Here is a 144,179-nt window from a genome sequence, read left to right as displayed (position 1 = left end):
CAAGCATGTATCAGAACTAACCACACACAGAGTAAGTCTTAAGATAACATAATGTAGGACAAAAGTATCAGGAAGATAACATTTGACAAAAAAAATTCCACATATTCCACCTTACCACAATGTCCACTGTATCAAGAGACAGATGAGATACAGAAGAAGATAAAGTGTTTGAAAACCTGGAGAAGCAAATGAAAAGGTAAATCTATCCTCTAGAAATTAAGTACTTGAATAACATTTTTATTATGAAAACTAGGTGAATTTGACACTGTCCAGGGAATCTAGAAATATAATTATTTTAATTTCTAGGGTGACTATAAACAGTTTATAATTTAGTCTTACTTTCCTAATCAGCAGCTCACCAACATCTGCTTCAGATCTGAAGTCTATGTGGGATTCTCTCTGTTCACTTTATTACTAATAATGCAGACTCTGCCTTCATTCAGTCAGAAATATTGTTAGCACTCAAAGGAGCGGCAGAGTTAGAAGATGTACTCTGTCAAAATTAGACATACTCTGTCAAAATTAGACAATGGCTACAGCAATCACTACCAGCTTACAACATCATACTCCTACTGAAGACTGTCTGACAGTCGAACTGCCATTGATAAAGTTTGCTTAATTATGACAATAGAAAGAAGCAGAATCATCTTCTACTCATCCATAACTCTGGCAGTCATTTCAGGTCAGGGGAAGAAATCTCAGTCAATACAGTTCTTATGTACAAAACATGAACATCAGTTTCCAGTCACTTGCAGCAACGGATCAAAACAGATAAGGACTGTCATAGTTTTCAGATCAATAAAGCCCAAACCTGACTATAAAAGAGGTCAACAGACAATTCATCCACTGACATATTGAATGTTCAATACAGTACAGGTCTAGCTGCTCAAGTTTGACAGCATTCTTGTTTTATATCATACTTTGGCATTCCAAAATGATAAGGAGGCTGACAGCTCAGCTAGCAAACCATGCAGACAAATTAGTCACCTCCATGATGCATATTTAGAGAATATATCTAAAAAACATGGTCTATGATAACTTACAACATTGAGCACAGAGAAATGAGAGTTTCTTATGAGAAGTTTTCCTCTACCCACTCAGACTCAACGAGGAAGGATTACTTATGTGAGTAATGAGTGCAGGCTACCTGAAGTCATAATGTGCCATCTTTGTGCGTATGCAGTATTACACAATCTCTTAAGTATATGATTGGATCCTGCTGTTCTCCACTGGGTTTCTATTTCACTGGGTGCACATCAAGCATCTGCTGTAGGGAGGGTGAACCCGGATTCAGGGTTGAATGAGAGCATGTTGTGAGCGTGATGATTGTCCACAGTCCTCTCTCTCATTGCCTGGAGAATTTGGCTGTTGCAGAGTGAATGTGGCACACAGATGTCATCATGTTGAAATGGATTCAATTTCTCCCTAAATTTGAATAGTTCTTTTTCAATGCTGCGCATATCTGTTTAAACTGCAATTTTCAGTCAGTGATTTGTTTTCTTCTAGATGCTGTGCTGGACACTCCAGCATCTCAGCTGCAGAACTGTGGGATCTTCACAGTTCTACCTGAAGTCTACACTCTAAACATGCACACTACCAAAATAAAGCTCAGTACTTTAAAAAAAATCAATCCTAGGAGTGTTAGACTGTTCACCCAAAATTAATGGATACCCATAACTTTTCTATGCCTCATCTAGAAATATGTAAAACAAAGATAATAAACCCCAAGTATTTCCAAACATATTTTCAAAAGCAATACATTACTATTGATGAACTTCTCTGGTACTCCAGTGATGGGCACCACAGAAAAGTAACTGAGGAAATTGATGAGTCTATATTCAGAGTAAGGTTTGAATAACACATTAACAAAGTGTTAGGACACATAGTTAAAAATAATTGAACAAATGACTGAAGAGATACTCATTAGCTAAGCTCTGTCTAAAAAAAGCAAGAACCCTCTAAGAAACATATTTCACTCATGTAATTTAAAACTGTCTCATGAAACTGCACTGTTGGTCTTAACACCAATATCTCCCGGTGTTTTAACCTTGCAAACTTAATAATATTTTATAAAAATAAATTGAAGCTTTGCATAAAATTTACTAAACTAAAAATACAACAATGGATGAAGACAATGTTAATATAAAGCATCATACCAATAACCACATGAGTGAACATCAGGATTGTCTTCAAAGTGCTTATGGTCCTGATCTCTGCTACTGCAATAAGGTCTTGCAGAACTGGTGGCGATCCTTTGATGCTTACAAACCTTATCCAAATTTCCAAGTGAAAGTAATCTGTGGCCAATTTGTACCTCCCTGTATTTTGACCAACATCTTTTATTAGTTTAAGTCTTTCTGCTGTACTATTATCTAAGTTTGTAAACTGAAATGCTAAATATAGCAAAGGAACTTTTTAAAGTTATTTTACAATAGAGATTCAACACACAGACACACAGACACACATACCCCCCATGCAATATGTTCTCCCCTCAAGGAGGATGACATAACAGAAACTTTAATTATTAAAAGGAATGGCAATATTTGAATTGAAATACTAAAGAGGTCTCTGCTAACTTTTATACCACAGCTATAAATTTAATTAATTTCTCAGAGTCTTGAATCATACATGGACTAAAGGATTTTGTTTCCTTCTCCATGTTTGTCTTTGTTTACATGCATTTGATTATATCTTCTATGCACTTTTTGGATAAAGAAAGTCTGCTACAGATTTAAACTAAGGGTATATTTGCAAGGGTCCAGTGGAGGAAGAACCATATGACTTCTATTAATAATAGGACTTCTGACAAAACTTGCTAGTGGTAATAATATATATATCCACTTCTTACATAGTCTGTTGTATATTTTATTACAAACATATCTGAGTGTCATTCAGCAGAATTATGTCCACCAGAGTATTCTAACATGTAGACTTTCTAGAGGTTGTACATCACTAATAGGTCCCTTTGAGGATTTAGATATACTGCTCAGCTCAGCACTCCATTTCACTCACTTTTTTACTAGTTGTACCATTTATTTCTCTGAGCCTGCAAACACTTACCAGTTGCTTCTAAAGACTGATTTTTTATTTTGTGGCACTACGGCACTACATAACAGAGTCTAGATTTCAGCCGGCTTTAGGCAGTGCTGCTATGACCATATGGCACAGTATAGCCCTGGGTAGAGATGTCAGCTCAGATCCCAAACACAGTGTTGCAGTGTCAGTGCCTCAGAGAAAGACAAATTCTCTTAGCTGTAACTTCATATCAATGTAGTGACACCATTTCCTATTATAAATTTACCTTGGCTGCTGCTAGCAGAGGGATCTCTGCAACATGCACCACTGCACAATGTAAATATGTCCTCAAGTATGTGTGTGTACATCAATTTTTTAGTCTATAATACCAATTGCAAATATTAGTATGCACAGTTGTGGTGTCTGTGTTTACAAGCTATAAAGAGGCTTAAGTGTTTATCCCCTTTACACACAGAGATATCCTGGACGTGTTCAGACAACATGGAAACCTTACTCTGGCCCCTATATTCATGTTCCTCATGGTACAGGATGCACATCATTTTTTCCGCAGAACCTTCTCTTACTCAGAGCATTGCAAGGATCTTTCTGGTAAAATTGTCTTTAAGATTTCCTGCTTTGTTTGTTTATTTGTTTGTTTGTTGCAGAACTTAAATTTAAAGTGTCTGAATGAGGGAAACGCTGAAAAGAGCAAGGACAGTACCGCCAAGCTGCTTGAGTGCCACAAAGTTCATTTGTGGTGTCAGTTAAAAGATTTATATCAAATTATAATTGCAGGTTTTGACTGTGCATTCTTCATTTTCTGGACAATCAGCTTGAAACACTGAGACTGAACGTGCAGAAGTGCTGAGCATTCAGTTACTGCTGAAACCAATGGGAGCCATACTCTGAACATATAGCATTGTATGTAACACCAAATACTCTGGAAAAAACCCCAGATCCCAGGTTGTCTTCAAGTGGGTATGTCAAGAAGAAGATAAAGGACACTGGAGGAAGAAGAGGAAGAGAAGAATGCAGAGCAGCATTGATTGCAGGTAGATCTGAAGCAAAGAAACAGTAATGATACAGATGGCAGAAGCAGCCAGTCATGAGAAGGGTTATTCTGTATGCAAAAATCCTGGGAATGACAACCTGAAATTTGGCACTGGAGTTGCAGAAAAGGTGTGAAGGAAGGCATGGGCTAAAAGAATGCTGTTCAACCTCTGAATGTTTTATTACAGGGAAAACACCTCATACCAGTGCAGGGTTACTCTGGGAACTTGTGGTAATCTCACATTATTGTGCTAATACTAATGCTATTGTCTACTTGACCCAGTCCACACCAGTCATGACTTTTCAGGTCTTTCCCAGGAAAAGGAGCTTAGTTCATATAAGAGCATGGGTATATTTGACATGCAATACTTATAGAATAAGGTTTCTTTGCTAACTTTGTGTAGGTGGCATATCTTAATACAGGACTCCAAGATGTTCTGTATCTGAATTTCTTCCCAAAGGAAAACTGTTAAATAAAATAAGAGATACCATACTCAATATATTTTACTTCCTAGTCATATTGGTATAAACTAGCCTCTTAATGTTGCAGCTAGACAGCTTCCAATGCCTGACTTAACTTGTTATGAGTTGCTTGGGTTCTTCTAAATAGCACTGCAACCTTTGAAATGAACAGATAATAGAAATAAAACCAGAAATAGATCCTAATCATATTACACATTACCTGTTTAACAGTAAAGCATAGAGGCCGCAATGGGGATCAAAGCATTATGTACTTGGTCCTCTACAATGTACACACTAAAAGGCAGCAGGAGAACTACTCATGTTAATGAAACAGGGTTTCAAATCTCAGGTTTTAATGTGATTTGGTTTTCAGTCAATGAGTTTTATCTAAGCATTTGGAAGTAAAGGAATGGATCCATGGCACCATGTTTGACTAAGATCTAGTAAAGGACATAAAAGGAGTTGTATTCCTATTTTAGTCTTTAACTATAGCTTTACTTTAGATAGACTATATCGTACCATACTATAAAATACCTACTGCAACTGTTTGAAATGTAGTTCATCTTCACATAATTAAGAGAACACCTATAATGTTAATGAACAACTTTTGAGTAGAAACTGATCAGTTGCCTCACTTTTCCATAGAAACTTTCAGACCAAAACCATGGGTTTGAATTTGCACAGATCAAAAATTAGGGACAATCAGAATGGTACTTCAGCTGAACACAAAGCCTAATGTGCCAGCACCAATTCTGAAGCTTAAACTCAGCCTCAGAAGTGGGCAAATGACCAGCCAGAGAAAAGCCCAGCAGACAGATCCTTATTAACTTGCATTTTAGCGCTGGCACAGAGGAAGTATCATAGTTTCTGTCAATTACAAATGTTTTGGTCCTTCCCTCAAAATGAAGCTACTCCAATATAGCACTAGGTGGACTAGACACCTTCTGCATGTCTCTATGAGTCCATCATTCTAGCTCTTAGAAATATAAATTGAGGCACTGATTTCAATCGTTACTGCACCCAAAAGTTAACCAAATTTGCTATGACATTTTATTTGCATTCTACAGAGAGGATGTATGAAAATAAGATGCAATGGTCTCATTTTTTCTTATGAAGAACCAGATTCAGAAATCATGAGTAAGGTGTGTGAATAACATCATCACCATGGAGCATTTGATCATGTAGGATTAAAAAGAATGGATCTGAAAATTCTAACAACTCTTTTACTGAAATGTTTCATTCAATTTAATATTGCAGAGGCAGAGAGTAGGAATACGATCCCATGAAAAAGAAGAAGCTATAGAAAGAAGTGTCAGGGTTTTCAGATCAAATGCAATGTCAGAATTTTTTATCTTTTCTGTTAAAAAAAAAAAAAATATGTACAACAATAAATTTTTCTAATATATTAATATTTCTGCTTATGCAGTCAACTGTACACTGATTTGATCATAAACAGTTACACAAATCTGGACATGTTACTCCAAGCCAATCTTAAAAAATACTCTCCCATGTCACCTGGTAGGTCTATTGAGTGAATGGAGGTGAAATACAATTTGAAGAGGAATTATTTCTTTGAATAATTAGTAATACTGCTAAATTAATTTATCATAAATATTTGGAAATTATTTTTGCAAGTCTCATATTTTGACACATTTTATAATAATTTCTGAAAAGAATCAGCACAAGATAATGGAAGTTAACATGGCAAGAGGATTAATCAGTGAAGTAACCACTTAGGACTATAAGGATAACGTGATCCATGACATATGAGAGATTTGAAACTTTCAGCCAAAAATGCAGACATAGGGAACCACTTTTGATGGTGCCTATTAAAGCTCAGTCAAAGGGGTTAAATTTAACTGTAAACCAGTTTCAGCCTAATTTGTGATGGCCATACAAAGGGAAACATCAGTAGTGACTAAACTGGGAGCTCTGAGAGGTCATAGTACTTCTCTGAACATGCAGGAAATGTTAACCTGTGTATATAAAACAACAGCATGGCAACTGTTGATATGAGTTGATTTTTCAGTGGTAAGCAATGTAGTGATTCATAAAGCATATTTTTCTTCTCACCAACAGAATCACTTAATAAGCTTATGTGTGTTACCCAGCTGAGTTTACCATACTATTTCATTATTACTTTAATTATGCACCAGTTATATCCATTAAAATTTTTCATTTTTAGATCTTCACCCTGGAACTTTGATAATAACTGTTAGAGGTGATAACATTTCCCTTAAATTTTCACTGCATGTATTTCTGTATATACAAGTATCTTGTAGTCATCTTGTTTTCCTCATTTAAATAATACTAAGGTAAATTCTACAGACTTACAGGTCAATGAAGTTGCCAGAGGTATAACTCATGACTGAAATCGACCAATTCTTTTCCTCAACACTTCCAATTTTATTTAGTTATGTCACTTTTATTTAAATATTAATAACCAGTTGTACTTTTAAAATATTGAAGAAAGACAGCATCTTTTCTTGCTTCAGTTTACTGCTTAGGGAAAAAAATATGCCTTTTATTTCTCTCTTAATGTTGAAGTTACTTCCTCAAATATAACTGCTCCAACAGAGAGAATACATATTATTTTTCAGGAAAATATCATAGAAAATCGTGTTTGAAGGAGTCTCAAATGGCCATTTAATCTATTCCCCTGCCCCAGGGCACTACCAACAACACTTACACCATTCTCAGGTAGGTGTTTTTCTTGGGCAACATATATGAGTACTTCACTATTCTTGCAAAAAGAAATTTTCTCTCTAATGTCTAACCTAAACTTCATTCGCAGTTTTAAACCTAATTACATCTTGTCCTCTTGCCAGAGAATATGGAGACCATCCCAGTACCACCTTCTTTGCAGGAACTGTTTGATCCCATGTGGGGTTATGGGATCCGTTCTCCTACTCAAAGACTGTGTTTCTCTACACCCCACGGTAAAACACTATAAAAGGTTAATTCACCAAAGTAATATAGCTGTAAATAAGTGTATTAACATATTCACAAAACATTGTTCACTCTCTCATTGTTCCTAAGATAAGGAACATTCCAAAGGACATTCTTGCAAATCAGTCTTTTTGTGTCTCTAGGAACAGCAATCATCAAGAAAATCTATATGTTTTTATTGTAGGTAGAATCAGTCTAATTTGTTATGGTGAAATTATGTTTACTCAGAAGGGAAACAGCTGAAGTAGCACTAAAACTGCCCATGTGAGAAGAAGAATCCTTCAAGGAAAGGTCTATATTACTGACTCTCCAATGCTGAAGGATTTTCACTGCGTAGTCCTGTGTTGTGCCTGGCCTGTGGATAAATGCTGACCTTAGATGGCATTTGATTTCTCCATTTTCACAGGCAAAGTAGCTACACAGACAGGTGCAAACTCATTAAAAAAATCTGTGTCAGGTGGAACTTCCTTGGGTTTTTTGAGAAGTTGCGTTGCCATCGTTTAGTATAAGGAGGAAAATAAAAAAAAAGTGATGTAATTCATTCCAAGCTCCTGCTCAAAAGTCACTCAGAAGTCCCTTAAATTACATTTATCCCATAATATATAACAATTTGGGAAGACTAAGCCTGAGCAAAAATTCTTCCTGCTCACTTCTTGACATTTCATCAAAAAGACCTGTAGAAAGAAGACTCCTCCTAGAGTGCAAATACCTGAGGGAAAGTCAGAGCATCCTCTGTTTACCTGTGCACCTGCAAAGGAAAACTAAAATGTCTGAAGCCCCACCTTTTAAGAACCTTGTGAAACAATCTGGGAACTGAGCCAAAACTTACTCTCCTACTATATAAGACTCAGGAGCAGACAGGTATTTCCTCAGAGGCAGATTGTTCTGTAGTTTCTACCGGACTTCCAGAAGATGGGCACAGGTGGTGGGACACGAATACCACTACGGATATCAATACTAGCACTTGCCTTCATACTGATCAAAGGTAGGAAGATTCACTTGCTTGGTGTTTTTACTGCTTTAAAGAATTTATAGCTTTCTTTGGAGTTTGAAACGTTTTTTTCTTGGCTTTATGAAGCTAATGAACCTGTTACCTTTATGAGAGATTTTCTTTTCTGTTACAAATACTTTCCTTCCTAAGAAGAGGAAATTAACTGTCTTGAAAATTTATATTGTAGACCATGCTCTCATCCTATTTTCTCCAGTCGAAATCTGGAATAGCTCTACTGAATTCAGTGGAACTCACTCACAACTCACATTTCTACCAAAATGCCTCAAGATTTGCATTTAGCTTTTGATGTCCACTTCAAGGTGGTACAGCATTTCTAAATGCACAAACCAAAAGGTGGAAAAGTGGCTTTAGGAAGGAACAAATCAGTGGAGTCTGTCTGCATGCGTTATTAAAGATTTTGTTTGTTTTATCAGCTGATGATACAGTATTGGGAAAAGGGGGGATTTTGCTTGAAAAACATTGGACAACAGATTTAAAAAGTTCATCTATTCTTGCACATGAAGTTGCATAAAAGCTTAGAGGAGAGGGTTGGTTTTTGGTGGGGTTAAAACAAATGGAGTTGCCTTAAATATCCTAAGAGGGCACTTAATACTCACAGATGAATGGAAATCTTTTGTATGTATACTTCACTTGTTAATTTCCCTTAAAGTTTAAGCTAACAACAATGTTAGTTTTTAGTGCATTTTGATCTGAGACGCATACCCTATTGTATTATTTTATTTTTTCCTACTTCCAGGTAATTCCACACTAACTTATGTTAAAAAGTGGTAGTGTCAAAGAATAACCCATCAAAAGACTAGCTGTAGCATTACCACACTGTGCAATGGAAACGGGAATCTGCAATGCATATGGCATGAGGCAGAGTGTTGGAGCCATACAGTGCATGGAGAGAGAAAAAAAAGCTCTCTGAGGTTAGGCAGTGGAGAAGTGGAGCCCAGAAGCACTGAATGGTTCATAGCTTAAAAACGGGCACAATGTGTCCTTCCAACACCAGCTGCAGACCCCCAGCTGGTGCAAAAAGGAAGGCACTTAGGGAACTCCCTGCAGCTCTGATTTCAGCCTTAGCACCTCTAGCGGTGCTACCCACGGACTGCCGTTGTTGTGGGATGCAGCAGAGGGTAAGCCTGCCTTTTCGGTTTTCTCCGGCCAGCATAGCTTCCCCTGCAACCTGCCCTCTGATGAACTCTCACTAAGCGGTGCATTAAAGGCCAGTCTGGCCCCTGCAGATTTTGTGTGTATTCTGATGCTGCAGTAGAATGGAATGAAAAATGGTTTCTTCCCTGGAAACAGAAAGTTTTGCTTTGGGGCAAAATCAACAGTCACAAATATATCTATTCAAAAGACCTATTTCTTTCTGTGTGGCTTGTGTGTTTATTTTCCTTCTGCTGCTTATTACAAAAAGTGCTTGAAACTGTAAAATACAGAGTAACTTTGGCTTTCAGTAAGAGAGGACAGAGATCAGTCCTCTAACTCTAAAATGAATTCTTCCTGTAAAAAAGGGACCTATTTTTAAAGCCCTCTGGCTAGACGAAGGGTTTTACTCATGCTTAAAGCACACAGTGATCATAAAAACTAAGAAAATGAAGTCCTTTATCTGAAAAGCTTAAAAGGGCATCCAGGGCTACTGTGACAATAACAGAATAAGGATCTGCTCAAATTATCACAGACATGTTTTTGATGGCTTTCCTGCAGTAATTTATTAGCAAAAAACAAACAAACAAAAAAAAAACCTGAAGAAGTGGCATATGGCCATCATGGTTGCATGTAGCACAGGTCCTGATGCAAATCTGACCTGGACATGAACATAGCTTTGCTGATTTTTGATATATTGACTCTTGCATGTTTAAACAGATATAATTGAGAAATTGTGAGGGAACTCAAGAAAATTAGACATTAACATTTTCCTCCTCCACTCTTCCTGATGCAGTTCAAGCCCAGGATGATGAACCACAAACAAAATCAAACTATGTTTCTCCATCCATCCTGCAGCGACAAAAACGTAAGTAATTTTATGCTGATCTATTTCTAAGATTTTGTCCCAAATTAAATTGATAGATAATAAGATTACCAGAATCTTCTTATTCCTAGCTAGAGCATACTTTCCCTTCCCCCACTCCCCCCCCCCCCAAAAAAAAAAAAAAAAAAAGGAGACAGAAATCCTCTGTACAATATATCCAATTCTCAGCCAGTCTCTGACTGCTCTAAACCGGAGAACTTCCTCTGAGATCTGGCCCAGTGGATCTGGTCTACTGATATGATACAGTTATCTAATCTTTAACTTCATGAAAGTTACATGCCTTCTATTTAAAAGTGTATTTTCAGAAGCGGTGTGTGTATACATACTTATCACCAAGGTACTTGATAGTAGGTAATAAAAGATACACTTTTTTATACTTTGTCAAAATGACTGCATCACTCACGAGAATAAGAAAACTTTAACTATCTTAAACATTAGAATAATTAAGGACTATAAGATCATGCATGACACATAACTGTACAGAGCAAACAACATAACTCTATATATGCAAAATAAGGGTGGAAGGATACAATGCTGACAGGTAAATTAGTGAAGACAGGCTGAAAAAATTAATCATTAATCCTGCCCTGCAATATGCAATTTGTGAGGTCACTAGCTGGCAATTAAAATAGTGATAAACCCAAATTGGAAGTGTACTACAAATTATTTAATAATAGTGAGTGCATTTAATGATTGGAACAGATTGTCAAAGAAGGTAGTATGTGTGTTTTCCCTTAAAATCCTTACATCAAGACTAAATGAGATTGTCTTTCTAAAACACATATTTGTCTCAGTGATATATTTTGGTCTAAATGCAGACGTCAATGGCTGATATTGCACAATCTACAATTTGGAAGTCATCACATTCTACAATTTTGATACTTTCAAGGAAGAAACTGCATCAATTCCTCAGACTCTCATGTTAAGAAAATCACATTGCAGGTTCTCTAAGTATTCTATATCCCTTTCATTGCTGGATCCAAAGAGAAAACATTGGATTTGAATACGGAAAATTTAGGGCTGGATCCTACCAGTAGAAGTCTTCACGTGAAAAGCACATGATTAAAGTTTCACAGAATTTAAACTGCTTTTTTAAAAAAATCTGCTTAGAATTGATTGTGCAGAAGTGCATGTCTCAGCACAAAGATGGAGCTTCAGAAAAAAAACAGCTCCTGTTTCTCATCCTCAGCTTCTAATATTCTTCAGTAACTTTCTGTTCTAAGTGTACTGAGAGGCAAAGGTTCAGACATAGAAATTAGCACTGCTTTTTCTGCATTACTATTACAAGGCTGTGCTCTAAGGATCAGATTGCTGCTTTTGAGTTCAGAACATCAGGGCCAGCATCAGATGGGAGTCTTGAACAAATAATGGAAGAAAGTACTACAGCCAAAGAGCACAGTCTTTGGGATTTGGCTGTTAGTGAAACGTATAGAAAGACAGAACACAAAGCACTGTGTAAAAACAACCAATAAAACCTTGTAGAAACTTCCCCCTAGAGTGTAACTAGCAGTAGGAAATGTTAATCACTAAAGAGACTAGGCAATCTCTATCCATTTTTTAGGACTTCTAATAAGATTAAACTTGATGGGTTTTTCCCCCTTAGATTTTCCACCAGCTTCGAAATCCCAAGAAGTGACAATCATTCCATCTTTTCAAAACACACTGCAAGTAAAGGGTAAGTTAAACAAATGTCATGGCTCAGATATCTGTGTTCTTGTTGATCACACAGGTAGAGCATGGAGTGACTGAAGAGATTAATAAATTGGTTAAGATCCTTTAGCATCATAAAATAAAAAATTAACAAGAAAGTAGTCAGTTCAATGGGTAACAAGGATAATCTAAATGTGACCCCAGTACCCAGCCTGCATTTTGTTAATATGATGCAGCTGTAAAAAAAAAAAAAAAAAAAAAAATTTATATTCTTATATAGATATAAAAATAATACTGGGATAAATCATGCACAAATATTTCCAGTAAAGAGAGGGAAATATTAATGTGTTCAAAGCACTGGTGAGACACTTTATCTAGGGTATAGGGTACAATTCTGACTAGCTGTGTTCACGCAGGGTGAGTGTAAATATGGAAGAGACACAGAGAGGGACTGTGAGGATAATCAGGGACATAGGGGAGCCTGCTGACTGAGAAGAGATAAATTATTTCTATAATGTGGGGGGAGAGGAGCAGGGAGGTGGAACTTTCCACTTCAAGGTGAAGTGTAATACCGGCACAAGAACAACCAGACATACATGAGACAGGAATACGTTTTAGAAGATGCTGGCAAAAGTCTTCCAGCCATTCAAAGGGTGCAGCTATAAGTGTCCTTCCCTAGTAGGAGTACCAGCTAGTTTTAAACTAACTTTAAACTGGTTTTATGGTGAAACTTTAGAACTTCATACATTTAGGAAAGGATTTATAGAATATGGCTGTCAGGAGACCCAGAGCATTGGACATAGTAACCCAGGAGGTCTCTTCCAATCTTAGGCCCTATATCCCTATGCAAAACAGATTAAACACAAAAGATAACTGAACAAAATAAATAACAGATCAATAAATTAATAGCTTGACAAGAAGGAAAATAGAAGATGGGCTTTTTGGACAGAGGCTAGTGAAAGAAATAAAACGGGAAAAGTAACTAAAGGGAGGGTATCTACAACAAATTACAGAAAATTCTTACTGCTTATTTTGAATCCACAGCTGGCAACCCCTCTCACAATGGCCGTGTGTGCAGCACATGGGGTAACTTCCACTTCAAGACCTTTGATGGGGACATCTTTTACTTCCCTGGGGTCTGCAATTACATCTTTGCATCCAACTGCAAATCTCCCTATGAGGACTTCAACATCCAGATTAGGCGTACAATGGTGGAAAATGCTACCATGATCACTCACATCATCATGAAGCTGGAAGGAGCAGTGATTGAACTGACCCGCGGCTCTGTCCTGCTTGATGGCAAATTGTATGTTCATAACCTGAAACTGCCATCACTGCTCTTGCTCCCAGTGGGCTCTTTGAGCGAGCATCCCTTTTCCTCATCTGATCTGACATTGCTCCCAAGCAGCTGAAAGGCTCAGGTCCCTCCTGAAGTATCAACAAAAATAAGAGGGCCTGACAGTGAGCTAAGTGCCACTTCTGCAGATTATCCCTGTGTCCATTTTGTTCAGATGAGCTATATCCCAGATACTGCCCCACTGCTACAATTGAGTATGTATATATACAATTGAGTCTATAAGCTGGATTCAGTCAAAGTGTTAGGTTTTTACACCCTTGAAGTTTCTACTTTCCATTAATTTTACCAGAACAGGATCCTTGAGAGGAATTTTTGACAGTTTTTGTCCTTGCACTGAACACTATGCAGTTAAGCAGCGACCGCAGCTTGTACCTGCGCTCATTTAAAATGAGCTAGTCTGGAAACTTCCTATCTATGTACCAATGGTAGCACTGACTTTGGCATAGGGTGTGAAACCTGTGCAAAAGGCTGGGTAAATATTTGGGCAGCTATCCCACAGTGAGTTGTGTATTATAACAGCTAGGTACAGTGAGCTAGTCTAAAGGTTATCTTGGGTACACCTTTGTGAATGGCACTCATATCACAGAAAGCGTAAAGAATCCCTCCCTTTATTATCAAAGGCTTTAAGGAGTAAATAGCAATATCCTGAAGCATAGTGCCTGCAAAACAGAACCTCCCAGTACTTTTTTGAACAATACAACCAAAGACACATGCCAACATTTTATCTAGCAAAACACCATTAACAGAGATAGCCAAAAAGAACAGCAGGGAAAGCAAGGCTGATCCATTTGCACAATGAGAAGCAACTGCACAGGAAACACCCAAAATGTTACAAACTTGTGTTGTCTGTATTTAGTTACAGCTCTGACTAGTTTCCTTACCTATGCATGGTGAAGCTTCTCAAAGAGAATGAGAAAGGATATCAGTGTGGATATTCAATGGATATTCTGTCCCTACCCCCGCTGAATTACGGTGATCTTTCCCCAGGCTTCAGATGCCCTACAGCTATATGGGAGTCTTGATAGAGAGAAGTAACAGCTATTTGAAAGTTTCTGCCAAGTTAGGACTGACCTTCCTTTGGAATGAAGAGGATGCCCTCCTGGTAAGAAAACATCCAAAACATGGCAGAAAGCCTGTATTTTGAAAACAGTCTGTTTACGTCTTTGGAGTCTTAATCAGCCAGGCAGGCATTAGTTACTTCTGGATTTGTGTCCATTTTTAGTGTATTGTTCTGTCTTCCAGTCTTCCCCCAATTTCCCTTTTTTTTCCACCAAGCTCAGCTCAGGATCAATAGACCCCCGATTATAACGTCCCCACCTCACAGTGAAGTACTCCTCAGATTCCAGACTTGGCAATGTGCTGGTGTTCACAGCCCCAGGGCTAGAATAAGACCAAGTTTTTCTTGGTGATCACTGACCTTCCCAGTGGCGCCTACCATGTTACCACATAACATAGTCTGTACAGCATACATATGTCAAATTTTGAGTACATAAGCAATACTGATGTAGGCTGTGTTCCTAACCATCAAGGCTACTATGAACCTAAGCTCTCTTTCCTCATTTCTTTTAGGTGGAACTAGACAAGAAATATGCCAATCAAACTTGCGGACTTTGTGGGGACTTCAATGGAATTCCAATTAGCAATGAATTTATTTCAGAGAGTAAGTAATAAAAAGCATTATTAAGTATTGGGGCTTTGTTTTTCTTTCTTTTGGCAGTATACTGTAACATAGGTTGTGGGTCATATTAATTGCAAAACTAGTGATACTTCTTTATGTATTTCTATGATGTCAGTTATGTATAGAGTCAGGGCTTTGAGATGTATTAGGCTGCTTCCATCACTGTTAGATCTTTTAAGATCTGCTGCATGCAACTTTCTACTTGTTTTCAATTGTTAGGATCCACTTCCTTGTGGGTTTTATACCTTGGGTATAAAAAGTAATCTTCATCTCCTTTTGCCTTTCATATTATAGTGATATTATTTGGTAATCACTATTCATGTCATAGTGGGTAGTGTCACAAAAAAAAAAATCTCCATGCAAAAGCCAGTAAACCAGTAAATATTATTCTAATATTTGGACTGCTTTTTATAGAGACAAAACTGACTCCCATACAGTTTGGGAATAGACAGAAGATGGATGGACCCACAGAGCAATGTGCTGATCCTATTCCTCCTGCTGTTCTGGTGAACTGCTCAGCTGAATTTGTAAGAACCTCTTTCTCAAAATTTGTTTGCTCAGTGTAAAATACATTCTCCCTGTCTTTGGAGAAAATTTGTTAGAATTGGAAAAAATATAGCATGAATATGACTCAACCGTAGGTCTGGAAAGAAAATTTTTCTAAATTTAATTTTTTCTTCTTTGCTAAAGTGAATGCTAAAAAGTTGCATTCCCATTCCAAGAGAAGACTGGATATTTTCATGAAAGAGAAATTCACTGAGGATGTCTTAATACAAAGTATAATGCTTGGGAAGTCACCTGAGCTGAAAGTAACTCAAGATACGGGAAGATATGGGAGTTAATCAGAGGAGTTCCATGTGTATTTGCCCTATTGTTATAGTTTTCCCTAAACATCTGCTTATGGCTACTGTTAGACAGGTTTCTGGACCAGATGGACCTTTGGTTTGTTCTGCTACATGCCTTAAATAATTAGTTTCATATTTTCTAAACACTTGTTTTACCTTCTCTATTTTCCCTCCTAGGCTTCTATCTGTGAGACAGTATTAACTAATAAAGCATTTACAAGCTGTAATGCACTTGTGAATGTTCAGGACTACATTGAAACTTGCATACAAGACCTATGCCACTGTGATAGCTCTATGGCTGACTTCTGCATGTGCAACACTTTTGCTGAATACTCCCGGCAGTGCGCTCATGCAGGTGGACAGCCTCTGAACTGGAGAACCTCAGAACTGTGTCGTAAGTACCTCAGGAAGGGACTTTCACCTGTGCTTACTACCCATATCTAGTAAACTTCAAATACGTGATTTTTTTCCTGAAGAAGACAGCTGTTTAAAGGTGCATGTAATTTTCATGAAATCAGTTTTAACCTAAGAATACTCAAGACTTTGGAAATATGGAAGTTTAGAGGATTTTGCATTACTAAGGCTTTTCAATAGACATCAGAAAGTCTAAAATGTGGCAGCCTCCACTTGGATCAGGATTCCCCATTATATCTTGACAGAAAACATCCTAAATTGCAAATACTGTTTTCTCAACATTTCAAAGGAAAAGTCAGCATTATAATACTCTTTCTACTTTCAGCCAAACTATGTCCTTTCAACATGCAATACCAGGAGTGTGGGTCCCCCTGCTCTGACACGTGCAGCAACCCGGAACGATCTGCACTTTGTGAAGATCATTGTACAGATGGCTGCATCTGTCCTCCAGGCAAGCTTATTTCCTGCCCTTTTCTCATAGCCAAAACCGCTAGAACACTTACCTGTACACATTTAACAACTTTCCTACTCTGTATCATTCTCATCATGTCATTGCTGTTATTAACATCAAAGTAATAACTACATTTCCTCCTTGATACACATGGATCATTTCTATTCAGATTACTAAAAATGCCCTTTTAAACAATAAACGTGCCTGAGACATGTACATGATGACTGAACTGAGAATAAAATACTTCGCTCCTAACAGTAAAGGGAAGTCTTCTATTCTCAGCATCCATATTCAGTTCACAGAAAGTATGTAATGTTTAATCACATTTTGCCCACAATGGTAACTCCTGGTATTAGCAAAGCTGCATCTGGTTCCCCAAATTACCAAACCCTTCCTGTCCAGTGCTGCATGTCTAAACAAGAAGGAGCTGAGAGAGCACTAGGCAGTGTGTAAAATCTGGCGCTTCAGAGAATTATGCATGAGAACTGAGTATCAGTACAAGACAAACAATGCGACTGTGTTCTCTTTGTGCACGCTTACTTCTGGGGCTGAGAATTGTTGCTGTTGTGAGTGACTGCATGGTAAGATCTTCACTCTTGGCAGCTCTTCTGCCCATCCTCCATGATGTCTCACAGAATTCACCATCACTTGTTTGTATAATAGCATTGACTTCTCTTAGATAATCCTCTGCCTTTGGGTATAAAACTATTTACTGTACAAATATGTCCCAGGGCAGTCTTACAAATGGTTCACTTATTCCACCTCATTATCTAATAATTTTAATCCTAATTCCAATCTAATGAAGTCCATAACAGAAAGGTATTTCCCCAGAGGTCTCTTTTGATCACCCTAAGATTTTAGATAGGCTTCAATGAAATACAGCCCTTCAATCCTTACATAGCTGGCATCCTATTATTTTAAAGTACTTTCTATTCATTTTCTGTGTAATACAGAAGAAATGGAACATGCTTTCAGGCATCTGCCAGATATGTGTACAAAAGCAGGTTCTGCAGTGCACAGAATGAGTAACAGACCATTTCTTTCCCTAGGAATGGTATTTGATGACATTAATGGTGCTGGCTGCATTCCCCGTAAAGAATGCCACTGTACCTATGAAGGTGAAACTTATGCTCCTGGTGCCTCCTTCTCATCTAAATGCAGATCATGGTAACATACTCCCTTTCTCATACTTCTTTTTTTAGGTGCGTTACCTGAACATTTTGAAGACAGGGAAAAATTACTAATTTCCCTTTAAAAAGAAATGAGGAACTACTTATCAACTGAAGTTCCTTGATTACACATTTTTAGAGTATACTTACATCTCTGTTTTCTACTCACACTTGGAAGCAAAAATCTGAGTTTAGACATAGGTACTCCAATTTCAAGACCAATCAAATTCAAATACCAGAGGTGTTTAAAAATGTGAATTACTGTGTTACGTCCTTTGCAGCACTACAGTGTAATACTAGGATGCTCATGTAAATACTATGGAGGACGTGACATTTAGGGACATGTTGCATTGGACAGAGTGGGAGATCACATCTGAGAGGCATGTTTGACAGATATGATGTATATTTTTTTCAGTATCACTATAATTACTGAAGTATTATTGCATAAGTGTATGCAAATGCACCTATCTATCTATGAATACAAGAACCACAAACATGCATGTTACTTTCCAATAAATACTTAACATGCTTGAAGCTTGAGCCATGCTAATGGAGATGAGGGGTGATCCTTCATATGTAGCAGAATGGATGCCAGGTTCACCAGGACTGAGTTCTGTCCAAAGTCTGGAAATGAACAGCAATATATAAAAAAGTATCACTATTATACATGTGCCTACACCATACTTATTCTGAGATTTCAAAGCAATGTTGGTTTCTTTGACAGTATGATCAGTGCTTCAAGAGGAAAATTAAGGCATCAACTGCCCTTATTGTCTCTTATTTCATTTACACTTGCATTACCCAAGGTTACTGAATGCCTTCTTCATTTCAGCACCTGTGCTGGAGGTGAATGGTCTTGTGTTACCCAGTCATGCCCCGGGACTTGCAGTATTGAAGGAGGCTCCCACATTTCAACATTTGATGAGAAATATTATTCCTTCTTTGGAGACTGTAGCTATGTCCTAACCAAGGTAAAAATGAGTCACAATCCTTGCTAACACTATATGCTAAAAGAAAATGTTTTTATTATGCGTAATGTTGTTTAATTAAAACTACTGGCAATCACATCAACTTTCTGAAACTTAGAGGGTCAACATGGAGCCTTAAATGGATTTCAGGGGGCTTTCTGTTAGGGCTATACTAAATAAACATATTGTAGTAGTTTTGTCTTCTTTGATCATTGTTTAACAATTGCACTGAGTTTTTAGGTTCCATGAAACAATCTCCATGCTTCCTGTTAATTTTTTAATTAAATGTTGCCTGTCTGGTGTTTTATAACTACTTTTTGAGCAATGTGCTTATTATGCCCATTGGTACTGTCCTTTTTGTCACAGTTAATATAGTTCAAAGGCTTATTTGATTAACAGTATTCGTAATAGAATTATTATTATACAGAATTCATGGGAGATGAGTTATTTCATTAAGATGATCAACCTTCCAAACAGTCTTTCCCAGTAAACATAGAAGACTCTAGAGTGTAAAAGCAAAAAGCTAAGAAGTCATACATGTATTCTAAAACCTGAATTAGAAATTGATGACTTACAAAAACACCTAATATTTACTGGAGTTTTTAGATTGGTAGGGACTGAATTCTGAGTAGATATATCTAAAATAATGACTACAGATTTGCAGATTTCAGGACCCTAGGTATATTTGTTGTTTATTTGTATTGGATGAGTGATGCAAACAATTTTCTTAAAGACTTCATATTAAATAAAATGTTCTCAAAAAAGCTCAAACTGAATGTTACCAAGAAAGAGAACCATAAAAACTTAGAAATAAGCTAGAATGAGGTAATTTAGAAATAGATTAGACTAAATCAATGAAACTTCTTGATGAGATTCACAAGCACTGGGCTCGATCTACAATGGGAGCACAGATCAGACTTACATGTTCAACTCCCCTTTTGGCACCAACATGTAAAATTAGATTCTCAGAGGCTCTGGATGTACAGAAAAACCCTAAACTTGGACACAAAAGGTCAAAAAGCCCACAATTTTAATATTAAACTTCCAGATAGCTGTAATTCTGTATCTCATCTGTCCTCAATTTAATCTTCATTATGCCAAGAAAGTGATAAGACACGTTCAGAATCACAGCCTTCTGCACGTTTCCCTGTAACGTCTTGGCCATTAGGCACACTTTGAATATAGCTCACAGAACACAGACCAATGAAAATCAGAGCCAAGAGAAAAATTGAATTTTGCCTTTATTCAGTAGCTTAGTGAACAGTGATTTTAGCTTCATTTTCTCCTATGAGAGGATATTTAAATGCATATTTTCTACCTGTTAAAAGACTGTCCAAATCACCATGCTCTTTCATATTCTATTCAGTGCAGAAGAGACTGGAAACAATTTTTGTCCTCTCCCAGGTAAACACCATAACCAATGGGCAAGAAAGGCACGCTTCCTTCTTCTTCTCTAGTGTATTAAACTAGTATTACTAAACATTAGGAACTAGTATTACCTAAACATTAGGAAGTTTTAATGTTCAGCTTAATATGCCTAACTTGCCCGTGAATGGCAGAAGTAATGGATAGCTTCCACTGTGCAGACTGCATGAATGCCAGCTTACCTGGTGACTGTATACATATATGTAAGAACATAGGAGCAGGAAGAAAAGGAATAAACAATATTTTAAATGACTCACTTTACTGAATGCCATTTGAGTGTGAACCTTTTTAACATAACAATATTATAATATAACAAATCATTTTAACAATATATTTTGTTTTCTTCTTCTAGCTCTGTGACAGCAATGAATTCACTGTTCTGGGAGATATCCACAAGTGTGGCCTGACTGACACTGAGACGTGCCTCAAGGGTATAGCCATCAGCCTAAGTGGAGGACAAACTGTAAGTAGCAAATGTAGACACCTAACATTCTGCAGGGATGTTTTCAAAGCTTAATAAACAAGTAGTTTGCAAATGGCACATAACACAGACAGGAAATCTGCACTGATTTTTTTATCTCATTTAAACATTATTCAAAGAAAAATTAAGAATAAAATGGGTACATTGGAAGTCAAGATCCTAGTAGTTTTCTGTCATTTAGTTATCTTTGGGCTTTTGCTTGTTTGTTTTGACAGTCAATGGACCACAGTAATAAAGATTAAAGAAATAGTGTAGGAATCAGAACATCATTACAGTCTCCCCCCACTTTTTTTTCCTTTATCCTGAACAACACTAGATAGAAAATATTTGGAAAGTGTCTTACCTTTCCTAAAATGTGCTTGATAATCATTGCCTTTTCTTGTGGACAGAGCATTGTGATCCAGCCTTCTGGCAGTGTATTTGTGAATATGATCTACACACAGCTGCCATTCTCTGCAGGTAAGTTCCTTTGGAAGACTTCTGTGATGTTTCTCATTTTTGACTTTAAAATGTTATTATATCGGTTAATCTAAAGCCAAATTCTACCTTTGGTTACACTGCTGCAATCCCAAGGTACTCCAATAGAGCATAGTCTCTCATTTTTAAAGTAATAGGGTTTGCGTATTCAACTTTTATAAATTTAGCAAAATTATGGTCTAAATTTAGCAATATCTAATTAAATGGAGATTCAATTCAAGCAAATAGTATCATTGCACACTTCCAGATCCAAATATTGCCATAAAAGAGGAAAGAAAAATTCTGATATGCCACAGGATTCCAATATCTCAAGTTGTTTAGTTCCCTGGTTCACTCTGTGCCTTTGCTTGGTGCATATTCATCACTGGAGAGTTTCTCTCATACCAGTTCTTCTCAGATACTACTGCACCTGAACAGAAAGCAAACCATGAAAGGACAGAATAGGTCCAGGTTGGAGTCTACCACTAAATCATGCTATATAATTTTCATCAAGCAAAGGTGGTCTTTTAAATAGCAACAGAAGTGTGTGTTCTTTCCCTTATTTTAAAACACCTGACAGAAATTGGAGGGTTTTATACATTTGTTGTTTAGGGTAAAAATCCCTAAATTGTAGAATCCTAAATTTGTAGAATCCCTCTAAATTCTAATCAATCTAATTGATTAGAAATTCTAATCAATCTAAATTTCTATCAATCTAAAATTCAATTCTAATCAATCTAAAACTGTAGAATCCCTCTGTAGGACGAACAGTTATTTCAACTGCTCATCTCATATGAAATTATAACTCTTATGTTCTTATGTCCCTAGCAAATGTCACCATCTTCAGACCAACATCTTTCTTCATCATTCTGCAAACAACCTTTGGCCTTCAGCTACAGGTTCAGCTCATGCCTCTCATGCAACTTTTTATAGACTTAGACCCACCACATAAAGGGCAGACCTGTGGTAAGTGATCTTATCGTAACAACTGCTTTCATCAGTATGCTTCATTCTGTAGGAGACTTTCACAGCCCATCTGCTTCCTTTTAGGTCTCTGTGGAAACTTCAATGACATGCAGATAGATGATTTCAAAACCACCAGTGGCGTAATAGAGGGTACTTCAGCTGCCTTTGGCAATACTTGGAAAACTAGGGCTGATTGTCCTGATGCCAAAAACACCTTTGAGAATCCTTGTACTGTCAGCATACAAAATGGTAAGCTCCTATGAGATAAAAAAGTAACCTCCTCTATTCTCTTTTAAGTCGGAAAGAAGGAATAAGCTGATCAACCACCAAGCATGTAGCCAAAGTAACAGTGGACCTGGAAAGGACTGATTGTCATATAGGAAAAAAGCTGTGCATAGCCCCACTGAAGGTTGGACTCAGTGTGGTCCTTCCACTGTTAAACTGAGAACCAGACTTACAATTCGGAGCTTCATAGCTCTCAGGCTCCATTTCAGCCAATGAAATACATAATTTTTGAGCATTCACAAGCCACTCTTCTGTTTTGTGAGATGAACTAGCGTATTTTTAATTCACAATGTGAACTTCATGACAACTACCATGAATTAAAAGCATTCAGTTTATGAAGAGTTCATATTTCTGTATAGAGGAAGTGAAAGACTGGTTGTGTTTCAGCAAATGTAGAGCTGAATTCTATCGTAAAGTTAAGCTTCTACAATTTCCCTGCAGGAAGTGGAGTTACATTGAGACAAGAGTTTAGACAACGAAGTGCAATAGAAATTCTTATGTTTTCAATTCACAGACCAGTATGCTCAGCACTGGTGTGGACTGCTCTCTGATACCATGGGACCTTTTGCTGAATGTCACTCAACAGTGAATCCAGAAGTTTACCAGAAGGTACTTCGCTCTTCACTTTTTCCCATTTAAAAGAAAAAGTCTCAGATTTCTGATACTAACACCTGAGAGAATAACTTGCCAATTGGGAGGAGATGCATTCATGATAGTTCTTTTCAAGCCAAGGGTTCATTTTTATTTACACATTATAATAATTACTCCTTTGTAAAGGTATCTTTCTTTCCATTCCCAGGAGGATAAACTTACAGGCGTATTCCTGCTGCCCATATTTTTAGGTACTAACCTAAATGCCTAAGCTAGGAGCTTGGACTCCCTGGACTCCTTAGCAAGTCAAAGGACAAAAGCCATCCCTACTGAGATATAAGGAAAGCTTTAGTCAGAATCTTAACTAGCACTTTGATTAGTTGCTCTGAACTGCTCTCAGAAGGCTTTTGCATATATCCAAGGACAAGGCAAGAAATGTGTGTAAGAAGCAGCAAAAAGATTTAGATAAGACATGAACAAAAATGTTCCAGGAATTCAAGGTGATGAAGCTCTGGAACAGACTGCCTGGGGACTTTACAAAGTCTCCCTGTTATTGGAAATCTGTAAGATTATGTTCAACAAACATCTTCAGGAATGATAACATTATAGTGACCTTGCCTGGCATAGCAACACATTAAATGACTTCTTGTTTTCTTCGTTCCTCTGATGCAGAGAGCCCAAGCTCCTAAGCCTAAGCACTAAAAGTTGGGTGGCATCAAATACCCTCTACTTGTTCTAAGTCTATATGGCACAGTGGCTACAAACTGGAAGTAGTTGGGAAACCTACCAACACCTGAAAAAGTAAAAAAGAACAAGAAAAAGAAAAAACAGTTTAAAATTGTGGACCTCTAGTTACTCTCTCTCCTTGCAAAGAATCTTTTTTGAAAGTGCTCAATGAAATCTTCAAATGAAAAACATGCATATGTTTACTTATGCATATGGATTACACTGACTTTTAGCTCTAATGAACATGACACTCTAAAAAGTATAGAGCACCATGGCTTTGACATGACAATCTGATGATCATATGTCATCCTCTGTCCTAGAACTGTATGTTTGACACGTGTAACTGTGAGAAGAGTGAGGACTGCATGTGTGCTGCCCTTTCCAGCTATGTCAGGGCCTGTGCCGTTAAAGGAGTTCTCCTCACTGGATGGAGGAGCAAAGCCTGCAGTAAGTTCTACATCCCTTTGCCTCTTGAAAAAGATCATCCAGAAGGCCCCACACAGCAGCTCTCAGGGATTGCCACAGTAAATTGTGTTGTGTTTTAAGTATAGCATTGACTTTCAAGAATTTGAGGAGGAAGGGAATACCATAAAAGACAAGCAGTAAGCAGGGAGAAATATAGAAGAAAGACTTTGTTAAATTACTTGCTCAGAACCAGCAGAAGCAACATGGACCTCAGTACCCTTGCAATAGGAATAAAATAAGTAGGGTGTTTCTCAATTTATTTTGACAAAAAATATAAAAATAGCAATGAAGAAAAAACACACTGTGAATTAATATAATTGAATTTATTTCTTTTTTTAACCTGGACAAAACATTTGTGTTCGTGACACATTTATAAGGGAGAATTCTGCTCTAGCAGTACAAAAAAAAAATTACACTGAAGATATTAGTAGAGCACACGTACATACATTGCCATGTTTTTCATATATACTTTACCTCAAATACTGCATTTATACCTACATTGATTCTTGAACTACAAACGTAACTCACCTTTTTACTCTCAAGCAAAGTACACCACCTTGTGTCCGAAATCCTTGAAGTACACTTACAATGTCGATTCCTGTCAACCCACCTGCCGGTCTCTGAGTGAGCCTGATGTCACATGCAGCATCAAGTTTGTCCCAGTTGATGGCTGCACCTGCATAAATGGAACCTACATGGATGAAAGTGGCAAATGTGTGCCTGCTTCTAGCTGTCCTTGTTACTACAAAGGAATGCCTCTGTCTTCTGGAGAAGTTATTCATGATAATGGTGTTGTCTGGTAAGAGATTTGTAAACAAAAGAATGAGATTGGATATAGGCAATCATGAAACCATACATACATTATGCAATCTATTCAAATCAAATGCATTTGTCTCCCTAATAATTTCAATACAAAAAATCACAGAACCTTAAAAATTGTTAGGGTTATTCATGTTTGAAGATTGTACTTAGACCACTACAGGAATTCAACAAACCATACTGTGGTGGGTTAGCCTTGGCTAACAGCCAAACTCCCACCCAGTCACTCACTCACTCCCCACCACACATACTTTTCCTATCCATGACTGTAGAAGATTTGTTCCATGGTGAAAGATGCTTGCTAATCCCATTACAGATTATTCGCATTATGAATGGAATCTGAACTATTCTGAAGGACAGTTTTTAACCAGGCAAATGGACAGAGCAAACCTGTCTTTATACAGAGTATACTTGTATTTTGGTCTGCTCTAATATAAAATATTTTTGAATAGTACAAACTATTCTGATAAAGGACACATTTTCTCTGTTTTATCACACAGAAATTTTTCATTATTTCAAATTCATTAGGAAACAAGCTGAAACTTAACAAGGAAAAGCAAAAACATATCCATTCTCTTTTTTTTTATAGCACTTGCACCTATGGAAAGCTAAGCTGCATTGGAGAGAAACCTGAACCAGGTAACATATCACTTAAGATTTCCTTTAATTCTCCCTTTCCATCTTCACCCTTTTCAGTTCTCTCTCTTTTTATCATAATGACGCAAATTGTACAAGTCCGAAATCAAACAAGGAAATGAACTGATGACTTCTGTAATGTAGAAGATATTCCCAAAATATAAAGAAACACTGTCTTACTTTTCAGATGGCTGAAATAAGTTATACCCCCCGGGGTTACTCAGGGGAAAAGAATACTGGGTCACCTCACTGAACGTGAGGAGAAAACAGTCCACATTTTAAATACAATAGAAGTGCTAAAAGCCTAAAAATATACAAAGTAAACCAGGATCTTTGTTTTCTTGGGTTTGGTTTTTTTTTTCTGAAAGGAAGTGTTTCACAAAGCTAACTAAACATTAATTTCTATGAGTAGTCCAAGCATAAGCACAAAAAACAGATTAGCATGACTTCAAAACAACATTCAGTTTATCTTTCTGGTCAAATGCATTATGTTAAGGTACACGTATCTCACAAGAGTCTTTTTTTTTTTTTTCCCCCTTCACTCTGCATTAAGAAAACACAAAGATATAAATACATGGTTGATCTCACATTTCTCATGGCTTTTCTTTTTTTCAGTCTGTGTACCTCCCATGATCTATATTGACTGTGGCAATGCCACTGCAGATGTGGTAGGAGCGGGGTGCCAGAAGAGCTGTCAGACTCTAGATATGGAATGCGTAAGTATAGACTCTTTATACCTAGCTGAAAGCATATTAAACTAGATCTCTTCTACAGTTACCAGCTGCAGCTGGACTCTCCCATCACGCAAATGTTTCAAGTCATGTTTTCTATATGGTCCTTACAGTACAGAACCCAATGTGTCTCTGGCTGTGTATGTCCTCATAACCAAGTGTTAGATGGCAAAGGTGGCTGTATTGCTCCAGAATACTGTCCATGTGTTCACAATGGGAATTCCTACAGTCCAGGAGAATCAATCAGAGTTGGCTGTAACAACTGGTAAGAGCATATTGAAAAAAAGTTATTTTCAAGCATCTGAAAGTGAATAGTTTAAGCTCTAGGTGAATTACTCTAGCAGTATCAAGATTTATAGGAAGGAATCCTACATAAGATGATCCACTTAGCACCTAAAAAGCAAGCTCTGTCTATTTTTTACAATGGCACACAGCACAGAAATTGCAAGTGGTAGAACAACAATATGGTCTGGATGTTGTCATATTCATTTGAGTCAAGAAAGCTTTTTTCCTTGCAGGCAATCCCTACATTTTAATACATCCATCAAGATTTGGAAATGTGAAAGATTTAAAGTATTTTCCAACCCAAATTATTCATGACATCATGAAGTAACACAGTCTTTGGGTAAATCCCAAAGGTTCTTGAGCTATGCTGCATTTCTGAGAATAAGCAAACCTTATTTTTTCATTATAGGCTTAACACATTTTGATATCTGATTGATGTACATGCAGGAATGTACATATAGCTATATCATGTGTATGTCTGGTTTTTACATTTGGAGTGCTTTTCGTCTTATGTAGCACATGTAGAAACAGAAAATGGCACTGCTCTGAGGAACCTTGCCTGGAAACCTGTTCTGTTTATGGAGATGGGCATTACACTACCTTTGATGGCAAACGCTTTGATTTTGAAGGAGACTGTGAATATGTTCTGGTCCAGGTAACAGAGTCCTTCCCAGATTTTTGCACTATCGAAGTACCTTGCATTTTACGTATGACCATGTAGCATAGTTAACACTGAATATCATTCCCGTTTCAGAACTACTGTGGTCAACAAGGTATGAATCAGGGAACCTTCAGAGTCATCACTGAGAACATTCCATGTGGTACTACAGGAACCACTTGCTCTAAGTCTATTAAAGTTTTCCTGGGGGTAAGTATTTTCTTAAATAAATTGTACCCCGGGCCTAATGTGCCAGAAGGACAGAACAAGCTGTCCCAGATAGACTGCATCATAGAAGTGTCCTCCAAGACAGTGAAAATGTTACTACACTTATTTGCTCACTGTCAACAAGTCTGTTCTCTGCTAGAGAAAACAAAGGAGGGATTTCTAAAGAGAAATTGCTTAACATGAGGTTGTTGAATAGAATCATTTTGATGATAATAGAGTTATTATTTCAATAACAGTTACTGGCAATATATAAAACTGTACGCAATAGGTGACTTTTTTAATTGGCCTCTAACTTTTTCTTTTCCTGTCCTAGAACTATGAGCTGGTACTCAGTGATGGCCACTCTGATGTCATCCAGAGGACACCTGGAGGAAAAATGCCATTCCAAATCCGTTCCATGGGCATCTACCTGGTGGTTGATACTACTGTTGGCCTGATAATCATGTGGGACAAGAAAACCAGTATATTCATCAAACTTAGTCCCAGCTTTCAGGTACATTCTAAAATCCAAAACCTGGATAAAATGATTTCTGAAACATATTCATGTTACCTTTCAAAGAAAAAAATTGAAATTTAGGCTGTAACTGGAAGACTGAAAGAGCAGCGATTGCATATTATTATCCTTGTAGTGTTGACCTAGATTGTGTACTACACATTTTCCTTAAATTACGTTATTCAGCAATGGCATAACAGCAACCACATCAGTAGCTTTCTTCATGAAAAGCCCTCACTGAAGGGGTATGTTCAGGATTAGATAAAACTAATTACCTCAGTACTAAGAACAAAAACCATGAGTCTGCTCTGCTTCCTGTCCTTATCCTTCCTAACAACAAGTTAAAGACATCTCTTCATGAAAGGTATTTTATGACAATGTCCAAGACTGTTACAGAAGAGGCCCAGATAATCTTAAATAAGATTCATCCTGAGGTCTGTTACTCGCAGATACTGAGAAACTGTACCTTACTGATCTTTGTCATTTTGTGTTTGCACCCATACAGGGACATGTCTGTGGACTTTGTGGAAACTATGATGGCAATGGAAATAATGACTTCACTACTCGCAGTCAGTCTGTGGTAGGAAACGTGCTGGAGTTTGCCAATAGCTGGAAAGTATCTTCTAGTTGCCCAAATGCCAATCGTACCAAGGATCCATGCACTGCGAACCCATACAGGAAAGCCTGGGCACAGAAGCAATGCAGCATCATTACCAGTGAAGTGTTTATGAAGTGTCACTCCCAGGTATGACAAGAACTTCAGTCTTAAATTCTCTTGAGCCAGAGATTACATTAATTTTTATGTGGGATATACACTAAAATATACTTTGTCATGCTTGACAAAGTGAAGTCAGACCAAGTTCCAGGGAGACTGCATAGAAAGTATTTTCACTTTCATTTTCTCAGCTTGTGCCTTGAACTAGTACGCTAAAGAAATTGATAGTTTTTTTTTTATTGAAGGGACAAACACACATAAATCTCAGGATATGCTTATTTTCTAATGGCATAATTTTCTACTAATATAAATATCAACTACCTGATACATATGACTGTGTGCTAGCTTGTAGTAATGTAACAGTATTCTTTCTGCAAATCTCTTCAACATCAAATAGTTCTTTGCATTATGACTTACTCATAATAGCTTTATTCTACATTTTCCTCTTGATTTTTCAAAGTATTCTCATCGTTTCTTCCTTTCTTATCTTTCTCACACATACAGAATTGTCAGTTTCAGATATTTTATTCAGCTTTCTTAGGACAGTGAATGCCTTTTCAAAGAGGACAAGTGCATGAAAACTCAAATGTTTTCTCCAACAGGTTGAACCAAATGAATATTATCAAGCATGCGTGGATGATGCTTGTGCCTGCGACACTGGAGGAGACTGTGAATGTTTCTGTACAGCAGTAGCCGCCTATGCTCAAGCGTGCAATGAGCTGGACATCTGCATTTCATGGAGAACCCCATCCATTTGTCGTGAGTGTCACACTACTGCTTTTTGAAGAGGTCCAGAGGGAAAGAAAATAGAGAAGAAAAAAAGAAAAACACGTAGAACAAAGAAAGAAAGAAGGATAAAATTGTATTTGTAAGAGGCACTGCTGTATTCTAAAAACAACAAAAAAAAACCCACAAAGCAAGTTGGGTAAATCAATGGAAGACAATATATCTTCTTAAAATGAAACCATTGATAGTAACTTTACCAGTGGTGTCATTAGTGTCTGATTTACTTGTCAATCGTGATACACAACTAGTGTACTATAATACTATATTACACTCCCACGTGTCTACATCAGGTTCAATGTAAACAAATTAGTGCATACTACCTAAAATCAGTGACTCAATTAATTGATTTTTCATGCTTAATATGTAACTCTGTTCTATGCTTTATAACTTTATTGGTGTCAAAAGGTGGTAGAAGTTTGTTTAATACAATTGTATTAAATTAGAAATAAGACAATATACTGTTCACCACCTATGTGATTATGCTGATCATATGGGATTTTTACCCAGCAAAACTGAAAAAGTGTAGAGCAAAAAGATCAAAGGTCTTTTTCTGCCATTTCTCCTTCCTCTAGCTCTGTTCTGTGATTACTACAATCCACAAGGGGAATGTGAGTGGCACTACAAGCCATGTGGCGCCCCTTGTATGAAGACCTGCAATAATCCAAGTGGGAACTGCCTTCATGAGTTGAGAGGTTTGGAAGGTAAACATAATTAGGCATATCTCATTCTACTTATAAAAAGCTAAAATGCAAAATGATTAACAAAATTTATATTACTCAGCATATGATATGTTTATATTAGAAATTATAAGAGATTTTCTAATTAGTATCTTACTCCTGAATGGATCATGAACTTGTTTGGAGTGAAGATGAGGACGAAATGCTCCAAAGCTTAATGTGCAATCAAAGGAATAGCAGTAACAGAGTCTGAAATTCCACTTACCATATGGGATAATTTGGGGAAAGCAGATATAAGCAGAGTGTAAAGTTACTTCTACTTGTGAAAGGCCTAGTGTCAACTTAACTCTCATTTTTTATTGCAGGCTGCTATCCACACTGTCCAAAGAATAAGCCCTATTTTGATGAAGAGACCATGACTTGTGTTTCTAATTGTGGTTGTTATGAAAATGGAAAAAATTACAAACCAGGAATGCTGATGCCTTCAAAGCAGAATTGTCAATCATGGTAGGATTACTAAAGATTTTTGAACATTGAGTTTAAAGTTGTGGAACATAATTCATCATGCATTAAGCTATTTGTTTGCCAGCAGGAACTAGGCCAGTCATAGGCTGCTGAATAATGTCTAATTTTCTTCTGTTCCCAGGAACTTAAATGATGACATGGTGAAACATTTTACCATAGAGAGATTAATTTACTACTTATTCTGCATTCTTATTAAAGTACTTTTAAATTATTATTATTATCATTATTAAATTAAGTAAAACCAAATTAAAATAATAATAGTTACGGCAATATTCTGAGAAGTTTTATTGATATCCCTAAAATCATTATGTGACATTATTTAGAAGTTAGTAGGCAACCAATCTTCATTGTTTTGAGCTTGTTTCTGTTATTGCACTGGTACTTGTATATTTGCAACAGTCAGCAAGTATACCTACACATTCTGTCAGAATTGATGACATATTGGGACAAGTGCTGCTAAGCCTTCTATCAAATAGCATAAAGTTAGCAGAACCAGTTGTGAAGCAGTTAGCAGCTGTCCTAAGATACCTTTAAAGTAGCTACACTTTAATACTGTAAGCAGTGCAGCCATAATGGCAGAGCTTAGCATGAAGCCCATCTGAGCTAACCCAACTTTCATGGCATGTTTTGCAGTTCATAGACAGATTTGCCTGCATTGTCTATGTCATTAACAGCACTAATCCTAGCCTGTTAAATACATATCTATATTTACTTAAGTTTATTCAGTGTACAGATGCCCTTAGTCACTGTAAATAAATATATCAAGATTCAGTTCTTAACAGATAATAGATAAATTCCCTTTAAAAACAGAATGCATTCTTGCATGGAATTCTGATGGAAATTCTCTGTGTAGACAACCTCAACATCCATGATACAGTGATCCTTTCTCAAATGATACATTTACTGCACTTACCCTTCCAAAAAATAAGTGTAGCTATGAGGGAGATAAGAACATTTCAAATCACCCCTCCCCACATATTTGCCCAGCCTTCAAAAGCATAGATAAGGATACTGCATGTTCAGTATGCTGGCATAGAAGAGTTGCCTTTCTTGCCAGAAAACTGAGTGATCCTACCTAACCTGAATTTGTACAGCAGAACTGAATATCTAACTCAGAGAAGATAGGGTCTTTCTACATTTAAACACACAATGAATAGCAAAGGATTGATAGGAAAAATTGAAACAATAAAAAGATGTCATGAACCAATATATTCACATTCATCATCTCCTTTTTCCTCTTTTCCAGTGAATGCACAAATCATGGAAAAAAATGCAAATATGATGAATATGGTATGTTGACATAGTCGTTTTTATCTGAATAGGATGCATTTGAGGTACTCTGCTCTGTGTTTCAGATACCAAGGAATAACACTCTCTTTTGATTTACAGAATGTGTCTGCATTTATGAGGGACAGAAATACAACTATAAAGATGTGATATACAATACTACAGATGGCACAGGATGGTGTTTTGTTGCAACCTGTGGTCCCAATGGAACGCTTCATAGGGTTGGCTATATATGTCCAGCCTCAACATCACCCACAACAGTGTCTCACTTCAGCACTACGCCACCTGCCACTACTTCCACAGGTACATCCTTTATAGCCCATAAGAGCATATTCTGTTCATTAGTGAGTAAAATATAGCTACAAAACCATGCCCACACTCACAACATAAATGAACTAATACAACCTCAAAATAAATGACAGTAAGTCTCATTTGTTATTAGCATTTGGTTTCAGTCAGTATTTGATAACCAAACTAATACAAGGAAATAAACATAGAAAATAAAACCACTTCTGAAACACCAAAATGGAAACCACTGCACACTGGTTTGATACTATTATTTTGCTTATCATCATAGTGAATGATAAAGAAACAGTATCAGATTTATCATCTGTAATTGTAACTATTTCTATACCTGGAATAATCTTTACTGAATGAATAATTCATTATTTTTCCTATTAAATTACAGAATGATTACTTTCTGTAAAATTCCTGGTAGGGTTCATGGTATTTATAATTACAGTACTAAGTGGATTGCTCAGATATTGGCATTGAGATACTGCAATTTTCATTTCTAGAATTCCTGGTCAGCATTCTTCAGGTTGGTAATCTCTAACTACTATAGGCACATGTTGTTTAATGAAATAAGTATTCAGTATAAAATTTAGAAGTTTTGAAATCACAGAACGCATAAGCATTGCTGGAATTCATTAGCTATTTTCCAGCCATTTCACAATGAGAATTCACCTGCAAAAGCTTATGGACTGCTCTCCAACCAATAAATTATTTCTTAAGACCAGAGTAACGTACCAAGTGTAGGGGTGCTAATAATGCTGCATTAGACATTTTTTACTTCAAATGGAGGAGCAAAGACAATGCAGCATATTACATGAGGAGTCAACTCATTTGGAAGAAAAAAGTACCTGTGAATCTTGATGCATAGACTAAATGTTATTCTTTCAACTGGATTTGAATCCAGGCTTTGACATTCCAGAAAGACTAATAAATATTGAAGCAAGATACAAACCAAGCAATTACACTGAATCGAATGCAAAAAAAAGTGAGGGGTTTTTCCCCTCAATGTGTATAAATTATGCCCAAGACTTATTTCAGCACTTTCTAAAAGATAATTGGCATTCTCTCAGGAAGTGACAGTTGCAAGCACATCTGTACACTAAAATGGTGGGTGATGGATTTTATGTTCTACTTCATATTAAATTATAAGTACACTAAACTGATACACTACAGGCTCAGAATTCAAGCAAATGACCTTAGGAAAATTTTCAGCCCATTTAATATAATGAAAATGAGAATATCTACAGGAAATCATTCTAAATTTCATGGCCTCTTCTTTTTATCTTTCACAGTGTCACCAACTACGTCAGTATGTGTTCATGAAGTCTGTGAGTGGTCAGAATGGTATGATGGGAGTCTGCAAACTCCTGGCTATGATGGTGGGGATTTTGAAACATTTGGTGATTTGAGAGCTAAAGGTTATGAAGTCTGTAAAGCTCCACGGGCTGTTCAATGCAGAGCAGAGAAATTCCCTAATATACCACTGAAAGACCTCAACCAAAAAGTAGAATGCAGTACAACAGCTGGGCTTATATGTTACAACAAAGATCAGATTTCAACAATGTGCAACAATTATGAAATCAGAATCTTATGCTGTGTTTTTGTACCATGCTCTTACACAACACATTTCAGCACATCAACACCGATAACAACTGCAGCTAAGAGCATAGAAACATCAAGTTCAACTGAAGAAACTACATCATTTTCAACCACTACATCACCAATTACTACAACTTCTGAAAGTACAACATTCACACATTCAACTATTAAAGAAACAACCACAAGCACAACTGAAATGACAAAACCTGTCACCACTTTCCCTTCAACAACTCCTCTTTGCATTAAAGAAGACTGTTACTGGTCAAGGTGGTATGATGTCAGTTATCCAGGGTCTGGATACGATGATGGAGATTTTGACACAATTCAGAACATCAAAAAGGAGGGATACGAAGTCTGTAATAATAGAAAGGCTGTTGAATGCAGAGCAGTAAGGTTCCCTGATACACCATATCCCCTCCTGGAGCAAAATATAATATGTAACACAGAAGAAGGGTTGATATGCTTCAATAAAGACCAACTACCACCCATCTGCTACAACTATGAATTAAGATTTAAATGCTGTACAAATATAACAGTACCGTGCCACCCAGCTACAGAGCCCCATACAACTACAAGCCAATTCTTTTCAACATCTCTAAGTAAATCATCCACAGAAATATCAACAACGCCATATGTACAAACGAAACATCAGACAACTAGAATATCAACGGCTCCACCAGAAACAAAACCTATTCATAGCAAAACAACACCACAACTAACAACACATATCAAAAATGAAACAAAGACAACAGCCTCGAGCACCATCACGCCGACCACTATCATATACTACCCGACCATGACCTCCGCCGCCACCACCACGTCCACTACCACCTGTGAACCCGAAGTGTGCTCCTGGAGCGAATGGTTCGACGTCGACTTCCCCTCCTCGGGGCCCAGCCAGGGAGACTTCGAAACCTACCAGCACATCCGGGCCGCCGGGAGGGAAGTCTGTCAGCAGCCAAAGGAAATCGACTGCCGGGCGGAGGACTACCCCGAGGTTTCCATCCAATACGTCGGACAGGTCGTGCAGTGCGACGTCCACTTTGGACTGGTGTGCAAGAACGAAGACCAGACTGGCAAATTGAAGATGTGCCTCAACTACAAGATCCGCGTCCTCTGCTGCAGCCCTAACGACAAGTGCCCAATCCGCACCACCCCGCCCACCACCAGCCCCACCACCGTCACCACCCGCAGATCAACCACCACCGCCCCAACCTCCACCACGGTCACGACCTCCACCTCCACGTCCTACTCCTCCACCACGCCGCCCACCTCCTCAGAAACCACACTGCAAACCTCCACCAGCACCGCCAGCCCCACGCCAACACCTACCACGTACCCCCACACCGGGACCTCCACCACCACCACCACCACCACCACCACGTCCACTACCACCTGTGAACCCGAAGTGTGCTCCTGGAGCGAATGGTTCGACGTCGACTTCCCCTCCTCGGGGCCCAGCCAGGGAGACTTCGAAACCTACCAGCACATCCGGGCCGCCGGGAGGGAAGTCTGTCAACAGCCAAAGGAAATCGACTGCCGGGCGGAGGACTACCCCGAGGTTTCCATCCAATACGTCGGACAGGTCGTGCAGTGCGACGTCCACTTTGGACTGGTGTGCAAGAACGAAGACCAGACTGGCAAATTGAAGATGTGCCTCAACTACAAGATCCGCGTCCTCTGCTGCAGCCCTAACGACAAGTGCCCAATCCGCACCACCCCGCCCACCACCAGCCCCACCACCGTCACCACCCGCAGATCAACCACCACCGCCCCAACCTCCACCACGGTCACGACCTCCACCTCCACGTCCTACTCCTCCACCACGCCGCCCACCTCCTCAGAAACCACACTGCAAACCTCCACCAGCACCGCCAGCCCCACGCCAACACCTACCACGTACCCCCACACCGGGACCTCCACCACCACCACCACCACGTCCACTACCACCTGTGAACCCGAAGTGTGCTCCTGGAGCGAATGGTTCGACGTCGACTTCCCCTCCTCGGGGCCCAGCCAGGGAGACTTCGAAACCTACCAGCACATCCGGGCCGCCGGGAGGGAAGTCTGTCAACAGCCAAAGGAAATCGACTGCCGGGCGGAGGACTACCCCGAGGTTTCCATCCAATACGTCGGACAGGTCGTGCAGTGCGACGTCCACTTTGGACTGGTGTGCAAGAACGAAGACCAGACTGGCAAATTGAAGATGTGCCTCAACTACAAGATCCGCGTCCTCTGCTGCAGCCCTAACGACAAGTGCCCAATCCGCACCACCCCGCCCACCACCAGCCCCACCACCATCACCACCCGCAGATCAACCACCACCGCCCCAACCTCCACCACGGTCACGACCTCCACCTCCACGTCCTACTCCTCCACCACGCCGCCCACCTCCTCAGAAACCACACTGCAAACCTCCACCAGCACCGCCAGCCCCACGCCAACACCTACCACGTACCCCCACACCGGGACCTCCACCACCACCACCACCACGTCCACTACCACCTGTGAACCCGAAGTGTGCTCCTGGAGCGAATGGTTCGACGTCGACTTCCCCTCCTCGGGGCCCAGCCAGGGAGACTTCGAAACCTACCAGCACATCCGGGCCGCCGGGAGGGAAGTCTGTCAACAGCCAAAGGAAATCGACTGCCGGGCGGAGGACTACCCCGAGGTTTCCATCCAATACGTCGGACAGGTCGTGCAGTGCGACGTCCACTTTGGACTGGTGTGCAAGAACGAAGACCAGACTGGCAAATTGAAGATGTGCCTCAACTACAAGATCCGCGTCCTCTGCTGCAGCCCTAACGACAAGTGCCCAATCCGCACCACCCCGCCCACCACCAGCCCCACCACCGTCACCACCCGCAGATCAACCACTACCGCCCCAACCTCCACCACGGTCACGACCTCCACCTCCACGTCCTACTCCTCCACCACGCCGCCCACCTCCTCAGAAACCACACTGCAAACCTCCACCAGCACCGCCAGCCCCACGCCAACACCTACCACGTACCCCCACACCGGGACCTCCACCACCACCACCACCACGTCCACTACCACCTGTGAACCCGAAGTGTGCTCCTGGAGCGAATGGTTCGACGTCGACTTCCCCTCCTCGGGGCCCAGCCAGGGAGACTTCGAAACCTACCAGCACATCCGGGCCGCCGGGAGGGAAGTCTGTCAGCAGCCAAAGGAAATCGACTGCCGGGCGGAGGACTACCCCGAGGTTTCCATCCAATACGTCGGACAGGTCGTGCAGTGCGACGTCCACTTTGGACTGGTGTGCAAGAACGAAGACCAGACTGGCAAATTGAAGATGTGCCTCAACTACAAGATCCGCGTCCTCTGCTGCAGCCCTAACGACAAGTGCCCAATCCGCACCACCCCGCCCACCACCAGCCCCACCACCGTCACCACCCGCAGATCAACCACCACCGCCCCAACCTCCACCACGGTCACGACCTCCACCTCCACGTCCTACTCCTCCACCACGCCGCCCACCTCCTCAGAAACCACACTGCAAACCTCCACCAGCACCGCCAGCCCCACGCCAACACCTACCACGTACCCCCACACCGGGACCTCCACCACCACCACCACCACCACCACCACGTCCACTACCACCTGTGAACCCGAAGTGTGCTCCTGGAGCGAATGGTTCGACGTCGACTTCCCCTCCTCGGGGCCCAGCCAGGGAGACTTCGAAACCTACCAGCACATCCGGGCCGCCGGGAGGGAAGTCTGTCAACAGCCAAAGGAAATCGACTGCCGGGCGGAGGACTACCCCGAGGTTTCCATCCAATACGTCGGACAGGTCGTGCAGTGCGACGTCCACTTTGGACTGGTGTGCAAGAACGAAGACCAGACTGGCAAATTGAAGATGTGCCTCAACTACAAGATCCGCGTCCTCTGCTGCAGCCCTAACGACAAGTGCCCAATCCGCACCACCCCGCCCACCACCAGCCCCACCACCGTCACCACCCGCAGATCAACCACCACCGCCCCAACCTCCACCACGGTCACGACCTCCACCTCCACGTCCTACTCCTCCACCACGCCGCCCACCTCCTCAGAAACCACACTGCAAACCTCCACCAGCACCGCCAGCCCCACGCCAACACCTACCACGTACCCCCACACCGGGACCTCCACCACCACCACCACCACGTCCACTACCACCTGTGAACCCGAAGTGTGCTCCTGGAGCGAATGGTTCGACGTCGACTTCCCCTCCTCGGGGCCCAGCCAGGGAGACTTCGAAACCTACCAGCACATCCGGGCCGCCGGGAGGGAAGTCTGTCAACAGCCAAAGGAAATCGACTGCCGGGCGGAGGACTACCCCGAGGTTTCCATCCAATACGTCGGACAGGTCGTGCAGTGCGACGTCCACTTTGGACTGGTGTGCAAGAACGAAGACCAGACTGGCAAATTGAAGATGTGCCTCAACTACAAGATCCGCGTCCTCTGCTGCAGCCCTAACGACAAGTGCCCAATCCGCACCACCCCGCCCACCACCAGCCCCACCACCGTCACCACCCGCAGATCAACCACCACCGCCCCAACCTCCACCACGGTCACGACCTCCACCTCCACGTCCTACTCCTCCACCACGCCGCCCACCTCCTCAGAAACCACACTGCAAACCTCCACCAGCACCGCCAGCCCCACGCCAACACCTACCACGTACCCCCACACCGGGACCTCCACCACCACCACCACCACGTCCACTACCACCTGTGAACCCGAAGTGTGCTCCTGGAGCGAATGGTTCGACGTCGACTTCCCCTCCTCGGGGCCCAGCCAGGGAGACTTCGAAACCTACCAGCACATCCGGGCCGCCGGGAGGGAAGTCTGTCAACAGCCAAAGGAAATCGACTGCCGGGCGGAGGACTACCCCGAGGTTTCCATCCAATACGTCGGACAGGTCGTGCAGTGCGACGTCCACTTTGGACTGGTGTGCAAGAACGAAGACCAGACTGGCAAATTGAAGATGTGCCTCAACTACAAGATCCGCGTCCTCTGCTGCAGCCCTAACGACAAGTGCCCAATCCGCACCACCCCGCCCACCACCAGCCCCACCACCGTCACCACCCGCAGATCAACCACCACCGCCCCAACCTCCACCACGGTCACGACCTCCACCTCCACGTCCTACTCCTCCACCACGCCGCCCACCTCCTCAGAAACCACACTGCAAACCTCCACCAGCACCGCCAGCCCCACGCCAACACCTACCACGTACCCCCACACCGGGACCTCCACCACCACCACCACCACGTCCACTACCACCTGTGAACCCGAAGTGTGCTCCTGGAGCGAATGGTTCGACGTCGACTTCCCCTCCTCGGGGCCCAGCCAGGGAGACTTCGAAACCTACCAGCACATCCGGGCCGCCGGGAGGGAAGTCTGTCAACAGCCAAAGGAAATCGACTGCCGGGCGGAGGACTACCCCGAGGTTTCCATCCAATACGTCGGACAGGTCGTGCAGTGCGACGTCCACTTTGGACTGGTGTGCAAGAACGAAGACCAGACTGGCAAATTGAAGATGTGCCTCAACTACAAGATCCGCGTCCTCTGCTGCAGCCCTAACGACAAGTGCCCAATCCGCACCACCCCGCCCACCACCAGCCCCACCACCGTCACCACCCGCAGATCAACCACCACCGCCCCAACCTCCACCACGGTCACGACCTCCACCTCCACGTCCTACTCCTCCACCACGCCGCCCACCTCCTCAGAAACCACACTGCAAACCTCCACCAGCACCGCCAGCCCCACGCCAACACCTACCACGTACCCCCACACCGGGACCTCCACCACCACCACCACCACGTCCACTACCACCTGTGAACCCGAAGTGTGCTCCTGGAGCGAATGGTTCGACGTCGACTTCCCCTCCTCGGGGCCCAGCCAGGGAGACTTCGAAACCTACCAGCACATCCAGGCCGCCGGGAGGGAAGTCTGTCAACAGCCAAAGGAAATCGACTGCCGGGCGGAGGACTACCCCGAGGTTTCCATCCAATACGTCGGACAGGTCGTGCAGTGCGACGTCCACTTTGGACTGGTGTGCAAGAACGAAGACCAGACTGGCAAATTGAAGATGTGCCTCAACTACAAGATCCGCGTCCTCTGCTGCAGCCCTAACGACAAGTGCCCAATCCGCACCACCCCGCCCACCACCAGCCCCACCACCGTCACCACCCGCAGATCAACCACCACCGCCCCAACCTCCACCACGGTCACGACCTCCACCTCCACGTCCTACTCCTCCACCACGCCGCCCACCTCCTCAGAAACCACACTGCAAACCTCCACCAGCACCGCCAGCCCCACGCCAACACCTACCACGTACCCCCACACCGGGACCTCCACCACCACCACCACCACGTCCACTACCACCTGTGAACCCGAAGTGTGCTCCTGGAGCGAATGGTTCGACGTCGACTTCCCCTCCTCGGGGCCCAGCCAGGGAGACTTCGAAACCTACCAGCACATCCGGGCCGCCGGGAGGGAAGTCTGTCAACAGCCAAAGGAAATCGACTGCCGGGCGGAGGACTACCCCGAGGTTTCCATCCAATACGTCGGACAGGTCGTGCAGTGCGACGTCCACTTTGGACTGGTGTGCAAGAACGAAGACCAGACTGGCAAATTGAAGATGTGCCTCAACTACAAGATCCGCGTCCTCTGCTGCAGCCCTAACGACAAGTGCCCAATCCGCACCACCCCGCCCACCACCAGCCCCACCACCATCACCACCCGCAGATCAACCACCACCGCCCCAACCTCCACCACGGTCACGACCTCCACCTCCACGTCCTACTCCTCCACCACGCCGCCCACCTCCTCAGAAACCACACTGCAAACCTCCACCAGCACCGCCAGCCCCACGCCAACACCTACCACGTACCCCCACACCGGGACCTCCACCACCACCACCACCATGTCCACTACCACCTGTGAACCCGAAGTGTGCTCCTGGAGCGAATGGTTCGACGTCGACTTCCCCTCCTCGGGGCCCAGCCAGGGAGACTTCGAAACCTACCAGCACATCCGGGCCGCCGGGAGGGAAGTCTGTCAACAGCCAAAGGAAATCGACTGCCGGGCGGAGGACTACCCCGAGGTTTCCATCCAATACGTCGGACAGGTCGTGCAGTGCGACGTCCACTTTGGACTGGTGTGCAAGAACGAAGACCAGACTGGCAAATTGAAGATGTGCCTCAACTACAAGATCCGCGTCCTCTGCTGCAGCCCTAACGACAAGTGCCCAATCCGCACCACCCCGCCCACCACCAGCCCCACCACCGTCACCACCCGCAGATCAACCACCACCGCCCCAACCTCCACCACGGTCACGACCTCCACCTCCACGTCCTACTCCTCCACCACGCCGCCCACCTCCTCAGAAACCACACTGCAAACCTCCACCAGCACCGCCAGCCCCACGCCAACACCTACCACGTACCCCCACACCGGGACCTCCACCACCACCACCACCACCACGTCCACTACCACCTGTGAACCCGAAGTGTGCTCCTGGAGCGAATGGTTCGACGTCGACTTCCCCTCCTCGGGGCCCAGCCAGGGAGACTTCGAAACCTACCAGCACATCCGGGCCGCCGGGAGGGAAGTCTGTCAACAGCCAAAGGAAATCGACTGCCGGGCGGAGGACTACCCCGAGGTTTCCATCCAATACGTCGGACAGGTCGTGCAGTGCGACGTCCACTTTGGACTGGTGTGCAAGAACGAAGACCAGACTGGCAAATTGAAGATGTGCCTCAACTACAAGATCCGCGTCCTCTGCTGCAGCCCTAACGACAAGTGCCCAATCCGCACCACCCCGCCCACCACCAGCCCCACCACCGTCACCACCCGCAGATCAACCACCACCGCCCCAACCTCCACCACGGTCACGACCTCCACCTCCACGTCCTACTCCTCCACCACGCTGCCCACCTCCTCAGAAACCACACTGCAAACCTCCACCAGCACCGCCAGCCCCACGCCAACACCTACCACGTACCCCCACACCGGGACCTCCACCACCACCACCACCACGTCCACTACCACCTGTGAACCCGAAGTGTGCTCCTGGAGCGAATGGTTCGACGTCGACTTCCCCTCCTCGGGGCCCAGCCAGGGAGACTTCGAAACCTACCAGCACATCCGGGCCGCCGGGAGGGAAGTCTGTCAACAGCCAAAGGAAATCGACTGCCGGGCGGAGGACTACCCCGAGGTTTCCATCCAATACGTCGGACAGGTCGTGCAGTGCGACGTCCACTTTGGACTGGTGTGCAAGAACGAAGACCAGACTGGCAAATTGAAGATGTGCCTCAACTACAAGATCCGCGTCCTCTGCTGCAGCCCTAACGACAAGTGCCCAATCCGCACCACCCCGCCCACCACCAGCCCCACCACCGTCACCACCCGCAGATCAACCACCACCGCCCCAACCTCCACCACGGTCACGACCTCCACCTCCACGTCCTACTCCTCCACCACGCCGCCCACCTCCTCAGAAACCACACTGCAAACCTCCACCAGCACCGCCAGCCCCACGCCAACACCTACCACGTACCCCCACACCGGGACCTCCACCACCACCACCACCACGTCCACTACCACCTGTGAACCCGAAGTGTGCTCCTGGAGCGAATGGTTCGACGTCGACTTCCCCTCCTCGGGGCCCAGCCAGGGAGACTTCGAAACCTACCAGCACATCCGGGCCGCCGGGAGGGAAGTCTGTCAACAGCCAAAGGAAATCGACTGCCGGGCGGAGGACTACCCCGAGGTTTCCATCCAATACGTCGGACAGGTCGTGCAGTGCGACGTCCACTTTGGACTGGTGTGCAAGAACGAAGACCAGACTGGCAAATTGAAGATGTGCCTCAACTACAAGATCCGCGTCCTCTGCTGCAGCCCTAACGACAAGTGCCCAATCCGCACCACCCCGCCCACCACCAGCCCCACCACCGTCACCACCCGCAGATCAACCACCACCGCCCCAACCTCCACCACGGTCACGACCTCCACCTCCACGTCCTACTCCTCCACCACGCCGCCCACCTCCTCAGAAACCACACTGCAAACCTCCACCAGCACCGCCAGCCCCACGCCAACACCTACCACGTACCCCCACACCGGGACCTCCACCACCACCACCACCACGTCCACTACCACCTGTGAACCCGAAGTGTGCTCCTGGAGCGAATGGTTCGACGTCGACTTCCCCTCCTCGGGGCCCAGCCAGGGAGACTTCGAAACCTACCAGCACATCCGGGCCGCCGGGAGGGAAGTCTGTCAACAGCCAAAGGAAATCGACTGCCGGGCGGAGGACTACCCCGAGGTTTCCATCCAATACGTCGGACAGGTCGTGCAGTGCGACGTCCACTTTGGACTGGTGTGCAAGAACGAAGACCAGACTGGCAAATTGAAGATGTGCCTCAACTACAAGATCCGCGTCCTCTGCTGCAGCCCTAACGACAAGTGCCCAATCCGCACCACCCCGCCCACCACCAGCCCCACCACCATCACCACCCGCAGATCAACCACCACCGCCCCAACCTCCACCACGGTCACGACCTCCACCTCCACGTCCTACTCCTCCACCACGCCGCCCACCTCCTCAGAAACCACACTGCAAACCTCCACCAGCACCGCCAGCCCCACGCCAACACCTACCACGTACCCCCACACCGGGACCTCCACCACCACCACCACCACGTCCACTACCACCTGTGAACCCGAAGTGTGCTCCTGGAGCGAATGGTTCGACGTCGACTTCCCCTCCTCAGGGCCCAGCCAGGGAGACTTCGAAACCTACCAGCACATCCGGGCCGCCGGGAGGGAAGTCTGTCAGCAGCCAAAGGAAATCGACTGCCGGGCGGAGGACTACCCCGAGGTTTCCATCCAATACGTCGGACAGGTCGTGCAGTGCGACGTCCACTTTGGACTGGTGTGCAAGAACGAAGACCAGACTGGCAAATTGAAGATGTGCCTCAACTACAAGATCCGCGTCCTCTGCTGCAGCCCTAACGACAAGTGCCCAATCCGCACCACCCCGCCCACCACCAGCCCCACCACCATCACCACCCGCAGATCAACCACCACCGCCCCAACCTCCACCACGGTCACGACCTCCACCTCCACGTCCTACTCCTCCACCACGCCGCCCACCTCCTCAGAAACCACACTGCAAACCTCCACCAGCACCGCCAGCCCCACGCCAACACCTACCACGTACCCCCACACCGGGACCTCCACCACCACCACCACCACGTCCACTACCACCTGTGAACCCGAAGTGTGCTCCTGGAGCGAATGGTTCGACGTCGACTTCCCCTCCTCGGGGCCCAGCCAGGGAGACTTCGAAACCTACCAGCACATCCGGGCCGCCGGGAGGGAAGTCTGTCAGCAGCCAAAGGAAATCGACTGCCGGGCGGAGGACTACCCCGAGGTTTCCATCCAATACGTCGGACAGGTCGTGCAGTGCGACGTCCACTTTGGACTGGTGTGCAAGAACGAAGACCAGACTGGCAAATTGAAGATGTGCCTCAACTACAAGATCCGCGTCCTCTGCTGCAGCCCTAACGACAAGTGCCCAATCCGCACCACCCCGCCCACCACCAGCCCCACCACCATCACCACCCGCAGATCAACCACCACCGCCCCAACCTCCACCACGGTCACGACCTCCACCTCCACGTCCTACTCCTCCACCACGCCGCCCACCTCCTCAGAAACCACACTGCAAACCTCCACCAGCACCGCCAGCCCCACGCCAACACCTACCACGTACCCCCACACCGGGACCTCCACCACCACCACCACCACGTCCACTACCACCTGTGAACCCGAAGTGTGCTCCTGGAGCGAATGGTTCGACGTCGACTTCCCCTCCTCGGGGCCCAGCCAGGGAGACTTCGAAACCTACCAGCACATCCGGGCCGCCGGGAGGGAAGTCTGTCAACAGCCAAAGGAAATCGACTGCCGGGCGGAGGACTACCCCGAGGTTTCCATCCAATACGTCGGACAGGTCGTGCAGTGCGACGTCCACTTTGGACTGGTGTGCAAGAACGAAGACCAGACTGGCAAATTGAAGATGTGCCTCAACTATAAGATCCGCGTCCTCTGCTGCAGCCCTAACGACAAGTGCCCAATCCGCACCACCCCGCCCACCACCAGCCCCACCACCGTCACCACCCGCAGATCAACCACCACCGCCCCAACCTCCACCACGGTCACGACCTCCACCTCCACGTCCTACTCCTCCACCACGCCGCCCACCTCCTCAGAAACCACACTGCAAACCTCCACCAGCACCGCCAGCCCCACGCCAACACCTACCACGTACCCCCACACCGGGACCTCCACCACCACCACCACCACGTCCACTACCACCTGTGAACCCGAAGTGTGCTCCTGGAGCGAATGGTTCGACGTCGACTTCCCCTCCTCGGGGCCCAGCCAGGGAGACTTCGAAACCTACCAGCACATCCGGGCCGCCGGGAGGGAAGTCTGTCAACAGCCAAAGGAAATCGACTGCCGGGCGGAGGACTACCCCGAGGTTTCCATCCAATACGTCGGACAGGTCGTGCAGTGCGACGTCCACTTTGGACTGGTGTGCAAGAACGAAGACCAGACTGGCAAATTGAAGATGTGCCTCAACTACAAGATCCGCGTCCTCTGCTGCAGCCCTAACGACAAGTGCCCAATCCGCACCACCCCGCCCACCACCAGCCCCACCACCGTCACCACCCGCAGATCAACCACCACCGCCCCAACCTCCACCACGGTCACGACCTCCACCTCCACGTCCTACTCCTCCACCACGCCGCCCACCTCCTCAGAAACCACACTGCAAACCTCCACCAGCACCGCCAGCCCCACGCCAACACCTACCACGTACCCCCACACCGGGACCTCCACCACCACCACCACCACGTCCACTACCACCTGTGAACCCGAAGTGTGCTCCTGGAGCGAATGGTTCGACGTCGACTTCCCCTCCTCGGGGCCCAGCCAGGGAGACTTCGAAACCTACCAGCACATCCGGGCCGCCGGGAGGGAAGTCTGTCAACAGCCAAAGGAAATCGACTGCCGGGCGGAGGACTACCCCGAGGTTTCCATCCAATACGTCGGACAGGTCGTGCAGTGCGACGTCCACTTTGGACTGGTGTGCAAGAACGAAGACCAGACTGGCAAATTGAAGATGTGCCTCAACTACAAGATCCGCGTCCTCTGCTGCAGCCCTAACGACAAGTGCCCAATCCGCACCACCCCGCCCACCACCAGCCCCACCACCGTCACCACCCGCAGATCAACCACCACCGCCCCAACCTCCACCACGGTCACGACCTCCACCTCCACGTCCTACTCCTCCACCACGCCGCCCACCTCCTCAGAAACCACACTGCAAACCTCCACCAGCACCGCCAGCCCCACGCCAACACCTACCACGTACCCCCACACCGGGACCTCCACCACCACCACCACCACGTCCACTACCACCTGTGAACCCGAAGTGTGCTCCTGGAGCGAATGGTTCGACGTCGACTTCCCCTCCTCGGGGCCCAGCCAGGGAGACTTCGAAACCTACCAGCACATCCGGGCCGCCGGGAGGGAAGTCTGTCAACAGCCAAAGGAAATCGACTGCCGGGCGGAGGACTACCCCGAGGTTTCCATCCAATACGTCGGACAGGTCGTGCAGTGCGACGTCCACTTTGGACTGGTGTGCAAGAACGAAGACCAGACTGGCAAATTGAAGATGTGCCTCAACTACAAGATCCGCGTCCTCTGCTGCAGCCCTAACGACAAGTGCCCAATCCGCACCACCCCGCCCACCACCAGCCCCACCACCGTCACCACCCGCAGATCAACCACCACCGCCCCAACCTCCACCACGGTCACGACCTCCACCTCCACGTCCTACTCCTCCACCACGCCGCCCACCTCCTCAGAAACCACACTGCAAACCTCCACCAGCACCGCCAGCCCCACGCCAACACCTACCACGTACCCCCACACCGGGACCTCCACCACCACCACCACCACGTCCACTACCACCTGTGAACCCGAAGTGTGCTCCTGGAGCGAATGGTTCGACGTCGACTTCCCCTCCTCGGGGCCCAGCCAGGGAGACTTCGAAACCTACCAGCACATCCGGGCCGCCGGGAGGGAAGTCTGTCAACAGCCAAAGGAAATCGACTGCCGGGCGGAGGACTACCCCGAGGTTTCCATCCAATACGTCGGACAGGTCGTGCAGTGCGACGTCCACTTTGGACTGGTGTGCAAGAACGAAGACCAGACTGGCAAATTGAAGATGTGCCTCAACTACAAGATCCGCGTCCTCTGCTGCAGCCCTAACGACAAGTGCCCAATCCGCACCACCCCGCCCACCACCAGCCCCACCACCGTCACCACCCGCAGATCAACCACCACCGCCCCAACCTCCACCACGGTCACGACCTCCACCTCCACGTCCTACTCCTCCACCACGCCGCCCACCTCCTCAGAAACCACACTGCAAACCTCCACCAGCACCGCCAGCCCCACGCCAACACCTACCACGTACCCCCACACCGGGACCTCCACCACCACCACCACCACCACGTCCACTACCACCTGTGAACCCGAAGTGTGCTCCTGGAGCGAATGGTTCGACGTCGACTTCCCCTCCTCGGGGCCCAGCCAGGGAGACTTCGAAACCTACCAGCACATCCGGGCCGCCGGGAGGGAAGTCTGTCAACAGCCAAAGGAAATCGACTGCCGGGCGGAGGACTACCCCGAGGTTTCCATCCAATACGTCGGACAGGTCGTGCAGTGCGACGTCCACTTTGGACTGGTGTGCAAGAACGAAGACCAGACTGGCAAATTGAAGATGTGCCTCAACTACAAGATCCGCGTCCTCTGCTGCAGCCCTAACGACAAGTGCCCAATCCGCACCACCCCGCCCACCACCAGCCCCACCACCGTCACCACCCGCAGATCAACCACCACCGCCCCAACCTCCACCACGGTCACGACCTCCACCTCCACGTCCTACTCCTCCACCACGCCGCCCACCTCCTCAGAAACCACACTGCAAACCTCCACCAGCACCGCCAGCCCCACGCCAACACCTACCACGTACCCCCACACCGGGACCTCCACCACCACCACCACCACGTCCACTACCACCTGTGAACCCGAAGTGTGCTCCTGGAGCGAATGGTTCGACGTCGACTTCCCCTCCTCGGGGCCCAGCCAGGGAGACTTCGAAACCTACCAGCACATCCGGGCCGCCGGGAGGGAAGTCTGTCAACAGCCAAAGGAAATCGACTGCCGGGCGGAGGACTACCCCGAGGTTTCCATCCAATACGTCGGACAGGTCGTGCAGTGCGACGTCCACTTTGGACTGGTGTGCAAGAACGAAGACCAGACTGGCAAATTGAAGATGTGCCTCAACTACAAGATCCGCGTCCTCTGCTGCAGCCCTAACGACAAGTGCCCAATCCGCACCACCCCGCCCACCACCAGCCCCACCACCGTCACCACCCGCAGATCAACCACCACCGCCCCAACCTCCACCACGGTCACGACCTCCACCTCCACGTCCTACTCCTCCACCACGCCGCCCACCTCCTCAGAAACCACACTGCAAACCTCCACCAGCACCGCCAGCCCCACGCCAACACCTACCACGTACCCCCACACCGGGACCTCCACCACCACCACCACCACGTCCACTACCACCTGTGAACCCGAAGTGTGCTCCTGGAGCGAATGGTTCGACGTCGACTTCCCCTCCTCGGGGCCCAGCCAGGGAGACTTCGAAACCTACCAGCACATCCGGGCCGCCGGGAGGGAAGTCTGTCAACAGCCAAAGGAAATCGACTGCCGGGCGGAGGACTACCCCGAGGTTTCCATCCAATACGTCGGACAGGTCGTGCAGTGCGACGTCCACTTTGGACTGGTGTGCAAGAACGAAGACCAGACTGGCAAATTGAAGATGTGCCTCAACTACAAGATCCGCGTCCTCTGCTGCAGCCCTAACGACAAGTGCCCAATCCGCACCACCCCGCCCACCACCAGCCCCACCACCATCACCACCCGCAGATCAACCACCACCGCCCCAACCTCCACCACGGTCACGACCTCCACCTCCACGTCCTACTCCTCCACCACGCCGCCCACCTCCTCAGAAACCACACTGCAAACCTCCACCAGCACCGCCAGCCCCACGCCAACACCTACCACGTACCCCCACACCGGGACCTCCACCACCACCACCACCACGTCCACTACCACCTGTGAACCCGAAGTGTGCTCCTGGAGCGAATGGTTCGACGTCGACTTCCCCTCCTCAGGGCCCAGCCAGGGAGACTTCGAAACCTACCAGCACATCCGGGCCGCCGGGAGGGAAGTCTGTCAGCAGCCAAAGGAAATCGACTGCCGGGCGGAGGACTACCCCGAGGTTTCCATCCAATACGTCGGACAGGTCGTGCAGTGCGACGTCCACTTTGGACTGGTGTGCAAGAACGAAGACCAGACTGGCAAATTGAAGATGTGCCTCAACTACAAGATCCGCGTCCTCTGCTGCAGCCCTAACGACAAGTGCCCAATCCGCACCACCCCGCCCACCACCAGCCCCACCACCATCACCACCCGCAGATCAACCACCACCGCCCCAACCTCCACCACGGTCACGACCTCCACCTCCACGTCCTACTCCTCCACCACGCCGCCCACCTCCTCAGAAACCACACTGCAAACCTCCACCAGCACCGCCAGCCCCACGCCAACACCTACCACGTACCCCCACACCGGGACCTCCACCACCACCACCACCACGTCCACTACCACCTGTGAACCCGAAGTGTGCTCCTGGAGCGAATGGTTCGACGTCGACTTCCCCTCCTCGGGGCCCAGCCAGGGAGACTTCGAAACCTACCAGCACATCCGGGCCGCCGGGAGGGAAGTCTGTCAGCAGCCAAAGGAAATCGACTGCCGGGCGGAGGACTACCCCGAGGTTTCCATCCAATACGTCGGACAGGTCGTGCAGTGCGACGTCCACTTTGGACTGGTGTGCAAGAACGAAGACCAGACTGGCAAATTGAAGATGTGCCTCAACTACAAGATCCGCGTCCTCTGCTGCAGCCCTAACGACAAGTGCCCAATCCGCACCACCCCGCCCACCACCAGCCCCACCACCATCACCACCCGCAGATCAACCACCACCGCCCCAACCTCCACCACGGTCACGACCTCCACCTCCACGTCCTACTCCTCCACCACGCCGCCCACCTCCTCAGAAACCACACTGCAAACCTCCACCAGCACCGCCAGCCCCACGCCAACACCTACCACGTACCCCCACACCGGGACCTCCACCACCACCACCACCACGTCCACTACCACCTGTGAACCCGAAGTGTGCTCCTGGAGCGAATGGTTCGACGTCGACTTCCCCTCCTCGGGGCCCAGCCAGGGAGACTTCGAAACCTACCAGCACATCCGGGCCGCCGGGAGGGAAGTCTGTCAACAGCCAAAGGAAATCGACTGCCGGGCGGAGGACTACCCCGAGGTTTCCATCCAATACGTCGGACAGGTCGTGCAGTGCGACGTCCACTTTGGACTGGTGTGCAAGAACGAAGACCAGACTGGCAAATTGAAGATGTGCCTCAACTATAAGATCCGCGTCCTCTGCTGCAGCCCTAACGACAAGTGCCCAATCCGCACCACCCCGCCCACCACCAGCCCCACCACCGTCACCACCCGCAGATCAACCACCACCGCCCCAACCTCCACCACGGTCACGACCTCCACCTCCACGTCCTACTCCTCCACCACGCCGCCCACCTCCTCAGAAACCACACTGCAAACCTCCACCAGCACCGCCAGCCCCACGCCAACACCTACCACGTACCCCCACACCGGGACCTCCACCACCACCACCACCACGTCCACTACCACCTGTGAACCCGAAGTGTGCTCCTGGAGCGAATGGTTCGACGTCGACTTCCCCTCCTCGGGGCCCAGCCAGGGAGACTTCGAAACCTACCAGCACATCCGGGCCGCCGGGAGGGAAGTCTGTCAACAGCCAAAGGAAATCGACTGCCGGGCGGAGGACTACCCCGAGGTTTCCATCCAATACGTCGGACAGGTCGTGCAGTGCGACGTCCACTTTGGACTGGTGTGCAAGAACGAAGACCAGACTGGCAAATTGAAGATGTGCCTCAACTACAAGATCCGCGTCCTCTGCTGCAGCCCTAACGACAAGTGCCCAATCCGCACCACCCCGCCCACCACCAGCCCCACCACCGTCACCACCCGCAGATCAACCACCACCGCCCCAACCTCCACCACGGTCACGACCTCCACCTCCACGTCCTACTCCTCCACCACGCCGCCCACCTCCTCAGAAACCACACTGCAAACCTCCACCAGCACCGCCAGCCCCACGCCAACACCTACCACGTACCCCCACACCGGGACCTCCACCACCACCACCACCACGTCCACTACCACCTGTGAACCCGAAGTGTGCTCCTGGAGCGAATGGTTCGACGTCGACTTCCCCTCCTCGGGGCCCAGCCAGGGAGACTTCGAAACCTACCAGCACATCCGGGCCGCCGGGAGGGAAGTCTGTCAACAGCCAAAGGAAATCGACTGCCGGGCGGAGGACTACCCCGAGGTTTCCATCCAATACGTCGGACAGGTCGTGCAGTGCGACGTCCACTTTGGACTGGTGTGCAAGAACGAAGACCAGACTGGCAAATTGAAGATGTGCCTCAACTACAAGATCCGCGTCCTCTGCTGCAGCCCTAACGACAAGTGCCCAATCCGCACCACCCCGCCCACCACCAGCCCCACCACCGTCACCACCCGCAGATCAACCACCACCGCCCCAACCTCCACCACGGTCACGACCTCCACCTCCACGTCCTACTCCTCCACCACGCCGCCCACCTCCTCAGAAACCACACTGCAAACCTCCACCAGCACCGCCAGCCCCACGCCAACACCTACCACGTACCCCCACACCGGGACCTCCACCACCACCACCACCACGTCCACTACCACCTGTGAACCCGAAGTGTGCTCCTGGAGCGAATGGTTCGACGTCGACTTCCCCTCCTCGGGGCCCAGCCAGGGAGACTTCGAAACCTACCAGCACATCCGGGCCGCCGGGAGGGAAGTCTGTCAGCAGCCAAAGGAAATCGACTGCCGGGCGGAGGACTACCCCGAGGTTTCCATCCAATACGTCGGACAGGTCGTGCAGTGCGACGTCCACTTTGGACTGGTGTGCAAGAACGAAGACCAGACTGGCAAATTGAAGATGTGCCTCAACTACAAGATCCGCGTCCTCTGCTGCAGCCCTAACGACAAGTGCCCAATCCGCACCACCCCGCCCACCACCAGCCCCACCACCGTCACCACCCGCAGATCAACCACCACCGCCCCAACCTCCACCACGGTCACGACCTCCACCTCCACGTCCTACTCCTCCACCACGCCGCCCACCTCCTCAGAAACCACACTGCAAACCTCCACCAGCACCGCCAGCCCCACGCCAACACCTACCACGTACCCCCACACCGGGACCTCCACCACCACCACCACCACGTCCACTACCACCTGTGAACCCGAAGTGTGCTCCTGGAGCGAATGGTTCGACGTCGACTTCCCCTCCTCGGGGCCCAGCCAGGGAGACTTCGAAACCTACCAGCACATCCGGGCCGCCGGGAGGGAAGTCTGTCAACAGCCAAAGGAAATCGACTGCCGGGCGGAGGACTACCCCGAGGTTTCCATCCAATACGTCGGACAGGTCGTGCAGTGCGACGTCCACTTTGGACTGGTGTGCAAGAACGAAGACCAGACTGGCAAATTGAAGATGTGCCTCAACTACAAGATCCGCGTCCTCTGCTGCAGCCCTAACGACAAGTGCCCAATCCGCACCACCCCGCCCACCACCAGCCCCACCACCGTCACCACCCGCAGATCAACCACCACCGCCCCAACCTCCACCACGGTCACGACCTCCACCTCCACGTCCTACTCCTCCACCACGCCGCCCACCTCCTCAGAAACCACACTGCAAACCTCCACCAGCACCGCCAGCCCCACGCCAACACCTACCACGTACCCCCACACCGGGACCTCCACCACCACCACCACCACCACGTCCACTACCACCTGTGAACCCGAAGTGTGCTCCTGGAGCGAATGGTTCGACGTCGACTTCCCCTCCTCGGGGCCCAGCCAGGGAGACTTCGAAACCTACCAGCACATCCGGGCCGCCGGGAGGGAAGTCTGTCAGCAGCCAAAGGAAATCGACTGCCGGGCGGAGGACTACCCCGAGGTTTCCATCCAATACGTCGGACAGGTCGTGCAGTGCGACGTCCACTTTGGACTGGTGTGCAAGAACGAAGACCAGACTGGCAAATTGAAGATGTGCCTCAACTACAAGATCCGCGTCCTCTGCTGCAGCCCTAACGACAAGTGCCCAATCCGCACCACCCCGCCCACCACCAGCCCCACCACCGTCACCACCCGCAGATCAACCACCACCGCCCCAACCTCCACCACGGTCACGACCTCCACCTCCACGTCCTACTCCTCCACCACGCCGCCCACCTCCTCAGAAACCACACTGCAAACCTCCACCAGCACCGCCAGCCCCACGCCAACACCTACCACGTACCCCCACACCGGGACCTCCACCACCACCACCACCACGTCCACTACCACCTGTGAACCCGAAGTGTGCTCCTGGAGCGAATGGTTCGACGTCGACTTCCCCTCCTCGGGGCCCAGCCAGGGAGACTTCGAAACCTACCAGCACATCCGGGCCGCCGGGAGGGAAGTCTGTCAACAGCCAAAGGAAATCGACTGCCGGGCGGAGGACTACCCCGAGGTTTCCATCCAATACGTCGGACAGGTCGTGCAGTGCGACGTCCACTTTGGACTGGTGTGCAAGAACGAAGACCAGACTGGCAAATTGAAGATGTGCCTCAACTACAAGATCCGCGTCCTCTGCTGCAGCCCTAACGACAAGTGCCCAATCCGCACCACCCCGCCCACCACCAGCCCCACCACCATCACCACCCGCAGATCAACCACCACCGCCCCAACCTCCACCATGGTCACGACCTCCACCTCCACGTCCTACTCCTCCACCACGCCGCCCACCTCCTCAGAGACCACACTGCAAACCTCCACCAGCACCGCCAGCCCCACGCCAACACCTACCACGTACCCCCACACCGGGACCTCCACCACCACCACCACCACCACGTCCACTACCACCTGTGAACCCGAAGTGTGCTCCTGGAGCGAATGGTTCGACGTCGACTTCCCCTCCTCGGGGCCCAGCCAGGGAGACTTCGAAACCTACCAGCACATCCGGGCCGCCGGGAGGGAAGTCTGTCAACAGCCAAAGGAAATCGACTGCCGGGCGGAGGACTACCCCGAGGTTTCCATCCAATACGTCGGACAGGTCGTGCAGTGCGACGTCCACTTTGGACTGGTGTGCAAGAACGAAGACCAGACTGGCAAATTGAAGATGTGCCTCAACTACAAGATCCGCGTCCTCTGCTGCAGCCCTAACGACAAGTGCCCAATCCGCACCACCCTGCCCACAACTAAACTTACTACCATTACTACCACATCTGAACCATGCTGCCCCAGCACTACTTCTACCCCTGTATCAAGAACATGTTTCTGTAAAGTTGGGGATGCTATTTTTTCACCTGGTTAGTTTACCTTCTTTTTTGGTCTACATATCTCATAATTAATGATTTCTGTTTATTTTTTATCAAATTTTTTCTTTTTTTTATTTTAATATATTCACAAATTTTACTTGGATATTTTGTAATGACTTGTTTAATTTTTGAACTGCTTTCAAAAAACTTAAGTTTTTTTTTCTTTGTATCTTACTGTATTTTCTTTTTTTTTTCAGGTGATTTGATTTACAACAGAATGGATAGTGATGGATGTAGATTTTATGCCATCTGTAGTCCAACATGTACAGTTGAACAACACACTGTACATTGTAATTTTACTACTCCTCTAACCACTGCTTCCTCTGAGTGGTCTCCCGTAACAACAACAGTTCCTCTGCCTACCACTTCTGGAAGCAGTGTTCGTGGTTGTGTTTCTGCTACTTACCCTCCACTACAGGTATGTAGTTTCTATGCTATCTTATGATTGTTGAAATAACATCAATGTTAGGTTGATACCAGAACGGAAGAGTTTGCAGTCTTATATCTTATATGTGCAGATTTCTAGAATAAGTGTTGCTAGTGATGTGTAATATACATGACATAAAATTTGTATGTGCCTTCTTCATATTTTTTTTTCATACTGAGAATGCAAGGTTCAATAATCTTTTCTAATTACTTTAGTGCTAGTAAAACACTTTCTGATACACTGCATTTCATAAATAACAAACTTTCTTACTGAAATAATATAGGAAGTTTTCTTGTGCATTTTGTTTCTTCACTAAACCGAAAAATTTAAGCTACTGTTATATAGTTTCTGTTCTCCTGCCCTCTACCTGTACTTCTGTACACATTCTTTTTCTTTTTTTTTCTTTTTTTTTTTGATAGTGATGGTCTGTGCTGATAGTGAAGTACAGTATACACAGCTAGTACAAAGGACATCGGTTCACTTAACCTAAGACCTATCCCCCAAACCTCAGAAGAGCTCCTCATGCAGAAGAAGTAGCTGGAATTAAGTTTCCCACCTTCTTTTAGCATAAAAATTAATTGTGTAGAATATTAGCAAGGTTGTACTATCAGTGAAGATTTTAATTTTAGTCTTTGCTTCAGATTTGGAAAACAAAACAGTTTTTCATCCTCCATATCACGGTCAGAATTATGAATAACTCTGGTCAACATTACAAATTATTAGTACCACAAATTGAAGAGAAGTAACACATATTAATTTCCTTTCCAATACCACCATTACTGGAAACAATATAACATTAAACTAAAAATATGAGTAAAGTTCATATCTGTTTGCAACCTCCTGTGATAGCAATTTTTGTTCATTTTCCAGCCTGGACAGATATACAAACTATCCAACTGTACAGAACTCATCTGTAAGGGAGACAACAAGGTAGAAGTAATTCCAACGCGCTGCCCACCTGTAAAGGAAATTACCTGTGCGAACAAATATCCGGCAATACTGGTACCTGATGAAAATGGCTGCTGTTACCAATATGAATGTCAATGTAAGCACCAGTGGATTAAGGAATAAGCTTTTTTGAAAAAAGCAAAACTTTGCACGGATTATATGGGCATTTTGTTTTCTTAGGGTTGCTCTATAAATTGTAGTATATTCACTTCAGTTTCTAAATTCTTTCTTCTACATTAATTTTCATGTTAATCTTCTAAATATTTTCTTTCTACCAGGTGTGTGCAGTGGATGGGGTGATCCTCATTATATTACTTTTGATGGAACCTACTATACTTTCCTTGAAAACTGCACTTATGTCCTGGTGAAACAGATTTTACCTAAATATGACAACTTCCGTGTTTACATTGACAATTATTACTGCGATTCAAAAGATGGACTTTCCTGCCCTAAATCCATTATTATTTTCTACAAATCTGCAGAAGTGGTGCTGACCCGTGAACTCATGAATGGTGTGATGACCAATGTGGTAAAATACCCATTTTTTATTTGTCTATTTTTGCAAAAAAGCAATAAGGTCTATAGGCCTTACTGATTCTCGTTTGAAATAGTCTCTGTTAGAATATCATATCACAGAGGTGATGAGGGCAGAGGGTATTAGGAAAAAAAAAGTTACACCAGTTTCTAAGAACAAAATGTCAGAAACAGCTTAGCACTATGCAGATATGAATATATTATGTGCATGTATCTGTATATATTAATAACACTAGGAAACAGACTAATACAGCTGATAGAGAGAGAGGACAAAGAATGCTTACACTGGTTCTTGATTCATGTTTCATGAAAACTAGTACATTGTGCCATTCACTTATGTAAACAAAGACATTATGAAGAAACACGAATGCAAATCACAAGCATGATTCTTCTCTCATGGTGAAGATGGGTATGTATCCCTTATCAGCTGGATGACTAGGGACTGCTTCCTCTGCATAGGGAACTTCAGGCACCAAACAGAGCCATGACATGATTCCCCCTCCAATTCCCTGCTGGGGAGAGAGGTATAGCTGAAGAAAAGAGGTGACTGGGGGTGTCACTTCACCTCTATGATCCTAAACTAGTGCTAGCAAGCCAGTGAAAATGAAAAGTCAGTCCCACTGTTACACTGGGAAATTTATTAGTTGATTAGAGAACACAAAGAGGTGGAAGGAAAAGTTTGTCTCAATATGCACTCTCCCCCTACAGAGCCATGCCAAGTTCTCCTTACCTACAGTCAGAAGGGCATGTTGAAACAATTAGTTCAGTGATTTCCTGTGAAAGAAAACAGTAGCTGACAGTTTTAACTCTTATTTTATCCCCATTCAATGAGAAGAAAGTTGCAGAATAATTCCTGGCAAAAAGTTATTAAGCAAATGTGTCCACCTTCATTAGTTCATATAAGATACAGGCTGCAAATGGAACAGCTTAGATTAACGAATAAATATGACCACTACATAAAACTGGCACCAGGGACATTTGACTTCATTTTGAATTCAGACAACTCTTCCGATGCCAAGCAACATGTAGTACAGGGACAGTGTGATTTTGCAGCGAAGTTATCACATAATAATGGGAGGAATATTTCTGCAGTTAAAGAAAACTACCACTCATTTTCATATGAAAAATGTTTACAATAAACAAAATGATGAATATCATCAAAAGAAAATACTTGGATTTAGAATACTGTGCATTAGCACACAATCTGCACAAACATAGTACATAGAGGCCACTTAGATTATTATCACACTGTAGTAATATAGCAATACAAGCTGAGATATTAATGCATATATATGCTGTTACTGCGATGCCAATGGGCATTGGATGTGATGCACAACAATATGGAGTTATGCATGATTATGAAGATTAGAAAATATATTATTTAAAACAATCAGGCAGAAGCAGTGCTTATTCTGAAGTTGTGGTTTTTTTAACCCTGCATTCAGATGTACTTCAACCAAAAGATTGTCAAACCAGGCTTCAAAAAAGATGGCATTTCTTTCTCCACACTTGGCATCAACATGATTGTTGAAATACCAGAGATTGGTGCAACCATCACCTTTAGTGGGCTGATTTTCTCCGTGAAACTCCCATACAGCAAATTTGGCAACAACACTGAAGGACAGTGTGGTAAGATAGATGCACTAATTGGAGGTGGGACACTTTTCCCACCCTACCGTGGTTATTCTCACCCTCTCTGGCTATGCAGTCTCATGATTGACAGAAATTTTTAAACAGCAGTAAAATGGAAATGAAAACAGTTCTGCTCTTCAACTTCTGTCGGATCAAAAGCTCAATATTTCAGCACCCTGTTTTTTTTCTTTGGGGCTGGGATTTTAGGTTTGTTTGTTTTTCCCTAACCTAAATTAAAGTTCAGATAACTGTAAAGAAAGCACTTCCTATGAAGCATGACACCTTATATATTTCATGAGCACATCACGTCTAAACGTGATATCAGCACAATAATGTATTGTGCATCTCTGATGTGGCTTATGAGACTTACATAGCTTGTCTTTTCCAGGAACATGTACAAATAATAAATTAGATGAATGCCGCTTACCAAGTGGTAAGATCATTTCTTCCTGTCCCCAAATGGCTCATCACTGGATCGTTGATAACAACAAGTCATGCCATGGAGTACCAATACCACCAGTTGTAACCACACCTCCACCAAAGCCTAACTGTGAAGCGCCTCATCTCTGCAAGCTTATCTGGAGCAAGTAAGAAAAAACTGAACGAATTCACTCTTCCTAGACAAAACTGTCTCAGTATCTTACAAGAAGAGTAAGAACTATAGCCCTAGCATGTGATAATAGCTGAAAATGTCAGCTTAATGACAGAATATATACAGTAAAAGGCCTTTGCAAAAGAAACTGCTCTTCTTTAATGACTTGCATGCCAAAGATAACTGAGCAAGGAGAGGTGAAGTCAGGGATGAATCAGGGATGCAGCAAGCACTAAAATCCATACTCCCTGGGTTGCAATCACACAGATTTATGTTATCTTTCTCCCTCCCTACCTTCCAGGGTATGCTCACTCTGAAGTGGGCCTTCAGTACAAACCATAAAGAACATGGTTACCAACCAGGTTAACAGAACAGACAGAAACATCTCAGCCAAAAAGCATCCTTCATTCTTTGTACATTTTATGTAAACCGTGGAGCTCCAAAAGCACAAAGATTTGTTTCCTGCAGTATTTCCTATACTTGTGTGAGCTCTGACAAAAGCTTTTTCTCAGCTGGGTCACTTATAAAGGCCCTCTTACACATGCTTGCTGTAGTGTCTAATAAGTTATGAGCTATTGTATGTGCAATTTTTCTATCTCTTGGCTACTTTTATCATCCCTTTTTCCTCAGTCTGATGCAGTTGCCTTTTTCATGACATTTCTGGCGTCAGACTGATGAAAAGTTGTGTACACATACAGAAACACTATGACCACTAGCCTCTTTAGAAAAAAAATGGAGCTTCAAATTTCCTAACCTCTCCTTTCCTGAATCTATCTCCCAGATTATTGGCCATTCTTAGGGTTTTGTTTCTCGTAATACATTCCTTCCTGAAGCAGAGTCACGTGCCATTAACTGGGAAGTGCTGGATTTTATATAATGACTGGTTAACATAAAAGGGGTTTGGTTTCTTTTCTGTCTGCAGGATTTTTGCAGAATGCCATGCCGTGATACCACCAGAACCATTTTTCAAAGGCTGTGTTTTTGATGGTTGTCGCATAGCTGATGAATCGATGCAGTGTTCCAGTTTGGAGATATATGCTACAGAGTGTGCTGCTAGAGGTGTCTGCATTGACTGGAGAGGAAAAACTAACAATACATGCTGTAAGTATTGCAGAACTCAAAAATGTGTGTGAGAAATGGTAGTAATTAGTGTTTTATTCAGTAAACACATCTTACCTCTAACACTTGACTACTGTCTACAAAAATACAGCAACGTCTTTACTCACAGAAGCTGCAGATGAAGAAGGCAAAGCTCTAGTCACTTTTGCTGCAAAAATGCATCTACTGTCAATTTTTGATCTTTTTTCTTCTTTTTCCATACAGCATACAACTGTCCAGCAAATATGGTATACAAGCCGTGTGGCCCCATTAATCCTGCTACCTGTGACCCAAGGTATGGAAAGACAAAAAAACCCACCTAAACCAACTGCTTATATTTTTGGTTTTTTCTATTTTTACCTATATCTACTTTCCTTAGACAATGGAGTTATTTCATAATGAAATGTCTTGTGAATTTGGATAATTTATTCAAGATTTATAAATATCAATCAGCTCTATGAATATGCACTTCCTGTTGCACTTCAGAAAATGTAAATTTTTTTTATCTCCCTTGTATCTGACATGTCAACCTTCTACATATGTTGCTCTCTCTCCCGCTTCACTGCAAAAACGTTGTACTCAAATGCATACATTCCTCCCACTCTAGCTCTGTTGAGCTTCCTGGCTATGGAGTAACTGAAGGATGTTTCTGTCCTGAAGGAAAGACGCTCATAAGTGGAGACAACAACATCTGTGTCTCTGAATGCTGTAAGTAATCTGTAGCTAGTTTGGGGAATAGAGATCAGGATTGATACTCAGGAGGCCTGTGTTCTACTGCCATCTTCTACATGGCCAGATCATGGGCAAATCAGCCTCTTTATGCTCCTTTAGTCTCCCCATCTAAAAATTGAATAATAATCAATATTACCTTTTTTCCATCTTCCTTCCTTACATGAGACCTACCAAGATGGTAGAAATCTACATTTCAGAAGAACTAGTCTGCATATTCATTTTCTTGTTAGTTTTATCTTCACAGTATTTCTATTTGAAACTGCACAAATTTATTCCTTTATGTCAGTTTTCAGTGCTGTAAAACTCCATTCGGTTTTTGTTTTTTTTTTCTTTCCAGCTTGTAGGGAACCAAATGGAGTATCCAGATGGGTGAGTATCACAATCAACATACTTTATCAAGCACAGACAAGTGAAGCAAGAAGATATTTAGTGTTTCACAAAAACAAAGTTTTGCTTAGGTTGGGGGAGACTTTAGGTTTTTTTCAAGTGTTAGCTCCCCTTTAGTCTTAAAAATAATTATGAGTGCCAGAGCAGAAACCACATTGCTCTCTAAGAAATTTAACAGTAAGTGATGGGATATTCTTTCAATAACCATCACCTCACATACTGAAAAAAAAAGAAAAAAAAAAGAGAGAGAAAGAGGAAAAAAGAGATAGATGGTAGTAGTGGAACTTCGGCATATGTGTTTCTTTCATTTCCACAAATTTGGCTTGCTAAAGTTACTAGGGATGAAGGGGCAGATGGATAACAAAGTTTACCTGTTGCTGATAATGTTGAAAGTCTGCATTCTTAGTTTCTCAGCTGCATACAAATTATAGAAATTTCTCTCTGTAACCTAACGTGCAAATGAGTAGGTCGTATGATAATTTCTTACTCAAAAATGCATGCAAAGCTCAATCACTTCTCCTTTAGACCTCTTGTATCCCTCATACTAACACTACTAATAAATAGAAAGTGATAGCTGTGTGAACATGCTCAGAACCTTCAGTGGCCTCTAGTTATCTTCCCCTAATTAGCTTCAGTTTGAGGTTTTCTTATAAAATCTAAAAATATTAGCATTATGAAAAGGCTGATGTAATCAGGTATGACTGTATCCATGAACAAGTCAACTAGAAACAAACAGAATGATTTTGGTTTGAATTTATATATAATTTTTTTCTTCCTTTTTTTTCTTTTTTATATAGCCAGGAGAAAAATGGACAAAAGATTGCCAGGAATGTGTCTGCGACAAAAATACTCTTAAAGTGCACTGTACAAAACACAAATGTTCTCTGACACAGCAAGTATTTTGTGATGAACCAGGTTACATGCCTGTTCAGATACAGATACCAGAAGATCCATGCTGTGCCAGGACTGAATGCTGTAAGTACTGTCTTAGTTCTTTATCATGGGGAATATAATATATTCATTTTGGGGAACTACAGCAATAATTTCTCTTTTTTTTAATACTTTGCATTGATTTCATAATGCTTTTATCCCTCATCCCACTTTTTAGGACCTTCTTGCAGAGCATTTAGTAGATGCCTGAAGAGAACAAATTTAAAGATTAAAAGATTTTACATAGTCAGACACAGAAAAGTAACCGGAAATCTCCTATAATTTAACACTGAAAACCTTTAATGCTGCCACCACCTGAAACAATATTCAAAAATTATTCAAAGCATTTTCTGTTTCAAAGACCAGTATAAAAAAAAAAATCTTAAAAAAAAAGTCTTGAACATTTAAAAATTGCTCAAGAAAGTTTCTGAACCTCTGAGAGTCATCAGATTTCCCAATTGGTACAAATTTCTCTTTGGAAGTATCTCTTTCCAGCAATCACCTCTCTATTCTTCTCAGACAATGCTTTGTTTTACAAAGGTTATGGAAAAGCCTATTCACTTTAAAAATAGCTGGGCAAATATACTGAATTAGTCATTAAACTACCGTGTGTAAACAACACCGTATTTGCCCCATGGGAAAACTTCTGAAGTTCATGCAAAACAAAATTACTTTCATTTAAAAATTCTGAGTTCGTTATTTTCTATATTCTCTTACATTAAACAGACTGCAACACTAGCCTCTGCCCTGAGGTCACACCCCAGTGCTTAGAGGGACAGGAAGTAGTCACAGTAATGCAGCCCGGAATATGCTGTCCTACCTTTGAATGCAGTAAGTACTATGTACCTTCTTCATGTATTATTCACAGCTATATTTTTCTAAGTTTATGAATACAAAAATCTTAAAAGAGAAAGATGCAAATTATCTGTGTTATCATATTGGGCCAAGAAAGCAGCAGTTTTTTCACTACTTCTGCTTCTTAAAACTTACACCTCTATGACACTATCTTTCTTCCTTCTTTACAGGACATGGCTGTGTAGTCAATGAAACCTACTATGCAGTAAGTACACAAAGTAACTCACTATAAAAATACACCTTCACATAGGTTCACAATGCAATGTTTTTGAGACTCCTATCATGGACCATATTTTGCAGAAAGGCCTGAGATAAAACATTACAATTTTTTAATTGAGGTCAGCATATCAACACCCTCCCTACAAGGAAAAGCATTTTCTGCTCTCCTTTCTGCATTAGCAGAATTTAATTCCAAAATGGATATTACCAACAACAGAAACTCTACTTAAACAAAACAACCAAAATTGTATTTAAAGATAGTTTAGCCCATACATAGTTCAGCTTTGTATTGTCTGTGACATACATACACAAAGTAACTTGCTTTTACTAACAATGACTTTTCTGACTTCCCCTAGCCTGGAGCTGTCATTCCATCAGGTGCCTGTGAAGAATGCACCTGCTCTGAATCCTCTTACTCAAGCCCTCACCACGCTACTGTCAAGTGCGAGCCTGTTATCTGTGACACATACTGCCCAGCGGTGAGTGCTATTTTGCTGTCAGTAATTCATACCCCACTCAGCTCAAATATCCACTAGTTAAGGTCAGTGTCCTGACTCAATATCATTTCCTCTCTATTTCTTTCAAAACAGGGTTATAAGTATACAAAGAAACCTGGACAGTGCTGCGGCACATGCAAGGCAGCGGCTTGTATGGTGACTGTGGGAGACAACATTACACGCGTGCTTAAAGTAACTATCCCTGGTTTAGTTCACTTTTGGTGAACTCTGCTAGTCTTTTCATTCTTTCCTCTCCTTGTCTTTGTCATATTTATTTGCTGCATCTTTTCTCATGTTAGACAACTATCAGCTGAAATTCAAGGAAATTGTTTGGAATAATCAAACTGCAGTAGGCAGCAATGATAAGACACTGGGGAGTTTTTTGTTTCATTTTTATATAAGCTTTTTATTCACCTTAATTTTAACTACTTTCAGGTTGGAGAATTCTGGAACCTACCTGGTGATAACTGTACAACTTACACATGTGAAAAATATGATGACCAGTTCATTCAAGTCGTCTTACAGAAAAGCTGTCCTCCCTTTAACCCTGATGACTGTGATCCAGTAAGTACGCTTCTACCAGTTTTCATGTTTGAAAATGTTGCAGTGGCTAACACCAGTGATAGAAGGATCATGGTGTCCAAGGAAAATACCTAGCAGAAGCATTACACAGGATGTAGCTCTCATTTTACCCTCTCTGAATCTGGTCCCCATCAAATTTCATTTCAGAATAGCAAATCAAAATGAATCTTATTGAAAAAAATGGGATTTTTATTCCTAAATTATTTAAGATTATAAATTCTTTTTTAGAGTTCACTTATTGAGAGCAAAGGTGAAGAAAAATAAGCTACTTCAGTTCACAACATCATTCAACTTAATACGGCTCAGGGTAGATTAGCACCAGCCCCATACATCTGGGGAGTCAGTTATTTCATTAATTGTGTTACCCTGTCTGACATAATCCTTCACCTGTACTGACTTGGGTCACTCAAAATACCCCACATGTGCTACAAGCCTTATTTCTGAAATTTTACTACTGAACTCTGATGACAGCAAGCAGTTCCAGTCCCCCTCAATGTCAGCTTTCAAAGAACTCTTATTAATATTGAATTGAAGTAGTTATGTGCCCTTAATATTTAGCCTTGCTTGAAATTATATTCCATGTCAATACAAAGAACTTTCTGGTGCCAGAGAAACTTAGGAAGCAGGGAAAGTCTCTGCTTTAGTATGTAGATATGAAACCTCAGTTATCTATTTCTGTTTTCCCACTCAAGGATGACGTCAAGCTATCTGACGATGGCTGCTGTAAAGAGTGCCAACCAAAACAGAAGAGTAAGTAATGATCATTTTGTTAAAAGTAATGATAATATGTGTCTTATTAGGTATATTAGTCCATCTTGCATGGTAGATGCATAGACAGAAGAGCTGAACAGACCAAGTTTGGGACCACTGCCTCACACTGGGGTGAGAAAGGAAACAGGTGGAAAAAGAAAGGAACAGAACATTTCCAGCATGCACTTTAGGGCCTTGGAAAACATGGATATGGTGAACTTTCCCATCCCCTACTGTTAAAAGTTAGCCTTTTTGTGAGAGGGAGAGGACTATGACTATTCCCCAACTTCCATACAGACATTCTCTTCAAGGAAGAAAGTGAAGCCAGTCCTGGGAGGTGGGTGTGCATTGAGCAGTTGCCACAGTACTGCTCTTTATTCATGCATCCTGCACCAAAGTTGCATAAGCAAAAGGGAATTTTTCATTCATTGATAACACAAGCAGCAAGAGTCATCATTTGGCCCTTAGCAATTGAGAGAAATACACTGTGACCTAATTTCCTATTTCAGCTCCCTCCATCTCCATTTTTTACTACAAGCTGTCTATCATACACAGATATCTATTTATATGCACATATATTTTAACCTATTTTCCCTTGGTTTGTGACAACCTCAGGTTGTATGAAGCACAATACTACTACTGTCATCAAATATCATGGATGTGTATCTCCTGCACCTGTTGAGGTGACATACTGTGAAGGCAGCTGTGATGCTTACTCACGGTAAGTGGTATAAAAGATAATTGTGGTCTCTTGTCACTTGTCACTTTACACTAGTTACATAAAGCAAATCACAAGTGATTTTCTAATATGTTCAACATCCACCCAGTCATCAGCTGTTTCCATTGTGCTAACTAGTATTTTTAACAGACATGATGTTGTACTAGCTTAATTACCTCAAGACTCACAATGTTTTAATAGCCTGTTCAGTGTCATAGTGAATAGACCCAAGTTTTGATTTTGCCCATGTAAAAGTGAGGTTATTTGTTTCTCACTATTCTCTCATTTTGGACTGGCTTAATATGTGATCTGGATTAATTAATTTTCTTATTCTGTGCCTTAGTGAAGAGCTAGATCCATCCATTTTTACAGTGAGGAGAAACATATTTCACCACAATATTGTAAGAATGGTAATATTGATCAATAGTCCCACATGCAAGCATGCAACTTCTGGTTATATTTAGGAATGGGTGGGAGGGGCAGTGGTATTTCTCACATAATTTCTGAATCTTTCTCTTTTGTTGGTTTTGCAATCAGATATTCTCCAGAGGCAAACATGATGGAACATAAATGCTCATGTTGTCAGGAAATCAAGGCCAGCCAAAGAAAGGTGACTCTGACATGCAGTGATGGAACCTACCGTGATCACTCATACACCTATGTGGAGAAATGCAGCTGTGTGAGCACTGAGTGCATTCCCCAAGCCAGCACCCAACAGGCAACAGACCAGATAAAGGCCTCTCAGGAACAAGTGAATGTCTAAAATTAGAACTAGAGGGAAGAAGTCAAACAAGGTTTGAACATAAGACTAAAAAAAAACCTTGAAAAAATACAGAAGTGTCAAAAGCAGCTAAAATTTTGGATGAACAGATGATATTTTCTGTATACAAACTCAATATGTCTGTCTACATTATTTCAGTTTTCATTACCAATATATCTCCCATTGTTCTTCATGTCTTTTCTTTTGCACCTTGAGAGGTACAGCATAAGGTCATTTTGACATTTTCTGTTCGTTTGTTTGTCTTCTGAGAAGTGCTGTACCATAAGACTGAGAGCTGGATTTACACTTGCACAAAGTCTGTTATGAGAACAACATTCTCTTCTGGCTTGAAGCTTGCCTGTGGCGGCATAATATAGACACTTGACAACATCTAATATTTCCATTGATACAGACTGACCTTTTTAATAACATTTTCATTCCAGTTCATTGAGACAAATCAAAAGCTAAAGTCCGGAAAACAAACAAAACCCAAGGAAAACTGTACCTCTGTGTTTATTTTTCTTTTTGCATTAAGGAAAACTTAGACTGCAGAAAGCTATACCTTCTCAAAACTATAAACTTCAATATTTTGAACAATTTATGATGGGCATATTTCCCTATATAGTCTCATGAGAAAAAGAAAGAAATCCTATCATGAGAAGCTGCTGCACGCTATTCTTTGTTTACATAACACCGTCAGCATAGTAACTGTACGAAAATATGGAATTTTTTTTGTTTTGTGGTTAACTGTTTACAGAAGTATATATATATATATATATTTGCCAACAAGGCCATATGAAGGAATTTTGTAAACAAAAGTTAATAATAATAATAATAATAATAATAATAATAATAAAAATAAAAAATGTAAATTCTTTCCTAGGAAGCTTTCAAAAGTTGAACCATTGCTATTTATTTTGTTTTTGGAAAATTGATTTATTGGGTCATTTCTTTCAGAATTAATGTTATCCCATTTCTTAGTCTTAGTCATGTTATCTGGGTGTGGTATATTTTCTTCTATTTTGTTTTTGAATATTGTTTTATTTTTGTTCCTTAGGAAAAAAAGTAATGATGATTAATAAATTTTAAGCATGTTACAGCATGTCTCCTTTGACTTTTCACTGAATCCCTCACATGAGAGTTGCTGGCCCCATAAAATATTTGCTTCCCATCCTACTACAGCCATTTCTCAATAGCTCCAGGTCAAATGTATTGTGGCACCTAACCCCCTATAGAGCGTTGATACTGCTTTGAATGAAAGGCACTCAAAAACAAAGTGTTCCAAGCACATCACTTCAGATGCTATCAATTAGTGAGCTTCCAGTAAGCAAGCACATCTTTGTGCCTGTACATATTTTGTAGCTCTGAAAGCTCTTTACCTGACAGACAGAAACTATCCAAAGTATTCCAAACCAGTTAGTCTCATATTTTAGAGCCCACTGCAACATGCATACATCTTGAACCTGAAATTGCACTGTTGTAAATCTACAAGTTTTGACAGGTTACTATGCAGCTTTAGTGACACTGTACTTTGAACCAGCCACCACAGATCTGACTGTAGATTGTATAACGCCAAGCAACATGTTTTACACAATTTACAAATTACTGCTCTAGGATCAGTAGGGGGAACAGTAAAAAATTAAAGGTGATGACCTTTCTCCTAGCCTACAGTTTGGACAGCTCAGTAGAGGGAGTAACAGGGTAACAACATAGGCTTTCTGTAGGTGCCCTGCTTAGGCTGCTTTCTCACCTGTTTTTCTTTCACAGAACACTAACAACCCATATACTCCCCCACTCAGAGGCGAGCACTGAATTGTCCCTGAGGATCACTAGTAACGTCATAATTCCTGCTGGCAAAAATCCCTACCTCCTCCCAGCTTCCTGTTGACAAATTGTTACTTCACTGTCTGTTTTTTCCAGTCCTTAGGCTCTTGTGCAGCCCCAGGTGCCATACTGCTCTGTTCCCTCCTTTCCATCTAACCCACCAGGCTTCCCGATGCAGCACTACTACTGAATTCATGACCGGTTCGGTGAGTGACAGATTCTCTGGCCTTCCCTTCTTCTCCCACTCATTCTGCAGAAGGGAAAAGAGATTGTCTATAATATAAAATCAATTATTATGCACTTCTTTGGTCCACAACAGCTCCTTGTCCACAGTTAACCCACTGAAATAACAGATTCCCTGCATGTTGTTTCAAGATCGTTAGTTGTTTTTCCATGCAAAGCCTGTATCTCAGCATCCCAGCAGCTACCCTCTTCCCTGCAAAACTCTGTGTATATTAAGTCTGTGACACCAGCCACTTCATACAACTCACTGAAAGAGGAAAAACTAATATGATGAGGAAGAAGGGAATGAGAGACACATAATATGTGGCATATGGGAAGACTGAGAGGTGATAATGACAGGGACAGCAGAGGCCAAAACCAACCTAGAGTTTGGTGGCATAAGAAGAAAAAAAAAAAGAGAAGCAAAGGAATGGACAGACTTTAATCCTGGCATGGGGAGACAAGGAGGCAAAGAAACAATGAAGGGAAACATAAGCCAGGGCAAACCATGGAAGCACACAGAACCTGTGGCTGAGGACGTACTGGAGATGCTGCCTTGGAGAAGGAAGGATTTGTATCGTAGATACAGTGATGGTGCTGGGAAAGAGCAAATGGGAACCCTCAATTCAAGAGAAGGAGAACAGGGACAACATGCTTTGGGCATGAAAGAGCAAGTGGAAGGACTTGCAGGGACTCACTGAAACAAGACATGGAGTAAGTGAAAAACAGAGCTGCAGTGGATGTAGTAGCCACAGTAGCCAGCCTTACAGGCTTCCTAAATTTTCCTTTACATAGGACCTGTCTTTGCTCTGAGTTATTGTTGACACAGACTGGGTAATAGCTCCAAAGCAAACCTTTCTAAAAACTGGGATGAATGAGATCAGTTATATCTCTCAAAAATAAATCACCAATTTTTTAAACCGTAGATAAATAATTAAGTCAATAAACAATTAGGTGGAAGAAAGTGATTAGCTTGGTAGCTCTTTGTTGACACAGGTCAGAATACTGTGCAGGTCACACTGAACTATACTAGTGTAGATAATTAATGTATATTACACCAACATTAACACTAGAGGGCTCTAGGCTCACAGTTTACAAGCCTATATGAAAAGGTTTTCTGTCAAAAAGGTTTCTTTCAAGGCACTTCAAAGTGAGCCACATAATAACTATTGCCTTACTTTCAAATAATTAAGATAAATTTTGCTCTTAACTTACTCTTGAATCTACAGGCATCCATTCCACATAACATACCAAGGCTCGTTTATATGTCACTTAATTTTTCTTTTTTCTTGTCTGATCATCTTTGGAACACAAATAAATTGCAGCAGAGAAATCATTCACTTAGGACAGAACTTATTCCAACTGCACAAAAAACATTCAAAGGTTTCGGGTCTAATTTCAATATTGGCTGTCAGCAGTCCTTCCTTGGGCATTCATACACTTGCTCCCCACTCAGGACTCCTGTTACGTAGCCTAACTACTGCATGACCAGCTTATTTTTTCCCCTTTTCCACACAGCATTTTAAAACTCTGCAGTGTAAATAACAAATCACTAATAATCACTTTTCAACTATGCTTTGTAATTATCAGTAACATATAAAATATAACCTGAAATTACATGTCTATTCAGATTTACCACCTAAGAGTCCACTTCAAGTAATTCATTTGACTGTTAAAGCATGACAGCCAGCTTTTAATCCACATCACATTCTGAAAACAGCTGTGGAAAGACTTAGGATTGTTTGTGGCACAATCCAGGAGCAGGGCTGATAAAAGACAACTTAAGAATGGAAACCACACTTGATAATAGCAAAACCCAACTCAAAGGAGGGAGCTTTCTTCTTCTTCAAGAGGTTTTGTTCTACCATTGCAAAAAAGAGCAGGTCTGTTGCAAGCAGCCAAATTAAAACAGAGTTTTATAATAGAATAGGAGACTAGTTCTATTTGAACATTATTAATGTAATAATAAAACAATTATAAATGCACAGAAAGTACATTTTTGCAAATGATGCAGTGCTCATGACTGTCACATTTTCTTTTGCTCCTTACTGTTTCAAAAATTATCTTCCTTCTTGAGTCTCAGATTTCTTTCAGCATTCATTATAACTCTTATTTATAACTACAATTTGGTTATAAGGAACCAGCAAATGTTTGCACTGTTACAATAATTGTTGTTACTAACAATTATTCACATAGTTAAAATCTTTTAAATAGACAGAAACTTACTCTGTCTGCTAACTCCTCTCCTGCTGTTACAGCCATGCATGCAAATAAAATCCCACTTTTGCCTCCCTCTGTTTTAAGAAGCAAAGGCTGTCCAGGCAGCCAAAAATGGAGCCATTAAACATGAGCAATTATAGACATCTCATGCACTAAGTCTCACAAAATGCTGTAGACAACTGCATGAGTCTAGTAGTCAATCCTGAAATTGAATCATTGCTTCTGCACTTGCACCAAATCTAATCACAAGGATATCCCCATGGCTGCTACTGGTTTTCACTGACTTAAAAAAAAATAAATGCCAGAAATATTTGAGGGGAGCCTGATTCCAAGGTAAATTTGGAACTAGCCTAAGTTTTAGAGAATATCATATGTGGACTTTGCAGCTGTTCACTCACTCAGCAAGGAGCCAGTCAAAACCTCTCATTCCACTTCAGCTGATCTCTAGGGAGGTTTGGAGCCAAAACTGAGTTTTATCGCATTGGTCAATGTCACATCTATTGAGGCACATGACTGCCAACTGCAACACAGGCACAATATGAGAACTGGCAGACAAAATATATTTTGTCTGATACAGAATCTGCGGAAAAGGCATAATAAGCACCATCATGGAATGACCTCCTGCCACAGCAGAACTAACTTTCTTATTCACATTAATTGGTGGTTGCTCTGTATTCTGGAGAATGAGATTATTCGACCTGATACAGTTCTATCACTTGCTCTGTTATTAATGCTTTTGCGCTTTATGACCTCATTCTAATGGAAATCCAGGTTCATTATTCAGATATCTGCTGTTTTACAGGAAATGAGCATTGTAATTGCACTAAATTTGTGTTGACAGAAGATAATGCAAAACAATACTGAATCACATACCCCATGGCAAGGTGCAGTTGCATAGCATTCATAATAGAGAAGTTGATGCAGTACACTTGATCTAACAGAGACATGTATAAAACCTTTACCTTTAGCAGGGAAGTTATGGGATCAGTATAATCCATCCCTCAGTAATCCTAGACAGGATTTTAATGACCAGTATTTCAACAAACAGTCTTTCAATCTCAGCTGAGATTCCATCAGAAGTAATTTTTCAATGTAAACTATTCCCAGATTTCCAATATACTCTGGGCTTTTATGAAAGTGTTGTGGTTTAACCCCAGTTGGCAACTGAGCACCACACAGCCACTTGCTCACTCTCCCCTCCCCCGGTGGGATGGGGGAGAGAATCGGAAGAGTAAAAGTGAGAAAACTCATGGGTTGAGATAAGAACAGTTTAATAGTTGAAATAAAATAAAATAGTAATAATAATAATAGAATATACAAAGCAAGTGATTCACGATGCAATTGCTTACCACCTGCCGACTGATGCCCAGCCAGTCCCTGAGCAGCAGCCCCCCGGCCAGCTTTCCCCCAGTTCATATACTGAGCATGACATAACATTGTGTGGAATATCCCTTTGGCCAGTTTGGGTCAGCTGTCCTGGCTGTGCCCCCTGCCAGCTTCTTGTGCATCTCCAGCCTTCTTAGTCAGTAGAGCATGGGAAGCTGAAAAGCTCCTGACTAGTGTAAGCACTACATAGCAACAACTAAAACATTGGTGTGTTATCAACATTATTCTCATATTAAATCCAAAACACAGCACTGTACCAGCTACTACGAAGAAAATAAACTCTATCCCAGCCAAAACGAGGACAAAAAGAAATAAAAAGGTTGTTAGTTACTGTAAATGTATATTACGTTGCTATAGATTCTATATTTATTTATATATACATATGTATGTGTCTAAAGACCAGCAAAGGTATATATAGGACAAACTCATCAACAATCCTACCTCCCATTTATCTTTTATCTTCAGTCTGAAATGGTTAGCACCAGAGGCTTCACACAGAGCCTGTTAATTCGGAGCAATTATTAACCAGAAATAAGAGAGTAGCCTGCAATTTTGTTTCAACCTAGCAAGCTGGAGGTCCTGAAGAAAAGGCATCTCTGAAGCAAGCTTTCCAGCAGAATACAAACATTTAGCAGAAAATTCACAAAATCTGTCTTTTTATATAAACAAAGAATAGCCCCTTACCATGTTAGCTTATCCTTGATTTATTATATCTGCTCTTAAATTTTTTCCTGAAGAATTCCTCTGTGTCACTATCTTTGTGAGAGGAACAGTGGGCTTGAGGGAAAAGGAGGAATGCCACCAAAAAGTATATGAACTTCAGTCAGCCATCAGACCACACGGATTCACATGTGCCTTTCCACCAGTGCAAGAACTCACCCATGAAAGCAAGCCCTTCCATAGCAGTGGGTGACCAAAGCCTCAGTTGTATCTACGTAAAACCAGCACAGTCACTGCTGAATCACACCCTGGGAAAACAGAGGAGGCTTCTGTGGGATCACCAAAAAAGCCAGGCAGCAGAGGGAACACAATAAAAAAGCACACCTCATAGAAATACTTGATCTTACAGATTGCCTTTATATGTTAAATGTGGTGATTTATTTGTGCAAAAATCTGGGCCAAACCTTTGTTTATACTTAAACTCCTACAAGTTTTCCTGTGACACAACTGCACTATAAAATTGATTTAAATCATCAGCCACTTATTTGGCACGAGGAAGACTTCAGCTGATTAAAAGACTACATGATCTACTCTAATCTGCCCCTTCTCAGCTCTGCAGGCTTGGAATACACTGCAAGGACACGGCAAAGAATAGGTCAAGTCTGCTCAACTCCTGTGAACCTCATAAAGCTCATGAGCTCTTCTGCCTCAATATCAAAGAAGCCATTCTTGCACTCCCGAAGCAGAAATTCACACAAAACAGGAATCCTAAGCCACAAGGCCATCAAAACTAGCCTGCACTCCAAGAGACACAGAAAAACCTGTCAGCATTACACTGACATAACTACAGTGGATATGATGTTAGGAGGATCTCAATTTACCTCACAGGAAAATACAAATATGCGCTGTGACTAATCTCCGAGACTTTCAGAAAACTACAAAAATGGCTTGGAGGTTCTTTTTTACAGTTCATCCACCCCAACTGAAAAAATTACTGAACATCCCAAATGCCTCAGTAAGCACACCTCACTTACCCAATTGAGGAAGCAGATTTGAGCAACACACAAGGGTTAGAAATAAATAAATAGACAAAAGTTACGAGAGAGAGACAGAGACTTTCTCCTACCTTGGTTCACTCATTCTGGTATGGTCACGCTGGTGTTATTCCATGATTTTTCTAGTACACGTGACAGGAGCATCAGGCCTTCATATGCTGGGAATTAAACACAAAGCAGAGCATGAGAATTATGATCTTTCTTGCATTTATGATAGCAGCGATAAAGAAGGGGTCATCTTTCTAAAGGCAGGTTTATTTTTTCAAGTTGTCAATTCACTTTAAGTGATTTGAGATTAATCTGATCTGGTGACATGGCCAAGCTCAGCATTTGGAAACTGCCCATAATAAAGCCGCCCAGTAGCAAACTGCTTCAATCCTAGCGACTGTGTTTTTTGAAAGCTTATATCAAAGATAGAATTAATGCAATGCATTACAAATAATTTCTTACACATAATTTAGTCACAAATGCCATTAAATAGTAAAGAATCAAACCACACTGTGCCCCACACAGCTCTTTGAAAACTCCTTTTACAAGGGGTCAGAGTAAACAGTACGGGATGAAACAAATTTATCTGAATGTGCCACAACCTGTTCATCCATGATGTAAGACCATTTTGGGAGGGAGGAAAGAGAACAACCACCCACTCCCTTCAGAGAGCTTTTCCCACTCAAAACACCACCACAGCTGTCACAAACCATTGAAGATAATGCTGCAAAAAGGTGGCAGCACAGGAGCTGTGAGGGGCTGTGCAGAAGGAGGTTGTGTCCTTCCCAAGGCCTAACCCAAAACTCACCGAGCTCCAGGAGTGTCCTGAGAAATATTGAGAAATACAATAGAGAGGACCCCCTTCCCCAGGTGGCCTTCAGGTACGCCATCTTAAACCTACAGGGCCACTGCAAGACATGGGGTGCCAGCAGCAGGAAACGCCTTGCTCCTGGGTAGCTGGCAGCTGAGCATCTAAGGTGGCCAGCCTGAGGTGTGCCATGCTCCCTGGCTGCCATCAAGGCTGGGTAAAGCCCCCAGGCATGATGTCTGCCCGAATGCAAGGTGTTTCCTGCCTCCCAGAGAAAATGCAGCCCTTTGCAGGTGCTGCTGGGCATAGTTTACCTCAGCACATCCCCCCCGGACAGAGGGGCGGCTGGCACCACCCAAGCAGTGCCCTGTACCACACACGCAGGGTACCTGCAGCTCCAGGGATAGCAATTCACCATCATCACCATTTCTTCAGGAGAAAGGCAGTGAGGTATGTACCTGCAGCACAGTACTCCTACCTCTTCAGCAAACCTATTCTGAGAGGACTTGGCAGGTTTGCTGCATTTCTGCTCCTGGGACAGCAACCAAAACTGTGCCTGAAAGGCCTGGGACTTTTTTTCCCCTTTCTTTTAATCATTCCTTCTTTTTTTTTTTTTTCCCCTGACAGGAATTTGGGGCAGAACAACCCCATTCCCTTGTGCAAGCAGACACCACAAACAAAATCACAGGCTTTCCACTACAAAACAACTTAGTGGAGCACAAGCTAATCCACCTCAGCAAGGTAACCTGTTAACTCATACCCGAGATTACATGTAAAGGGTGGAAAAGCGCTGGTGGCAAACTGCTCCCCAACACCGCCCAGACCCCAGTGGGGCTGTCCTGGTCCTGCTGCAGCCCCAGGGCCAGCCTCCCTCAGCCCTTGCAGCCAGGGCATGGCAATGCCCTGGCTCCCTCCTATACCCTCTGTGGCAAAGCACACCCCATGCAGTATTTATACAGGTGGTATAAATACACAATATTTATACACAGGTGAACAAAGCAAGCTGCCCCACCAGTCTCCATAAAGTCCAGTTTCTAACGTCACTGGGATTTGGTACGGTTTTAGCTTCTTTAAAGGTTAAAAGAGAAGAGAGAGATAAATGTCTCCAGCTGGTTTTTGAAAGTCTGCCCTTTTTCCAACCTCTTTGTTTTTATCAGCAAGCTTTGCTGGTTGATCCTGGTTGCCTGGCACAGCAAAGTTGCATAGGTACTGCATTTTACAGCCATCTGTGTGCCTTAGCAGATGCTCCCCTGTCTCTGCCTGGTGCACATTTCTGCTCTGTTCACAGGGCCTGCAGGCAAGGCTGAGGATTCTGTTAGTTTAGACAATGAGCTGAGTCAGGACAATGTAGGAAAAGCTCAAAGCTGTACATATTCCTCTCCGTAAGGTGTGCCAAACGGTGTTCTGGCACTGCTGAGAATCTGATGTGTCATACCAATGAACTCAGGTATCCTGACTGCAAAAGTAATGACTGTCAAGATCAAACAGGTTGCTTACAAGGAAACAGCAGAATGTATGCAAGGACAGCCTGTTTGCCACCTTACTAAAAGAGCAATGCTATCCTTGCTTACATTTCTTGAGGCTATGTCAGTGTTGTTATTTATTTTTGTTTCATTCTTAATATCCATTGTATCATGCAGCTTAATGCATATTTGTACTGATGATTATATTGCAATTCTTCTGTTACATGATACAGGCTACTGTTTCATTCTGTTTACTGACATGTATAAGTTTTCTTAAAGTTTCAAAATACCTATTTTAAGCATTTTTTTTAATAATAATATGTATTTATATTTTAAATGAAATCCAAAAGCTTTCACTTTTCTGAAGAAATTATGTTATTAGTCTCCAGGAAATATAGCTAGCTGCTTTCAGAATCACACAGGAAGTTTCACAGCTGTGCATTTAATTTATTCACCTATCAGCAGTTGCATAGAAGATCATTGGTCTATCTTGTCAAACTTCTGTACAATACAACAGCAAACAGAAGTGTTCTGCTTGAGGCAACAGGTTATTTTGTTCCTTTCTCCCAAAAAGTTGTGTGTCATCTGGGATGTGACTCAGATATTTCAGCTGTTAGGCAATCTGTGTTGAGATATATATATGAACTCTCATGTTAAAAGTACTTTCTGTGGTTAGTACACAAGGATCCCAAAGGAAAGGATCTACAGGGAAAGTGCAGATTTGTTGTCTATTGTCATTTGCTATTTCAACCAAATTTTTTCCTCTTATTTTCAGTAATTGATCTGGAACTACTTGTACCATTACTTCTCTGAAGTCTATCCAGCCTTCTCTCTCTCAAATGAAGGTCATAGGTAATATAAGGTTTGTAGGTAGAGATAACGTTTTATTGGCTCAGCTGACATAATTAGGAAAATTAGGCAAGCTTTTTGGCACAGAAGCCCCCCAGTCAGCTTCAAAACAGCTTCAAAAAAAGATGACTAAATATTTTGCCATCAGAGAGTTATTTCTTAGATAAGTCTACCTAAGGAAGTGGTGAAATCCAGCCAAATCCTACTCTCCTAGCCCATTCAGCTGAAGCCAGGAGGACTGGATTTGCACAGTCAGGACAGAATTTGGCCCACAGTCAGCTTCAGGAAAACATTTGCGTCATTGACACTTGAAGAAAAATCCTGCATTATTTTAGCGATATGTTTAAAGGCTTGCTTTCTCCATGTACTTCTATTCCACTATAGACACTCTAAGCAATTAGTACTACTACTGTAATATATATGTTGCTAGATGTAAAAGAGGCTTGTAGGACTCACTCCCACTAGCTGTACTGGTGCAATGTTGGGTTTTTACTTCAAGTAGAGCATACTGTAGTGTTACATTTACATGTATCTACACTGCATATAAGACACTTACATATACAACAACCATGTAGACAAATTCTAAACAAGCAGTCAGTATTTTACCTGTAAACACATCCCAGCAAGTCTCCTGGGTCTTGAGGGATTGTTCCCAGAAAGGATTCGTCCCTCTGGTATTAACATTGGTGTGTCTGGGGCGATGGTGGTTGCTTGTGTTACTGAATCTGGTTTCATGGTAGGTTGTTTCAGGGTCCTCCACTTCTATCCACGCATGTGACACCATTAGTTGCTGGTAGCCGACAAAGTCCTCCTTCTAACTGGAAAAACTGCTTTGCCCTTGAGTTCTGCAAAGGTTGAGAGTAGTTGTCATTTTATCCCTGATACTAAATCTCCTATTCATTTTGACAAAGGCTTAGGTATTTAACAGGCGTCACACAAACTGAATCCATACAGAGCAAACAGACCGACAGAGACTGCCATTGTGGATGACTTATATTACCTTCAGCCTTGTGCCTAAAAATGTTCTTGAGGTGTGGTCTTGGCTCTACCCCAACACAATGCACATGCTGACAGATCAGAGCCTTGTAAAATAATTGCTGGAAGATAAAGTAAATCCTCATCAAAAATGTACTCTCTGATGAAAAGATCAATATAAGTAATCAAGACACTCTGTTTGGAAGCCATGTGAAGGCTACAGGAACACAGAACAAGGACTGGGAGTTTTGGTTGAAATATTTATGTAAAAATCATGCAACAGCATGACTAACATTCCTTTATAGGAGGGAACGAGTAGCAAGGAAAGGGTGATCCTACTCTGTCTACTCTCTCTGCCTCTGTTTTTTCTTACCCACCCCCACCCCCCCCAATTGTCTGTTGTTTTTTTCTAGTTTTCTGATTGCATTTCATTAAGAACATTTCCATTTTGGGGCTGTGGGGTACTGGTTCTTAGCTGTCAACTCAGCAACATTCTTGAGAATTGTGAAACTCTAAACTCATGAATAGCTGTGTTGGAACAACTGGGATTACTCATGTCTGTAAAGTCAGATTCGACTTAATTAATACCCAATTCCATTCCACATACTTATTTAGAAAGGTAGTTTAAGAACATGTGCATTTCAGAATAAACTAAATGCTTGCTTTGGCATTAGTGTTACCCTAACGTATAAGAACCCCACTCACATGGACCAGGATTTTCCTGTGCTAGGCACTATAATATACTATGGTCTAAATCAATTCTTTGAAATATGCACATACATGCTTTGCCAAACTAGATTAAAGTTTCATTTTGTTTACATCTCTCTGCATTGTCCTATTATTATTTATATAGATATTTATTAAGCCATGGTGGTGCTTGTAGTAGAATGGCATAGAATTACTCTCTGCTGTGCTGTACAAACATGAAACATGAGAATTCTTAGAGATAAAAGGTAATATAAAGACACGGAAGAGAGGAGAGAGAGAACAGTAATATGCATCTAAGGTTACCTATGCTATTTATGAAGCTTTAAGGAAACAATCAACTGCTTGAAACTGGGATTTTGCTAGTTATTTCTGTAGTAGTGTGGCCCCTGCTCTGCTAGTATTAGGACAGTAGTCACAGTGTCCATGTAGTGAACAGTAGTCATCAAACAGAGGGGAGGGATCAAAGCTGACTAGGGACATAAACTCTTCTTAAACTCCAACAAGCAATGTTATTTAAAGGAGACTCTGAGATACAAGGATGTCCGCGCACCACCTCCAAGACAAATAAAATTCAGAAGCATGACGTCCTTTCCATGGCTTGCCCAGAACAGTACAGAAACAAATTCTTTATACCAAGTTGTTTAACTCTTTCAATTACAAAGGCCAGCCGGTATCTTTAGTTGTGTTTAATTTAGTTTACCTCCAGGATCTGGAAGTATAGTTATATTATCCCATTCATTTTTTCACTTGCTACTTCACACACATTCTCAGCTTCCTCACTCACCCATACATACCCACTTCCCTCTGACACCTCTCTGCATTCTATCTCCTCACTCATTCTTTCTAGTTATCCTCCCTTTATGATCCCCAAGTCCCACTTTCTTCCTCTCCCCTCTCTCCCAGTCAGTGCTCCACTTCCCATCTCCCTTTGGCTTCTGTAAGAGGAAGCTGTCACACTCATAGTCCAGTAGCAGCAACAGCAAAGGGCAAAAACAAAAGGGGCAGTGAAGAGGAAGCTCATTGGCTGGCAACAGCTGAGCTGCAACAGAAAGTCATGAAGAGAATGAAATTGGTCAGTCTTCAAGGTCTTTCAGCTTCTATTTTAAGTTTGATTCTTCTCCATACTGACTGCAACCATGATCCATATGCCCTTTTAACTTAATAACAACAACAAAACCAACAACAACAACAAAGCCATAGAGATAGTGAACCCAAAGGCATCACATCAGGATCCCCTGAGCCACATATTTGTGGAGTATAGGAGGGTATTCTTCAGAATTACTACTTTGTGCTTGCTCAGCTCTTTCCTTGACATGCTATGTTGGCCGCTGCCATACATAGGGTATTGGGTTGAATGGACATTTCCTCTCATCTGCTGTGCTCATTCTTATACTAAATGAACAGTGTGGAAGCAGTTCTCATCTGGGTAAAACCAACACGAACTTACTCACTATTCTTATTTTACGTTAGTGTTGGGGGGAAAAAAACTCCAACACATTAGCAAAGCAAACACGTATTTATGAGAAAGGTTTGATTCTATTTCCCAGTATCTAGTTTACTTTTCTGCTGTAGTTTGATTTGGCATCCATTAAATGCTTTACCACACAATAGAAATACCAGGATCTCTCTGAGCTAAACATAACATCCTAGGATAGCATCAGCGGTTGTATGAACAACTTGAATTCTGGTAAATTCTAATGAACAGTGTTTTGCGTTTCAAGTGTAGTTGTCAAGACATGCTTTTTAAACAGAAGCAAGATCCCCCAAAATTTCTTTATGCTGCAACACGTTGATTTGTTAAATGATATATCAAGAAATTTATTCTCTTGCCACATTCTGAACAGCCGGATCATTCTGATTGAAATATTTCCACTTCCTCCTTCCAAAAATACTTGGCACAAGTAGATCAAAAGTCTGTAAAATGTCAACTAAACAATTAAATCTTGACAAAGTCATAGCAATTGGAAAGAGGGTCTTAGCTTGGAAAATGTTGTATAATCACATCTGGCAGTGCTGTAAGGTAAACATATAAGAAAGATTCAAGAACAAATCAAAACTAGAGTCAATCATGTTCTAGCTAATGTATAACTGATGGTTCAAGATAATCATAGAATCATAGACTCATAGAATCATAGAAAAGTTTGGGTTGGAAGGGACCTCTAAAGGTCATCTAGTCCAACCCCCCCTGCCATGGGCAGGGACATCTTCAACTAGATCAGGTTGCTCAGAGCCCCGTCCAACCTGACCTTGAATGTTTCCAAGGATGGGGCATCCACCACCTCCCTGGGCAACCTCTTCCACTGTTTCACCACCCTCAGCGTAAAAAATTTCTTCCTTATATCTAGTCCGAATCTACCCCCCTTTAGTTTAAAGCCATTCCCTCTTGTCCTGTCGCAACAGGCTCTGCTAAAAAGATTGCCGCCATCTTTTTTATAAGCCCCCTTGGAGTACTGATAGGCTGCAATAAGGTCTCCCCGAAGCCGCCTCTTCTCTAGGCTGAACAACGCCAACTCTCTCAGCCTTTCTTCATAGGAGAGGTGTTCCATCCCCCTCATCATTTTTGTGACCCTCCTCCGGACCCGCTCCAACAGGTCCGTGTCTTTCTTATGCTGAGGGCTCCAGAGCTGGACACAGTACTCCAGGAGGGGTCTCACCAGAGCAGAGTAGAGGGGCAGAATCCCCTCCCTCGACCTGCTGGCCACGCCTCTTTTGATGCAGCCCAGGATACAATTGGCCTTCTGGGCTGCGAGCGCACATTGCTGGCTCATGTCCAGCTTTTCATCCCCCAGTACCCCCAAGTCCTTCTTGGCAGGGCTGCTCTCAATCCCTTCATCCCCCAGTACCCCCAAGTCCTTCTCAGCAGGGCTGCTCTCAATCCCTTCATCCCCCAGCCTGTACTGATACCGGGGGTTGCCCCGACCCAGGTGCAGGACCTTGCACTTGGCCTTGGTAAGCCTCATGAGGATCACACAGCCCACTTCTTGAGCTTGTCCAGGTCCCTCTGGATGGCATCCCGTCCCTCTGGCATGTCCACCGCACCACTCAGCTTGGTGTCATCTGCAACTTGCTGAGGGTGCACTCGATCCCACTGTCTATGTCATTGATGAAGATATTAAACAGTACCGGTCCCAATATGGACCCCTGCAGGACACCACTCGTCACCAATCTCCATCTGGACATTGAGCCGTTGACCACTACCCTCTGGATGCAACCATCTAAACAATTCCTCACCCACCGGACAGTCCACCCATCAAATCCATACGTCTCCAGTTTAGAGAGAAGGATGTTGGGGGGGACCATGTCAAAGGCCTTACAGAGGTCCAGATAGACGACATCTGTAGCCCTTGCCGTGTCCACTGATGTAGTCACCCAATCATAGAAGGCCACTAGGTCAGTCAGGCAGGACTTGCCCTTGGTGAAGCCATGCTGGCTGTCTCGAATCACCTCGCTGTCCTCCATGTGCCTTAGCATAGCTTCCAGGAGGATCTGTTCCATCATCTTCCCAGGCACAGACGTGAGACTGACTGGCCTGTAGTTCCCCGGGTCTTCCTTTTTTCCCTTTTTAAAAATGGGGGTTATGCTTCCCCTTTTCCAGTCAGTGGGAACTTCACCGGACTGCCACGACTTCTCAAATATGATGGATAGTGGCTACATATATATATATATATATATCACATATATATAGATAGATAGATAGATGGATAACAATTCATGTCAGTAGATATGCGGTCATTCAGCTTCCACGATTCTGGATTATACATTGCCTTGGGATAGGAAGCATTTTGCCAACTTGGTAAGCCAGCATGTGAAAAGATACAATCATTATCAAAGTATACATTATTAAGGGATTAATAAAATTTGTATGAGCTTCCATAGAAGTCTCTTCACTGATTTCAGTGCGAGGTGAATAATGTTTTACATACATTAAATTCTTACCCAACTGTGAAGAATAGAGGATATCTAAGGTTAATCACTAAAATACAAGTGCAAATTCTTACATTTTAGCAAATTAGCATAATTTAAGAAAAATATGAATTGCATAGATCTTTGTCATGACTTTCATTATCTGGATCTCTGGACCACAGAAAAAATATCCAAAGACAGTTCTTTTCCCAAGGTGTTCTTCACTAAATCAATTCAGGTAATCTTCCTGCCTGTAAGCCAGGAACAACTTTCCCACATTAACATTCAAGGGCCATTGAATGAAAAAGGTCTGAGAAAAATGATTTGTTAAACAAGTTTTGGTGTAGAACTGACTAAATTACATGCATAAATATACTTACATTCCTTTCTCTTTATGAGCAAATATTAGCTAGAATAGTGACTAATTAGCAGGTACGCCCAAAAGAACAACCATTAGAGTTTCCTGACATTCTATTCTATTATCCTTGGTTTCAAAATATAACATACCAAATGTTTTGCTCCATTCAGAACTTTTATATAGTTTTGATCCACAAATATCCTAGCAAATAATTCTAGAGCCAGGTGTCTTCTTGGGTACAGCTAATGTCTCTGACGTACAGAATGAGCTCATTCAGTTCTTTCATGAGTGGTCAAACTGGAAATTCTTTCCCAAAGCCCTACTTGTCTTTGATCTTGATATATGCAGGATGTTGCTTCTGTTAGGAGCAAAGTAGCACAAAATGGAAAAACCCACTGGATTGTCCAGCGTGTATATACAGCATGCTCCTTGGTTCAGACCACCTTAGCCTTCACAATTAAGGTGTGTCTGATGTTAATCCAACAAAATGTTTTGTTACATACAAGAGTCCCAAAAGGTTGCTTCACAGTTGACATGATTATGTTCAAACTGAATACAATGGAAAAACTCCTTATCAACTTGAAAGGGAGCAGAAAAGAATTCAATTTATTCAAATGTATAAAATGTGCCTAGAAAGTCCTTGAGTTGGCCAAGTTTGTGCCCTGAAACTTTAAACGTTACTTTGAAATTATTTTTTGAAATGTCACGGAACCATCGTACCAAACTCGGCTGCTCTGAAACTGGCCTGTGAACCACAAAGGATAGATGTAAGGCATCGCATATGCCTCCATGTATGGAAGGACACGGCAGAGCAGATGTTTGGCTTCATCTGAGCATTACTCAATGCAGTCAAAGCAGGAGGTGAAACACTGCTTCCATGAGTGGTACAGGAGAGGACTAGTTCCTTTGCTCAGATTAGGACAACCTAAAAGATACTTTAATTTGCTCCTAGTGCCAAGACATAACAAAGACATTGCAGGTGGAAGAGCCCATTCCTACCTTCTGCACACCAAAATCTGGGAAAAAGGGTTAGCATTTTTAATTAACAATTTTCAATAATTTGGGCTTTTTACTCCAGAAGCAACCAGTATCAAGTTCCTATCATACTAGTATGTAAATGTAGAATTTGTTAGTTCCTCCTTGAGACATTTATAATAAAATTATTTTTGCCAGGCAAAAGATAGAAGGGAAATCAGACACGTAGAGGAATTTTGCACATTGGCATTCTTCAAGGAAATTATGAAGTTGAAAATAAATCCAAGGACTCCTGACTCTCAGCAGACTGCCATAGCCACTTCTGTAAGTGACCAGATTCCTGTCAACGAACATACCACTACTTCGATTCTGAATTAGAGCCAATTTATTTTGATATCTTTTCTGATAACATTTCTTGCAATATACATCAAGATTCTTATTGTGAATTGTGTCCTATCCATGTTCATACTCCAACATAAGCAGAAATACCCAGCTTTTTTTTCCTAAGTACTTTGAATGAGTTGCAAGTGGTTTGAAACAGTTCAACTGCTTTACCTACCCCAACAACAGAGGGGTTGGGAGAGCTTGACAGGTTGTTTAAAACACTTCATCTTAGTGGATATATGAATTTAAATATTATGCTCTACATAAACAATGAGCCACACTATCTCAGGATAGTATGGGTATGGGATACCCTAAGAAACATGTAATAAAAAGATCTGTATCCTCCTTTTTTCATTATGATGGGAAATTTCAAGCACTTCTATATGCAATGCTATTTAATAAGCTATTTTGATACTTACTCATGACTTAGATGCTATCAAAAGCATAGAGTTAAAAGGTTTGAGTAGTTACTTGAGCTACAATAAGCTGCAACTAGGAATTGTTATCAGAGCTGGAAGACATGTCTTTATGGAACACAACTGTACTTCTGCTTCTCCAATTCCTTTCCCAATATTTCCTCTTCTTTTATACCCATATCATACCCCTCTCCATTTCCCATTTTCAGAAGGGCAAGACATGCTTCTGCAGCCAGAAACAGTGCTTAGGTCCCTCGCAGAGGCCATCAGCTCCGGTGCAGGTACGTCGCACAGCCGAGCGGTGGATCGCGGTGTACAAGGGGGTTTCCTGAGCCGGGGAACCCACAGGGGAGTGCAGAGACCCGCCGGGAGCCGGCAGCTCTCACCAGGGCGGCTGATGAGGCGTGGGCGGGGCCAGGAGTAACGGCTGCCACCCCCCATTCCCACTAAAGGCAGCCCCAGGGAGCGCTGGCCACCAGGGTGTGGCGCGGCAGCTGGGGCATGGCACGGCAGTTCGCGAGGGAGGGCGCCTCTTCGCAGGAGAGGCATTCCATGGGCTGAGTGGGGGACTCGGTGTACACATAGCCCAGCAACGGGGCACAGGTCAAGGGCACTCATCCTACCTGACCCTCGAGGCAGAATGGTGGGCACTCATCTGAGGGTAAAGGCCGTGGCTCCAGCTGGGGGGTCTGCACCATCTACCCCAGCGGCAGCTGATGCCTCCATGCAGACAGAACTGCTGAAAGGAGAGGCTGCGGTGCAGACCTCAGACTGCAGGAAGTGCCTAGACCTCTCTCCTGGGGTAGGCACAGGCGGCAGACCTGCCTGCAAAAGGTGTGCCCAGGTGGAGGACCTCCTGCAGCAGGTGGCTGAGCTGCAGGAGGGGGTGAGAAGACTGCGTAACATCAGGGAGGCAGAGAAGGAGCTAGATAGCTGGTTCCAAGCGCAGTCTGCAGTGGACCCGCAGCCCACGGCCAAACAGCCAAAAACTCCCCCACCAGCACACGCAGAAGGGAGCAGGGGGGCCAATAATGCAGAAGAATGAACAGTTGCAAAGGCAAAGACCAGCAGGAGGAAGAGACTTCCCCCAAAGCCTGAGGTGCCCTTGCAGAACTGCTTCACTGCTCTGCAGGCCGAAGAGGAAAGTCCTGTCACATCAGGAGAAGCAATGGAGCTGAGTAATGCAGCCCGATCTGCCCCCCATATAACAACCAGTGCAACTAAGAAAAGGTGACAGATGGGTGATAGTAGTAGGCGACTCTCTTCTGAGAGGTACGGAGGCACCCATTTGCCAACTGGACGCACTCTCTAGAGAGGTGTGCTACTTACCGGGGGCTTGCATCAGGGATGTCACCGAGAGGCTACCAAGCCTTGTACAGTCCACTGACTATTATCCGCTGCTGCTGTTTCACGTGGGCACCAGTGACACAGCCAGGAGCAGTCTGAGGACTATCAAGAAGGACTACAGAGCCCTGGGAGAGGCAGTAAGGGACTCAGGAGTGCAGGTAGTTTTTTCATCAATCCTGCCAGTCAAAGGGAAGGGGTTTGAAAGGGCCAGTTGAATCTGGCAAGTCAAGAAATGGTTACGGGACTGGTGCCACAGCCAGGGGTTCAGCTACTTAGACCATGGGACTCCCTTTGAGAAACCTGGTCTACTGGGGACTGACGGGGTCCATCTGTCAGAGAAGGGGAAGAGCATCTTCAGTCGTTATAGGCTTGCCAAGCTGGTGAAGAGGGCTTTAAACTAGAGATGCCGGGGAAGGGGAACCTCAATCCATCCCACTCCTACCAGTTTGATGCCAGGGCCAGCCATAGATGCCCAGAGCCTGGAGAAGGATCACAGGTCAGCAGGAGAGAGCCTGAAGAGCAGCACAAAGGAACTCCAGCCAGTAAGACAGTTCATCGGGGGCCCAACTTAAAGGCCTCTATGCAAACGCATGTAGCATGGGGAACAAACAAGAGGAGTTAGAGACGTGCGCACGCCTGCAGGGCTACGACCTTATTGGCATCACGGAGACGTGGTGGGATGGCTCCTATGACTGGAGTGTTGGGATGGAGGGATGCAGGCTCTTTAGGAAGGACAGGCAGGGGAGACGAGGAGGGGGTGTCACCCTCTATGTCAATGACCAGCTGGAGTGCATGGGGCTCTGCCTGGGGATGGATGAGGAGCCAACCGAGAGCTTGTGGGTCAGGATTAAAGGGAAGGCAGGGACAGGTGACATTACGGTGGGAGTCTGCTACAGGCCACCTGACCAGGAAGACCGCACAGATGAGGCCCTCTATAGACAGATAGGAGCAGCCTCACGCTCACAAGCCCTGGTCCTCATGGGGGACTTCAGCCACCCCGACATCTGTTGGAGGGACAACATGACAGGGCATAAGCAATCCGGGAGGTTCCTGGAATGCGTCAATGATAACTTCCTTCTCCAAGTGGTAGAGGAGCCAACAAGGAGAGGTGCTATGCTGGACCTTGTTCTCACCAACAAGGAGGGGCTGGTGAGGAATGTGAAGCTCAAGGGCAGCCTGCGCTGCAATGACCATGAAATGGTGGAGTTCAAGATCCTTAGGGCACCGAGGAGGGCACACAGCAAGCTCACTACCCTGGACTTCAGGAGAGCAGGCTTCGGCCTCTTCAGGGATCTGCTTGGTAGAGTGCCATGGGACAAAGCCCTGGAGGGAAGAGGGGCCCAAGAAAGCTGGATAATATTCAAGGATCACCTCCTTCAAGCTCAGGAGCGATGCATCCCAACAAAGAGGAAGTCAGGCAAAAATGGCAGGAGGCCTGCATGGATGAACAGGGAGCTCCTGGACAAACACAAACAGAAGAAGGAAGCCTACAGAGGGTGGAAGCAAGGACAGGGAGCCTGGGAGGAGTACAGAGAAATTGTCCAAGCAGCCAGGGATCAGGTTAGGAAAGCTGAAGCCCTGATAGAATTAAATCTGGCCAGGGACATCAAGGGCAACAAGAAAAGATTCTATAGCTACGTCGGGGATAAAAGGAAGACTAGGGAAAATGTGGGCCCTCTCTGGAACGAAATGGGAGACCTGGTTACCTGGGACACGGAGAAGGCAGAGGTACTCAATGACTTTTTTGCCTCGGTCTTCACCGGCAAGTGCTCGAGCCTCACCGCCCAAGCCGCAGAAAGCAAAGGCGGGGACTGGGAGAATGAAGAGCCGCCCACAGTGGGCGAACATCAGGTTTAAGACCATCTAAGGCACCTGAAGGTGTGCAAGTCCATGGGACCCGATGCGATCCATCCGCGGGTCCTGAAGGAACTGGCAGATGAAGTTGCTAAGCCACTATGCATCGCATTTGAGAAGTCATGGCAGTCCGGTGAAGTTCCCACTGACTGGAAAAGGGGAAGCATAACCCCCATTTTTAAAAAGGGAAAAAAGGAAGACCCAGGGAACTACGGGCCAGTCAGTCTCACGTCTGTGCCTGGGAAGATGATGGAACAGATCCTCCTGGAAGCTATGCTAAGGCACATGGAGGACAGCGAGGTGATTCGAGACAGCCAGCATGGCTTCACCAAGGGCAAGTCCTGCCTGACTGACCTAGTGGCCTTCTATGATTGGGTGACTACATCAGTGGACACGGCAAGGGCTACAGATGTCGTCTATCTGGACCTCTGTAAGGCCTTTGACATGGTCCCCCCCAACATCCTTCTCTCTAAACTGGAGACGTATGGATTTGATGGGTGGACTGTCCGGTGGGTGAGGAATTGTTTAGATGGTTGCATCCAGAGGGTAGTGGTCAACGGCTCAATGTCCAGATGGAGATTGGTGACGAGTGGTGTCCTGCAGGGGTCCATATTGGGACCGGTACTGTTTAATATCTTCATCAATGACATAGACAGTGGGATCGAGTGCACCCTCAGCAAGTTGCAGATGACACCAAGCTGAGTGGTGCGGTGGACACGCCAGAGGGACGGGATGCCATCCAGAGGGACCTGGACAAGCTCAAGAAGTGGGCTGTGTGATCCTCATGAGGCTTACCAAGGCCAAGTGCAAGGTCCTGCACCTGGGTCGGGGCAACCCCCGGTATCAGTACAGGCTGGGGGATGAAGGGATTGAGAGCAGCCCTGCTGAGAAGGACTTGGGGGTACTGGGGGATGAAGGGATTGAGAGCAGCCCTGCCAAGAAGGACTTGGGGGTACTGGGGGATGAAAAGCTGGACATGAGCCAGCAATGTGCGCTCGCAGCCCAGAAGGCCAATTGTATCCTGGGCTGCATCAAAAGAGGCGTGGCCAGCAGGTCGAGGGAGGGGATTCTGCCCCTCTACTCTGCTCTGGTGAGACCCCTCCTGGAGTACTGTGTCCAGCTCTGGAGCCCTCAGCATAAGAAAGACACGGACCTGTTGGAGCGGGTCCGGAGGAGGGTCACAAAAATGATGAGGGGGATGGAACACCTCTCCTATGAAGAAAGGCTGAGAGAGTTGGCGTTGTTCAGCCTAGAGAAGAGGCGGCTTCGGGGAGACCTTATTGCAGCCTATCAGTACTCCAAGGGGGCTTATAAAAAAGATGGCGGCAATCTTTTTAGCAGAGCCTGTTGCGACAGGACAAGAGGGAATGGCTTTAAACTAAAGGGGGGTAGATTCGGACTAGATATAAGGAAGAAATTTTTTACGCTGAGGGTGGTGAAACAGTGGAAGAGGTTGCCCAGGGAGGTGGTGGATGCCCCATCCTTGGAAACATTCAAGGTCAGGTTGGACAGGGCTCTGAGCAACCTGATCTAGTTGAAGATGTCCCTGCCCATGGCAGGGGGGTTGGACTAGACGACCTTTAGATGTCTCTTCCAACCCAAACTATTCTATCATTCTATGAGAAGAGAAGCTGCTTCAGGAGTACACAGCAAGCATATGTCCAAGGTTCTTATTTCCATGAAGGGTCAGAAAGCATGAAATGCTCTTGTGTGGAGGGGTTTACGAAGCAACAGGCAGAGTGAATACTGGAGTACAAGTAGTGGTGTTGCAGGCAGCATAGGTTGAGTTTAAAAGGAGTTGGAAGGCCATTTGGTAGGACGTTTAAGTGAGTACAAACAGCTTGGCGTTGCAGAGGAGGCTGTTTGCTGTCTGTAGGTAACAGTGAGATTGAAGAGTTAGGCACAGGAGTGAGGGCTGCTGTAGAGTATGCAGCTGAGGTGCATGGAAACGCATCAGCAAAGAAAAAAATAGAGAAAATTCACAGCAGCGTGTAGCCCTTCACACCATTGGCTGCTGTTTCCTGACAGAGAACCAACAAGCTCAGCAATGAGATGGCAGCAAGATTTTTATTCCCAAGGATTGGTTTTCATATTAATGTCTACCCTTCCTACATAGGATACAAACAGTTCATACCTTAACTCACAAATTTTAAGAGATGCTATGTGCAGTGACATGAGTTTCATAAAGAGCCTGTGATGGGCAGGTATTTGGATGATGACCTTCAGGATCTCAGATCACCTCTTCAGCATTGTATAATCTCCTGTCTTCACTAAGCCACTTTAATACCACACTATCTGCATTTAATCTGATTCTCAAGCTTCTTATCTGTAAGCAGGGTACCTGAGTACCTTTGGCTATGACATACAAGAATGTAAATGAGATCAGAATCCTGCTCATAACACCACTATTGAATGTGGTCCTAAAATACAGTTGAGTTTGGCAGAAATCAAATTGCTAAAGTTGTGGAGAGTCCCTTTTTCTTTACAGATGTATGCCACAGAAATGAGAAGAAATGAAGCCTGGTTCATTTCAAATTCTCTTTGGGAATTTGAAACTAGAAGTGAAGAAACAAACCCCCTTACAGCTATCAGGATCATTTCCTTCAGGAGTTGCAGTATATTCATTATGTTAAACTAGCAGAGCAGCATGCATATACGTGCATACACCAAAAGGTTATGATGTGCAAATAATAAATAGAATGGATGACTTGCAGCCTCTCCCAGAGCAAAGCCTGACTGCATGAGATCCATCAACATTCTGCTCTGACTAGCCCTTAAATACTGTATGCAGAATGGCAATTAATTTAAACCAAGTGCGAGTTGCTTTGCATGTTCTTTCTCTTTGTAAGGAACAAAAAATTAAAACTCACCTCAGCAGTAAAAGAATAACAGTAATTAATACAGCTCTATTACTCTGAAACCTTTTGCTGCAACTAGAAGCAGTCAAACAGTGCAGTCAGAGAAACATGAAGATTCTTACTGTGAATTGTGTCCTATCCACATTCATACTCAGACATAAGCAGAAATACCCAGCCTTTGTTTCCTAAGCACTTTGAATGAGTTGCAAGTGGTTTGAAATTCAGTTCAACTGCTTAACCTACCCCAGCAGTGGCAGGCAGCCACTGCTTAACCTACCCCAGCAGTGGCAGGCAGCACTTTGCTGTCCCATAATTCTTGCTTGGTCTTAAAATAAAGGATGATGCTGCAGTCTGTGGAAAGCAGAAGCTTGCTTACCCCTATTCCTGCCTAGCTTCTTTGTCTGATTAGACTGGGGCAAGAGAAATAACACCAAATTAACATCCATTCTTTGCCTCTCTTATTATGTTTGCTGGCTGCAGGTGCTGTACTCACCACCACCAGGCTGGCCTGTATTTTGAATGTCTAGTCCTTACTAGTGTTTTGACAGATAGCATATGGAAAGCATTGTAACAGGGTAATATAGCCACTGCCACACGGCTCACAGCCCGCTTCCTCCATGGATATGGCAGCCCTTGTGATGTCTTGTGTACAGGACAATGCCTAGGGATTCAGAAAATCCTACTTTTAGGAAGCATTTGATGAAAGATGACTATATATAGAAAAAGGAATTAAACTAGAACACTGATTCCCTGTCCCTGAGCAAACAGAAGTGCATTTAACAATTTCATGGTGATTTTTAAACATTAAAGAGGAGCTCTGAAATTGAAATAGGAATGAGTAAGGAAAAGAAAGACTGAAACAGAATTAGTAGGAAGGGGAAAAGGCTTACAGGTGCTCCTGCAACATCTAGATGTGCTACGAGAAGACAAGGAGGGCTTGTATTAAGTCCTAGAAGCTCCCTCCAAAAAATTTCAAGCCACAAATATGTTATCTATAAAAGGTGTGTTTTCAATTCTTGGGTACATGACCTTGGAGAAACAATAGATCATAAACCACAAAAAATGATTGATTCCTATAATTGTCAAAACTTTAGAAAATAATTAAAAGAAGAAAGAGAATTCAGAGAAAGAACGTGTTGAGCTCACCTGGTTTATATACTGACCACATGGAAGTCAAGCAAGCTGTGTGTTTAAGAAGAGCTATTACATTTGAAAACCACAACATGAATTACCACATTTCATTAATTCAATTTGAAATGCAGGGAAGTCATTGTTGCCAAGGTATTAGACATGAGTTTCATTTATTTTTCTTGCACCTTTCATTCCCCTTAGTTAAGGTGAGCAGAGCAAGAGCTCTAAGAGAGAGCTTCAGAGAGGCAAGGAAGAGCAGTTACCAAGTTACTGTTGGTAACTTGCCAGCAGTTCAAGACCAGTTACAGGCTCCTCTTCCAAATCTGTTAAAAGAGAATCAAGAAAAGGGAAGACAGCACAACTGTGCACTTAAGGTGTCACTCTGTAATTAAGGAACTATGACTAATGCCACTAACAGATGAGGCAAGTTACTTCATTTCTTCTAACCTTCACTACTCTTAGCTCTCACTTGTTTTCCATTTAGACGATCGAATCTCCACAGCCAGAGTTTTCTTCCACATTCCATAGTATCTTGCATAACCAGTTCTAAAGTTACTGTAACAAACTAAAAAGCAGTAACAACCATACACAACACAGAGCTCATCTGCCATTCACTGTAAGAGTTTAACACTCTCTCCACATGCTTTTCACTCTGAGGCTGTGTGCAGCTTTGTTTTCCATGGAGAAATCTCTCAGATTTCTCAAGTGGTGTGACATGTTATACCAAACAGAAAACAGACTGCATCATCTATTCCAAGAACCAGGGAAAGGAGCCTATGGCCAGAGTGTGTCCACCATTTTCTTCCACAGTAGCAGTGCATGCATTTATTAGGGGGAAGTTAACAGGCCATTGAAAACAAAGGGTGGAGAGTGACCGTGAATCTCTAGGTAAGGCTGGAAAGCAAAACCCTTGTGAGTCACCTGTAGACTGATGGAAGGAAAGAACAGTTGAGGCTGTCAGAGAAAGGTGAGAAAAGCATGAGCAGGACAAGCCAAGGAGAGCAACTAAACCTCTACACAGCTAGGTGGAAAGGGTGTACCAGATCCTCTGCTTAAGTTAATGCCAACTTGGTTTACGTTAATTGCAGACTGTCATTCCTTTACATTACTTTCCACATCACAATAAATATTCTCTTCTCTGACCAATCCAGCTATTCATTTATTTTCCCAGTTCACATGGCAAGCAAGGACTTCACAGGTCTGATGCACAATGCAGCTTTACCTGGGTCCCAACTATTTCTGGTTTATCACACTTGTGAGGAGAGAGAAGTTCTCAACACTAGTGGGGTTGTAATTTGAACACAGAAGGCAGATGAATTCTGGTTGCATTAATAGCCTTAATACTACCACTTCCTAACTTCTGAATGCTTACCTTTGCCACCCTCATATTATATGATCTACGTTCAGGTTGTAATTATAGTATTTATAGTATATATGATATCCACATTTTATCTGGCATTTGAAATTTTACATTAAAGTGGTATAATCAATGTCTCAAATTTTGTCCCTACTTCTATGTGAGAAACCAAGAAGAAAAGGTAAAATTGGACAGATTATATCCATTGTCAGAATTATGGGTCAAACAACACATATATTTGATTTACTGTTACAAGAGGTACTTTTAGTGACCAATCCATTAGTATAGATTTTTGATACAAGATCAAAATAAGAGTCAGAAGAATATTTGGCAGCCAGATCCTTGGCTGTTGTAATTAATTTCCAATAACTTCCTATAAAATGAGCTGGTCTATATCAACTCTACAAATCTATCCTAAATTAATTTCCATGTTATTTGACGCTGAGATGTCAAGATAAGCTTCTGGGTTTCACACAGCATTAAAACTGAGAAAAACAGATAAAAATGCAGGAAAGAAAAATGCTTTCAACACCTCCCTGAACAGTCCCTCCTGCAAACAAAAATGCTTTGTTTTAGTGCCAGGCAATACCAAAACTGTGGTCCCTTAGTGGATTCCTGGTGTACATTAACAATAAAGGCAGCTGCTTAAGTTTCTGTTATTAAAATACTTCAAAACTTGCTTCTGGGGTTTCTTTCCCCTCATACAACTGAAGAGGAGAGCTTGCTCCTCCCTACTTACGTAGGTAGGCTCTTTTCACTGTACCATCTGGGAAACTCAAAAGTCCTCCAACTGCATTTTTTTAATCTACAAGAACCACTTGGAGCAACCACCCACATGACCGATGAACATGTTTACTTAAACCCTTCTGGTTTTTGTGATACTCTCATCTACAGATATGATTCCCCAGCAATCAGTAAAATCTCATAGCCTGATAACTTTCAAAATTTCATAAGCCACCTAACAGAGTGACCTGAATTTCTTCTGTACTTGTTTTGTTATTACCAATTTCACCCACTCCTTGTGGTGGAGAGTGAGGAAGAGAAAGAGCCTGTATGGTTGGATAAGCTGAACGCTGGAACATCATTTGAATGTCACTATTCCCTGGAGATCAAAAATTTCAGTCTAAGCAGTAGCAATCATAACAATTCCAGAATATGTAAAGTTTTGAGAAAAATAGCTGAGCAACACCTTTTGAAGAACATCTTCAAATTCAACTGGGACAACCTTCACAACAGCTATATAATACTGTGCACTGACAAGTGCTTAGTGAAGTAGCATATTCAAGTTTGACATGCATTGTTCTAGTCACAAAGAGTTATAATGAGTGAAAACTAAAAACTGTCTTAGAAGAAGAAAGAAGTGTTTGATATTGGCAATCTGCTTAGCAACAACTCCAGTAAAAGAGACAGGGCAAAGGAAAAAAACAGCCTTGACCCCACTGACACACCTAGTCATCCTAGGTACAGACACCCTCCTCACTTTCACCAGATGAGTATCAAAAGCACTAATTGCCCGCTCAGAAAACTCCTCCCTTTATCAGTAGTCCCTTGCTCTAGTACACCCAATGGGAAACAAGAAACTCTCTCCAAAAGTTTTAAAGTAACACAAGAAAATCCTGATATTCTATTAATCCCCTCAAGCAGAGGCAGGTGTAACTGAGAAGGGAAGCAAGCTCTGCCACTTCTGACCATCACATGTAGCCCATTGCTAAAGGTATATGCACATTATTTGCTGAAAGCCTAGTTTGCTGAGTGGCTTGTTTAATTGCTTAAGTGAGACTAACGTATATTTATTTAATACAGCTAACAGGTCACGTAAACAAGATATCATTTGCCTTCTCTATGTACAGATGAATTTATATTCATTATGAGTATTGGCACAGAATAAAACAACATTCTATGGGCAGGAAATCCAGTCTTTTCTTTTCTCCTGGTCTGCTGAAGCATGAAGATATAGATCTAGGGTGTGTATATGATTACAAAGATGTAACTTCATTAAACATCCTGGATATTTTGACAGGGAACATGTTTCATGCTATAGCAGGCCAATATGTAGACTTAAGTACCCCAACCTTGCCATAGTAAGCTACCACTTATTTCAGTCCAAAAATTAAATCCAGATAACATTTCATAAAGGAACTCTTTTTTGTTTATTTTATAGTACCAAATGAGTGAGGATCTAATATATTTAGTGCTAAACAAAAGTGGAAATAAGGACTGAACTGAAATAAATTGAAAAAAAATGACAGTTCAGTAACACCTGAACGGAATATTGTATTATACTCTCCTATTCTTTTATGGAAATATTTTTACATTTATAATTGCGGGGTAGGATTTTGGTAAGAACCCAAGGGAATTAGGCATCCAGCTGTGATCACATTTTACAATTAGGACACCTTCCTGACTTTGTCTCTTTCCCTTGCTTCAGCAGAAATGACAAATATCAGTAGAGACTGCTGAACTGAATCTTACCAGACATGCAGAAGATAATACTGTCCCATTTTACGCAAAGAAAGTCCTTTCTGCATCTCTACACATCCTAGGATACATCTTTTTTTTTTTTTTCCCTCCTTCTCCCATGGCTCCCCAACCCCAATTATATCTCCCAGGTGCCTCTTGCTAAATCCCCCGCTGAGCAGCAGCTCTCATTCCATTTCTTATGATGAAAATTTTTGGATCCATCAGCTACCTTCATTCTTGTAAACTGGTAGGAGGCTGAAGATGAAGATGAACTGAGGGCAAATGTGATGTGTATACCAAGTGCTGAACTGTGCATCGTTTTTGCCAAACCTCACAGTTAAAAGAATGGTTTTACTAACTTTGAACATTTTTGTCCATCTTTTGCCATATTAAAGTAAGGTCTATTGACCTTGGAAAGAGACAGAAATCTGCCCAGAGCAAGTCATCCTACCTATCTCCGATGCCAAGCTAAAAAAGAAGGATAAAGTGACATGAAGTAGCAATACTGTCTGTGGTTATTGAAGTATACATTCATGCCTGCCTTTGAAATGACAGACCAGCAGAACTGCAAAAAGCCAATGTTCAGAAAAAAAAGTACATTAAACATTTACTGGCAAGCCTTATAGGCCCAATTCATTGCCTGTTTCTCTAATTTGTAGTCCTCATAACTCCACGGATGTGAATGGAATTACACAGGAATGATACTGAAACAATGTGATCATGGTCGCAGGCCATAATCAATCTAACATTTTTTTTCTCTTACAAAGCTGGTGTAACGCTGTCTGACTGTCTGAAATTACTCCTGATACTTTCTATGAGAAGGCAAAATCAGATTATGCAGAGAATTCAGAAGTAGATTTCAAGGTTTAAGCACATCTCTAATAAATGTAGTATACAGCCTAGGTGAAGCTGGCTTAACGTTCCTCAGATAGGTGCCTAGTGCTTGTCAGTGCCACACAGAAGGGTTTCCATGGCATACACTCAGTGTGACTGTGTGATAGCGCAGGTCCCTTCAAGGTATTAGGTCTGTTCTTTTTACAAGAAGATTAGCTGCCCCAAAAGGCACGGAGTGACTTCCTAATGCTGGGGCCCCACATATGAAATACTCCACACCTCCTTAAACTTCAGAAATCAGCAGGGTTTTTTGCCAAGGAGCTGCCTGGCATCAGTTACAGTATTGAAAAACTTAGAATGATTACTTGCATGCCATCTGCATAACTGTAAAGAAACACCAAATTAAATTTATTCCAGGACCTGTTATTTGTGGAGGAGGAGTTGTGTTTTATTTGCAATCATGTTATGTTTCTTTATTAGACTGAACCTTAACAAAAGATATGTAAGTGTATGTATATACTCCTCCTAAAATGCAAATACCATTGGCCAGTTTCTAAGGAAGGAAGAGCATCCTCTGTTTACCTGTTCATTTGCTAAAATCCCCCAAACCCCACCTTTCTAGACTCTCTGAATCAGTCTGGGACTGAAGCCAAAGTCACCTAGTATATAAGACTGACAGAGTACAGGTGAACTACTCCTCCTGACCAACTTTAGACCTGACATCCTTGTGCCAGACTCCACTGAAGATGGGGTTTGGCAGGGGGATATGGGTACCAGAATGGGCTTTCCTGTTAGGAGTTTGCTGTATCCATCAGATAGGTAAGAAGTTCTCTTTTTTATTGGCAAAAGAAAAAATACTCTGTTTAGATCTAGTAATATATTTTAAACAACTAAAATCATTTTATTGTTTCACTTAACAGATGATTGCATTTAAACAAGATTTCTTTATATCTTTCATTAAATATTTAATGTCTGTCTATTAACTGGATTGATTTAATTTAATAATGCCTCAAACTACTGCTTATAACTACATTTGGAAGGTAGCCTTGAAGATCAAATCAAAAAGAACCATTATTCATGTCTTAAAAAGTCAGTTTTTCAGTATCGCTTATGCCTTACAAAAATATTTTATTCCTGTTGCATTTTGTATTAGGATTGATTACGAATGTTATGTTTGTTATGAAATTTAAACCACTACATTTTCCAGCTGCTAGATCAGACCACTGGTCAATCTTTTCCAGTATCTTGTCACCTGCCAGGAGCTAATACCAGGTTCCTCAAGATTTCTTGCAACTTCTTTTGCAAAGGAGACTAGAAAGGAATATTCATGTGGCAATGATTTTCAGTAACTAATTGTGCATTGATAATACCCTATGCAAAATACTTATATAAATTACTGATATTGAGTGTGAGCAGGACTGGGAGATTTATCTGACACATGCAATCCATTATTTTGTATGGGTTTTTTTCTCCTGTCGATATTGTGTCCATCAGGGCTGGTCTTGGCAGTTTTTATTAATATGAGTAGCCCTATTAAGTCAATGGGACAATTCAAATTGAAATAACTTACATGAGTACAAGCTTGTTAAGTCAGTCCCATTCATATACAGTAATTACTGCCCTTTCAGCTAACTTTTTTAAATCTTCAGATTGCCTATGTGAATTTATCTTGCATATCATTTTCAAAACATTGACAAGTGCAAATACAATTTTAGGCTACTTTATAGTTTGTGAAATAAACACTAAAATACTGGCAAGTTGATTTAAGCACAAAATACAACAGTCACTTAGAATTTTAGCTTACATTTAGAGTTACACAATGTCAGTCAAAAGTATCTTCAGCCGTTCACTGAACAAGAAAGTTATTTGTACTGTGCAATGCTAATCTGATAAATTGCTTTGAAAAATGAGTAGTGGTTAGACAGTGTCCAGCAAACTCCTCTTTATTCAAATCACACTCTGTGGAAAATATTTTCAGATGTCCTGAGTGACTAAAGAATATTGGCCCAATCCCATGCCATCTTCACAAACATCCTGTGCCTGACTTTATATTTTGGGTCAAATACTAACTTTTATAAATTGATTGTAACGATAATTGCATATGTGGCTTGGCAGCTGGATTTAGACTTAACAAGGTGCATCCAGAAATATTCTTAATAATTAGGTCAGTTCCCAAATTATCAAATAGTGAATTATCTTGACTATTCTTACAACTGAGAGACACTTATTTTTATAATGGTCAATAATGTGGCATTGTGCAATTGCTAAATAAACCAATGCAGCTAGAATTTCCTTGGGAGTGATGTATTTGCTAAGTAAACAAAAGCCCCTGCTGTTTCCTTGAGAAAAATTAACAGATCAAAATACACATATATGCTATTTTGCTCTGTTACAAAGGTTCTCATGCTAGAATAAACAACATTCTATGATTCTACACCTGCTGAGATTATTATAGATGTGTTGGGTGACAGCAAATTCTGGCCTATTATTAAGACTTACTGAGGCATTTGTCTCACCTGATCAGTATCAGTTTTTCTCACCTGATCAGTATCAATTATAATGATATGAATGCATTTACCTAATGATACTATCTGTGATACTGAAAGACTAACAGGAAATGGAAAATGGTTAAACTCTGTCCTAAGTTACTTCTTTGTACATCACTAGTGGTCACACATAAAGTTAAATGAGAAAAGAATTAAAAGCTTAGGTCTGAAAGAAACTGCAGACACTGCAGCAACTTCTAGATATGGTGAGGCTGCCCAGAACCCTCTCCTCCAAAGCCAGCAGTCTCTTGGGGACTTCTTTGGGAGTGGGGGCTTGAATCCCTTCAGACAGGCATCCTTCAGCTCTGGGATCAAGTACTCAATCTACTTACATGATGGGCACAACCAGAAGTATTATTAGAAAAATAATAAAAAAAGGAAAAGGTGCTCCTGATCCAGTTATTTTTAAGGCAAAGGTGGTTGTCCAGCTTTCATGGACGTACCTGGGCTGAGGTTCTTAAGTGGAGGAAATGCTCAGCAAGGAATGTAAGCACCAAAGGGGACGGGGGTTTATGGCACACCCCTGACTTCAGCGTTTCCCCCTCTTCCACCAATGTGGCTCCCTGTTCAGTGAGATGGGTGTTACGGATCCAGTTCTGAGTTAGTGAACTCCTCCCACCTATTGTAAAAGGAAAACGGGGGCTTAACTTAGGACTAAATTACATAGACAGTTCCTCTTTGAGAAATTCTCCAGACACCTAGATTGCTCATTCACATAATCCTGATCAGGATTCAGATATTAGTCATTTCATCACCTAAATCCTTTGAGGATTTAGACTTGGCAGGTTATAGGTACATGTTAGTCAACATGTTCCAAGCATGGTTATCACATGCTGACAGGATTCAGTCCTTCACAAAATAAAGTTGTAGCCATTTATTTTTACAGGAAATGCCTGCCGTATTTAGTTACAAAAGGCAAGAGCTTAGAGCACCAACCTAGGAGCTCAGGGTCAGTCTTTTTCTAGGCACAAAAGTGTTCAGGTCAATATTTGTCATCTCTCAAAAGTCTTTGCCAATACCTCCTCTGGTATGGTATTGCTGGGCCATGCATGGAAAGGAATTAAAAACTTACGGAGTCACGATAGAGAGAAGGAGAACTCATCTGGAAGACAGTTCATGTAGTTGATCCAGCAACCATTTAACTGGAGGTACAAAAATAATCCTTGAAGCAAGGCACAAGAATAGGACAGTTTTGATGTAGCTGAGTGCCCTAACCATGTGGTCACGTGATCATGGCCTACTTTTTCTTCCTTTGTCACTGTCCCACTGTTTTTGGCACCATGTCTCAGCTTCAGGTGGGGTAGCAAGAACCCTTGGTCAAATAGAGTTACAGTGTGATGCTTAAGGTTTTCTGCAGAGAAGATGTGAGTTTGAACCATCTCAGAGTGAGAAGAGGAGTAGAACAGGAAACCTGGTTCTTTGGGTTACTTCTGGGTTACTGCTCAGGCTATGGGCCCTTGTATTATCGCTCAGAAGTACCTTCTTGCATCCAGTTGTAAAGCAAATCTAGACCCCTGATTGAGGCTTTAGATTTGCTCCAGAAGAAAAGGCCCTATGCTTAGGCACTAAAGAAACTGACATATAAATATCTGCAGCCATTACTGGATCAAGCCCTAAGTCTTGTTTCTTTTAACCAGTTCTATGCCTTTTCTTATTATTACTTAGCAGCTACACAGCAATTTTAATAAATGACTCGGTTACATTTTGTGAATTCTTCCTGTAATTGTTTCACATATTGGTGAGATTTAGTGCAGGAGTGAAACAAGGGCTGTGATCCAGTCATTAGAATCCCTTGTAGTGAGTTTTAAGGGAAACGAAGAAAGCAGATATACATGAAATGTTATTTGGATTTCAAACGCTGTGTATTTGTAATAGAAAGTCTCTTTCTATAATTACATTTTACCTTTTTTGGGGACCTGTTTCATTTTTTCTGCTGTGATAAGGGACTCTCCCCTTTGTCTAACAGAGATGTATCTGGGTCCTTTGATACTATCATCTAAATGCTTTGCTTTAAAAGTTCAGATACAGGACATTGTACTTAATATGCTTTTTACAATTTCTTCACAGGAGCCCAGATTGAAATCCAACAGGAAACAGGGAGCAAATACACTGAGGTTGTTCAGCAGAAGCAAAACAGTATGTTCGTTTATACTGTGTATTCATATTTTATGTGTATTTATTTGCTACATCTCTACTAAATAATAAAAATGCCTAAAAAACCTCCTTAGCATATTGCCGGTAATGTCAAATAAAGATAAATGTGTATTAATAAGCCTCTCTCTATATAAGAATAGTAATATCTTTATTGGATACCAATTACTAAACACACACAGTATGGTTATATTTGTATAATAATAGGTAACTAAGAAAACAGATGTGTGTTTGTAGAGGTTGTATGCATATGTGCATGAATATGTATATATAAAATCAAAGTGGAATATACATGCAGGATGTTTGGTTCCTTATAAACAAGGAAATAAGACCATTTTGGCAAGCTGTAAAGTCAGTGGCTGATGTTGGGAAATCAAGGTGGCAACCCAACTTCATTGATTTTTACCATGTAATGATTTGTGATCATCCTGTACAACAGATTTGTGGTCATTTCTAAGGGTTTTCAGCCCCTTAACAGAAAAATATTAAACAGAGAGCAAAGGGGATAATTAAAGTTTTTATTCCCTCCTTAGAAAGAGAAGGTATAATGAGAAGGCAACTATGCTTTTGTACTAGTAACAGGCTAATTTAATACAGCTTAACCCTTTGTATTGTTCAGTGTGTCTGAAGCACTTCAATATGCAGAGCTGTGAATTTCTGCCTCTCCTAACACAATACAGAGTTTCATAAAAGATTCAAAATTAAAAGGTAGAAAATGCAGATCATCACAACTGAAAGCAATTTCTTATGATTTAACTATCCTGATTTTGAATTTTGGTACGCACTTTTAACCTAATCCATGGCCTCTGTAAAACAAAACAGGTTTAACGTTGTTTCATTTGATCTGGCATATTAACTTTCTAGTCCTTTCTAGGTCAATTTTAGGTGCAAATTTTGGTATTGTTATTCTAGTTTTTCTTTTCTTTCTTACTTTTTTCTAGCTTCTGCTACAGTTTCATCTAAGGTGAACATCATCCAGCCAATGCTGACAAATCCAGTAATAACACGTAAGTAAAGGAAATGAAATGTATTCAATAAGGTTTTAATTTTACGGGATGTAGACAGAGGAATCTAATACAAATAGAGAAAGGCACTGGTAAAGGAAGTCATGGATTATTAAGAGGAGAAAGGAGGTGGTTAAGAAACATAATATTGAACAGTTATCGTAGCTGAAATGTGGACAACTAATAAAGCTCTAGCTGAACATAACTATAATCATTTATAGGGGTATATAAGATGAGTAACAGATATAAGATGAGTGAAGAATAAATACACAGTTTTATGATGGACAGAAAATAACAAATGAAGGTAGGCAGGTGAAAACTATTCAATGACAAGATGAAGCCTTGGACAAATTGATTTTCACCATGTTAAGGCTGGGAATTTTAGGTCATTTTTTTACAGCTAGTTTTAATTCACAGCTTCCAATCCTGCTCACAATGGCCGCGTGTGCAGCACATGGGGCAACTTCCACTTCAAGACCTTTGATGGAGACATATTCTCCTTCCCTGGGCTCTGTAATTATGTTTTTGCATCCCATTGCAACACTCCCTATGAGGATTTCAACATCCAGATTAGGCGCATAGTGGTGGAAAATGCTCCAACAATCAACCGTATCATCATGAAACTTGAAGGTGTAGCTGCTGAACTAACAAAGGATGTTGTCCTGATCAACAGCAACAAGTAAGTTTATTCATAACACTTGTTTGGTAACCACAGACCTTTTTTTCAAACTTGCCAAGTACTTTGGTATATTGGGGGGGGGATTATGTGTTACTCAATAAATCTGACAATTTTACCAACATAAATAACGAATAAGTTGCTATTAATTCCTTGCACAGTAAATCAATCCTTCCCTTAAAGATTACCTCAAAAATAAAATGTGGATGAAAAATCCTGAGAGGTTGGATCTAAATTCAGATCCATATTTGATGACATTGGACCATCTTATTTTTCAATTGCTTTTCTTTCCACACAACTGCATTATTTTAGAATCTCTACAGATGCTGGATACCACAAGCCTTTTTTTTTCTCTTTATCAAGCATCTGAATCAGAAAATACCTAGCGTTCTTTCTGCCTTTTCCCAGAGTTCAACTGCCATACAGCCAATCTGGAATTACGATAGAGAAAAGCAGCATTTATGTGAAAGTTGCCAGCAAAATGGGTATTGTGTTAATGTGGAATGAAGATGACAGTATCCTGGTAAGAACTGTTCTTGAACCTGTCTACATCTTCAGAGACTAGAGCTAATCTTTGATTAGGCCAATCCCTATCTGTTTAGGGGGTTACTGTTGCCTTCCCATCTCATACTGTTGAGCAATTCTTTCTCAATAAAGATAGGTTTGCCTCCAGGTAGTCCTAAAGAAAAGTACATGGATTTACTTCTAGTGGATAGCAGACGTCTGCTTAAAATAAGGTGAAAAATCACTTTTGTTATATCATTAACATATTGGCATTGTTATAGGGCCTTACCCCTTCATATATCATTTTCTAGGAGAATTTCACTTTCTTAGGACTTCATTTTTGCTGTGGATTTTATTTTCTTTCTGAAGAATGAATAGAGAGAAAGAGGCTGAGAGCAATATAGATATTACAGTGAAAACTTAAGTCTGCATCAATAGCATTAATAGCTTGGACTCTGCATTGTAAATCAAATCCAAGCCAACTCTTCATTCTATCCCCCAGGTTTGAATTAGATTGCTAAATAAAATTACACAGATGTGATGAAAAATACTTAGAGGTAGCAGTTGCAGCTACTTTCAGTGGTCTTGAACATATTTTAGAATGCTTATACCAACTTCTATCAACTTACTGTCCATCATTTTAGCTGGAATTGAATGAGAAATATGCCAATCAGACCTGTGGACTTTGTGGGGACTTCAATGGCTTTCCAATTTACAATGAGTTCTATTCAAGCAGTAAGTTTTTAAAATAATAAATAATAAAATAAACAATAAAAAAATAATAAAAATTGGTTTCTGGAGTCTCCAACATGCTTCTTTTTGTATTCTTTTAACTCTAACATCATCAGCATTCCTCTTTCCTATCCTATTAAATTATTTACCCAGAAGATATGATTCAATCTCTGTTGAAAAATATGTAGTACAGAGATCAGATAATGTGATTTAGTACTTTAAGTATAAATATAGTACTAGTGCTAACAACTGATTGCATATTTCTTGTATGCCATGGTTTTATTTACCTAATCAGCTAACCCCATAAAAATGAGCCAGTTTTTCACTAATAACATAAATATAGAAATATATTCAATGAAACAAAAGGCAATTACATTGTCTAGTCAGTACATTTATTGTTTCAGTTCTGTCTTAAAATTGGTATATCCACATTTGCCTGCTGAATTACATAATCTTTGTAAGATCTCCTCTTCATCATTCTATCTATTCCCAGCTTGAGCTTTTTCCTAAACTTTGTCTCAAAGCAATCTCCATTGTCCAAATTCCTGTTTAGATTCTTTTCTCTCTTCCCTGCCTGGGCTTAATATAATCTGAAAACAGTTTGTTATTTTTCTGGTAAAAATCTTAGTTTGCATCTAGATGTAATAGGCTGAGAATTGTTTTCTAATGTTTACTTTTTCCAGGGTGCTATGCAAGGTAAATTGAGACAGTGGTGTAGTGATTCCTTTGGAAGGGATGATGATCAAATTTAAAGACTTAAGGGAACTAGCTGCCTTGGCCAGTCTTGAGCAGAATTCTTGACAGGCGAAAAAGATAACAGGCAGTTGAACAAAAAAAACCAACCTTCATTCTTAAACTTCTTTTGTACAGATATTAAGATGACAGCCTTGCAGTTTGGGAATATGCAGAAAATGGATGGGCCAACAGAACACTGTGAAGACTCCACTTCTACCCTGCCAGATAATTGCACTGATAATTTTGTAAGGATCTTTTGACTATTCTTTTATTATTCTTTCAAATTTATCTGTACCCTTCTACAGCTTCAGACGAGTCAACAGGAAAAGCCTTCGGGTGACAGCATCTTAAAGAGGGGTATAAGTTTCTGTCAAAAAATAATTATACAAAGTAACAATACCCAAAAAATTGCTCCTTTCTATTTTCTGGAAGTTGTTTAATTTTTTTTTCTCCCAAGGATGACATATGCCAGAAAACATTGACCAGCTCTGCGTTTGCAGAGTGTAATGACCTAGTTGATGTTAGAGAGTACATTATGGCTTGCCAAGATGACTTGTGCCGCTCTGAAGAGTCTAAAAACGCCTCATGTGTCTGTGACACCTTCGCTGAATACTCCCGGCAGTGCGCTCATGCTGGGGGGCATCCTCTGAACTGGAGAACCTCAAAACTGTGCTGTAAGTATCACTGGAGATAGCCTTACTTTATGCTCAGTAACTAACAAACAACAAGCTCCCAAATGATGCTGAGGATGCATAAGAAATTACAGGCCATTCAAGATGATTGTATTCTCCAGAGGGTTCTGATACACAAGTTCCAGCATGAAGACTTCAGCAAAAGAGCTAAGGGTTTTAATGCAAACTGGATTAAACACTATCAAACACTTACATGGATACTCTAATTGAGAGTCAAAGTGTTATTTAATTAACTGGGACAGTAAAGGAAGCAAATAAAGGAGAAAGAAGGAGAAAAAATGAGGTGTACTTGCTTGCTTGTATTCCTGTTTCTATCCTGTTCTCATGGTGGCTACAGCATTTTTTATTCTCAATTATTAACTGATTGGGTTTCACAGGTGTTTGGCTGGTTAAGCACTTATTTATCTCCTCTTGCTTGGTAGTGAGGAGTTTGCACCACTGTAATCTTCATAGAGATTTGCACTGAATTAAACACATACTAGATTATGGGGTGTAGCTGTTGATACTGTCACCAGCATTTGCTACAAAACAAAACTCCATGAGGTACTATTTGCCCTTCCAATGGTATCTGAAAAATGCAAATATACTAAAGCTTTAGAAACTTAAATCTTACATTTCACTAGCAATACAGGTGTTCATGAGAAGGGTGCCTTCAGTAGAAACATAGGCCTTGCTGACTTTGTGGGGTCATTACCTTGCTGTCCCCAGAAATCCAATCATTGAGCCAGTTCAGCACCAGACAGTCATGGAAAGCATATCTCAACTGTAAAATATAGATCTAGGTGACTAAATTTGCAAATTTTGAGAGCTGGTGGTGGACTTGCAGTTTAGTGTGGTTTTACATCTAGCTGAAAAACTTAAATGAATATAAATATTTTCATATACAGTGAAATAGAAATACTTTTGACTTAAAAAAAAAATATCTCCTCCTTTAAAATTTCAGCCAAGAAGTGTCCATACAACATGCAATACCAGGAGTGCAGCTCCCCCTGTGCTGACACATGCACCAACCCTGAACGATCTCAGTTTTGTGAAGAACACTGTATGGATGGTTGTTTCTGCCCCCCAGGCAAGTTCTTATGTACTCATATCTCTGATCTCAAAGAACAACAACAGCTTACCTGTAGGATTTGGGAAGGTTCCATGGGATTTAAGCCTCCTGCATTTGCATTTTTCACAGCTGCAAGTGACAAGCATTATCATGTCTCAGCTGAGAAAAGATATCTGAATTATTGCCAATACATGTGCAATATTCAGAAAGCAGGAAAGCAGAACAGCAAACAGATCAAGTCCAGTCTCTCAACAAGCCACCTGTGCTACAATAAGTCCCTCTTTCAAAGCAGGTGGAATTTAAGAATACAAAGGTTGAATCCTTAGCTGTGCAAATTGGCATAGTCCTACTGTCCTCAGCATAGGTATATCCATTCATGACAGCTGCAGATCTGTCTCTAAGATGATATTTAGGATTTGTAACAAACAAAAACGGTGTATAGGAAATGCCTCTTTAATTGATCAAGGTTTTGTCTTTTTTTTAATCTAGGGACTGTATTTGATGACATCAACAATTCTGGCTGCATTCCCCGTCAGCAGTGCTCCTGTGTTTACAATGGCAACACCTATGCTACAGGAACTTCTTTTTCAGAGCAGTGCCATTCCTGGTAACCTTTGTTACTTTTCTAACTTACTATTTCCTCTTGTATATGTAATTATTTATTATATGCAATTGCATCATTGGTAATTGATATGTGTAGTTAACTGACTGCTACAGTTCCAAAATATCACTAAAGAACATTCTTTGTTTCATATAGCAACATCCTTAACTAGTTTTGCACTCTAACTCAAGGTGATCAAAGCAAGGATTTACAATGTTTAGATTTCTCACCAGTCAATTAAAATGCTTCCTCTTTGTTTATTTTGTTCAAACATTTGGACTTCTCTAAGGGGAACGAAGTTGCAGTCATTTATGTATTTGCAAATATTTATTTTCTCTGGAGAAAGCAAGGGATGACACAATACAACCTCAATTTCACAATTATTAATCCTGTACCTGTGCACTACCACATCACCTTAGAAAACAGATATGCTCTGCATCAGGAGTAGATGTGGGGTTACATTTCTGTTAGTTTCTGATACATTTGTATAACAAAACAGAAGAGATTTTAATTTGTCATTGTACTTTATTTAGCTGCAAAAAACAAGTAATTACTCATCCAATACCTGTTGCTGGAGAGTCCACCTGTTCAAAGAAGGAAAATAATTAAATAAGCAAAGTGAATGCATACCAGAGTAATTCCTTTTACACATGTTCACAATGTTTTGGAAAGTCTTAAACCCAGATTTACTGTGTGTCAGACTAATGCTTGAAGGGAAAAACAGTAGCGAAATAGCTGAACCTAATGTCACTGTAATTCCTTTTACTCTGGACCACTGTTCCTGATTTCAGCTAACTTTATTCTCTCTCTTCCAGTACCTGTAACGGAGGCCAGTGGAGCTGCCAAGACACGTCATGCCCAGGAACATGTTCAGTAGAGGGAGGTTCGCACATTTCCACCTATGATAAAAAACACTACAATCACCATGGAGACTGCACTTACGTCCTTTCTAAGGTGGGAATCAGATATTACTAGGTCATAAAGCCTCATATATTTATAGAAAAAGGTGATCTCAATCAACACTTTTGAAACTTACCTCTTTCGACATACAGACGTTAAATTGCCTCTCACTTAGCCAGATGTTTACTAGAACATATGCTGCCATTCAAATGATGATCATCAGTTAACTATTAGGATTTCATGCAACAGTATATGGTGTTTACTGGGGAATTTCTAGTTCTGTGATATAGTAATTGCTCAAGAGCATTGCCTTTTTTAAGAACTTGCTTAGTCTACATTCTTCAGTGTGATTAATCCAGCTTTCTTACTGAGTTGCATAATTTTTACCATGTTACTATATTATATGGTATTGGGCCAAATGGTACAAGTCTGAAAAATTACACTAATAGTTGTGAAAAAAAAATTTTTTAATTTATAAGACTAATATTTTTATTTCATTTCTGGGAAGTTCAAGTACAGAAAATCAGTTCAAGTCAACTGATACATTTCATTTATGTTTTGAACATTTTTAAACAGATTTAAAAATAAGTCAAAAGAAATAGAAAAATTAAAAGTTAATTATAATAAAAATATTTAATTACAGCAATGTGCAAATGAAATGTTTTGATCTTTTAGGGACTTTTTCTGTTTGTTATTTGCTTTCCTTTTTCCCCATCTGCACAATTCAGTAAAAAAAAAAATGCTGTATGTTACTGTTCTCCTGAAAAATGTTTTATCTGAAATTTTTGTCTAGCATTGATACCAGATACAGAAAGATGAGCAATGCAGTAGAATTGAATCAAACATTAGAAGTCGGCATGAATAAAAACTCCAAATATGGATATCGTCAATAAAATGCAAAACCAGATTCTAATTCTCTCATTGTTCCTAATCATTACAAAAGGCAAAACTGAGTCTTAGGCGAAAGAAGGCCTGGGATTTGGGAGAGTCTGGATCTTCTCCAGAAACAGAACTATTTCTTCAGAGTTGAGAGAAAATTTTGCAGCGAAAGCTTCTGTAATTAACCTTTCATGAAATAACTGTTGGCATTTTTTTTTCAGCACTGTAAAGATGAAACGTTCACCATCCTGGTAGAACTACGCAAATGTGGCCTAACAGACACTGAGACATGCTTAAAGACAGTGATCCTCAACATGAATAAAGGACAAACTGTAAGAATGCAAAATAAGCATGGGAAACAGCTATTAAAAATACAGGGAGCAAAGAAGCTAGGCCTTGATCAGTCAGGAAACTGCATTTCTCTCTCAAATGGTCAACATATGTGATAAGTACATGTTATTTTTAATCAAGTGAAAAGAAACTGATTTTGTTATGAAAATCAGATCAGCAGTAAATTTGGCTTTGTGGAAGTTCATTAAGAAAAACGCTGTACTCACAAAGCAGAAAAAAGCTATTTTCTCTGCCAATTAGATGAAAAGCCATGAGTTTTTAGGTAAGAAACTACAAGTACAACAGTAAGGGATGTAATTCATCACAAAGTTGTGTTCAAAGAAACCAAGATGATCTAATTCCCTAAGGAGTTGAGAAAGTCTCTTTAAAAGTAATTCTTTTATGGCAGGGAAAATTAGGTGTACAAAGTGGAAAGAGGGAGGAGGTGAAATCACAAAAACCTACCCTTTTATTTAATATCTTTTTAATTAATATCACTGGAGTCATCACCATTATTACTCTTTGGACTATAGTGATGCTTCACACAGTTGCCTCTTGTTCCTCTTCCTTATCAGCTCATCGAAGTCAAACCTGATGGTGGTGTGTTTGTGAACTCGATCTACACCCAGCTGCCCATCTCAGCAGGTATTTTTTTCTCTAACAGTCTGTGAGCAATAAGCTCAGAACTTCAACTCCACACCTGCTTATTTTCTTAAACTATGGAAGATAAAAGGAGTGTGAGTTGTTCAGAACCTGCATGTTCACACCCCGATTCTCTTTCGTGTATTTCCTGAGTCACCCAAGTGCTTCTTAAGTAGAAGTGAGAAGTTTGGTGTCATAAAGAAATGGAAGACAGTACAAGCATAGACAAGAGTTCAAACAGAAGCAAACAGCATTTACACTCTCCTGATTTGATCACTGTAAGGTTTACTTACTTCTCACTGGCCAAAATTGAACACAGAAGACATCTGTTTACCTCTTCTACCTCTTCTTTTTTTTTTAACTTACCACCCCTGTGCTCACGCTTCCTCAGACAGAAATTTCATTTCTCTCTGTCTCAATAACTAATGATTCTATGCGATAACTCTGACCTCCAGATCTGCTTAGTTTCCCTCTCCAGCAATATGAGGGCTCCAATGTATGCTGTGCAAGCTTAGAAAGAAAAATAGAAGTATTCTTTTTAACGCTCAGTGCCATACAGTTTTTCCTTCTTATTCTCTTGGAAAGAGTAATCCCCTACTGCTTAATGTTGAGACAGCAAATAAAGTTAACAACTTGGTAGCTACAACCAAATTCTGAACTGTAAATTTTGATTTATATTTCTGATTCATTTTCATAAAGATTGGCTTTATTCCACCTCAGAATTTGCAACAATTGCGATAGAAATTAAAGAAGAATAGTATAATGATGCACTGTTTTCAGCATTCAACCTCATTTAGAAAGTGATCATTCTGTTTTTCATCTGTAGCTAATGCCACTGTGTTCAGACCTTCATCATTCTTCATCATCATACAGACAAACTTTGGCGTCCACCTTGAAATCCAAATCACACCCATCATGCAAGTGTTTGTGCGACTGGATCCTATTTTCAAAGACCAGACCTGTGGTAAGTGAATGAAATATAAGAACATCTTGCTTAATGTCTTTTGTTTAGTATAGGCAGTATAAACTTTTCACTGCTTTTCAACAGGTCTCTGTGGAAATTTCAATAATATCCAAACTGATGACTTCAAGGCCATAAATGGAATAATTGAAGGAACAGCAACAGCATTTGCTAATACGTGGAGAACTCAGGCTTCATGCCCTAATATCCAGCGCAGTTTTGAGAACCCTTGTGCCCTCAGCATTGATAATGGTGCATGTTTCTTAGAATTTTTTCTAGGTTATTTTTGCTCATCCCTAAGGAAAACACATATGTTGGAAAGCAAAAATAAGAGAATAAAGACTTATATACTTGGTAAAAACATACATCTGAAATCAAAACAAATATTCAAAATGAAAGCACTAGGGATAAGTAACAAAGTAAAGGAAGAGTCATAGAAACATAACTGAAGGAAACTGTATGGTCACTGAAAACAGAGAGGATGTCTAAGCTGACAACTTGGTGTCAGAAGAGTGGATTGCAGGAGTATCTTTGGAAATCTTTTATTCATCCCCTTCAGCAAGTCCTCTTCTTTGGATTTAGGAAACTTAGCCCCCAAGCTGAGTGAAAAAAAAGACAGGACAAGGAGAGATTTGATGTAATTTCAGAACTGGCTTTATAAACAGGGAGTGTGTTTTTGTGACTAATGAAATACAAAGAGTAATGTGCATTTGTATTGTTTGTTCTCTTTACAGAAAAATATGCTCAGCATTGGTGTGGACTACTAACTGACAGCAAAGGACCTTTTGCTGATTGTCACTATGCAGTGAATCCCTCTGTTTACCACATGGTACTTTGTTAGACTGTTTTTCCCTTTAGAAACAATAGAAATAGGATCATTACAGCTAGCTACCAGAAAAGGACTGTTCCAGACGTGTCTCTTGTCTTACGCAATGCCTGTATTTTCATTTCTGTACTGCAGCACTTCCTTTTTTCAACATGTGTTTCTGTTTGTGTTGTAACATTACCTTATTTCAATTGTCAGTCTTGGCTTCAAGATCCTGACTTGCTTGCAAATGAAAAGGCAGCTATTTACTCCTGGATGGATCTACACATATAGTAGGAAGTGTATGTAAAGGCATGTCAAACGCTTGTTTGAATATCAGTGAATTGTTGTCTCATCAGCATTGTACCTCATTAGTAACTACTTGGCACAGAAGGCCCATTAGCTAATTATCATCATTCTGCTATCAATGTGTTGCCAATCTTTCTTCTCACTATGAATCATCCAGGTATGGACACTGGTGAAATGACATGTCTAGACTGCGTACTGTCAATAGAGCTTTGTATGCTGTTGTGTAACATATTCATAAATATGGTTCAGAGGAACATGAAGCTGTTAAATGTATAACAGACTTTAAGACCATTATTTCCCAATAATAACTGCAGACATCGACTGAATTTCCATTACCTTCATTCTCCCCTGCCAGGAAACTTAGACAAAGACTGGAAAGTGATAAAGCTATGTTAGTGCTGTCAATGAGTGAGCATATGTGAAGAAGGATTAGTGCATAAGACCGTAAAGGTAACATTCATTTTTTTTAGATTGACAATATTACGAGGGCTGAGACTTTATTTTTCTCTGCATTCTTAGAACTGCATGTTTGACACATGTAACTGTGAAAATAGTGAGGACTGTCTGTGTGCAGCCCTGTCTTCCTATGTGAGAGCTTGTGCTGCAAAAGGAATCCAGCTGCGTGGATGGAGGACTGACGTCTGCTGTAAGTACTCTTAACTATCCCCTTTCCTAAGAACACGTCAGTAAAAACTGCTAATCAGAGGTTATTTTATACTGATTTCTAGACAAATATAGTAAGTGTTGAGGAAGGGATTTTTTTAAGTGCACTCCTGGAAGTAATTATCTGCTGTTCCCTTAGAATCAATCCATTGCTAACAAGACTGAATACAAATAGATGGGAGACATAGCTTGCTTAGGAAAGAGACTGCTGTTATGGAAGTGCCTCCACCTGTTTCTGCGCAACTTTGAATTTCACTACAGCTTTATGTATCACAAGTTATTGTAGAGAAAATGTGACTTATTAGAATAACAGTACTAGTAATACTAACCACAACACTTGCAAATGAAAGGTTTCTGAAGCTGCATGCTGGGTTTCACTGATCCAGTAGGTCTGTTTTCAGCATACAAGGAGACATTCAGGGAGACCTCTTGTCTCGTACTTCAAAAGGTTTATAAGTCTTGGCAATGAATGGCAGCGCCAAATGGAGGTTTCTTTCCGAAATTTCATTTGAAAAAATATTTTCTTCTTTGCATACATCACTTATTCCACATGTACAGTAGCTTTTCAGGTCTAACTCTGGAAGTATTCAGAAGTACGTTTGCATGAAAGATGCAACATAGGCAGAGATGTACAGTATTGTTTACATGTTATTTTTACTATGGTTTATTTTTTCCCACCACAAATTACCATCTAGAATTAACAGACCTGTTCTATTTTCCTCTCTCAAGCAAAATACACCACCTCATGTCCCAAATCCCTAAGCTACAGCTATACCATCTCTTCCTGTCAACCCACTTGTCGGTCTCTGAGTGAGCCTGATGTCACATGCAACATTAAGTTTGTTCCAGTTGATGGCTGCACTTGCATAAATGGAACCTACATGGATGACAGTGGCAAATGTGTGCCTGCCAATGAATGCCCCTGCTACTACAGAGGATCTCCCATACTATTTGAAGAGATTGTCCATGACAATGGGCTTGTATGGTAAGTGAATCTTGCAAAACACTCAAGCAATAGTATATTTTTTCATTAAAATCTGCAACATCTATACTGGTCTCACCCTGCCTTGCCTGAATTTCAATACAATGCTCTCTCATATTTTTTCAACTTTATTTTTGACCTTTAAGAATGATACATATTCCCCTGAGCTGGAAGACAGGGACGCAACAACAATGATACAGGCTTGGGGAAGAGTGGCTGGAAAGCTGCCTGGCGGAAAAGGACCTGGGGGTGTTGGTCAACAGCCGGCTGAATATGAGCCAGCAGTGTGCCCAGGTGGCCAAGAAGGCCAATAGCATCCTGGCCTGTATCAGAAATAGTGTGGCCAGCAGGAGGAGGGAAGCGATCGTGCCCCTGTACTTGGTGCTGGTGAGGCCACACCTCAAATACTGTGTGCAGTTTTGGGCCCCTCACTACAAGACAGACTTTGAGGTGCTGGAGCGTGTCCCAAGAAGGGCAACAAAGCTGGTGAAGGGTCTGGAGAACAAGTCTTATGAGGAGCGGCTGAGGGAACTGGGGTTGTTTAGCCTGGAGAAAAGGCAGCTCAGGGGAGACCTTATCGCTCTCTACAACTACCTGAAAGGAGGTTGTAGCGAGGTGGGTATCAGACTCTTGTCCCAAGTAACAAGTGACAGAACAAGTGGAAAGGGCCTCAAGTTGTGCCAGGGGAGGTTTAGATTGGACATGAGGAAAAATTTCTTCACTGAAAGGGTTATCAAGCATTGGAACAGGCTGCCCAGGGAAGTGGTTGAGTCCCCATCCCTGGAGGTATTTAAAAGACATGTAGATGTGGCACTTACGGACATGGTTTAGTGGTGGACTTGGCAGTGTTAGGTTTATGGTTGGACTCAATGATCTTAAGGGTCTTTTCCAACCTACATGATTCTATGATTCTGTGATATTTCCAGATTGATAGAGCAATTGTATTTAGGTGCATTTTCTATTTAATTCCATGATTTTTCAAGCATAAAATTATGACACCACCAGCAAGGAAAGATCTTATGACAAAGTAAGTAACAAGCAGAGACATATACTCATTTCAACCTATGATTTTTCATGTTAAGCAATAATGGATATCATATGAAAGCAGCACTGGTAGTGGTATTGAGGGAAATTCTTTCCTGAGACTGCAAAACAGCATTCTGGAATTCATTTGAAAATTCTGAAACTTGACAAGAAAGAAGTAGCTCTCAGTCTCAATACATGGTTTGAGAGGAAAAAAAAATACATTTTTCCCTCTCTTACAGCACTTGCATCCAGGGAAGACTGAATTGCATTGGACCACCCAATCCAACTCCAGGTAAAAAAACCTTCCACTTATCTTTTTCTCTGTGCCAGGTTTTGGACAGAAATAGTTGATAGTATTGATTTTTCTTAACGGATTTTTAAATAATAGAAGTATTTCTCATTTAGTTATAGTACAACAGTTATCGTAAAAGACATGAGTGAACCTAGATTAATGATAAGACCTCTTTTTCATAAAGATTTTTTTCTGAAATACTGTGGGGGGGTTTCGGGGAATTCAGTGCTCTGAAGTGAATCTATTTAGCAGATTGAATAGGGACAGCAATCCCTACTAACTGAAATACACAATTTCCATAGAATTTCTAGATGGTTTTAATGGCTACAGCTGTGGGATAAACCCTGCACCATTTCTTACTGCTCTCACTTCTTTCCTTCCTCTAGTCTGTGAATCTCCCATGGTCTACTTTGACTGTAGAAACATCACTGCAGGAACAACTGGAGCAGAATGTCAAAAAAGTTGCCAGACTCTGGATATGCAGTGTGTAAGTATGTCATGGCTGGACGAAATCGTGCTTCCAGGTTTTGTCCATGGTCTTGGTGCTAAAGTAATTGATCTATCTGATCTACTCCAAATCTACAACACAGATACTTTGCTCTTGTAGCAAAAGCCTAAAACCATGTTATGAAGCATTAACAATGGGACCCTTAGACCAAAATATAATAAAGTAACATCCAGTTTAATTCATAATACTAGTATCTCCCTTTCTTCAGCTACCGCAGGTAACAGTAATTAGTGGTGAAAATATCTAGGGCTCTGCCACACATTTTACTTCTTTAGGAGAAAATTACTGGCTATAAACTGGCTAGGAGAAATCATTCTTTCTCATACCATGATGCAGTTGTGAACTTCTTGCACACCTAATTATATTACTCCACCTAGGTGCATGGTAGCCACATGCCATTTTGCAGGTAAGTACCATATGAGATAAACAGATTTCAATGTAACTCAACCAAACTGAAAAAAATATTACCTATTTTCTTTTTAAAGCTCCATTCAGTCACAAATCATCCACTACAAAGTGCAAGGCTTCTTCAGCTAACACTGAGCAAGACTTAAGTTTAATGTATTTCAAATTTCACAGACTCCAGCAGAGCAATCAGGATTGGCATACATAAAACATTTATCTTTAATAAAATTATATTTCATTAAATCAATGGCTAATAACTTCCTTTTTGTTCCATTGTCCTATAAGTACTTCATAGTCCTCTCCCATTTAAGCTCGGTAGTAATAATACCATATAAAGATATTTTGTTATAATGTAATCTTCCTTTTTCTATTGTGTTTATTTCATTCTGAAATTATATCTTCCTCTTGACTTTTCCAGTATAGCACGCAATGTATATCTGGCTGCGTGTGCCCAGCTGGGCTTGTGTTAGATGGGAATGGTGGTTGTATTCCTGAAGAGGAATGTCCGTGTATTCACAATGAAGCCATGTATCAGCCTGGGGAAAAGATCAGCGTTGACTGTAACACCTGGTAAATATTTCCTTGGAAGTAGCATTCCTGGTTCCATAATTTGCCTTTCCAAAGACCTTAAATAGTACAGCAGTGAGGAAAGATTTGGACTGCACATTTCATCAACTGATGGATCTTTTAGTTTTGGATTGAACAGTATGAGCAGGTTTCCTTCTGATGTAGGCAGATGGCCAAAGCACAGAATGGGAGGAAATCTTAGGATAATACTTAATGAACACTGTAGTCCCAATTTTGCAGTTAATGCATTCAGAGTAGCAGAACAGAACTTTGCTTTAATTCTTTACATGAAAAATATAAAAGACTATTTTAACTCCAGAATCAATATAACATTTACCAGGGATGAGTTGCCCAACAAATACTGAGTTGTTGGAATATGTCTAAACAAAACAGTGAGTTGTTTTATTATTAAAATGTTTTATTCTCATTCCTAGTGTATGCAAGAATAGGAAGTGGGAATGCACCAAAAACCAATGTCTGGGCACTTGTGCTGTTTATGGAGATGGTCATTATAATACTTTTGATGACAAAAGGTTCAGCTTCAATGGAAACTGTGAATACACACTAGTTCAGGTACTGATAATTAGCAGTAATAAATGAGACGTAACCTTGATCCTGTCTGCAAAATTAACATGTTTTTAAATGTTATTCTCTGCCCAGGACCACTGTGGGAAGAGTGGCACAGCCAATGGGACCTTCAGGATTATCACTGAAAATATTCCCTGTGGCAACACTGGGACAACTTGCTCAAAATCTATCAAAGTTTTCTTAGAGGTAAGGAGGTTTTGCATATAGACCAGTTTTGTTCTGTATCTGTTTAGGGCTTAGGAGAAGCCTAGGTATCCATTGCTTCAAGGAAGTTGGAAAAATATTTTAAAACGCAAATCAACTTGTAAATTAAGCTTAAATCAGTTTCAAGCGAAATATTTGGTAGAGCTTCTCAGCTTTATATCTTTTCAATTTCCCACCCTATCTTATACCACTCTTGGGCAAATTACAGATCTACAGGAAAATTGTCTTTGGCAGGAATTTAGCCTGTCATGGCAGAAGATTATTTTATTCTGTGCAAGGTAGTTCCTCCATGAGTATGAAAACACCCTTTTTTGACCTACGCCATTTAAAATACCTTTTTACCACAGTTCCAGGAACCTGAGATTTGAACTATATAGTTTTGATTTATCGCATTTGGATTATTTGTTTTCATTATATAAACTATATATAGTACTCTTAAAAGCAGAAAAACATGTGTAAGAGCACAGCTGCAGCTATTGAGTTCATTTCTAATCACCTTTTCCTCCTGTTTCAGAGCTATGAACTGATACTTGGTGAGGAGCATGTCAGTGTCGTAAAGAGAGGACAAAACAATGAGGTACCATACACAGTCCGCTATATGGGTATGTACTTGGTAATTGAGACCACAAACGGACTGATCCTCATGTGGGACAAGAAAACCAGCATCTTCATCAAGCTCAGCCCTGATTTTAAGGTACGGAACTAGCAGTTAAATGGCAATTTATAGTCCAGATTTGGACTGGGTGTGAATTTTGTCAAGACCCTGCCAAGATCCCAAACAGATGATGTCACTAGAATTCCTGCAGGACATCCCATGTTGTTTTTCATTCTTCTGGTGCCTCAGAAGCCATGTCATCATCTTGCTGCTGTTCTGAGCCCTGAAGGCAGCTTTCAGTGCCTATTTGGCCTGACAGAACAGAGTTGGCAAATTGCTTTTTTGGACTTGGCTTTGTTAAAGTTACCCACTGAACCTTCGTAAAGGTTATCAGACCTTATTAAAATTACATAGCTACATATGTAGAAATCAATTGAGTAGTCTTGATCTTGAAAGTAATCCTGTTTCCTGTTCTTATTGACACACAAATAAAATTATCATACTTCAAGAACAAGGAAGTGAAATATTATGAGTGAAAGCCTTTTGTAAAATGCTACCATGTATTTTTCAAGCATATATCTACACAGCTGATAAGGAAAATGTATTCCTGTTGTCACACTCCTTCTCCTAGCTTGTAAGTACTAAAAACTGTAGTAAATAAGGAATTTGCTATCTTATTGTATAACACAATGACATTTCAATTAGGTATATAAATTAAGTGTAATTTAGAACTAGATATGCAAAGTTATTTAAGTGTCATAGGTTCTTTTGCTGCCTCACCCACTGGCACTTTATAAAAATAGTAGTAATATGGAAAGTATGCACCTTAGATTCATAGAGAAAGCATAGCATCTATTGTAGCCTATCACAGTTTTACAGATCCATAAATTTAGAATGAGGGATATTTCTGGATGTGCAAGGAGAATGTTGTTTCTTTTTATACCTGTGAGCAGTCATAACAGTAAAGACTCAAAGAGTAGACTACGTGGCTGGACTGGTAGTATTTATGACAGCTTTGTAAGGCTGTTTTTTATATGTACATCTATTGTATAAAACAAGGCTTGAATTAAAGGCTTAGTTGGCTAACTGTGAGTCCTTATTTGTTTGTTAAAGACACACCTCAAAGACAGAAGGTTACAATGACAAAGATGGTTTTAGTGTTCAGATTTAAAAGCAGAAAAGTCAACAGCAGTATCCTTCTAGCCTTAGTTGTTCTGTTGCTGAGGAAACAAAGGATGAAGATGTTCAGGAATGTTAGAATGGAATGGCACCATTCTAAGAGCTGAATTTCAAGTATTCTTTCAGTCCCAGATGTCATTTCAAGTTCCTCACATCCATTTATTATTTTATTTACTTCCTTTTGCAGGGCCAGATCTGTGGCCTCTGTGGAAATTACGATGGCAACGGCATCAATGACTTTACTACAAGGAGTCAGTCTGTGGTAGAGAATGTCCTAGAGTTTGGAAACAGCTGGAAAGTATCCTCTACATGTCCTGATGCTTACAGCATAAAGGATCCATGTTCTACCAACCCTTATCGAAAGTCCTGGTCAGAGAAGCAGTGTAGCATCATCAACAGCAACATCTTTGCTGCCTGTCACTCTCAGGTACTACCCAGGGCAGAAGTTACTGTGTGAAGACTAGGTCTGTGTGTTATTGAAGCTGCTATCCTCATACATTTTAACATGCATGCCTAATTCATTAGCATGTTTCACTTTGAAATGTGTCAGGAAAACTTCAATTTGAATCCCGCTCAATGGGACAGATTTATAGTCCCTACCTGTAAGAAATAAGAGGACATTTACTTCATAGGAAATATCAATCTATTACGAAAGAATAATAATTTCATAATTACTGTGTATTTTCTTGTAGTGTGACTTGAATAAAAATTCTCATATACCATGTACAGAACACAAGCTTAATGAAAAAATAACATAGTAATGAAGTATCAGCATAGCCTTTATCTGACACTAAGTACATACCAAACAATGCAGGGTAGCTCTGTGCTCTTCCTATTACCTTAGTTCTTTCCATTGGCAGAGACCTTCATTTTCAAATGTAGTTGCCTAGTATTGCTTGGGAACATGAATCTAATCTTCCACTAGGACACAAGTTTGGGCATCTAAAAATCTGTCATTACGTGATTTGGATGTATCATCTGGCATCACCTCTGGTGTTTAACAGTGTATATAAGCAAAAGAAAAAGAAATTACTGATGTAGGCCTTTCTTCTGAGATATTACAATTTTTAGAAAATTACCCTAGCAAAGCTAAGAAAGAATTTAGGAGGCAGGATGTATAGTATTACATTTCTTTTTAATAACAGGTTGAACCAGCAAAATATTACCAAGCATGTGTGACAGATGCTTGTGCATGTGACACTGGAGGAGACTGTGATTGCTTTTGTACAGCAGTAGCTGCCTATGCTCAAGCATGTAGTGAAGTTGGTGTCTGCGTAGCCTGGAGAACCCCATCAATCTGTCGTGAGTTTTATGTCATAAACACTTCTTCTGAGAGTGTAGTTAAATGGACAGTGCCTTGCTGATGTCCTTGATCACACACTCTGGGTATCTTACGTATATGCATTATAATCTCACTATGTAGACTTTTCACACTAAGCTGTTTTGATGGTCACACAATTTCACCTATTCACGGTTTTCAAGACTGTTCAAGCAGCATTGGAGGGATATGATGAACAGACATGAGTCAAAAAAAGCTCTTTTTTTTTTTTTTCTGAACATGTCCAAATTTCTATTTCTCCTTAGCACTGTTCTGTGATTACTACAATCAACAAGGGGAATGTGAATGGCACTATAAGCCTTGTGGAGCCTCCTGTATGAAGACCTGTAGGAACCCAAGTGGAAAATGCCTCCATAACTTGCCAGGTTTAGAAGGTAAAAAGAGCTGCAAGTACCTTTAAGCGGGTACATTTTATTATATTTTTAATGGTCTTTAATGGAGTGTATTTCCCCCATCAGCTGCATTTGCACCATTCAGTTCTCTTCAACATCATTGCATCCACATGAATGGAAGCAGAATATGGAAATTGGAGTTAAAACCATCTCTAGGACTAAGTCCTTGTGGGTGGGCTCTGCTCATGCTGGTACTCTGCATTACTTCGTAGAATTATTGGAAAAAATTAAGTAGTAAAAATTATGACTGTTAAAAACAAGACCTGCAAACACATTCTGTACAAATAAAACTTTTGCTGACTGTATCTCATTCTCGCCTTTTCTACCTTCTGTATGCCCTTTTCCTTCCTTCAGGCTGCTACCCTAACTGCCCACCAGACAAGCCATATTTTCATGAGGATGATATGAAGTGCGTCAGTCTCTGTGACTGTTATGATAATGAAAATGGAAAGATATATAGACGGGATGAATGTCATTTATGGTAAGACTTAACATACCAGCCTAATCGTGTACAAGGAAAAACGATCGAAACAGCAGTGGGAAATTGCATGTTCCTGTTACATAACAGGACTAGTTTATGCTGCCTGTGTAAAAATAATGCCTTACTATCTAATGCCAGTTTTCTTACTACATTAGTAGTAAGAAGTTCTTATGTGATTTTATGTTCTGTTGAATTTGTTCCTGATTATGTTGTAAATCCTCAGCATAAAGATACCACAAGAACAGTAAGTCCTTTATGATGAGGCTTTCTCTATTTCCCATTCCTATGGCAGGAAAAATACTGTTCCAGGAGTATAGATATCTAATAGGGATCTACTTCCAAGGATTTTATTACATTCTTACACTGCTTGTAGTATGTAGACTCTTTCCCTTTTTAGCCGCCTTTTTAGTACAAAAACATTGCAAGCGCAAGGAAAGAGATAAGGAGGAAAGAAGGAAAGTCTTCCTTAAGACTTCTACCTGTAGCTTTGCATAATATTTAGCTTCACTTCTATTTATAAGTTTGGGTTTAATATAAAGAAAGATTTTGGAAAACAATGGCAAAAAAGAAGCCAACATGAACTGGACACACAAGGAATAAACACAAATAAAGTGTCCTGTCTTTTGATGATAGTATCTGGCAGAAAGATGACTAATAAAATTACCTCATAATCAAAAAGTATGTGGGTTTTTATGGTTTTTTTTTTATTTCAGTGAATGCACATCAGAAGGTTTACAGTGCAAATTTGATGATAAAGGTAAGAAAGCTAGGAAGAATTATTAAGAAAATGAAATACTGGATATTATCTTTTCATAGATGCCTGACAATAAACTTCTGCATTACAGCATGTCACTGCATTTATGAAGAGAAGAGATATAAATATGGTGAACTCATCTACAACATCACAGATGGAGCTGGATGGTGTTTCAATGCAACATGTGATGTCAATGGAACAATAAACAGAAATATCTCTAAATGTGACATACTTACAAACATCCCGTTTCCATTTTCTACAAGTCAGCCCACAACTTCAGGTACGTATGAATACTCTTTAAAATAACTGAAAAATCTCTGGAAGGGACTGAAAATTCCCTGAAAGGAAGGGCCCTTTCATCAGTTAATGGCATATAATTTCACTTGAAACTGTTAACTTCTGCTGGAGCCACCAATTCACTGGCAGCTTCAGTTGCTAAAGACAACCATAATCAAGAAATGAGCACAGCATTTCTTACAAACTCAGTCTCCACTGTTTCATCATGTTTTTTCCAGGGGAAAAAAAATAACAGAGCTTATTAGTCACTGCACCCTGGAGAATCTCCTCACTTCCTTGCAAACAAAAACCAGCAGTTCTAGACCAACTTCTGAAAACACAAAAGACAATTACTGCCATTTTTTAAATTACTGACTACATTAGCGCAAACTAAAGATAAGAAATCTAGTTTGAGGGAATGCTTAAATTATTTAAAACCATTCTTTGGAACCTTTCCTAATTGTATTTAATAACCAAATCAACAGTTTCCTTCTAGTCCTACACTACACCTCTACATTATTCCTGCAGTTAACTCATTATAGGGACCATGTAATTCTGAGAAATTGTGAGAAATATTTCAACAAAATTATACAATACTACAGCAAGAACTAAATATTCAACTTTAGGTCTTCTATTAAGTAACATTCATATGAAGAAAGTGGTATGTATTCCACATATCTTCATAATGCTAAGAATATGAAAAGAAATCTTATTAAAATAAGCAGAAAATAATTATTATATATCCCATATATATTGTATATGTCTATTCTATATTATAATGTATTATATATAAAATACACATGTGAAATATATATTTTATGCTTTATATTTATAAATATATTACATGTTATAATATTAAAATAAGTAGAAAAGTCATTAACCTGTAAAAATATTTTAAAGACTGTGAGGTTATGCAGTTAAATGTAAATAAGTACAGAGATAATACCAAGAAGAATAAAACCTCCTCTTACTTATACCAATAGCAATCATGAGATCACGTTATCCTATGCATTGACTTTCCACCCAAAGGGTGTCATATTAGCTATATTTAGCTACATTTTTTTCAAAAATGTCACATAAAGTACCACTAGAAAAATAATACAGACTTGAGATCAAAACCTACCTTAGAAATGAAATTCAAGACTGTCAAAGCAAGTTCATTGAAATTAAAATACTACATTAACATATATAATATTACATACAACATTAAAATGTATGGAAGATGAATAATTTTTTCCTGGCACCTTCTTTAATAAGAACAGACAAGATTTACATTTCCTCCTTTTAATTACAGAAATGACAACCGCAACACCAGTGACAACTGTATGTGTGAAGAACATATGTGCATGGTCAGAATGGTATGATTGCACAGAGCCTGAAAACAAAGAGGACAGTGGAGATTATGAAACATTTCAAAATCTCAGAGATAAAGGATACAGTGTGTGTGAAAACCCAAACGGTGTTGAATGCAGAGCCAAAGAACACCCAGATACAGAAATAAACAATCTTAACCAAACCATACAATGTAATCAAAGCATAGGATTAATATGCAATAACAAAGACCAACAATCTAGGCACTGCTATAATTATGAAATCAGAATATCATGCTGCAGCTACATACCATGTTCACAAATACGAACTGCAACACCAAGAACCACAGAAGAATTCACAACAACTACTGCTGTAAAATCAACACCATTTACATTACAGACGAAGATAAAACCAACAAAAGAAAAACAAGGAACTGAAGCGCAAGAAACCAAAGTACCTACAATGTCACCAAAAGACAGAGAAAGCACGACTCCTCTGACTGAAACTTCAGCTACAGCAAAGAAATCGCATCTCTCAACAACAGGTTACCAGACCATGTCAACTCCAGCAGAAACCTCCACTGTGGCACCCCAGACTCCAACATCACCCACTACTACCTCCACCCTCCCCCAGCCAGCAACGACAACCACTGCTGGCACCACGGTTCTCCCCCGTACCACTGCCCCTCCAACAGAAGGCACGACCATCATCACTACCATTAGCAGGGCCAGCACCACCAAGACCTCTCCCCCTCCAACACAAGGCACGACCATCATCACACCCACACCAACAGTGCCCACCTCAGCATCCACCACCCCTGGCAGCACCTCCAAGAACACAAGCAGCTGCCAGCAGTACTGTGCCTGGACACAGTGGTTTGACTTGGATACCCCTAGCCCAGGTATCCAAAATGGAGACGTAGAGACATTTGCAAAAATCCGAGCCGCTGGGTATCCACTCTGCGACAAGCCACAAGACATCAAGTGCCGTGCTAAACTTTACCCTTATAGGAGTCTGGACAAACTGGGACAGAAATTTGAGTGCAGCCTTGACACTGGGCTTGTGTGCAGAAATGAGGATCAGATCACAAAGTACCAAATGTGCTTCGACTACGAGGTCAAGGTGCTGTGCTGTGACCATAAAGACTGCCAGACATCACCACCCCCAGCCACCACTGCAGGCTCCTCCACCACAGCTTCTCCTACAGAAACCTCCACTGTAGCAACCCGGACTCCAACATCACCCACTACTGCCTCCACCCACGCCCAGTCAACAATGACAACCACTGCTGGCACCACGGTTCTCCCCAGTACCACTGCCCCGCCAACAGAAGGCACGACCATCATCACTACCATTAGCAGGGCCAGCACCACCAAGACCTCTCCCCCTCCAACACAAGGCACGACCATCATCACACTAACACCAACAGTGCCCACCTCAGCAGCCAGCAGTACCAGCACCTCCAGGACCACCACAGGAAGCACCACAACGTCCACAGCCACGTTTGCCCCAGCAGAAACCTCCACTGTGACAACCCGGACTCCAACATCACCCACTACTGCCTCCACCCTCCCCCAGCCAGCAACGACAACCACTGCTGGCACCACGGTTCTCCCCAGTACCACTGTCCCTCCAACACAAGGCACAACCATCATCACACTAACACCAACAGTGCCCACCTCAGCCAGTAGCACTGCCAGCACCTCCAGGACCACCACAGGAAGCACCGCAACCTCCACAGCTACATCTACTCCAGCAGAGACCTCCGCTGTGACAACCCAGACTCCATCACCACCCACTACTGCCTCCACCCTCCCCCAGCCAGCAACGACAACCACTGCTGGCACCACGGTTCTCCCCAGTACCACTGCCCCGCCAACAGAAGGCACGACCATCATCACTACCATTAGCAGGGCCAGCACCACCAAGACCTCTCCCCCTCCAACACAAGGCACAACCATCATCACACCCACACCAACAGTGCCCACCTCAGCCAGTAGCACTGCCAGCACCTCCAGGACCACCACAGGAAGCACCGCAACGTCCACAGCTACGTCTACTCCAGCAGAGACCTCCGCTGTGACAACCCAGACTCCATCACCACCCACTACTGCCTCCACCCTCCCCCAGCCAGCAACGACAACCACTGCTGGCACCACGGTTCTCCCCCGTACCACTGCCCCGCCAACAGAAGGCACGACCATCATCACTACCATTAGCAGGGCCAGGACCACCAAGACCTCTCCCCCTCCAACACAAGGCACGACCATCATCACACCCACACCAACAGTGCCCACCTCAGCATCCACCACCCCTGGCAGCACCTCCAAGAACACAAGCAGCTGCCAGCAGTACTGTGCCTGGACACAGTGGTTTGACTTGGATACCCCTAGCCCAGGTATCCAAAATGGAGACGTAGAGACATTTGCAAAAATCCGAGCCGCTGGGTATCCACTCTGCGACAAGCCACAAGACATCAAGTGCCGTGCTAAACTTTACCCTTATAGGAGTCTGGACAAACTGGGACAGAAATTTGAGTGCAGCCTTGACACTGGGCTTGTGTGCAGAAATGAGGATCAGATCACAAAGTACCAAATGTGCTTCGACTACGAGGTCAAGGTGCTGTGCTGTGACCATAAAGACTGCCAAACATCACCACCCCCAGCCACCACTGCAGGCTCCTCCACCACAGCTTCTCCTACAGAAACCTCCACTGTAGCAACCCGGACTCCAACATCACCCACTGCTGCCTCCACCCACACCCAGTCAACAATGACAACCACTGCTGGCACCATGGTTCTCCCCAGTACCACTGCCCCTCCAACAGAAGGCACGACCATCATCACTACCATTAGCAGGGCCAGCACCACCAAGACCTCTCCCCCTCCAACACAAGGCACAACCATCATCACACTAACACCAACAGTGCCCACCTCAGCAGCCAGCAGTACCAGCACCTCCAGGACCACCACAGGAAGCACCACAACGTCCACAGCCACGTTTGCCCCAGCAGAAACCTCCACTGTGACAACCCGGACTCCAACATCACCCACTACTGCCTCCACCCTCCCCCAGCCAGCAACGACAACCACTGCTGGCACCACGGTTCTCCCCAGTACCACTGTCCCTCCAACACAAGGCACAACCATCATCACACTAACACCAACAGTGCCCACCTCAGCCAGTAGCACTGCCAGCACCTCCAGGACCACCACAGGAAGCACCGCAACCTCCACAGCTACATCTACTCCAGCAGAGACCTCCGCTGTGACAACCCAGACTCCAACATCACCCACTACTCCCTCCTCCCTCCCCCAGCCAGCAACGACAACCACTGCTGGCACCACGGTTCTCCCCCGTACCACTGCCCCGCCAACAGAAGGCACGACCATCATCACTACCATTAGCAGGGCCAGCACCACCAAGACCTCTCCCCCTCCAACACAAGGCACAACCATCATCACACCCACACCAACAGTGCCCACCTCAGCCAGTAGCACTGCCAGCACCTCCAGGACCACCACAGGAAGCACCGCAACGTCCACAGCTACGTCTACTCCAGCAGAGACCTCCGCTGTGACAACCCAGACTCCATCACCACCCACTACTGCCTCCACCCTCCCCCAGCCAGCAACGACAACCACTGCTGGCACCACGGTTCTCCCCAGTACCACTGCCCCTCCAACAGAAGGCACGACCATCATCACTACCATTAGCAGGGCCAGCACCATCAAGACCTCTCCCCCTCCAACACAAGGCACGACCATCATCACACCCACACCAACAGTGCCCACCTCAGCATCCACCACCCCTGGCAGCACCTCCAAGAACACAAGCAGCTGCCAGCAGTACTGTGCCTGGACACAGTGGTTTGACTTGGATACCCCTAGCCCAGGTATCCAAAATGGAGACGTAGAGACATTTGCAAAAATCCGAGCCGCTGGGTATCCACTCTGCGACAAGCCACAAGACATCAAGTGCCGTGCTAAACTTTACCCTTATAGGAGTCTGGACAAACTGGGACAGAAATTTGAGTGCAGCCTTGACACTGGGCTTGTGTGCAGAAATGAGGATCAGATCACAAAGTACCAAATGTGCTTCGACTACGAGGTCAAGGTGCTGTGCTGTGACCATAAAGACTGCCAAACATCACCACCCCCAGCCACCACTGCAGGCTCCTCCACCACAGCTTCTCCTACAGAAACCTCCACTGTAGCAACCCGGACTCCAACATCACCCACTACTGCCTCCACCCACACCCAGTCAACAATGACAACCACTGCTGGCACCACGGTTCTCCCCAGTACCACTGCCCCGCCAACAGAAGGCACGACCATCATCACTACCATTAGCAGGGCCAGCACCACCAAGACCTCTCCCCCTCCAACACAAGGCACGACCATCATCACACTAACACCAGCAGTGCCCACCTCAGCAGCCAGCAGTACCAGCACCTCCAGGACCACCACAGGAAGCACCACAACGTCCACAGCCACGTTTGCCCCAGCAGAAACCTCCACTGTGACAACCCGGACTCCAACATCACCCACTACTGCCTCCACCCTCCCCCAGCCAGCAACGACAACCACTGCTGGCACCACCACCAGTACCACTGCCCCTCCAACAGAAGGCACAACCATCATCACACTAACACCAACAGTGCCCACCTCAGCCAGTAGCACTGCCAGCACCTCCAGGACCACCACAGGAAGCACCGCAACGTCCACAGCTACGTCTACTCCAGCAGAGACCTCCGCTGTGACAACCCAGACTCCATCACCACCCACTACTGCCTCCACCCTCCCCCAGCCAGCAACGACAACCACTGCTGCCACCACGGTTCTCCCCAGTACCACTGCCCCGCCAACAGAAGGCACGACCATCATCACTACCATTACCAGGGCCAGCACCACCAAGACCTCTCCCCCTCCAACACAAGGCACGACCATCATCACACCCACACCAACAGTGCCCACCTCAGCCAGTAGCACTGCCAGCACCTCCAGGACCACCACAGGAAGCACCGCAATGTCCACAGCTACGTCTACTCCAGCAGAGACCTCCGCTGTGACAACCCAGACTCCATCACCACCCACTACTGCCTCCACCCTCCCCCAGCCAGCAACGACAACCACTGCTGGCACCACGGTTCTCCCCCGTACCACTGCCCCTCCAACAGAAGGCACGACCATCATCACTACCATTAGCAGGGCCAGCACCACCAAGACCTCTCCCCCTCCAACACAAGGCACGACCATCATCACACCCACACCAACAGTGCCCACCTCAGCATCCACCACCCCTGGCAGCACCTCCAAGAACACAAGCAGCTGCCAGCAGTACTGTGCCTGGACACAGTGGTTTGACTTGGATACCCCTAGCCCAGGTATCCAAAATGGAGACGTAGAGACATTTGCAAAAATCCGAGCCGCTGGGTATCCACTCTGCGACAAGCCACAAGACATCAAGTGCCGTGCTAAACTTTACCCTTATAGGAGTCTGGACAAACTGGGACAGAAATTTGAGTGCAGCCTTGACACTGGGCTTGTGTGCAGAAATGAGGATCAGATCACAAAGTACCAAATGTGCTTCGACTACGAGGTCAAGGTGCTGTGCTGTGACCATAAAGACTGCCAAACATCACCACCCCCAGCCACCACTGCAGGCTCCTCCACCACAGCTTCTCCTACAGAAACCTCCACTGTAGCAACCCGGACTCCAACATCACCCACTGCTGCCTCCACCCACGCCCAGTCAACAATGACAACCACTGCTGGCACCACGGTTCTCCCCAGTACCACTGCCCCGCCAACAGAAGGCACGACCATCATCACTACCATTAGCAGGGCCAGCACCACCAAGACCTCTCCCCCTCCAACACAAGGCACGACCGTCATCACACTAACACCAACAGTGCCCACCTCAGCAGCCAGCAGTACCAGCACCTCCAGGACCACCGCAGGAAGCACCGCAACGTCCACAGCCACGTTTGCCCCAGCAGAAACCTCCACTGTGACAACCCGGACTCCAACATCACCCACTACTGCCTCCACCCTCCCCCAGCCAGCAACAACAACCACTGCTGGCACCACAGTTCTCCCCAGTACCACTGCCTCTCCAACAGAAGGCACAACCATCATCACTACCATTAGCAGGGCCAGCACCACCAAGACCTCTCCCCCTCCAACACAAGGCACGACCATCATCACACCCACACCAACAGTGCCCACCTCAGCAGCCAGCAGTACCAGCACCTCCAGGACCACCACAGGAAGCACCACAACGTCCACAGCCACGTTTGCCCCAGCAGAAACCTCCACTGTGACAACCCGGACTCCAACATCACCCACTACTGCCTCCACCCTCCCCCAGCCAGCAACAACAACCACTGCTGGCACCACGGTTCTCCCCAGTACCACTGCCCCTCCAACAGAAGGCACGACCATCATCACTACCATTAGCAGGGCCAGCACCACCAAGACCTCTCCCCCTCCAACACAAGGCACAACCATCATCACACTAACACCAACAGTGCCCACCTCAGCAGCCAGCAGTACCAGCACCTCCAGGACCACCACAGGAAGCACCGCAACGTCCACAGCCACGTTTGCCCCAGCAGAAACCTCCACTGTTGCAACCCAGACTCCAACATCACCCACTACTGCCTCCACCCTCCCCCAGCCAGCAACGACAACCACTGCTGGCACCACGGTTCTCCCCAGTACCACTGTCCCTCCAACACAAGGCACAACCATCATCACACTAACACCAACAGTGCCCACCTCAGCCAGTAGCACTTCCAGCACCTCCAGGACCACCGCAGGAAGCACCGCAACGTCCACAGCTACGTCTACTCCAGCAGAGACCTCCACTGTGGCAACCCAGACTCCAACATCACCCACTACTCCCTCCTCCCTCCCCCAGCCAGCAACGACAACCACTGCTGGCACCACGGTTCTCCCCAGTACCACTGCCCCGCCAACAGAAGGCACGACCATCATCACAACCATTAGCAGGGCCAGCACCACCAAGACCTCTCCCCCTCCAACACAAGGCACAATCACCATCACACCGACGCCAACAGTGCCCAGCTCAGCCAGTAGCACTGCCAGCACCTCCAGGACCACCACAGGAAGCACCACAACGTCTACAGCCACGTTTGCCCCAGCAGAAACCTCCACTGTGGCAACCCAGACTCCATCACCACCCACTACTGCCTCCACCCTCCCCCAGCCAGCAACGACAACCACTGCTGGCACCATGGTTCTCCCCCGTACCACTGCCCCTCCAACAGAAGGCACGACCATCATCACACCCACACCAACAGTGCCCACCTCAGCATCCACCACCCCTGGCAGCACCTCCAAGAACACAAGCAGCTGCCAGCAGTACTGTGCCTGGACACAGTGGTTTGACTTGGATACCCCTAGCCCAGGTATCCAAAATGGAGACGTAGAGACATTTGCAAAAATCCGAGCCGCTGGGTATCCACTCTGCGACAAGCCACAAGACATCAAGTGCCGTGCTAAACTTTACCCTTATAGGAGTCTGGACAAACTGGGACAGAAATTTGAGTGCAGCCTTGACACTGGGCTTGTGTGCAGAAATGAGGATCAGATCACAAAGTACCAAATGTGCTTCGACTACGAGGTCAAGGTGCTGTGCTGTGACCATAAAGACTGCCAAACATCACCACCCCCAGCCACCACTGCAGGCTCCTCCACCACAGCTTCTCCTACAGAAACCTCCACTGTAGCAACCCGGACTCCAACATCACCCACTACTGCCTCCACCCACGCCCAGTCAACAATGACAACCACTGCTGGCACCACGGTTCTCCCCAGTACCACTGCCCCGCCAACAGAAGGCACGACCATCATCACTACCATTAGCAGGGCCAGCACCACCAAGACCTCTCCCCCTCCAACACAAGGCACGACCATCATCACACTAACACCAACAGTGCCCACCTCAGCAGCCAGCAGTACCAGCACCTCCAGGACCACCACAGGAAGCACCACAACGTCCACAGCCACGTTTGCCCCAGCAGAAACCTCCACTGTGACAACCCGGACTCCAACATCACCCACCACTTCCTCCACCCTCCCCCAGCCAGCAACGACAACCACTGCTGGCACCACCACCAGTACCACTGCCCCTCCAACAGAAGGCACAACCATCATCACACCCACACCAACAGTGCCCACCTCAGCCAGTAGCACTGCCAGCAACTCCAGGACCACCACAGGAAGCACCGCAACGTCCACAGCTACGTCTACTCCAGCAGAGACCTCCGCTGTGACAACCCAGACTCCATCACCACCCACTACTGCCTCCACCCTCCCCCAGCCAGCAACGACAACCACTGCTGGCACCACGGTTCTCCCCCGTACCACTGCCCCGCCAACAGAAGGCACGACCATCATCACAACCATTAGCAGGGCCAGCACCACCAAGACCTCTCCCCCTCCAACACAAGGCACGACCATCATCACACCCACACCAACAGTGCCCACCTCTGCAGCCAGCAGTACCAGCACCTCCAGGACCACCGCAGGAAGCACCGCAACGTCCACAGCCACGTTTGCCCCAGCAGAAACCTCCACTGTGGCAACCCAGACTCCAACATCACCCACTACTGCCTCCACCCTCCCCCAGCCAGCAACGACAACCACTGCTGGCACCACGGTTCTCCCCCGTACCACTGCCCCGCCAACAGAAGGCACGACCATCATCACTACCATTACCAGGGCCAGCACCACCAAGACCTCTCCCCCTCCAACACAAGGCACAACCATCATCACACCCACACCAACAGTGCCCACCTCAGCCAGTAGCACTGCCAGCACCTCCAGGACCACCGCAGGAAGCACCGCAACGTCCACAGCCACGTCTACTCCAGCAGAGACCTCCGCTGTGACAACCCAGACTCCATCACCACCCACTACTGCCTCCACCCTCCCCCAGCCAGCAACGACAACCACTGCTGGCACCACGGTTCTCCCCAGTACCACTGCCCCTCCAACAGAAGGCACGACCATCATCACAACCATTAGCAGGGCCAGCACCACCAAGACCTCTCCCCCTCCAACACAAGGCACGACCATCATCACACCCACACCAACAGTGCCCACCTCAGCATCCACCACCCCTGGCAGCACCTCCAAGAACACAAGCAGCTGCCAGCAGTACTGTGCCTGGACACAGTGGTTTGACTTGGATACCCCTAGCCCAGGTATCCAAAATGGAGACGTAGAGACATTTGCAAAAATCCGAGCCGCTGGGTATCCACTCTGCGACAAGCCACAAGACATCAAGTGCCGTGCTAAACTTTACCCTTATAGGAGTCTGGACAAACTGGGACAGAAATTTGAGTGCAGCCTTGACACTGGGCTTGTGTGCAGAAATGAGGATCAGATCACAAAGTACCAAATGTGCTTCGACTACGAGGTCAAGGTGCTGTGCTGTGACCATAAAGACTGCCAAACATCACCACCCCCAGCCACCACTGCAGGCTCCTCCACCACAGCTTCTCCTACAGAAACCTCCACTGTAGCAACCCGGACTCCAACATCACCCACTGCTGCCTCCACCCACACCCAGTCAACAATGACAACCACTGCTGGCACCACGGTTCTCCCCAGTACCACTGCCCCGCCAACAGAAGGCACAACCATCATCACTACCATTAGCAGGGCCAGCACCACCAAGACCTCTCCCCCTCCAACACAAGGCACGACCATCATCACACCCACACCAACAGTGCCCACCTCAGCAGCCAGCAGTACCAGCACCTCCAGGACCACCGCAGGAAGCACCGCAATGTCCACAGCTATATCTGCTCCAGCAGAAACCTCCACTGTGGCAACCCAGACTCCAACATCACCCACTACTGCCTCCTCCCTCCCCCAGCCAGCAACGACAACCACTGCTGGCACCACGGTTCTCCCCCGTACCACTGCCCCGCCAACAGAAGGCACGACCATCATCACAACCACTAGCAGGGCCAGCACCACCAAGACCTCTCCCCCTCCAACACAAGGCACAACCATCATCACACCAACACCAACAGTGCCCTCCTCCGCAGCCATCAGTACCAGCACCTCCAGGACCACCACAGGAAGCACCACAACATCCACAGCCATGTCTGCTCCAGCAGAAACCTCCACTGTGGCAACCCAGACTCCAACATCACCCACTACCGCCTCCACAGTCCCCAAGTCAGGAATTACAATCACCATAGGTGGTACAGATATTCTTCCAACGTCTGTTTCTTCTACTGGACAAAGTACTGCCACCACTGTTTTTCCCACAAATTTCACTACCACAAGCAGCCCAGGTATGTCATTGTCTACCCCTGGAAGAGTTACAAACAGCTATTTCAGAAGAACAACATTGGTATCATTGTCTTCTGTGACTTCTTCCACTATCATCCCTATTTCTTCCAACACATAAACCACTTTTTCACGTATCTGTCCCTCTGCTACTAGTATCTGTGTTAGACAAGTGTATGAGTGGACCCCATTGCCTATATTACTTATCCTTAGCTCAAGGGAGACAGGGGTGGCTTTGAAAATTTTGAAAACATTGGAGCTAAATGTCATAAGATTTGCCAAATCCCAGATCATATTCAGCATACAGGTAAAAGATTTCCACAGTCTCCACTTAGCAGTAGGTCAAATAGTTGAATGCAACAGAAATGTTGGTTTGATTTGCCAGAATGTTGAACAGTCCTCTCCAACATGTTAAAATTATGAGATCAAAAACCTGTGCTGCAAACTAAAGTATGTCTTGTGCTCAACAGTAGCTACAACTGGTACATCACAATCAAGTCATGTTACAACAAGCACTTCTGCAATCTTCAGTTCTTCCCCCAGCACACCTGTCACAACAGAAGCAAGTACATATGTTACATCAAGCAGAACAACTCCATGTTTTTGTCACGTGTTTGGTAATTTTTTTTCTCCTGGTAAGTGTCTTATTTTATCATTATAAAAGTTTTCATAAGCAATATAAACCCTTAATACTCTATTCAATTAAAGATAACCACCCAAAATCATCTAAACGTAGAACTTCTTATACACAAATACACTTTATATTCTCACAATATTTTCTTGGTTTTTTTTCCCTAAGTATTTTCATTGGTCTTTTAATTTCTCCTCCAATTTTTCTTTACAGGGGAAGTGGTATACAACAGAACAGATAGGGCTGGCTGTAATTTTTATGCACTTTGCAGCAACGAATGCGAAATTGACCCATTTCAGGGGCCATGTCCTTCAACAACTCCTTTCACTTCAGTCACCTCAGAAACTACAACACAAGCTGCCTCATCCACAGAACGTGTATTTTCTTCTGTCTCACCAACCCCAGCAACATCCCTCACAACTTCAGTAGAAATAAACTGTACTGATGTCAGTCCTCCACGAAAGGTGGTTCCCCTCATGATTTTCTAATGTATCAGCATTGCAAAACCAGCCCAATTTCTGTCCTCTAATAACCAATTCAAATCAACTTATATGTATTTCAATAACAAAGTTGGTCATGATACAAATGACCTGATAGCACACAATTCTTCAACCTGGCATTACCAGGCTTTTAAGTAATCTGGAGACGGAAAAGCTCACTAATACCATGGCAGAGACTTTTTTTAATAAAAGACATTTAAATGTCATAGAAATAAGTAGACCAGCTATGAAAGTCTTAAAAACTCATTCCTTCTACACAGAAGAAAATTCTGTGATTGTTTTCAGCTTGCCTGCTCTTAAGGCCTGAAATCATATGCTAAGAAAACTCTAATCTGAACTCCCTACCAATTTTGAGAGTCTATCTCAAGGTGACCCAGAACAACTAGGGTGAGAGAACACTTAAGAATAAATCATTTACGTATTTTCAGCCTGGAGAGAACTGGATAAGTGAATGCCAGAAGTGTGTCTGTGACCCCCTCACTACTACCGTACAGTGCGAGCCGCTCCTATGCCAAACAGTTCAGACACCAGCTTGTGACCTAGGATTTTTTCCCATGTCTGTACCAACACCAAAAGACCCGTGTTGTCCTGAATTTGAATGCAGTAAGTATTAAACATACATATATACACACCAGGCTACACACTCTGGTAAATTACATTTGCACTTCTGTTAAGTTCTTCATGTATCACAAAACCAGCAATACTTTCCTTAAATTATTCTGGCTCAGTGAAAACACATCAATTTTTGGCTAAATGTGCATTAGAAGTTTATTTAAAAATGAAATGTTATTTTCAATGAAGTTTGCTGAGAGAATTGGAATGGGTGGGAGAGCAGGATAATACTTTGAAACTTCAAGTGGTCTATGTAGCTCAACTATCTCTGTATCTGTAATCATAAAAGTTATTAATGCATTTTATTTAATGTTATTAATGTGACATTGGAACACATTATAATTATCCTACTGTAGCTAAACTAAGATGCATAAACATAAGAATAAGCCAGCAGAAAGCTTAACAGTTAACTACAAAAACAAGTAACATGAAGCAATAATACAGAGTGAATTGTAATCAGTAACTGAATTATCGATGTATGAAAAATAATAATTGTATTTACACTGTTGTTGAATGCTCATGAAAATTTAAAAATCCAAGTTATGTATGATTATTTATATACATGTATTTTTATACACATATATTTATACAAAAGAATAAAAAGAAAAAGGTAGCCATAAATTAAGCCCGAAACAGGAAGATGAAAACAAAGGAGCAGCCAAGTTTGAAGTAGTTCTGTGAAAGACATGAATGGGATCTGCCATGTTGTCAAATTATTTATATGACCACAGTAAGAATACCTTTTTTCCACTCGGAGTCAATCTTCCATCCAAGTCATGTTCTGAGAGGTCATAAGGAATCAATAACAAAGGCACCTTTGAAGGTTACTGGACTTCTAGGGTTCAAAGAGGAAACAACTAATTTAATTTGAAGTGAACCTGATATCGAAAGGGCAAAAAAGGGATTTTTCATGTATAGCTCGAGTTTGAAACCATTCCTCCTCAACTCTTATAGCTAATTTCAAAGGTGAAACTTTACTTAAACATCCAGCTATACTAAATATGAGGTCTAAGCATGTAGGGGGGATTGAATTCAAGTTTTCCATAATCTCTGCGTTACTAACAAGCCTTGATAAAATCTTGACTTCTCAGGAAGTCTCACAATTTGAGTTTACTCCGGAATTTTTTTTGTTGTTTTTCAGAACCAATGCCTGGCATCTGTGTGATTAATGGTACAGTGTACACGGTGAGAATGTTATACTTATAGTGCTGTATTGCTCGAAGTGAAATGTACACCCTTTCTACCAAAATAAGCCTTTGAGAAAGTTCTTTTCCCAGTACATGTTGTTTTATCTCTAGCCCTTAACTGGAAAGTTGGTTTTTTTCCTAATGTCAAAATCAAAGTTGTCACAGAAATGTTACTCAACATGTAGCATAAAACAAGAGCGTACCATTTTTAGTGCTGTACTTCTTTTTAAGCTCTCTCCCACTTCTGGAATTAATGAATTTTCCAAATGAGCTGATGAATAGCCCAAACGGAACTATTCTTTGAAATAAGCCCAGAGAACATTCAAAAATAAAGCTAGGATTTTTGCTTTAACTGATACCTAAATTTTTTGCTAAAATTGGTACTTAGGTCATTTAGTCAAAATTTAAACATTAGCCCTGGAACCTTTTGGGGATACATTTCAGAAAGACTAAAATCCATGTGTAAATTTGTATCTCTGTTTATGTATCTGCATATGTATCCAATTATTTTAATCTCCATTTGTAAATTATCATTGTTTTATAACCATTGAACATGACTTACAGGGAAAAAAAATTCTTAAATGGAGCATTGAAAAGCTGGTAAAATAATGAGGCAGTACAAACCACTCTTACCTGCATTTCATTAATTTATTTTTCTCTTTTATATTGCTTCATTTAGTTTCCTCCTAATATGTGTTTTCTTGCAAGGCATAAAGCCAAACAACTTTATTATGTTCGAAGAGAGTTGAACAACTCAGTTGCACTTGCATTTCAACAACCTTAATGGTTCTCAGCAATGCTTTGAACTCTGCCTATATATTATATAGAAACTGTTTCCATTTGAATTTTTTTTTTCTGTCTTCTAGCTTGGAATGTCAACAGTAATCAATTCATGTAAGAACTGTACCTGCAGTTCTGAGAAAGATCCAGTGACTGAGGCAAATATTGTGCATTGTGAAACAGTTCAATGTGAAACATCTTGCCCACTGGTGAGTTCAGATTCTCTAGGCTGCCCAGTCAGCCCTCAATTACAGGAAGACTAGAATTCTCCATCACCAGCTCAACATACTTTCTCTTTCAACTCCTTGTGAGTAGGGTCAGCAATATATGACTGAGGATGGAGAGTGCTGTGGGAAGTGTATTGAGGTAGCTTGCAAAATTAAACTAAGTAACAACACCGTTCACGTGCTCAATGTAAGTATTCCTTTCATTTTCGGATCTCTCTATTAGCCAATACATGTTAGAACAGCTAAGAGTCAACTCATGTCCCTTACTAGTAAAAATCTAATTAACTCTTAGATTACTCTGAAAACAACACAGCAGTTTTCTGAATTGAACACTTACTTGGAATAACAAATTCTTGATATGCGTGGTTAACTGGGCAATAGTTTCCAATTTGTGGTCTGAATGTTCAGGTCCAGGATTTAAACTTCCAAGCTAGCCACAGTTTGCAAAATTTTGCTTTTGCCACTTGAAAGAAGTTCAGAAGAATCTGAGAATCTTTGAGGTGTGAGAACTTAATTAGCTCAGACATTTTTGAAGTAATCATACTATACCTGATCACAATGAAAAAAAAAATTTGTTTTCTTTTCTTATAAAATCTTAGGTTGATGACGTCCTGCCACTCGATCATTGCAGCCATTACACATGTGAAAAAATTGAAGATCAATTTGTTGCAGTCCAAACTAAAAAAATATGCCCCAAGTACAACCCAGGAGAGTGCGATCCTGTAAGTTTTAATCAATTCTTCAACGACTGAATGCAGTTTAAAAGAACAAGGCGGGGGCAAGGAAGAATACAACAAATCACTTTCACTACAGATGCAGGAATGTCTTAAGAATGAAGTTAAATCTTGCTCTAACATTAGTAATAAGAAAAGCTTAGTATTTTTACATGAGGCTACAAAGATTCTAGACTTCTATGGTAGGCAGAGTAAGTCATCCACGGTTTCATTCAGCGTTCATCACAGAGGAGCCTTCTGCCCAGTATCAGTAATGGTAACTCATATTCTTACTTATGATTGTCATCTGTGCATTAATACAAATCCTCCTTCTTTACTTCGGTAAAGGATGAAGCAGAGACTACTCCCGATGGCTGCTGCAAAATATGTAAACGTAAGTAATGCTGTGTTCATGTTTTCTGCTTGAAGAGCACTGTATTCAACTTTTAACTATCTTTGCGTGGATGGAAGGATTCTTCACTCCCACAGGTTTCAGTTATTCTATTTATCAAGACCCTGTGTTTCACTATTTATTCAAAAGGAAAAAGCAAATTTGTTTTCCTGATACTGAATACCACAACTCAAGCCACCAATACTCAAGTCTCTGCATTATCTTCCAAAGACACTGTAGAGCTGATATCAAAGAATAACCTGAAAACTCCAGATATATTATGCAGTATACCCCACCACTGTCACATATTGCAGAGTATATCAATAATCAGACATCATGCACTTTGAAATTGTTCTAGCATTCATTTAGTTCTGAACTAGAGATTTGAAGTATACGTTTTTCCCTCCTCTTCTTCTGAAGCTACAAACTGCAAACCTTACAGCAAGAAAACTGTGATCCACCACGGTGACTGTGAATCTTCTGAACCTGTAGAGCTGGCATATTGTGAAGGAACTTGTCCTGGCTCCTCAGTGTAAGTTCCAAAAACTTAATTTAGCATCTCTATGGCTTCATTTATACCTGTCATCTCTCAAGTTAATCAGTCACCCAAGGGTACTGAGGGAGCTGGCAGAAGTGCTCACCAAGCCACTTTGAATCATTTGTCAGCAGTCCTGGCTGGACCTCCAGTTGACTGGAGGTTAGCAAATGTGATGCCCATCTACAAGAAGGGCTGGAAGGAGGATCCAGGGAACTACAGGACTGTCAGTCTGACCTCGGTGCCAGGGAAGGTTATGGAGCAGATCATCCTGAGTGCCATCACATGGCATGTACAGGACAACCAGGTGATCAGGCCCAGTCAGCATGGGTTTATGAAAGGCAGGTCCTGCTTAACTAACCTGATCTCCTTCTATGACCAGGTGACCCCCCTAGTGGATGAGGGAAAGGCTGTGGATGTGGTCTACCTAGACTTTAGTAAAGCCTTTGACACCATTTCCCCACAGCATTCTCCTGGAGAAGCTGGCTGCTCAGGGCTTGGATGGGCGTACTCTTCGCTGGGTAAAAAACTGTTTGGATGGCCAGGCCCAAAGAGTTGTGGTGAATTGGAGTTAAATCCAGTTGGCGGCTGGTCACAAGCGGTGTTCCCCAGGGATCAGTACTGGGGCCAGTTCTGTTTAATATCTTTATCAATGGTCTGGACGAGGGCATCAAGTGCACCCTCAGTAAGTTTGCAGACGACACCAAGTTGGGCGGGAGTGTTGATCTGCTCGAGGGTAGGAAGGCTCTGCAGAGGGACCTGGACAGGCTGGATCGATGGGCCAAGGCCAACTGTATGAGATTCAACAAAGCTAAGTGTCAGGTCCTGCACTTGGGTCACAACAACCCCATGCAGCGCTACAGGCTTGGGGAAGAGTGGCTGGAAAGCTGCCTGGCGGAAAAGGACCTGGGGGTGCTGGTTGGCAGCTGGCTGAACATGAGCCAGCAGTGTGCCCAGGTGGCCAAGAAGGCCAATGGCATCCTGGCCTGTATCAGAAATAGTGTGGCCAGGAGGAGGGAAGCGATCGTGCCCCTGTACTTGGCATTGGTGAGGCCACACCTCAAATACTGTGTGCAGTTTTGGGCCCCTCACTACAAGACAGACTTTGAGGTGCTGGAGCGTGCCCCAAGAAGGGCAACAAAGCTGGTGAGGGGTCTGGAGAACAAGTCTTATGAGGAGCGGCTGAGGGAACTGGGGTTGTTTAGCCTGGAGAAAAGGCAGCTCAGGGGAGACCTTATCGCTCTCTACAACTACCTGAAAGGAGGTTGTAGCGAGGTGGGTATCGGTCTCTTGTCCCAAGTAACAAGTGACAGGACAAGAGGAAATGGCCTCAAGTTGCACCAGGGGAGGTTTAGATTGGACATGAGGAAAAATTTCTTCACTGAAAGGGTTGTCAAGCATTGGAACAGGCTGCCCAGGGAAGTGGTTGAGTCCCCATCCCTGGAGGTATTTAAAAGACGTGTAGACATGGCGCTTAGGGACATGGTTTAGTCGTGGACTTGGCAGTGTTAGGTTTACGGTTGGACTCAACGATCTTAAGGGTCTTTTCCAACCTACATGATTCTATGATTACACAATAGCAACAAAGTTAATGTGTTTATATGATTCCAGTGAGTGCAATCAGACTCAATGGAAGCAAGAACAGTTTCACTATTGAAGAGACAGGTATATAAAATCACATTCATAATTGTGTGTGGGAGGGAGGAAAAGAGGATGTAAAAAAAACCCCAAAAAACCACCACCCCCAAAACCTCCAACAAACCCCAGAACGAAAGTCACTAGGGGCTTTCTCTTTCTCAGTTTTTAATGAGGAGATATATTTTCTTTTCCTTGTGGAACACAGGTATTCTCTTGAAGCAAGCCAGATGCAACATGAGTGTAGTTGCTGCCAGGAGTCCAGCAGCCAAACAAGAGAGGTGACCCTGACTTGCCAAAATGGAACAAGCATAAATTATAACTACGTCTATGTGGAACAGTGCCAGTGTATGAATGCATGCACTTCGAAAACCTCTGCAGCATATGGTTCTCAATGGAAAATCAGCAGAAGAAAGAGATGATCATTGCAAAAAGAAAACAGAGACCCTAGCAAAGCTGGAATCGTGTTTTCCCCAGAATAACTTGTGCTTCTTCTTTAACAGATCTGACTTCAGTTTCTGTTACCACCTTTTCTCATTTCTTACTTGTAAAAAAAAAAAAAATAAATAAAAGTCAATTAATTAAATCTTGGTGGGTATTTTTTTTGTATTTTAAGTGATACAATATTCAAAGGTAAAAATAGATGACCATCTAAAACACCTTTGTGTAAATTATGGAAATATGCAAATATGTTTCCATTTAATCACAAAACTGACATTCTGGAAAAAAGGTTTAAGGGGTCTCTAAAAAACAAAACCAGAAAACATTGTAGCTACATTGCACTTAACTCTTGTGCCTAGAGAAAGCTTTATCACGTATCATTTTTATGGATGTAACGGTCTTAACAGACATCACAGTGACAGGGAGAAGACTGTTTTCCTGTTCATTTTGTCTCTTATTTGATCAATAAAACTTTCAGGATTTTTCAATTTTGGTGACTGTTCGATACTCATCTTTCATTACCTAAATGGTGGAGAGTCCAATGGCATCAGGGAGTTTTCTAACTCAGATGGGTATATTCCAAAACCGCGGCCAAACCCGCGAAAAGCAAAAGCGCAGGGAGCGAGAGGGAGCCCCAGCCCCGCCATTCCCCGAGCCGGAGGAGGGCGTTCCTGACGAGCGGCAGCTCTGACTCAGCGTGGGCGGGGACAAGAGGGGCGGCAGCAGTTTAAAAACCCACTGTACCCGCCATTTTCAGCGAAGCCACCGAGGCGAAGGGCTCCGGAGCGGAGGATCGCGACGGGGGACCCTTCCTGAAGCGGCAAAACCGCGGCCAAACCCGCGAAAAGCAAAAGCGCAGGGAGCGAGAGGGAGCCCCAGCCCCGCCATTCCCCGAGCCGGAGGAGGGCGTTCCTGACGAGCGGCAGCTCTGACTCAGCGTGGGCGGGGACAAGAGGGGCGGCAGCCAAACCCCCTCACTTAGAAGAGCAGCTCCAGGGAGCGCGAGCGACCCGGAGCGCGGCGCGTCAGAAGGGCGTGGCGCGGCAGTTTGCGCGGCAGTTCGTGCAGGGAAGGCGAGCGGGCAAGGCGCAGTCCCGCTCCCGGCTCCAGAGGCCAACTCAACTGGTAATCGTCGGCTTCCGAGAAGAGGACCGGCTATGGTTTCCACTCGGCTGAAAGCCGTCGCCAGAAGGAATGTGGCGACCCAGACGGAGCTCACACGCAAGCATACAGCTGTCCAGGTCTCTGGCTGCAGGGAGTGCCTGAGCCTGTCAGCTGTGCCGGAGGGCAGCAGAGACAACACCTGTGTGCGGTGTGACCAGGTGGATGATCTGCTCGGCCTGGTGGCAGAGCTGAAGGAGGAGGTGGAAAGGTTGAGGAGTATCCGGGAGTGTGAGAGGGAGATAGATTGGTGGAGCCGCACCCTACCGTCCCTGAGGCAGAGGCAGCAGGAGGAGGCTCCGCGAGAAGCAGAGGATCCCCTGCCTTCTTGCCACCAGGTAGAAAGAGGGGACCTAAGCGACAGGGGGGGGTGGAAACGGGTCCCTGCTCGGCGTGCCAGGCGAACCCCTGCCCGGCCTCCCTCACCTTCCCGGTTGCCTTTACACAACAGATATGGGGCCCTGGAACTTGAGGGCGAGGCAAGCGAGGATGTAGACGAAGGTCCATCCGGGGGGTCGCCTAGGGTGAGGCAGTCAGCCCCACGCATTACGACTGCTGCTGCTAAGAAAAAAAGGAGGGTAATTGTCATAGGCGATTCCCTTCTGAGGGGAACAGAGGGCCCGATATGCCGACCGGACCCGTCCCACAGGGAAGTCTGCTGCCTCCCTGGGGCCCGGGTCAGAGACATCACTAGGAAGCTCCCTGGTTTGGTATGGCCTTCTGATTACTACCCGCTGCTGGTTATACAGGCTGGCAGTGATGAGGTTGCGGAGAGAAGTCCTGCAGCGATCAAAAGGGACTTCAGGGCACTGGGGCAACTGGTTCAAGGATCGGGAGCACAGGTAGTGTTTTCCTCTATCCCTACAGTGGCAGGGAAGGATACTGAAAGGAGCAGGAAAACACACCTGATCAACAGGTGGCTCAAGGGCTGGTGCCATCGACAGAATTTTGTGTTTTTTGATCATGGGGAGGTTTACATGGCACCGGGCCTGCTGGTGACAGACGGAGTCCAGCTGTCTCACAAGGGAAAAAGGATCATGGCTCATGAATTGGCAGGGCTCATTGAGAGGGCTTTAAACTAGGTTTGAAGGGGGAAGGGGATAAAACCAGGCTCGCTAGAGATGAGCCGAGGGGTGGCGTGCCGATGCCGGGGGCGAAATCGATAGCCCAGCTCAAGTGCATATACACCAATGCACGCAGCATGGGCGGCAAGCAGGAGGAGCTGGAAGCCATTGTGCAGCGGGAGAGATATGACTTAGTCGCCCTCACAGAAACATGGTGGGGTGACTCTCATGACTGGAGTGCTGCAATGGATGGCTATAGACTCTTCAGAAGGGACAGGCGAGGAAG

At 43.4% G+C, this 144,179-nt stretch overlaps 3 protein-coding genes across 3 annotated transcripts; all 3 read left to right on the top strand.

Annotated features, from left to right (window-relative positions):
• Positions 1 to 8,388: 8,388 nt before the first annotated feature.
• MUC5AC (mucin 5AC, oligomeric mucus/gel-forming) lies at positions 8,389 to 67,346 on the top strand. The gene is made up of 61 exons (XM_076343511.1): positions 8,389 to 8,461; positions 10,416 to 10,487; positions 12,109 to 12,180; positions 13,200 to 13,461; positions 14,500 to 14,614; positions 15,082 to 15,172; positions 15,605 to 15,717; positions 16,213 to 16,429; positions 16,775 to 16,900; positions 17,950 to 18,067; positions 18,902 to 19,040; positions 20,815 to 20,925; positions 21,333 to 21,402; positions 22,228 to 22,365; positions 22,450 to 22,614; positions 23,165 to 23,259; positions 24,288 to 24,414; positions 24,976 to 25,231; positions 25,841 to 25,890; positions 26,503 to 26,603; positions 26,732 to 26,883; positions 27,420 to 27,558; positions 27,658 to 27,771; positions 28,103 to 28,282; positions 28,788 to 29,027; positions 29,600 to 29,756; positions 30,356 to 30,484; positions 30,826 to 30,967; positions 32,232 to 32,275; positions 32,375 to 32,575; positions 33,859 to 35,291; positions 36,096 to 36,608; positions 38,235 to 38,282; positions 38,898 to 39,188; positions 41,010 to 41,057; positions 41,676 to 41,966; positions 44,376 to 44,441; positions 45,453 to 45,500; positions 46,116 to 46,406; positions 48,894 to 49,184; positions 50,931 to 50,975; positions 52,671 to 52,718; positions 54,669 to 54,897; positions 55,104 to 55,324; positions 56,204 to 56,378; positions 56,560 to 56,810; positions 58,261 to 58,444; positions 58,836 to 59,034; positions 59,962 to 60,140; positions 60,363 to 60,432; positions 60,745 to 60,845; positions 61,207 to 61,238; positions 62,054 to 62,231; positions 62,913 to 63,017; positions 63,212 to 63,246; positions 63,617 to 63,739; positions 63,851 to 63,949; positions 64,193 to 64,321; positions 65,032 to 65,089; positions 65,705 to 65,810; positions 66,345 to 67,346. The coding sequence occupies exons 1-61, from the start codon at positions 8,389 to 8,391 to the stop codon at positions 66,568 to 66,570; spliced, it is 10,122 nt and encodes a 3,373-aa protein (XP_076199626.1). The 3' UTR covers positions 66,571 to 67,346.
• A 17,294-nt stretch (positions 67,347 to 84,640) lies between these two features.
• Positions 84,641 to 121,345, top strand: LOC143162936 (mucin-5AC-like). The gene is made up of 28 exons (XM_076343510.1): positions 84,641 to 84,644; positions 84,971 to 85,042; positions 102,241 to 102,306; positions 102,721 to 102,982; positions 103,388 to 103,502; positions 104,128 to 104,218; positions 105,086 to 105,195; positions 105,408 to 105,624; positions 106,586 to 106,711; positions 107,183 to 107,300; positions 108,110 to 108,248; positions 109,295 to 109,405; positions 109,979 to 110,048; positions 110,872 to 111,009; positions 111,094 to 111,258; positions 111,741 to 111,835; positions 112,640 to 112,766; positions 113,513 to 113,768; positions 115,031 to 115,083; positions 115,470 to 115,570; positions 116,415 to 116,566; positions 116,998 to 117,136; positions 117,224 to 117,337; positions 117,870 to 118,049; positions 119,317 to 119,556; positions 120,275 to 120,431; positions 120,714 to 120,842; positions 121,215 to 121,345. Exons 1-28 carry the CDS (start codon positions 84,641 to 84,643, stop codon positions 121,343 to 121,345), a joined length of 3,678 nt encoding a protein of 1,225 aa, XP_076199625.1.
• Positions 121,346 to 124,144: 2,799 nt separating this feature from the next.
• On the top strand, positions 124,145 to 139,068 carry LOC143162935 (uncharacterized). The gene is made up of 9 exons (XM_076343509.1): positions 124,145 to 134,021; positions 134,487 to 134,651; positions 134,861 to 135,111; positions 135,576 to 135,750; positions 136,901 to 136,944; positions 137,813 to 137,935; positions 138,042 to 138,140; positions 138,553 to 138,675; positions 139,015 to 139,068. Exons 1-9 carry the CDS (start codon positions 124,145 to 124,147, stop codon positions 139,066 to 139,068), a joined length of 10,911 nt encoding a protein of 3,636 aa, XP_076199624.1.
• The last annotated feature ends 5,111 nt before the right edge of the window (positions 139,069 to 144,179 follow it).

Source organism: Aptenodytes patagonicus, chromosome 7 (assembly GCF_965638725.1).
Source record: "Aptenodytes patagonicus chromosome 7, bAptPat1.pri.cur, whole genome shotgun sequence".
In the NCBI taxonomy this organism is placed as follows: Eukaryota; Metazoa; Chordata; class Aves; order Sphenisciformes; family Spheniscidae; genus Aptenodytes; species Aptenodytes patagonicus.
Note: the sequence above shows the minus strand (reverse complement) of the source record. Positions and strands in the feature narration are given on the sequence as shown.

What these genes read in the sequence shown, in the direction of transcription:
- LOC143162935 (XM_076343509.1), top strand. Translation starts at nt 124,145, where the DNA reads ATGTCACCAAAAGACAGAGAAAGCACGACTCCTCTGACTGAAACTTCA. An exon ending in TTGTCCTGAATTTGAATGCA is followed by an intron (nt 135,751 to 136,900) that starts GTAAGTATTAAA and finishes GTTGTTTTTCAG; the next exon opens with AACCAATGCCTGGCATCTGT. An exon ending in GTGAAACATCTTGCCCACTG is followed by an intron (nt 137,936 to 138,041) that starts GTGAGTTCAGAT and finishes CCTTGTGAGTAG; the next exon opens with GGTCAGCAATATATGACTGA.
- MUC5AC (XM_076343511.1), top strand. Translation starts at nt 8,389, where the DNA reads ATGGGCACAGGTGGTGGGACACGAATACCACTACGGATATCAATACTA. An exon ending in ACAGCTGCCATTCTCTGCAG is followed by an intron (nt 21,403 to 22,227) that starts GTAAGTTCCTTT and finishes TTATGTCCCTAG; the next exon opens with CAAATGTCACCATCTTCAGA. An exon ending in ACAAGATCCGCGTCCTCTGC is followed by an intron (nt 46,407 to 48,893) that starts TGCAGCCCTAAC and finishes ACGTCCACTACC; the next exon opens with ACCTGTGAACCCGAAGTGTG.
- LOC143162936 (XM_076343510.1), top strand. An exon ending in ACATGAATAAAGGACAAACT is followed by an intron (nt 109,406 to 109,978) that starts GTAAGAATGCAA and finishes CTTCCTTATCAG; the next exon opens with CTCATCGAAGTCAAACCTGA. An exon ending in GTGAATACACACTAGTTCAG is followed by an intron (nt 117,137 to 117,223) that starts GTACTGATAATT and finishes TTCTCTGCCCAG; the next exon opens with GACCACTGTGGGAAGAGTGG.